The 144,179-nt window shown below is 44.1% G+C and overlaps 2 protein-coding genes across 7 annotated transcripts; one reads left to right on the top strand and one right to left on the bottom strand.

Annotated features, from left to right (window-relative positions):
* Positions 1-29,661: 29,661 nt before the first annotated feature.
* Positions 29,662-108,965, bottom strand: APOO (apolipoprotein O). 4 transcript variants are annotated; one of them, XM_062183498.1, is made up of 9 exons: positions 108,756-108,965; positions 72,112-72,219; positions 70,889-71,008; positions 64,943-64,997; positions 61,832-61,927; positions 55,957-56,048; positions 47,463-47,543; positions 33,366-33,431; positions 29,662-29,898 (listed from the first exon to the last, which is right to left on the bottom strand). In XM_062183498.1, exons 1-8 carry the CDS (start codon positions 108,762-108,764, stop codon positions 33,396-33,398), a joined length of 597 nt encoding a protein of 198 aa, XP_062039482.1. In that variant the 5' UTR covers positions 108,765-108,965; the 3' UTR covers positions 29,662-29,898; positions 33,366-33,395. The 4 variants fall into 4 exon arrangements, with proteins under 4 accessions (XP_062039482.1, XP_062039484.1, XP_062039483.1 ...); XM_062183500.1 differs by lacking the exon at positions 108,756-108,965 and adding an exon at positions 99,689-99,750; XM_062183499.1 differs by lacking the exon at positions 108,756-108,965 and adding an exon at positions 99,677-99,700.
* A 165-nt stretch (positions 108,966-109,130) lies between these two features.
* Positions 109,131-135,728, top strand: CXHXorf58 (chromosome X CXorf58 homolog). Of its 3 annotated transcripts, none has more exons than XM_062184222.1 (10): positions 109,131-109,301; positions 110,831-110,940; positions 112,305-112,431; positions 113,484-113,583; positions 115,934-116,028; positions 117,181-117,292; positions 125,805-125,936; positions 132,244-132,473; positions 134,610-134,766; positions 135,294-135,728. In XM_062184222.1, exons 3-10 carry the CDS (start codon positions 112,325-112,327, stop codon positions 135,468-135,470), a joined length of 1,110 nt encoding a protein of 369 aa, XP_062040206.1. In that variant the 5' UTR covers positions 109,131-109,301; positions 110,831-110,940; positions 112,305-112,324; the 3' UTR covers positions 135,471-135,728. The 3 variants fall into 3 exon arrangements, with proteins under 3 accessions (XP_062040206.1, XP_062040205.1, XP_062040207.1); XM_062184221.1 differs by having other exon boundaries at positions 109,131-109,310; XM_062184223.1 differs by lacking the exon at positions 125,805-125,936 and having other exon boundaries at positions 109,131-109,310.
* The last annotated feature ends 8,451 nt before the right edge of the window (positions 135,729-144,179 follow it).

Here is a 144,179-nt window from a genome sequence, read left to right as displayed (position 1 = left end):
ACAAAGTCATCCTTTTGTGTATGAGGAAGGCAGGGTGTAGAGAGAGAAGCCATTTATTTTACGTCATCCAACAAGAAAGCAATGAGGCACAGTTTTGAACTGGGAGCTGGGCTCCACTTGCACCTCACAAACCACAACTCACTGTCTAGGTTAACCAGGCATGTCAGCCTTAGTCATTACATACTGCTGGTTCTTTAGGGCTAAGACAGTTTCTTTGGAACCTGGAAAAGGTCTTGCCTGTGCTTGGTTTAGATGTGGATTGGCCGGAGGAAATGGGGGCTTCCTGTCCACTGCCCCCTGCCTCAGCACTTCTGGCCAGCTCTGCAACAACACTTGCTCTTGCCCTGAGAAGGTCAGCTTCAAGGCAAAGCAAGTGGCTTAGGAACCATCCTACTTTGTTTTCTCTTCCTCGAATTCTATATGAGTTCTGCTACTAGAAACAAAAACTTGCTCTCCTAAATTTTCCACATGGGCCTCCAAGGAGTTAAGCAACAAAAATCATTTTCCACTTTCTCTGGCTTCAAGCCTGATTCCCAGATGCGATCCAACACTAACCGCCATCCAAATGCCTGCTGGCGAGATGGTCATTATGTACGCTGGCATGCAGTACTGAGGCGGTCTTGGGCAATGTTATTATGGCATTATGTTGTCATTACACCAGGCCATGTTTCCTGCACATCTCGCAGATGCTTATCCACCAGGAGAGTGTTAGCTGACAAGCACAACAAGCCTGGACCAAAGAAATAATAGCGGTAACCCGAGGAACTTCTCAAAGAATATATAGCTAAGCTTCGAGAATATTCAATCAGTTCAAGTCAAATGTCAGGCAGCAGTTCTACCTTTTCCTGTTCTGCCTCTGACCTCTCTGTGCTCTCTTGTCCTGTCCAGCCCAATGTCACTTAATGTTAAAACATGTCAAATTAAAACATGAAACACTGGAAGAGATTCTTAAAACCCATTCCTGCAGCCCTCTCCCTACCATCCTGTCTCTTAGAGGGACTGAAATACTCAAGGAGTCATAAAAGCAATCTGTTCGCTAAAACTGCTAAGAAGGGGTCCCTTGAGATGAGAGGAAAAGAGTTATGCCATGGTCACAGACACCCTGGTCTCAGCCAGAGCAGATAGAATTCTGGGAAAATGTTCCCAGCAAAGTCCAGTGAAGAAGCAAGGAGAAAGCTTCTGAGGGAAGAAGAATCTAGGTGGTGGTGTGTGGTTTACATTCCAGTCTGTGTTTTAAGAGGTTTCCAAGCAGGTTTTAATTAACCACCAGCAGAAACTTGCTAAACAAGTTTTGCAATCCAGGTTATTGTGTTGGTATTTTTCCGGGTTTATTGTCCTGGGTTTCAATTTCATGAAGTTTATTATTCTTTCTAATGACAATTCAATGGGAAAAAAGCCGAGTGTACCTTTTAAAACCTAGGTATTTCCTGCTAGTGACTTGCAGGAAAGAATGGTACCTCCAGAAGATTTGGACCCAATGAGTAAATGAGAATTTATAGTTGATGTTCACAAATACTTAAAAAAAGCACATGTATTTTTCAAAAGAATATGCCTGTCTTAAAACAAAATATACACAAATGGTTTGTTCAGAAGATAATTATTTGAGATTTATGTTTTAGAACAACCCCTTAGCTTTTATATGTTCCCAGTCTCTACGGGACAAATTGAGAACAGTTTGTTTCTTTCTAGTCTACTCTATTACGTCTTGCGTTTTAGAGAGATTCTTTAAGGAGCACTGCATGATCTTTCTGGAACAACAACCACTGAATAAAAACACTCTGGGGGCCTTGGTTGTGGCACAGGTTAAGTTGCCGCTTGAGATGCCAGCAAACCATGTTGGAGTGCCTCGGATGGAGGCCCACCTCCACTTCTGATCCAGCTTCCTGATAATGCACACCCTGGGAGGCAGCAGGTGATGGCCCAAGTACTTGGATTCCTGCCACCCACATGGGAGACCAGGATGGACTTCCTGGCTCCTGGCTTTGGCATGGTCCAGCCATGGCTGTTTCAGGCATTTGGGGAATAAACCAGTATGTGAAAGATATTTCTCTCTCTCTCTCTTTCTCTCTCTCTCTCTCTCTCTCCCTCCCTCTTTCTCTGACACTCTACCTTTCAAATAAATAAATAAATCTTTTTTAATAAAATCACTCTGTCCTCATAAGAAGAGCCAGTGAGGGCTTTGGATCGGCGCAGCTCTGGCCATTGCAGCCAGTTGGGGAGTGAACCAGCGGATGGAAGACCTCCCTCTCTGCCTCTCCTCTCTCTGTGTAACTCTGACTTCCAAATAAGTAAATAAATAATTAAAAAAAAAGAGCCAATGAGAAGAGTGGGCTAGAGGGCACAGGAGCAGAAAGTTGTGATGCCTTCTCTCACATGTCATATGGGTCCACAACCCCATACCAAAAGACAGGTTAAGAACGAAAAAAGCACAACAAATTGATTTAATCAAAGTTTTATATGATACAGGAGCCTTCAGAAGTGAAGACCCAAAGACTCAAGGAAAACTATTTTTATGCTTAGGTTGGAGGAGGCATGGACAAACACATGGCAATGGGACTAGGCAAAGGATACGAGCAAATGGAAACGGACTGAACCAGAAAACCCAGCAAGGACTATCTGCTCAGATTCTGTTTGGCCTCCCTGCATCCCATTCTTTCTGCCCACATATAGGGAAAGACCCTTCTGGAGAGAGCGTCTTATGATTTCCTATGAGACAGGGAGGTCAGGGCATTTCTTAATAGTCGCCTGGTACAGGAAAAGGTAGGGGACAGAGCAGTATTTCTAGGTTTTATGATTGGCTTTCGCGGAGAGGGATTCTAGTGTCTGTGACCAGCTTGGGGGATGAGGAATTCTGGTTTCTATGGGCTGCCTTAGGCGAGGGAGAAGAGCAGGAGAGAGCAGGGCAGGAGAGGGTCAGAGAGGGGTTTCGCTTCTGAGGCCCTTCCAGCGTCCTTCAGTTCCGAGTCCTCTGCGCGTCAAAGTGCTGTACTTGGGGGTATCATTCCCTGAGCTGCAACGGGGGGCCTCAGAGGTGTAGGACACTGCCGCAGAAGCCTCCATCTCATAGCCCTCACAATAACCACTTGACATGAGCTCTGATAAGTCACTCTCTAGAGTTATGTATACAGGTATATGCTCTGTCCAAAGCATACAGGACTCATCCAGTTTAGGGCCATCAAAATGGGACACAGTTGCCACTTGAGCTATATAAGAACTTTCCAGAGAACTTTAAGGACTTGGATTCCAAACCTTAACTTCCATATGTAGTCTTTTTGGAAGTGAACTGCCCAAAAAGGCTCCTGAGGTTAAGAGAGCACACTTGGTTCCCTTTGCCCATCTCCCCTTCCATAACTGCCCTTCTCCCACTTCACTGAAGAAAGGTATCAACCCAGCGTTGTGGGGCAGAGAGCTAAGCCACCACCCGCAACACCAGCATCCCATATGAACGTCAGTTGAGTCCCAGCTACTCTACTTCTCATCCAGCTCCCTGTCAATGTGCCTGGGAAAGCAGTGGAAGATAGCCAAGCACTTAGTCCCCTAACACCCAGGTGGGAGATCCAAATGGAATTCCAGGCTCCTAGCTTTGGCCTGGCCCAGCCCCGGCTATTATGGCCATTTGGAGAGTGAACCAGTGGATGGAAGATCCAGTGGATGGAAGATATTTTCTCTCTCTCTCTCTCTCTCTCTCTTTCTCCTTCTAACTCTGCTTTCAAATAAATAAATACTTTTTAAAAAAAAAAGGAGAAAGGGGAATAACTGTCATCCAGCCTGAATCTCAGCAGAGTGTACTACTCCAATGTGTAAAAACCTCTGTGTATTAAGCTACACAAGACTTGGGGAATGTCCAGCTGATGAAGGAAGACACCCTGAGCAGTAAGCAAGCTTCTCAGATAACACAGGAGAATGAGACCACTTCAAGGGCATATGGAAAATGTGGATTATGAAATGACTATGTGTGCATTGCAATTTTTTGCACCAAAAATAAACATCTTTTACCTCCAATTTTCTCTGCATTTTCTAAAGAACCCTCACATTGATTTCAAACAGCAGAAAGAAAGGCTCTTGAGCAAGCCAAGCCAAAGAGGGTTCTCTTGCTGGAGATACAAGGGTTACAGAGCGTCAGCAGCCCATCAGATGGGAGGTAACCATAAAGTTCCAGAAAGATTACTTAAGCATTTTATCAGGATTGCTGATTACCCTCCCCAAAGAGGCTGCAAATTACATGACATAGAAGTTCCATCCCACACTAAGTTTGGGACAGTTTTCTTTTTTCAAGACCTAAAAAAAAGTAGAGCTTTGGTTAAAAAACAAAACAAAACAAAAAACATGGCGGGTAGGTACTTGGTGCAACAGTTAAGATGCTGCTTAGGACACTTGCATACCACGTCAGGGAAGCTCATGGAAATGTGTATTATGAAAAAGAATTTCATGGAGTTCAAATTTTTTGGACCAAAATAAAATTATATTTTAATTTCATTTTTCCTTTAATTTCATTTTTCCATAAACGTTTTGAAATATCTCCACATAAATATGTACAGTATACCAGCAATCACACTCTTTGCAACTATTTCACCTGTGATTTTACAAATAGAAGCTGTCTATCTGAAATATGAGAGGGAGGGGCAAGCATCTGGCCCAGCAGTTAAGGCTCCAGATGAGACGCCTGCATCCCACATCAGAATGCCCTCAATTCCAGCTTTCTGCTAATGTGCACCGCCCTGAGAGGCACAGCAGGTGATCGCTCAAGGGCTGGAAACCACCACCCATGTGGGAGACCTGGAATGAGCTCCCAACTCCCAGCTTTGGCCTGGTCCAGGTGGGCCCCAGGTCAGTTTTGGCTACTATGGGCATTTGGGGGTGGGCAGTGGATAGAACTCCCTATGTCTCTCTTTCTATCTCTCTGTATCTCTTCTTGAATTAAAAAAAAAAAAACTAAGATAGACACATCAGATAGCCTGTCCTTCAATCGTTCTTTATTAAATATAATTTCTTGGCACAGCACCATTCTTCTTTGAAGATCTCCATCCCCTGCACATAATTAACTCCTACTCTTCCTCAGCTCGCAGCTTAACGACACTTTCTGCACTTCTAAGCAAAGTGCTCATTTTCTACAGAGGGAAAGAGGAAGACAGAAGGTAAAAAAAAAAAAAGGTCTTTCCTCATGAAGCTTAGACCTTTTTTGTAATTCTAAAGAAAACTATTTTCAAGCACCTGTATCTACACTTCATTGGCTCAAATGTGTCACATGGCAACCCTTAGTTGTAAAGAAGTCTGGGAATTCTAGGATTTTACATTCTAGTTCCTCTAGGAGACAGTCATGGGTGGACAGTAAGCAAAGTGATTAAGTATACACTGCAAGAATGGCAAGCTGTAATTGCAAAAGTCATTCAGAAGACCGTGAGGCAAATCAAATAAATGGCTAAGAAAATAGTTATTTAAAAACCTGAACAGGGAGCCGGCGCTGTGGTGTAGTGAGTAAAGCTGCCGCCTGCAGTTCTGGCATCCCATATGGGCGCTAGTTTGAGATCCGGCTGCTCCACTTCCAATCCAGCTCTCTGCTATGCCCTGAGAAAGCAGTAGAAGATGGCCCAAGTCCTTGGGCCCCTGCACCCTCATGGGAGACCTGAAGGATGCTCTTGGCTCTTGGCTTCAGATCGGCCCAGCTCCAGCCATTGGCGGTCATCTGGGGAATGAACGAGCAATGGAAGACCTCTCTCTCTCTCTCTCTCTCTCTGTGTGTGTGTGTGTGTGTGTGTAACTCTGACTTTCTAATAAATAAATCTTTATGCAAAAAAAAAAAAAACAGGAGCCAGTGTTGTGGCATAGCAGGTAAAACCGCTGCCTGTGATGCTGGCACCCATATGGGCACCAGTTCATTTCCCAGCTGCTCCATTTCCAATCCAGCTGCCCGCTAATGGCCTGGGAAGAAGATGGCCCAAGTGTTTAGGTCCCTGCCAACCATGCAGGAGACAAAAGAAGCTCCTGGTTCCTGGCTTTGGTCTGGCCCAGCCCTGGCCATTGTGGTCCTCTGGGGAGTGAACCAGCAGATAGAAGATCTCTCTCTCTCTTGCTCTCTCTCTCTCTCTCTCTCCAACTCTCTCTCTTCATCTCCCTCTCTCTCTGTAACTTTGACTTTCAAATAAATAAATCTTAAAAAATAAATAAAACCCTATAAAACTTTTGACATTGTGTGAACTTATGCAACTTTCTAATTGGGGTAGAGAAGAAACAGTTCATCAGAGAAAAGAAGACTCTCAAAAAACAGAAAGTAGTATACATGACCTGACATAATCTCATCCTTAAAGTTTTCCAGTGACTTCTCTCCCCACTTCCCACTTCAGCTGACCTATTCCAAAGTGTCAAATGATGGTGACATGCAAGTTTTATTTTCTTTGTTAATGATTTATTTATTTGAAAGGCAAAGTTACAGATAGGCAGAGACAGAGAGAGAGAGAGAGAGAGAGAGAGAGAGAGAGGTCTTCCATCTGCTCGTTCACTCCCCAAATGGCTGCAACGGCCAGAGCTGGGCCAATCTGAAACCAGGAGCCAGGAGCTTATTCTGGGTCTCCCATGTGGGTACAGGGATCCAAGGGCTTAGGCCATCTTCTACTGCTTTCCCAGGCCATAGCAGAAAGCTGGATCGGAAGTGGAACAAGCGGGACTCGAACCAGCACCCATATGGGATGCTGGCACTGCAAGTGGCGGCTTTACCTGCTACATCACAGTGCTGGCCCCAAATAAATAAATCTTAAAAATAAATATTTTGAGGGCCGGCACTTTGGTGTAGTAGGTTAACCCTCCGCCTGTGGCGCCGGCATCCCATATGGGCGCCGGTTCTAGTCCCGGTTGCTCCTCTTTCCATCCAGCTCTCTGCTATGGCCTGGGAAAGCAGTAGAGGATGGCCCAAGTCCTTGGGCCCCTGCACCCACGTGGGAGACAGGAGGAAGCTCCTGGCTCCTGGCTTCTGTCTTTGGACTAGTGTAGCTCCAGCCATTGTGGCCATCTGGAGAGTGAACCAGCGGATGGTAGACCTCTCTCTCTCTCTCTGCCTCTGCCCCTGCCTCTCTGTAACTCTGACTTTCAAATAAATAAATAAATCCTTAAAAAGTAAACATTTTTATTTATTATTTGAGAGACAGAGAGACAGAGGAAGGGAAATAGGGAAAGAGAGATCTCCTACTGCTGTTTCATCTCTCATTCTCCAAATGCCCACAATGGCCAGGGTTAGGGTTAGGCCAAGACTGGAACCAGGAACCAGGAACCAGGAACCAGGAATCAGGAATACAATCCAGGTCCCTCATGTGTGTGGTGAAAACCCAGTCCCTTCAGCAATTACTGCTTCCTTTCAGTGTGTGCACTGACAGGGCACTGGAGGCAGGAACTGAACCCAGCCACTCCCATATAGGACAGGGGCATCCTAACTACTAACGTAAGCCTAGTTCTTAAAACACATTTTATTTTTTAAAAATATTTTATTATTTATTTGATGGCCGGCGCCGCGGCTCACTAGGCTAATCCTCCGCCTTGCGGCGCCAGCACACCAGGTTCTAGTCCCGGTCGGGGCGCTGGTTCTGTCCTAGCTGCCCCTCTTCCAGGCCAGCTCTCTGCTGTGGCCAGGGAGTGCATTGGAGGATGGCCCAAGTCCTTGGGCCCTGCACCCCATGGGAGACCAGCAGAAGCACCTGGCTCCTGCCATCGGATCAGCGTGGTGTGCTGGCCGCAGCGTGCCAACCAAGGCGGCCATTGGAGGGTGAACCAACGGCAAAGGAAGACCTTTCTCACTGTCTCTCTCTCACTGTCCACTCTGCCTGTCAAAAAAAATTTTTATTATTTATTTGAAAGGCAGAGTTAGAGAGAGATAGAGATCTTCCATCCTCTGGTGCCCTCCCCAGATGGACACAACACCCAGGGCTGGGCAAGGCCAAAGCCAGGAACCAGGAACTTCTTCTGGGTCTCCCACATGGGTGGCAAGGGGCCCAAGGACTTGACTGATTTTCTGTTGCTTTTTCCAAACCACTAGCAGGAAGCTGAATAGGAAGTAAAGCAGCCAGGACATGAGCCAGCGCCTATACAAGATGCTGGCATCACAGGTGGTGGCTTTAAGATACATTTTAAATGTAGACTCCTTAAAACAATAGAACTAGAACTGTCATGTGATCTAGCAATCCCACTAGTGGATATATACCCAAAAGACATGATATCATAATAGTAAAGAGATACCTTCACCACCATTTTTATCATAGCACTATTCACAATAGTCAAAACATGGAATCAACCAAGATTCCATCAATGGATTCATAGATAAAGCAGATGTACTATAGATACACTATGGCATAGTATTCAGCCATAAAAAATAATGAAATCCTTTCATTTGCAGCAAAGTATATGAAACTGTAGGTCATTTTATTAAGTGAAATAAGCCAGACACAGAAAGGTAAATACCACACACTCTCCCTCCTGTGTAGAATCTAAAGGCTCAACCTGAACACCGAATAGTCATTACTAGAAGCTGGAAGGCGTACGAGGGATAAAGGGAAGTTGGAAAATGGGTACCAAATCAGAGTTAAATAGTGATCCATATACATTGTATGCATATACTGAAGTATTGCACTGAAATCTATAAATATGTGTAATTATTAACAAAAACTTACTCAATGCTTTAAAAATATTTTAAAAAGAAGAAAATTGTGAATAACACCATTGTGTGACCTCATCTACAAAGCACTTCAACTTGTTAAAAGTGATTTAATTCAGAAAGCACTTACACATGAATGTTCGATTGATTACGCTTACGTCACTTTTCTTGTGGTGACTCAGCATGATTTCTTCATCAAATGAGGTATTTTGTCTGCTTTGCTTAACACCGGCAGTTTCATTTCCTGTTAAGGAAACAGTATCTTCAGAAATCAGGTACATCTTTACTTGTACTATTAGCACTGGAAATAAAGGCTATAAAACACACACCTGCATTTGGGAAACAGTATAACACGAAGGTGCTTCAAAAAATGTGTGGAACATGGAACTAAAAGATATTTCTCTTGGGAGAAAAACGTTTTAAATCCATGCAGTTTTTTTTCTTAAGATTTTTTTCCATAAACTTTTTGAAGGCCTGTTGTGTTTTCAGGATTATTTAAAAGTATGGAAGAGGATTATTTGTGGTACTGGTGCTCTGGCATGGTGGGATAAGCTGCTATCTGCAGCGCCAGTATTCCATATGGGTGCCAATTTGAGTCCTGGCTGCTCCATTTCCAATCCAGCTCCCCTGCTAGTACACCTGAGAAAGCAGCAGAAGATGGCCCAAGTGCTTGGGCTCCTGCACCCAAGTGGGAGAGCTGCAAGAAGCTCCTGGCTCCTGGCTTCGGCCTGGCCCAACCCTGGCAGTTGCAGCTATTTGGGGAGTGAACCAGCAGGTAGAAGATCCTCTCTCTTGCTCTCTCTCTTTGTCTCTCTCTCTTTCTCCCTCTTCCTCTCTTCTGTAACTCTGTCAAATAAATCTTTTAAAAAGGGGAGGGGGATTATTCTGACTGAAAAAAGTCTATTTTAATATGGATATTCATTTATGTACGAAGACCTCTTTTTGAGGTCTCCCCAGGGTGCACATTAGCAGGCAGTGGGGACTGGAACCCAGGCACTTCAGTATGGGATACAGGCATTGCAAGTGGCATTGTAACCACTGCACCAAACACCTGCCCCGACAACCTGTACCCTCAGGCTGAAGTTTTGAGTAGCTTCTGGGATAACAGCTCCAATCTTTCCAGTGCATAAAATATGTTTTTAGGAAAAAATTTTTATTATGGGTGTTTGGTTTTAGAAAAAGTCCAAAAAAAGACATGGTGCAAAGTCTAAGGGATAAGGAAGATGAGGAGAAAGAAAAAGCACTTTCAAACAGAAGCACGTGATTTGCAAGCAAGGCAAGGGAAGACAACGGGAAAGAGAAAGCAAAGCAGTTATGAGAAATCAGGGAGGAAATGCATCGAGCCGCGGGCGAACGCTACGAGCAACACATTGCACGTTTGGAAACTGTCTACGTAGGGATGAGTCTGACAACAGACAATACAGAATCCTGTAAACAGCGCAGGGGAACCACATAGGGTTACTTGGTTTCCGGTTGGGTTTTTTTGTTGCTGTTATTGTTAATGGAACAATTCAGATTTAAAATTTTCTGCCTGAAAAGCCAATAAACAGAATTCCACATACCATAGCTTGTAGTGGCTAAGGCCTTTGCCCAGTCCACACCCTCAATTCCCTTCTTTCATTCTTGTACAGAACTTCTCCCATCTGCATAGGATGTCCTGCTAGGATGACCCATCCTGAGGCTTTGGCTCAAAGACCCCTCCTCGCAGGAGCTGGCTCAGGGCTGAGTGGCCTGGGTACACCAGCATTTCACAATGGTCCACAGGCTGGAGGCTGGAGCCCCGGCTTGTTGGCTGCCATCTCCCTTGCCTTGAGGGGTGCACCTGCTGCAAATGGCAGCTGAAGGGTAGCCAACTAAGCCACTCCATGATATGCCACTTTGACATAAAGGATTGCCTGGAGCTAAAGGCATTTCACAAACAACAGATGCAAGAAGGGCGTTCTAATTCCCCTTTTCTTCCTGAAAATAGGAGGGGAAAACTCTCATGTCAAAGATGCCTCCCTGGACCGGGAGCAAAGAAACATTCTCCAGGGGGAGTCACAGCCGAAAGAAGTCTGAATGAACAAAGCTGGTTAAAATGAGAAATCTTGCTGCAGCCTCTGTACTTGTCCATATTTATGCTCTGCTCAACCTAATTCGAAAGCCTGTGGGCTCTGTCATGTTTTTGAGTCTGAATTTCCTTATGAGGGCTCCCAAGACACATAAAATTGATATTCAATTTGTATGCTTCTCTCCTGCTCATCTGTTTTGTGGAATTCAGGGGGACTGAAGAGGGGAGAGTTTTGACCCCCCTACACAGCCATGATCCTCTGTGAATCAGAGCCAAAGTATAGTGATATTGGCACAGCAGTTCACGGTGTTTCTCTTTCTGGGAATTCCTGCTCCATTCTGTGTCCTTGAACTTCCAGGCCACAGAGGTCAGTCCTGCTCAGAACCATGGCCCCTACTTCAAGATCACCCTACATTATTACATTATTGAATAAACCCCTGGAGGCTCGATTTTCCACCCCCTCCCTCGGGTTCTACATGGCTTGCTAGCAGGTCACATGCTCTGTGCTGCCTCCCATCTTGCACAGCACAAGACTGGCATGAAAACAGGGTACCAGGTAAGATGGGAAAAATTTGATTCTTTTTTAAAAAAATTTTTTTGAAGATGTGGGCCAGCACTGTGGCATAGTGGGTAAAGCCGCCACCTTCAGTGCCAGCATTCCCCATATGGGTGCCAGTTGGAGTCCTGGCTATTCCACTTCCCATCCAGCTTGCTGCTATGGCCTGGGAAAGCAGCAGCAGATGTCCCTTATTTTATTTATTTAAAAGACAGAGTTACAGAGAGACAGGGACACACACATGATAGAGAGAGAATCTCCCATCTGCTGGTTCACTCCCCAAATGGCTGCAACAGTCAGGGCTGGGCCAGACTGAACCAGGAGCCAGGAGCTTCCTCTGAGCCTCCCATGAGGGTGGCCCAAGCCTACGGGCAAACCTCCACTGCCCTCCCAGGCAGCTGGATCGGAAGTTGAGCAGCTGGGACTCAAATGACTGTTACCCGTATGCTTTACCTGGTACACCACAGCACTAGCCCCCCAAAATTTGATTCTTTTCTCATGATACAAAGAAAACCAGATGTTTTTCTAATACATAATCACATAGGTGGCTACTTAAGGAGCAACATTTACTGTGCATAGTCTACATTACAGCATTTAATCTGCACAACCCTCAAGTAAGGTGGATGTTCAAGTTGATGACCTTGAAATTTTGAACTGGGTTATAAATTGAGATCAAGTACCTCTGACTCCAAATCCTGTATCGGAAAATCACTGTCCACACCTCTTCTTCACCTCGCCCACCAAGCAACCAACCAATTTTCACTCTGTTGCTGTATGTACAGTCTTAGGGGTAGAGGACATTCAAGGACAAGGTCTTACATGCTAAATAAACTGGGATAAATTCCCCAGCCAAATATGTGATTCAGCATAGGAAAAACTAAAACTTGGTACAGACAAAACCAGGCCAACCTTAATAATCCTGCCTACGAAGGAGAGGCCTCCATTAGGGAGTAGGAGGTGGGAAGACAACCCAGTTGTTGAATTAGAACCTTCCAGAACCACAGCTGCAGCCCTTAACAGGAGAGCTGACCTGAGCCTTTCATTTGCTTTGATTTCATTATGTGTTTAATTCTAAAGTTGCAAATAACAGGAAATGAACCACAGTGTTAGCCAGTTAACATCAAAGGTAGAAAGAGAGCAGGAGGCTGACTATTAAAAGAATTATAAGTGCAAACATTCCAGTGAGTCATGGGCATTCAATACTCACTAGAACCACTAGAAGCAAAATTGCATGAGAGGGGCCAGTGTTGTAGCGTAGTGGATAAAACCATCCCCTGTGATGGGTGTGAGTTCATGTCCCAGCTGCTTCACTTCTGATCCAGCTCCTTGCTAATGCACCTAGGAAAGCAGTGGAAGATGGCCCAAGTATTTGGCCATCTAGGGAGTGAACCAGCGTGTGGAAGACCTCTGTGTGTGTGTGTGTGTGTGTCTGTAACTCCCGGCTATTGCTGGCATTTGAGGAATGAACCAGAAGATGGAAGATACCTCTGTTTCCCTCTCTGCCTCCCTCTCTTTCCCTCTCTCTCTCTATCTCTTCCCCCTCTGACTCTGTCTTTCAAATAAATAAATCATTTTTTTAAAAAATGAAAATAAATTTTGAGGAGTCATATCAAAATGAAAGATTCACTGCTGGGACTTTGCTGTAACCTTATTTTGTAATTACAGCTTGATATAAATTCTGCTCCATCCTTTCTTTCTCATTGCCAAATGAGAAAGTATGGCCTTAATCTGCAAATAGATTAAAATGTATCTTTTTCTTGGTTAAAATTGAAAGAGGAAAATAGTATAGAGGTTCCTCAAAAAAGAAAAAAAAAAAAACAACTAAAAATAGGGGCAGGCAGTTGGAGCAGTGAACGAAGAATGCCCACATCCCATATCTCAGTGCCTGGCTCAAGTCGCAGCTCCTCTGCTTCTGGTCCATCCAGCTTCCTGGTAAAGCAACGACCCAAATACTTAGGTTCCTTCTAAGCACCTGGGAGACCTGGATAGAGTTCCTCGCTCTTGCCTTTCGCTTGGTGCAGCCTAGCTCTTGTGGGAATCTGAGAAGTGAAGGGAACCAGCAGATGTTAGTTGTGTGTATGTGTGTGTGCATGTGTATGTCCTTGCCTTTCAAATAAAGTGAAAACAAACATTACAGCTAGAAATATCATATGCTCTAGAAATCCCACTGCTGCATATATACCGAAAGAACTGGGTCTCAAAGCACTTGCACACTCACATTCAATCACAACAGCAAAGAGGTGGAAGCAACCCAAGTGCCTGTGACTGGATGAATGGATAAACAAGATGCGATCGACCCATTCAATGGAATATTATTCTGCCTTGAAAGGGAAGAAGTTCCTGTCATACGCTGCAACATGGATGAACCTTAAGGACATTATGCTAAGCGGAATAAGCCAGTCACAGAAACACAAACACTGTCTGAGGTATGTAGAGTAGTCAAACTGAGAGACAGAAAGGAGTAGTAGTTGCCAGGGTCTGCAGGAAGGGGAAAACGGGGAAGTTGTTGAATGGGTACAGAGTTTCAGTTTTGCAAGATGAAAAGTTCTGGAGATCCATTTCACAGCAATGTATAAATGGTTATACACGACTGTACGCTGAACTGTACAAAATGTATGGATGGTATATTTGATGTTCTATGTTTTTTTTTCCCAATACAAAAGCAAATCTTGGTTTCAAATATCAGAAACAGAATCTGGGTCACTTAAAGGAAGAACATTTTGGAAGCTTATCTGACTGCTCATGGAATCTCTGGGAAGGCAGAAGACTCCAATTATGACACCCAAGCTTTGAGGACAAGAAAGGCTGGGAGTGGTGCAATGGAGTGTTCCCTGGGAGTCTGGGAGGTCTGTGTATTCCCTGGACCGGGAAGCATCCAGCAATAAATCACAGCTTTGCACATATCATGAACAAAATCAAAAACAAAAACCGAAAGGAGGAAGCCTGAGCTAAGAGCCAAAGGGAAGTGAAAGGGTTTCGGCAGCAGGTGCAGTCCATTCTAAACCAGCGACAGGAAGAGTCGTGCAATGGCAGCCAGTGAAACAATGGAAGGCAGAGGACGCAACAGCTCTCCTAAAAGCTGCTCCGTGGCGACGGTGACGTAAGCATTTTGATGGAAATCGGAGTCCTTCCTCATTGTATTTTTAAAAGGTCTCTCTGGTGGGAGCCAAAAACAAAATCTGATTCATATTGATTTTTTTTTCCCAAAAATTACACAAAGGGAAGCAGTGATGCGGACTGTGAGAAGCGAAGTGAGAATCAGGTCTCAGCCCAACAAGAACCAGCAATGGGAACAATAGACAATAACTGTGACTCGAGTCAAATCCATTTCTCAGCTGAACGCACTGCGCTGATGTTTCCCTCGCTCTATTCTTGGCACTACATCAACCTATTTCCCTTCTGGGGCGACAGCTCCCTTCAGTGGGAAACAACAGCCACTCACACTGCCTTGCACACTTTCTGGCTCCCCAGGGTTGCTGAGAGCGTCACGCCCTCCGCTCCTCCCCACAAGACGTGACTGAGATAGCCCCTCTGCAAGCGGCTCGCAGCTGCTTTCAGAGCACAAGAGGGTAGAGCCGAAGACAACAACCTTCCGTTCCTTTCAACGGGAACCTGTGATTACAAATGACAGAAACCAACTCAAAGCAGCCTGAGCAAAAAAGGGAAGGTGTTCAGTCCAAACGACTGGGAAACCAAGCTGGAGCTGCCTTTGGGCATGATTAGATGCAAGGGAAAACGGTCACCTTGGAGAGGTAGGTTCAGACTTCTCACTGGAAAGACGGTTTCTTTAATCACATGAACGGGGAGTCCTTGGCAGATCACAACAGCAGAAAGAAATCCACTGGGCAATGAACTGCTTAAGCTCAAAAACTATGTCTTGGGGCTGGCGTGGTGACACAACGGGTTAAGCCGCCGACTGCAGTACCGGCATCCCATATGGGCACCGGTTCGAGTCCTGGATGCTCCACTTCCCATCAAGCTCTCTGCTATGGCCTGGGAAAGCAGTAGAAGATGGCCCAAGTGTCTGGCCTCCTCTCCTCTCTCTGTGTAACTCTTTCAAATAAATAAATAAATCTTTAAAAACATACTTGTGTCTTACCATCTCCAGTACTATGTTGTTTTTTTAAAAATTTATTTTATTTATTTGACAGGCAGAGTTACAGAGAGAAGTAGAGACAGAGAGACAGGTCTTGCATCCGCTGGTTCACCCCCCAGATGGCTGCAATGGCCGGAGCTGTGCCGATCCGAAGCCAGGAGGCAGGAGCTTCTTCTGGGTCTCCCATGTGGGTGCAAGGGCCCAAGGACTTGGGCCATCTTCTACTGCTTTCCCAGGCCATAGCAGAGAGCTGGGTCGGAAGAGGGGCAGCCAGGACTAGAGCCGGCGCTCATATGGGATGCCAGAGCTTCAGGCCAGGGCTTTAACCCACTGCACCACAGTGCCGGCCCCTATGCCTACTGTTTAATGATATTCAGTAAGTGTTTGTTGAATGAACAGAATACATTTGATATATTTTTTAAAGATTTATATTTATTTGAAAGAGTTACACAGCCAGGGCTGGGCCAGGCCGAAGCCAGGAACTAGGAGCTTCTTCCGGGTCTCCCACGCAGGTGCAGAGGCCCAAGGACTTGGGCCATCTTCTGCTGTTTTCCCAGGCCATAGCAGAGCTGGATCAGAAGTGGAGCAGCAGGGTCTTGAACTGGTGCCCATACGGGATGCCGGCACTGTAGGTGGTGGCCTTATCCGCTACGCCACAACACTGGCCCCCTGTTTGATACCTTTATACACAACACGTTAAAATGAGCTCAGATTCTCTGTTTCTCCATGTGTCTGTAACTCTACCTCTCAAATAAATAACTACATAACAAAAGAGCTCCAAGTTTTGCACATGGTTGTTGCATTATGACTGACTGCTCCATAAACTCTAAGGAATGTGTGGTTGAACGGACTGGATTTCCTAATGACCATGCCACAGTGGCTTTCAGGCTGTTGTGGCATATAGGCTCTGGTTGTCTACCAGAGAGCGACTCTCCAACTCTCCCTCAAATTAAAAGAATGTCAGCTTTTCCACTTGGCATATGCTTCCCAGGTAAAAGACTACATTTGTTAGACTCTACTGGATGTAGGTTAAGGTATAGTGAATGAGTAAGCTGAAGTGTTGGGTAGAACTTTTGGGAAGTCTTGGAGAGCAGGTAGCATGTTCTCTTTTCTCTCGTTTCATTTTGCTGCTTGGAAATATGAAGTGATGACTGGAGCTCCAGCAGCCATTTCAGACATTAAGGATGAGGCCCATACCCAAGGGACAGCAGACTGAAAAGCTAGAAGGAGCCTGGGTCCACTATCCATGGAGCTGTCATACCAGCTGTGGACTGCTTCTTTTTCAACCACTTTTATTTGAGAAATAAACTTGTCTTGTTAGCCATTAATTTTAGGGTCTCTGTTAGCCACATCTGAACCCAATCCTGCTACAGCTACGGTCTCAGAAAGTAGGGGGAGAGGTCTCAGAGGCCATTGCCGTCCTCCCTACCCCCTTCTGAAGCCGCCAAACTCAGTCTAGGAAGAGGACCGGTCCTCTGCTTCCCCAGGTCACCCCAGCTTGGACTGCTTTCACGGTCGTGTTCCCGCATACTTGCGAAGGTGCTCTAACTTGACAGTGGAAGATGGGAGTCAAGTGACTTGTCAAGGCCAGATAGTGCGACACAGGGCTGGGATATGCACCAAGACCTTCTAGCTCCTGAGCCGGTCGTCTTTCCTTCAAGGAACCCACCAGGAACCTTTGGCTTCACTCCACTTCAGGACAGGTGGCATCAAGTCCCGGGTTGCCACGAAGGGTGTGGAGGGTGAGACCGGCGCCCTTCGAGCTTTGCTGAGTTGGAATGTGTTAGCAGAGCCAAAGCTAGGAAGCCACGGAAAGGGGGAGGGCGGGGCAGGGATCACGGGCTGACCTTTCAACTCCAAGCTCCGGGCAGCACAGGATGGCAAAGCGAAGCAGATAGGAACCGCTTACGGCTTCTCTGGCTTTCACGGAAGTCTCCCAAGGAAGAGAAGCAAAATTTCCCAGAAGGCATCTCTACAATGTCTTCCGGTGCCATTTCTGATGTCGATCTGAATGACAGCTTCTCAGTGATATTTAGAAATAACAGATTATAGAGGAATCGGGGGCTGTTTTTATGTGGTAAAATCCACCAAAAACATTTCCTATGTCCAACACTTCGCAAGGTACACTTGGGTGGGAAGTGCATTCAGGGCCGGACACCCGTCACCACCACTCATCTCCAGAACTTTTGCACCTGCCTTGAACAACGCCCCCTCCCTCTCTGCCCCCAGTTCCTGCAAACCTTTTACTTTTTGTCTCTATGAACTGGGCTGTTCTATGTAAGTAGAAGCACAGTGTGTGTCTTTCTCTGCCTGGCTTATTTCACTGAGCATGTCTTCAAGGCTCACCCCTGCTGTGGCATATGGCAAAATTTCACTCCTTTTTAAGGCTGAATAACAGCCATGGTACATGTGTGCATACACACACTCATACACAAATTGTTTTTCAGGAAAAAAACGCATACACACCCACGTGCATACACGTTTGTTTATGTAAACAAAGCTACTGAAGACAACCACTTTTATTTGAGAAATAAACTTGGATGGCTGACTCATCAGGAAGGCGCTCTTATCCTTGTCACCATCGGGCCACTGATCAGAGGTGACAATACAATGTGGGCCATTCCCCATGAGAGCCCAGGCCACCTGGCAGCCAGAGGACAGCAGCTTGAATGCAAGCTGACAAACGCCACGTCAGAACAGGGCAGAGGCCTCCCCACAAGGCCTCACAATGAGTGCGCACAGGTGGACTTTGACCAGACCTGTAAAAACAGCGAAGCCAGAGGTACCTGGAGCAGTGACCCCAACGGCAAGGCTGAAACTCTCCCAAGGGGCAGGCGGTGCCCCAGGTACTCCAGCTGCCTCACAAGTCAGCCCTGAACTTGAGGCATAAGCAGCCAGGAGTTATATCCATGGATTCTGTGGCTCATCGGCTCCATCATGTACAGCAGGGACAGGCTCAGAGTGTCCCAGCTGGAACGCTTGGAGGCTGGGGGCCACAAAGCTGCCAGAGGCCCCCTGAGTCACATGTCTCTTGAGTAATGATGGCTGCCACAGGACGCCTGCCTGCGGCCTCCTCACAGCCGGCGGCTGGGTTCACAGGGCAAGTGTGCGAGAGAGGCAAGCAGCAGGTCACGCCTAACCTCTGAAGCCACCCAGTGCTGCTCCTGCTCCATCTAACTTGTTAGGAGGAGCCCACCCTCGCAGGCAGAACTCCACGGGAAAGGTGGCAAGGTTCTCACAGAACACGTGGAACCGCAACTGTTGCTATGGCCACTTGGGGCCACAGCAGATTTGGCAGCGTCTGCCTGAGGCCGGAACCGTGTGGGCGTGCATTGGGCTGCTTTGGGACAGTGGCTCAGCACATGAGTACCAGTCAGCTACGGGAGCATAAAGAGTGGAAACCTCGGGCCACCCCTCCATCCCTTGCAGGGACTCATGTTCAGAAGTGACCAGGCAGGATTGACACATGGCTCTTTCATTTAGCACAAACCCATTCAGACCTAGTAAACCTCTGGGGTTCTTTTTGTATAAAATTATATTTCATTTAATTTACCTAAGAGGCAGAGAGACTGGGAGACAGACAAACAGAAAAAGCCCCATCTGTTGGTTCACTCCCCAAATATCTGCAACAGCAGAGGCTGGGCCAGGCCAGAGCCAAGAGTCAGGAACTCAGTTCAGACGTCCTAGATGGATGGCGAGTACCCAACCATTTGCGCCATCACCTGGTGCCTCCCGGGGTGCAATGCATGAACAGGAAGCTGCAATTGCAAGCACAGCCAGGCACCGCAATGTGGGACCCAGCAGCTAACTGCCACACCAAACAGCTGCCCGTGATATGGGACTTAATTGTGCCCTACTTTAGTGACTTTATCTCCGATCTGTAGAATTAAAGGAAATTATTTTGTCCCGCATCTATATGGTGCTAATAAATATTTAATTCCTTTAGTCCCACTCCAAAGTGTTGACTATCCAGGCACACAGACTCCCCGTTTAGTTCATTTCCCACGAGTCCTCCCTCTCCCTGACTGCAGATCGTAGGACTGTAACGAATGCTCCCAAGGCTTTCCTCAGCCCTGCAGGTCCGCTTTTCCCAGGGGATATTCCAGGGGCTCCCCTCCCCCCGTGGAAGCAGGAAGGAGGCCGAATTCCTGCAGCAAGCTAAATCCTTCTCTCTCATCCATGAAACAGGCTTGCAGTGCATCTCACTGGGCCCCCAGTTCCATGCAGAGCTGGGGATGGAGCAGTGAGGAGCCAGGAGGCCTCTACTCTCTGCAGACATCGGGAATTTCTACTACTCCCCAGTGTGTTGTCTGGGGTGGGGAGGTGGGGGAGGATAGCGTGGATCAGAGTGGCCAACGTCCAGCCCGAAGGCTGCATGAGGCCTGCGAAAGCATTTCGTCTGGTCCTGCCAAGGCAACCACAGGTGGGACTTGAAATATAATAAATCTATAGCAGGCTAATTTTTATGTTAATAGTTTTCTATAGCCCACGAGTGATGTTATAACTATCCAAATGGCCCTGGGTGGGAAAAAAAAAAGGTTTCCCTCTCTTGGTATCGATAAAAGACAGGCAAAAAAGAGCGACAGTGTCACCAAGAAAGTAAAACCACCTCAAGCTGACAGCTCAGAAGTCAGCAGGCAAGGGTGGATGGAGGTGAAGACCTGAATGGCCAGGAGCTGGCTTTGCAAAGGCCTCGGGTTCCCACCCGGCACCAGGGATGTTCAGAGCAGGTCATCTGCTGATGTGGGAGTTGTGCTGTCCATGGCAGGAGGCCCCTGCCCCCAGCGCCAGGAGCACTCCCACCCATGCTGAGCTGATGGAAAACGCCTGAGAACCACTGCGCTAAGGCAAGAAAGAGCATTCCTAGCAGGAACAGCAAGTGCAAGTGCGAGGCAGGTGGGTGGCTCAGGCCTCCCTGGCCTCAGCAGGCCCAGCAGCTGGTCCCTCAAGGTGAATCCATTCGGCTGTGACAAAGTGGCATCCGGTGGTCAGGGAGGAAAGGGGTACTCAATCAGGAAGTGGGGTTGAGGGGGTGTTGTTAGTAGCTGTCTTTGTTAACTGGAAAAAATAAATCCAAACAATTCTACCTTCAGAAAGGAATGTAGCGGCCCTTGGAAGCAACCCTGTACTTGACACTACAAAGCCCTGCCCATACCCCAATACCTTTATAGGTGGTCCCAGCTCCCCTCATGGAAAGCACCCCAGGAGAATCCTCTTAGCCTGGTGCCAAGTGGGCTACCTAGTCTGACAATACTGGGTAATAAAACCTTGGGAGGAACTTCACCGATTTCACATCCAGAAAACCCTCTGTCCAGAAGAGGGTCAGGGGAAGGAAAAACAGTGGGAAGATCCTACCTTTATAAATCCCAGACTGAGGGGCCAGCGCTGTGGCACAGCAGGTTAACGCACTGGCCTGCAGTGCCGGCATCCCATATGGGTGCTGGTTCTAGTCCCGGCTGCTCCTCTCCTGATCCAGCTCTCTGCTATGGCCTGGGAAAGAAGTAGAAGATGGCCTAAGTCCTTGGGTCCCTGCACCCGCATGGGAGACCCAGAGGAAGCTCCTGGCTCCTGGCTTCAGATCAGCACAGCTCCAGCCATTTCAGCCAACTGGGGAGTGAACCAGCGGATGGAAGACCTCTCTCTCTCTGCATCTCCTCCTCTCTTTGTGTTACTCTTTCAAATAAATAAGTAAATAAATCTTTAAAGAAAAAAACCTAGACTGAATCAAGACTGAGAACTCTCTCTTAGATCCATCTGGAGAGGTGCCCATCCGTTCTGATGGACACACTACCTCATTAAACTTTGCTGCCTTAAAAAATAACTGAATAAAATAGAAAACTAAAAACAGAGAGAATCTGTAAAATAAACCTTGCAGCCTTGCTTACCACTACTCTCACATCTAAATTCTTTTCTTACTGGAAGACAAGAACCTCTATTCCAGCCATCTCTGCTAACAAAACTGAATCAGCCACAAAGAGACGAACAAGCGAGCGAGTAGCACCTGCCTCCCCCAAGCACACTCCCGTTTGGTTAGACTTTCAGAGAATCATTCTCCTCTCAGAGACTATAATACTGCACTGCTTCGTCAGATAAGGCAACGCGGGACACACTGGCCTTTTGTTCATATTTGTACTGTGGTAAAAAACAACACATACATTTTAGGATCTTAACTCCTCTTGGGCGAGCAGTTCAGTGGTGATGAGCATATTCACACTGTTGTACAAAAGCTCTCCAGAACTTTTTCATCTTGCAAAACTGAAATCCCCTACCCACGGAACAACAACTCCCCTGGTACTCCACACCCCAGCCCCTGGTAACCACCATCCTACTGCGTCTCTGTGACTTTGACTACTTTATCTACTTCCTCTAAGTAGAATCACGCAGAATCTGTCTTTTGGTAAGCGGCTGATTGTACTTAGCACATTGTGCTCACAGCTCATCTATGATGGAGTCTGGAAGAGGGTGAATAATATTTTATTTTCAAGGCTGAACAATATTCCATTGTGTGTACATATCACATGCTTGATGATCAATTTTCAGATGAACATCTAGGGAGTTTCCATCGCTTGGCCGTTGTGATTAGTGCCATTATGAGCATGGATGTGCAACTATGCATAGTCTTTTTAAAGCACCTTTGTTGAGATAAAATTCACAGACCATACTTTCCCCAACTAAAGCATATAATTCAATGGTATTTAGCATATTCCAAGTGGTACAACCATTTCCCCAAAGGAAGTCCACTATTAGAAGTCACTCAACATGCAGCCCCGCCCATGATCAGTTTCAGTGTCAATGTGCCTACAGTCCTGGGGGTCCACAGAGTAACGTAGGTATTGCTGTGAAGGATATATTGTAGGTATGATTCAAGTCCACAGGTAGCTGACTTCATCTATATGGGCCGGATTCAATCGGGTGAAAAACCAAAGTGCAGACCCGAGGTTTCCCTGAAGAGGGTATCCACCTGTGGACTTGCAGCTCCTCCTGAGCCCCAGGCTGTTCTTTCTGACGGGCTGCCCCATGGATGCCAGACCTGCCCCGCGGGCCCCCACAACCACATCAGGGCATTTCTTGCAATACACCTCTCCATTCGCATCTCCTATTTCTTCTGTTTCTCTGGTTCATCTTCGGCTGACGCCCTCGGCTCTCACCCACCTCCAGAGTACTAAACAACTGCTAAGCTGTTTTCTGTCTCTGTGAGTTTGCCTATTCTGGATAGTTCAAATAACTGGAATCTTACAATATATGCTCTTTTGTGATTGGCTTCTCTCACCTAGCATGTTTTCAAGTGTTATCCATGAAGCATGGATCAGTAGTCTTCCTTTTTCTGGCTGAATAATATTCCATTTGTATACAGGTTTTTGTGGACCTATATTTTCCTTTCTGTTGGTGTACCGAGTAGAACTTGTAGGTCACATATACTTCCCATTTTGAAGAACTGCCAAACTGTTTTCTCCACATCCTCAACAGTCATTAAGGTCTTTATTATTTTGGCCATCATCGTGTGAGTATGAAGTAGAATCCCACTGTGGCTTTCACGTGTATTTGTACATCATCATTTGAAAAATGGTCACATTCTTTGCTCAGTTTTAATTAGGTTACTAGGTTTATTGTTAAACTGTAAAAGTTCTTTATATCCTGAATATGTCTCTTATCAGATATATGACTAGCAAATATTTCCCTATATTCCCCAAGCTATCTTTTTTTTTTCTTACTAGTGTCATTTACAGCACAAAAATTCAGTAGTCCAAAAAAAAAAAAAACCAAACAAAACACTTCAGTAGCTAGTTTATCCTTTATTGTCATTTGAAGTTCTGGTGTTGTAGTTGAGAAACCATTGCCTAACCCAAGGCTACGATTTCCTAAGATTTTTCCCTATGCTGTCTTCTGAGAGCCTCATAGTTTTAGCTCTGACATTTAGGCGTATGATCCCACAGACATCTACAAGTCTTCCTATTTGGTGGTGGTTTCCCAGGGAATCATTTATGGCACCATCAAAAACAAACAATTAAACTATTGTATTTAAAACAAAATGTGCAATGTGTGCTCTTTAGCATTCTGATCTAGGCTGAGAACCATATTTGAAATGAGCCAGTGCTCTCCGTAGGACAAATAAATGCTTTCATAAAGACGTCACACTTTTGAAAGGAGTGCAGTTTATGACCCATTTGCTGATGACCCAGCCCAAACAGCTTGCCTCCATAGTGTGAGGGAAGGAAGAAAGACACCACTGTGAGAATGAGAAAAAAAAACCAATCATTAATTTGGTCTAAACAAGGGAGCTTAGAGTTTTCTGTGGCTTTCAAAAACTACTTTCTCTTTGCCTGAGGAAGATGAATAAAACTGTTTTTTAATGCCTTGTGACCTGGAAATATTTAATGTAAATATAATAGTCATTTTATTTATGTTTCTCCTCTAAAGCTGAGGGGAAGATGGCATAATGTACGTAAAACAAATGTCATCTTAATAGGCTGTTCGGAGGCGGCGTCCCCAAAATTCGCTAAAAAAGACTCACAGGACAGCAGATGCTTGTAGTCGTGGCTTAGGTTTACTACGGCCAAGGGTACCAGACAGGGCCAGAAAGGGCGAAGACACAGGCTTCCTGTGCTGTCCAGCTCCCAGCCCGGGAGCAGACACGGTGAGCGTGCTCCCCTCCCCAGCAGCACCACTGCAGCCACACGTGTGCGAGGCTTCCACTCAGCAAAGCCCAGCAGAGCCTCAACACGCAAGGCTTTTCCTGGGGGCTGTTTGCGTGGGCATCCTCTCCCTAACAACTGCCAAAACCCCACACTCCTAGAAGGAAGCCAGGCGTTTGCCACAACTCGCACCATCTGTACCCACAAGCCACGTGACCTACCACAGCAGGTTTGGGTGCCCCGGGCTTCGGAGCACAGAAACTTGTCAGAAGCTGAGTTCCCTGAGGCCAACTCTGTAGGAAGGCCTTCTGGAAGATGGCAGGCCCAGGTCTTCCTTATCACAGCACTCCCTTCTGCACGGAGGCCACGGCCCTCAGGAAATACTGAAATTTGGTGTTTATCAATATTTTAAAATCAGTTATTTCAGCAAGCTAAAGTTTATCCTATCTATCAATCTAGAAATTTAAGCATATTACAATATTTACAATATTACAATTTTTGCTAGCTACTATCAAGAGGTATTTAAAGGGCAGTGGCATATGTCATTTTGCTACTGCTATTAACTCTAAATTAAACATATTTGTTAGTTAAAGCAGGACATGTAGGTTCCCAATTGGCATCACTCTTAGCCAGATGTTCAAATTCTTATGTATAAATAAGTGAAAGTAGTAAGACATTAACTATTTTCTATATATAGCCAGATGAATGAATGAGCTAGGCCTGCAGGAGTGGGGAATCTTTGTTCTGCCAAGGGCCATTTGGATATTTACAACATCATGTGGGGGCCACACAAACTTATCAGCAGAAAAATTAGCCTGCTATAGATTTATTGAATTTTGAGTCCTGCCTGCGGTTGCTTTGGCAGGGCCAGACCAAAAGATTTTGTGGGCCTTATTTGGCCTATGGGCTGCCCATTCCCCACTGCTGAGCTAGAGGGATGCATCAAGGGTGCCCCCAAAGCCCAACCCTAGGCTAAGCATGGCTGGGATAGTTGGGGACAGAGGTATCCAAGGGGGCACAGAGAGCATGGGATGAGTCAGCTCCAGTTTACCAGGCTGGTTTCCCTGGATCACTTTCCTTCCTTATCTAAAAAAGTCAGTGTACACAGAAAATGTAAAACCACTGCCTAGGTATATGACCTTCATGTTTTAGATCAACACAAGCCAAGACCAATATATAAAACCACTAGCACAGATATTAACTTGCACATTATGCTGATTCTATTCTGTAATTACTCTGATTGAGGTACGTACTTTGTCTTCAACTCTGAATTGTAAATGGCATTTCTCCTGTCTGTCCACCACAACAGAATATCTAGATGATGCATGCAGTAGGTGCTTTATAAATCCAAGGGAAATCACAAAGCTTGAAGGCCTTTAGAGAGCACCGAGGCCAACCTCCACTGTTTTAAGATTCCAAAGTCAGGAGCACAGGCACGCACACTCTGAGGTTGGTGGTAATCAAACAAATCAAATACCTAGGGCTACCCTCCAAAGGCTCTGACTTAGCAGTATTGACGTGCAATTCTGAACTGTCAAGAATTCACTCAGCACACATTTGCAACATATGCTTCCGGGCATTCGGTCAACAGTAAGAAGACAGAAACTTGCCCTGGCCTCAGGGAGATTATAGTCTACTACAGGAGATGACCTCTGACTCACTAGGGTAGAACATACATGAGGCCCTAAGAAATCTAGAAAGCCATGTGTGAGGTTAGCAAGAAAGGGTTAAGTCTGGAAAGGCAGTTCTTCAGAAAGGTATGAGTAATGGTGAATTCAAAATGAGCACAGCTAAGTTTAAAAGGGTGCAAGTTTTTCCTAAATTTCACATCCTGCCTATAAATGAGTAACAAGAGCAACAGGTGGCCCAAAAAAGTAAGTAGTAATCAGACAAAGAAGTCTATCAATAATCAATGTAGTGTCTTTGGATCAGCAGGACCACAAAGAAGCAATAACAAAATGAGGAGCAGAGAACAATTCTACAGAGGAGGTGTAGAAAGAAGACACATTCCCCTCCTCGCCCTCACAAACAGGAGACAAGTGGGGGTGGAAGAGGCAGGAGCAGCCCTGGAAGTACCACAGCCACTCCTGGTTCTGAAGATCCCTAGACACCACGTGCACAGCAGGCATTTGACCTAGTGGTTAGGACACCACCTGGAGGGGCCAGCGCTGTGGCGTAGTAGGCTAAGGTTCTGCCTGCAGTGCTGGCATCCCATACGGGTGCCAGTTCAAGTCCTGGCTACTTCTCTTCAGATCCAGCTCTCTGCTATGGCCTGAGAAAGCAGCAGAAAATGGCCTAAGTGCTTGGGCCCCGGCACTCAGTTGGCAGACCTGGAAGAAGCTCCTAGCTTCTGGCTTTGGATCAGCCCAGCCCTGGCCATTGCAGCCATTTGGAGAGTAAACCAGTGGATGGAAGACCTCTCTCTGTGTCTGTCTGTCTGTAACTCTACCTCTCAAATCAATCAATCAATAAAATCATCCACCTCCTATATTAGAGTGCCTGGGTTTGAGTCCTGGCTCTGCTCCCAATTCCAGCTTCTTGCGTATTTGGATCTTGGAAGGGAGTAGATGATGGTTCAAGTAGTTTGGTCTTTGCCACCCACATGGGAGAGCTGGACTGAGGGTTTGGTATGGCCCAGCTAAAGACACCGTCTTAAGCTGCTGGACCAAACGTCCAGCCCCATCTCAGCAGCTGAAGGACTCATCAGCATGTTACTTGTGAGTGTGGCGATTAGTCTTTGAATCCTGTATTGTCTCTGTCTCGGCCTTTTCATCTTTTCCTACCTGTACTCTACATTCCCATTAACAAGGCAGCACGGAAGGGTGAGTCTCACAAGGCGTTCCTCAGAAGAGAGCGAACGGCCCCACTATACGGTCACTGAGCTTTCACGCAACTTCACAGCTGGAGGTGGACTGGGAGAAGAGCCACTCCTTGGCTATTCTTTTGCTTTCCAAAGTCAAAGACTAGCAACAAAGCTCTGTACTTGATTAAGAAGCTAAAGGCCCCTAAATGTGAAATACAGCTGACTTACTCTGCACCACTAAGTGAACAAAAAGTGGGGTTGTGAAATGCTTTTCTTCCTTCTAGAAATCTCCCTGGCTATCATTTCATAAACATAAACCCGAACTTTGGTCACATCTGGAGTTTGACCTAATTGTACCTTTAGTACTATGTGCTGGCTAATTACTGACTTGAAACTTGAACGGAAGAGTAGCAAAACATCAGATAGGAGGTTTATAGGGTGAAAACCGAAACCTTAAACCAGTTGTTTTCAACCAGTAAGGAACAAAACCATTATTTCAAATATTTACCTTCCATAAAAATTAACCCTTGAAAGAGAATTTAGTTCCACAAATATATTGCTGGTCCCCCAACAACAGTTTTTGCATTGGACACTAAACTTAAAAGCTATGATGCTGATACTCAAAGTAAATCATTTGACTCCCAAAAAAAGCAGGAACGTTGCTAGTCACAAAGAAAAGTGTAAATACTAAGCCTTTCCCAAAAGATGACTGCAAAGTACATTCGTGAAGACAAGACAGTGACAACATAACTCCTAATTTTTTCCTGAATTCCATTTTACACTAATAAAAATTAGTAACACTCACTGCACGTCCTAACTTTAACTGTCACTGCTTTCATATTTAACCTCAAGCAATTCACATTTTTCTATCTGTGTGAGAATGGGCATTTTGTCCATATTTTGAATTTTCTTTTTGCCCATAACATCTGTGACCCTAGTAGGGCAAGCGCTTTGCATCATATGCACTGATACTGGCAGGATCCAGCACAGCCCCAGCTGCCCAGGCACCTCTACTCCACTGCCCAAGAGCGCTGGCCCTAGGTTTCTCTATATATGACTATGGTTTGGATTTTGTTCCAAAGAGTGCTAGAAGTGATTAAGGCATTCTTTACTGCCTCCACCAGTCCCTTTTTTTCTACTGAAGCAATTATTTTCAAATTTTGAATTTTAAAAAAGCAATCTTTCTTAGGAATCCATTATCACAGAACAAATCATACCACATTTATCTCTTCTAAGGAGCTGAAATCAGTCTAGCTGGTACAGAATGTTCCCTCCAAAGTCCCTAAAGTCATTCAAATAAAAATATGTTAAGTTGTAGATAAATTGGATAGAAATTCTCAATTTTATTACAAGGAAAAATGATGAGAAGAGATAGAATAAAAAGTGTACAAGCCAGTAGAGAACTGGGGTTGGTGCTACGGCGTAGTGGGTAAAGACACCACCTGCAGCACTGGCATTCCATATGGGTGGCAGCTGGAGTGCTGGCTGGTACACTTCTGGTCCAGCTCCCTGCTAATATGCTTCGGAAAAGCAGCAGAAGATGGCCCAAGTGCTTGGGCCCCTGAACCCACATGGGAGACCCGGAGGAAGCTCCTGGCTTTGGCCTGGCCCAGCCCCGACTATTGTGGCCAACTGGGGAGTGAACCAGCAGATCTAAGGCTCTCTCTCTGCAACTCGAACTTTCAAATAAATAAATAATTATATAAAATAAAATAAAAAGTAAGTTGAGAATAGTACCTTGGTATGCAGAAAACATTAGGTGGTTTTAAAGCAACATTTTGGCTACAGGGTTAAAAATGGAAAGTGATAGTTAGGAGACACACAAATACCTATTAATCGATTATTAATCTCCAGAGCATGCTGAAGTGTGAGCCATTCTTCTCAATCTTCTCTAGATCAAGAAATCTCAAAGAAGAAACTCATGGAATCTCTACTTCCTGGAGGTGGTATAGGAAGCCAAGCCAAATGGAGAAAGCCTAAATAACAGCACATTCATACTGACACAGAGTTTACACACAGCTTTAATATATTGACATTGGTAGAGCACCACAAAAATATTTCAATATAAAAGGAAATAAGACTTCTGGTGACCTGGGGGATCATCCTAGGGACAAATCTGCTTCAGTCCATCAATGATTCTGGCACCGTTCCTGCCATTTTGACTCTGTTAAACGCACTTCACATCAGTATGCATATGTTCCTTTGTGTGCTGCTATCTTACCCACTGCTCTCATTCTAGAAGGTCAGCTATTAGCAATGAAATTGGTGATCCAAGAACACAAGGAAGACTTGAAGTTTCCAAACTGAATTGAAATTGGGCAATTCTAAATTATTTTCCATATACTGTTCCCCTGCCATCCTTCCTGGCTGACTGACACGTCAAAAGAGGCTCCTGCTGCTCCCATCAGCACCCAGAGTACAGCGTTCCATGAACTGTACATTCAGGGCTGCAAAGGAGGGGGATGCAAGCCAAGTATACAGAGAACCAACACACATATCCCACATCCCCAACTATCTGCCAGAACAGGACAAACCCAGCTGCATTCTGGAACATCTGTATGAACTGGGAGGCACCAGCCACATAAGGGGTGACTGTTAATGTTTCTTTTGTATGTCTTCTACTCAGTGTCAGGCAAACTATTACTTTCAAGTTTCAGTCCATGCATTGGTTATTGAAATCTCATCTCTGAGGCTCAAAGCCACTCCTTGACTCCCATCTTGTGAGGCTCACACTTGGCAGGCTGTGGCTGCTTCTGCCCCAAGAAGAGCTGACGGTTGTCTCACACACACACACACACACACACACACCATGCACATGGCACCAGATACACCACGGATGATATCACTTTAGAAAAAAAAAAAGCAGGACAATTTATTTTAAACTTAGATTTTAATTATGTACATAAATAGCAACATGAGAACAAGATGTTCTAAGGCCCGTACAGTATCTTTAGGTAAAGGGGATTTGGATTAGTCTGCTTGCAGTGTGACATCCCCAAGATAAAAGAGTCCTAGGATAGCTTTTCCTGAAGAAGAAAGTCAGTTTACTACATTCAGTATTGACTCTTCTGCATTTGTCTGTAGAAATACCGATTTCCCATGTGGTGCTTTTTGTTTACCTACAACTAAAAGAGAGAAAAGCAAAATGTAAGTAAACTGTGCCAGAAAAAAAATGATGCTAAAATTGTGCATTTTGAAAACCGTATAAAATATTTGCACTTTAAAACCATATAAAATATTTTTTAAATGTTTACCTATTTGAAAGGCAGAGTGACAGAGCAGTTAATTAACTCATTCAACATAGGTAAAAGCAGTACCATCTATGAAGTATTCTTACTAAAAAAACTGAAGCTAAATTTGATTAAGCCTTCAGATCTACCTATCAGTATATGGGAAATACAGGGGAGAAAGGAATCAGGAGATAAACAGGAACACACTAAATGGAAGCATTCAGCCACAGCCAGAACAGGGGAGATTCAAAAGGACAAATAAGCTAGGATTTTCAACAAGTAAGTGGCAAGGGACAAATGAGGGAAAGGAAACTACTACAGTTTAAAAGAGATGTAAAAATGTATCCGCCAAATGCAATGGGCAGACCGTGTTTGGATCCTGGTTCTAATAAGCAAACTGGAAGAAGTTATTAATAAGGGGTGGACGTTCGGTGACATTGCTTGGGATGCCCACATCTCATACTGGAGTGCCTGGATTACAGTCCTGGTTCTGCTTCCTACTGTAGCTTCCTACAAATGCACACCCTCAGTGGCAGCAGATGATGGCTCAAGTATTTGGGTCCCTGCCACCATGTGGGAGATTCAAATGGAGTTCCAAGCTCCCGGCTTTGGTTTGGCCCAAGTTTGGCTATTGTGGGCATATGGGGACTAATCCAGGACACAAAAGATCATTGTCTCTATTTTTCTCCTTCTGCCTTTCAAATAAAAATAATTTTTTAAAAATTCTAATTTAAAAAAACCATGAATGAAGTAATTAGTTAAAAAAAGCACACTGACTGGACATTAGATGACATTAAGGAATTGATTGCTTTGGATGCGATAATAAAATTACAATTATAGTTATATACCTTTAGGGAGAAATCCATGTACTTGCAGGACAATATGAGGAGTATGATACCACTTGTCAAAAAAAAAAAAAGCAGGGGCAGGTGCTGTGGTACAATTGGTTAAGCTGCCACTTAGGACTCCCACATCCTATATGGAAGTGCACGTTTGAGTCCTAGCTACTCCACTTCCAATCCAGCTTCTTGAAGTACCTAGGCCCCCACCACCCACAAGGGGACCCAGATGGGCTCCCTGGTTCTTCACTTTGGCCTGGCCCAGCACCAGCTGTTGCTGGCATTTGTGGAGTAAACCAGCAGCTGGAAGGGCCCTCTCTCTCGCTCTCTCTCTCTCTCTTTCTGTTACTCTTTGAGGTAGATGAAAAGAAATAATCATTTAAAAAAATATATAAAAAATAAAAAGCATGCATGTGTGGAATGATAAACCAAGCTAACAGAAATTACCTCTGAGAAAGGAATAGAGGAGTAGATGAGCTCTTAAAATAATTATCCAAAAAACATTTTATAACTAACATGCATCACTTTTATAATTTAAAACTATACCTCCAATAAAGGTCTTAAAAATAAGTAATGAAATCAAAGCTGTGTATACAGTAAGCTGAACTCTGTTCAATAATATCTTAGAAAACTGAAATGATTATTTGCCTAAGTTTTCCTTTATCCCATGTCCCACTATGCCTGTAGGGAAAAGACCATATTCAATGTAAAGCCTCGTGCATACCCCATGCACATCTGGCCCCATTCCCCAGAAAGGCTGATTGGTAGGTGGGGCCTCAGCCTCTGCCTTTTAACAGGCTCCCTGAGTGAGCTGTCTGTACATTCTCAGAACTACTGACCTTAGGTTACTATATGAAGGGCTATGATGTGAAAGAGGAACTGGCTTTGTTTTCTGTGTTGATCCTGGGGACCACTGTGTAGGAGTCAGAAGGAAACATATTTTTGCTTAGTGTAAGAAACAGGTTCCTAAAAATCAAACTGTCCAAAGACAGTTGCTCCTGTGGGGTGAGTTTCCCACTGGTGGAGAAAAAGGGAAGACAGGCAGGACTACAGGGGATTCTGCTTGAGGCTATGGGTTGGGTCAGGTGACCTCTCTCAAATCCTAAGTTGAGCTGACTCTAAACATACGGAAAAAACCCAAACCCAGATTTTCATGAATTTTTAAGAGAACCCAGGATTTACAATAAATATAACAGACTTAAAAGTTCTTTTTTCTGGGGCCAGTGCTGTGGCGTAGCAGGTAAAGCCACAGCCTGCAGTGCCAGCATCCCATATGGGTGCTGGTTCCAGTTCCGGCTGCTCTATTTCTGATCCAGTTCTCTGCTATGGCCTGTGAAAGCAGTAGAAGATGGCCCAAGTTCTTGGGTCCCTGTACCAACGTAGAAGACCCGGGGGAAGTTTCTGGTTCCTGGTTTCAGATCGGCCCAGCTCCAGCCATTGAGGCCATTTGGGGAGTGAACCAGCAGATGGAAGACTTTCTCTCTCTCTCTCTGCCTCTGCCTCTCTGTAATTCTGCCTTTCAAATAAATAAACAAATCTTTACAAACAATTTTCTGATTGTAAAATTCATAATTGCAGAAAATTTTAAAGAGATATAAAGTAATAAAGAAGAAAAGAATATAAAAGCATCGCACTATTAAGAGATCCACAATGAAATTTTCTGTTGTATCTCCTGATCTTTGTCCTCTCTAAAAACATGTCATACTACCTTTTTTTTCCATTTAATAATAATCGTGCACATCCTGCCATTCAACTAAGTATTACTGAAGCTGAGAAACAGTCTTCCTTATAGATATCCCACCATTAAACCATTTTCCTGTAGCTGAATGTTAACTATATTCAATATAATCTAATTGCCAGGAAATCCAAAGTGCTATTATACAATTTTCCAAATATACACAAAATAATATTAATGTAACTAGTGCATTTGTACTTAGCAGGTACTCAATAAGTAAATATTCAACAAATAAAAATAAATGGTGGGGCCGGTGCTGTAGCACAGTGCTGACATCCCATATGGGCACCGGTTTGAGACCCAGGTGCTCCACTTCTGATCCAGCTCTCTGCTATGGCCTGGGAAAGCAGTAGAAGATGGCCCAAGTCCTTGGGCCCCTGCACCCACGTGGAAGACCCAGAGGAAGCTCCTGGCTCCTGGCTTTGGATTGGTGCAGCTCCAGTTGTTGCAGCCAACTGGCGAGTGAACCAGCAGATGGAAGATCTCTCTCTCTGCCTCTCCTTCTCTCTGTGTAACTCTTTCAAATAAATAAATAAATAAATCTTTAAAAAAAAAAAATAAATGGTGAATTGAGTATAAGATCCTAAGAAATCTCACTGACTAGGGTTGGTGGTATGGCACAGCGGGCTAAGGCGCTGCTTACGGCACTTAAGTCATTTAAAGATGAAATAAAATACAAGCCTTGCATTTCCATATCAAGGTGAAAATGTCATCATTAATTAAAGACAAATCATTTCTGCCAACACTAACAATGCTGATGATAACCATGGAGTTTTCTTGTTCCTTACCTCATTAAAATGAGCAGAGCATGGAGTTTTCTACTTATTTCCAGGTGAATTCTTCACATTTCCTGGCTTGTAAAACAAAAGTAAGAGCTTTAAGGCAGCTTGAAAAGAAACGGTGCAACTGCTCAAAGTGCCTTTAGTACCTGGCTGAACACAACTTCAGATGTTAAGATTATCTGGGGGAGGGGTCGAAGAATAACTGAGGAAGACAGCGAGATCTCATGTTCTCGCCGGGCCCTGCAGTCCCAATCACTGAGGATCATTGTAATACAAAGTGACCCAGATTTGGTAAACTGAAAGAATTACTAGGGCTCCTTCAGGGCCCTGCTGCTGAGAGTGAACAGTAGGCACGGGAAGCAGGAAAGAAAGCTCCATTAATCCTCATTACGGAGATTCGGCCGAACACTTAGTTCTATTACAAAAAAAAAAAAAAAAAGCCAAAGCAATAGTGAAAGACTCCTTGTTTGCGGAATGAGGATGATTCACTGCTTGATGCTGTTGTCGTGGCTGAAGGCTTGACACCCATGGGAAGGCTTCCTGCAGGTCGCCAGCCGGGACCACGCAGCCTCCACCACAGAGGCCAATTCACCAGACCTGTCTGCGCAGAGAGGTTAGCAGGGGACCACACCCTCCTGCCTGGCTGCCCTACGGGAACCTGTAATGAGGTCCTGTCATCCCTAAGAAATGGTATGGGGAAAGTCTGGCACTAACTGCTTAAGGCCTTCCTTTCTTTCCCACATGTTTTGAAGTCTCCAATTCTGAAAACACGTTGAACAAGGCCTGCGTAATATCAAAGACCCACACTCTCAGGAGGTGGCAGTTTGAGAAACACTGGGCTGCAGCTGGGCGTGCAAGGGGCTAGGATCCTACGATCTTGACTTGGCAAGGCTCCCCCAGTGACCCTCTTGAGTTACTCACAGGTGCTCATGGGCGATGTGGGGAGGGGATGAGAGAGCAGGAATACATGACTGACCCTGACATTTCACAGCAGGTTTCTAGGTAACTGAGAATTCCCAGAGTGGCTGAGAACTGGTCTGTAGGTACTGCTTTACACCCCTGGCCCAGCACAAGTGTCCCCTCTCACTCTTCTGAGTATTCCGGCTCAGATGATGAATGACATGGTCGGTCTATCTGCTTGGTATGGAGTTCCACTTGGTGACGGAGTTCTGGGGGAAAAGTCCATATGCCTTGCTTGGTGGGTTACCACACAATACTCAGGTCTACTTGGCATTGAACAGAGCACTGCAAGACTTGGCATCTACACCTTTCTCCTCCAGAGCCACTCCTCACCCCCACTCTCATGCATGCCCACATGGGAACAGGGACACAGGGACACACACACACACACAGCCTCACAGACCTCTTAGCAAGTCCCGGCTGCTCCACTTCCGATCCAGCTCTCTGCTATGGACTGGGAAAGCAGTGGAGGATGGCCCAAGTCCTTGGGCCCCTGCACTCACATGAGAGACCCGAAAGAAACCCCTGGTTTCAGATCAGCTCAGCTCTGGCTACTGCGGCTGTTTGGGGAGTGAACCAGTGAATAGAAGACCTTTCTCTCTGTGTGTCTCTCTCACTGTTTATAACTCTACTTCTCAAATAAATAAATAAAATCTTTAAAATAAAGAAGTATGCATGTGTGATTAATGAAGAACAAGAAGAGAGAAAATGAGGCTTAGGAGAGCAAGTGAGAGAACCATGTCCAACAAGTGGGTCCGGTGTCCAAACAACACAATATTCCAGCTAGTTAAGTTTACTCTGGGTCTGACTTAACAGTATGCTTCCCAAGTACTTCTAATGATTTCCTTATACATTCTATGTACTATCTGTACTAGCCTGTGTCTCAATCTCAAAATAGTAGATGCTACATTCATAAGCTTGTTTAAATCTTTCAGACAGTAAGAAAATGAAGCCACACATTCTTCTGATGGAGGGAAACAACACTATTGCTAGGAAATATTCTTGTTTGCTTACATATCACTTGTAGTCTAACAAAACATGATAGTCAAATATCTCACTAAGAAAATACCGAGCCCGTCCACCCCGTTACAAATCAGATTGCTCTTGGCAGACAGTGCCATGATCTCAGAAAGAACAACATTCTGATTTCCAAAGGCAGGCTGTGCTTAGCACAAGCCAGAAATCAATTTGTTTTTTGCATTTTCAGGCAGAAATGGTCTCTCTTAGAACGTGTTATAAATCAGTCATTCTCCTTACAATCTACTTTTATATACATCTGCTTTCAGTTTTTAAATTTATTTCCTCACCACATCCACTGACAAGAATGACAATTTCTGTTGGCAAAAATGAAACCTTTTCCTTTAATCCACATGTTGCTTTCTAATTAGTATGCGCTGCCACATGAGGGACCGCCAGCCAGACCTCTGAAGTATAGGAGACTGCTGGAATGCGAGAGGCCTTTCCCACTGAACTGTTTTCATCAATTACTGACCTGCTCCAAAATGCAGTTTCCTCACTTGTAAAATGGGCATCATGTCAATCTGGCTCACAGAGTCTTCATGAGCCAAGAGCTTCGTGCCCAGGGCCAAGTTCACAGCAATTGCTCAATAAACATGACCTTTCCTATATGGTAGGTAGGTCACTTAGTTATTACAGTGAAGAAGTAAGAGGTAAGGAAAAATGACCTGTTAAAGACCCCAATACAAGTCCAGTTCACTGCATGTGATAGGCATACTACTGTCCCCCACCCCCACCCCCACCCCCACCCCCACCCAGGATGCCTGCATTTAATCCCAGAACCTGTAACTAGGTTACTTTACATGGCAAAGGGAAATTAAAACTGCACCAGAATTAAGGTTGGGAAGATTATCTCGGAATATCTGGGTGGGCCCAGTCAAATCACGGGAGTTTGTGTGGTCTAACAGGGAGACAGAAGAAGGTGTCTGAGAAAGGGGTCTTAAAAAGGACCCCACCTGCTGCTGCTGGCTTGGAACACAGAGGAAAGGGGCCTGCAGCCTCTACAAGCAGGAACTGTGCTGTCAGCCAGCTAAAGAGCAGGAAATTCTCCCCGAGGCCTCCAGAAAGAAATGCAACCTTGCTGACACCAGAATTGGACTTCGACCTAACAGAGCTAAGATAATAAATTTGTATTACTTTCAGTCTGTAAATTTGCAGTCATTTGTTTTACTAGCAATAGGAAACTAAAACAATGGTAGAATTCCTAAGGGGCATAAGCCCTATGAGTCCGTTTTCGTAAGATTTATTTATTTATTTGAGAGTTATAGACAGAAAGAGGCAGAGACACAGAGAGGGCTTCCAACCTCTGGTTCATTTTCTATCAGTAGACATTATCTTCTTAGGCAGTGTCATATGAGTGGTGAATGATGGCTTTCGTGTTAAGAGTCCCTCCACTGTATGTATGCCTCATGTGGATAACTTACCTAATCCTCCAAACAGCCCCAGGAAGTACCATGCTAAGGTTTCCAGGTGAGTGAGAGTGGGAGGTGGGGCAGGAGCCTGCGGCATGTAGGGCTGGTGCTTCCTCAGGTACACTCTCTTAGTCACCAGGCCATCCTGCATCTTGCATCCTGCATCCTACTAGCCAATCTTTTCTTTCTGCTTTTAAAATATGCAACTAATTTATTAAAATTCATGTACCTGAAAGGCAGGGAGACACAGAGAAAGACGTCCCTTCTGCTGGTTCACACCCCAAATGCTCCCAACAGCTAGGGTTGGGCCCAGGGCCCAGTTGGGAGCCTGGAACTCCATCCAGGTCTCCCATGTAGTTTGCAGGGACCCGACTACTTGAGGTATTACCTGCTGCTTCCCACGATGTACATTAGCAGGAATCTAGAATCAGGACTCGAACCTAGGCATTCCAATATGGGATGTGGGCATCCTAACTGGTGGCTTAACTGGTAGGCCAAATGCCTGCCCCCCAATTGATCTTGTCTGATGCTCAAAGTATATGCCTTTCTTTTTTCTTTAAAGATCTATTTATTTATTGGAGAGGCAGATGACACAGAGGAGAGAAAGAGAGAAGAGATCTTCCATCCACTGGTTCACTACCCAAATGGTCACAATGGCCAGAGCTGGTTGAGACTGAAGCCAGGAGCCTGGAACTTCATCTAGGTCTGCCATGTGGGTGGCAGGGGTACTTCTGCTGCTTCCCAGGTGCATCAGTATCGAGCTGGATCAGAAGCAGAGCAGCTGGAACTGAAACTGATGCTCTGATCTGGGATGCCGGGGTCACAGGAGACAGCTTAATCTGCTGCACCACAACACTTGCTCCAATGTACGCCTTTTTAAAGAGGAAATGACCACCTTAGCTCCAGGATTTCTAACTTTTCATTTTGCTAAGTAATGATGTCTTAAAAAGGAAAATCACTGCTTAGTTACCTGGATTTCTTAGAATTTTAGACAGCAAAGTAATAAAAAGGGCATAAATTCAGAATAACTTTACTTTTATGGAAAACCCACTAAACTGCCCCATATAATTCTTTTTTATAAAGAGGTTTATTTATTTATCTGAAAGGCAGAGAGAGAGAGAGAGAGAGAGAGGTCCTCCATCCACAGGTTCAGTTCCCAGATGGTTGCAATGGCCAGAGCTACACCAATCTGAAGTCCAGAGCCAGGAGCCAGGAGCTTCCTCCAGGTCTCCCATGCAGTGCAAGGGTCCAACGGCTTGAGCCATCTTCCACTGCTTTCTCAGGCCATAGCAGAGAGCTGGATTGGAAGTGGAGCAGCTGGGACTCGAACCAGCACCCATATGTGATGCTGGCACTGCAGGAGGCGGCTTTATCCACTATGCCACAGTGTCAACCCTACAATTGTTTATAATGGTAAGGAAACTTAACATGAAATTGATGTTCCTAACAGATTTTTAAAATTTATTTATCTGAGATGGGAAAGGAGAGAGGGAGAGAGAGAGAGAGAGAAAGAGAGAGAGAGTGTGTTAAGAGAGTTCCCATCTGCTGAATCACTCCCTAAATGCTTGCAATAGTCATGGATGGGTCAGGCTGAAGCTGGAGTGGGAATTCAATCCAAATCTCCAACAAAAGTGGTAAAGACCCTACCATTTGAGCCATCACTTGATGCCTCTCAGGGTCTGCATTAGCAGGAAACTAGAGTTAGGAGCCAGAGCTGGGAACTGAATGTAGGCATATCAATGGGATGCAGGTATCTTAACTGCTAGGCTAAATGCCTGCCCGTTCTTCACAGATTTTTAAGTGTGTAATACAGTATTACTATCTATAGGTTCAAGGCTGTACAACAGGTCTCTAGAACTTATTCATCTTGTATAACTGAAACTTTATACCTGTTGATTAGGAACTCCCCATTTCTCCCAACCCTGGGCCCCTGGTAATTTCCTTACTCTCTGCTTCTATCAATCTATTTTAGCTACCTCATATAAGTAGAATTTTGCAAAATTTTCGTCCTGTGATTCGTTTCTTTAAAAGACATTTTAAAAATCACCTAACTTACTGTCAGCCAAATACTCCTGGTGTTTAGAGAGCTGAGGAATTTTGAGTGGAGGACGAGAAAGCAGGGCATGTTTATTCAGGGCGGTGGCTGCTGCTTCCCTTTCATTTTCCTGCTGAGCCAGCAAGGGCCTGAATAAAGCTATGAACAACTCAGTTTTAGAAGCTCTGCTCAGTTTGCATGTGGAGAACCAGCTTATGTTACCTTACGTATTTTCCTGCCCTTTAAATAACTCATTGTTGGCCTTTAACAGTCATTCTACAATCTTGGATGGTAACTTGTTGAGTTTTCTAAAACTAGTGAAAAACTAAAATATGACATTTACTGAGACATACTACTGTGTTTAATCAATCAATCGCAAGATAATTCCAAGAGCCCTCCGTGGCCCTGAAGACTGACACTTGCAAATGACCCCCACCTCCGATACACAGAGCTGGGGCTGCCACTATTCTGAAAGGGTCTTGGATCAGCAACTAAGCTCAAAGAGTAAAAGCCCTAATGGGAACAGACCGATCAATCAACTACAAGAAGAACTTCTGATCTTCGGCAGACACAGAAACTGAAAAGATAACCCCTACTTGGGAGACAACATCCACAAGCTTGGGACGAAAATACTATTATCTAGGGGGAAAAAAAAAGAACCCCTAGAAGTCAACATGGAATAAATGACCCATGAAGAAAATGGTCAAAAGACATGAACAGGTATTTCAAGAAGAAACCAACAAACGTGTGAAAAGATGCTCAACCACATTAGGAAGGAGGGAAATGCAAATTTAAATCACGATGATAAGAAATTCTGGGAACATGCTGACACATCAGTTAGTAAGAAAACCACCTCAGACTGCTTGAGGCACATCAAAATAACTCAGAGGCAATGACTAGAAAAATGAGACAATCGGAACTTTAAAAAGGGTAAGAGGGGGCCAGCGTTGTGGCGCAGAGGGTCAAGCCACGGCTTGCAGCACCAGCATCCTATGTGTGCACCAGCTGGAGTCCCAGCTACTCCACTTGCAATCCAGCTCCCTGCTAACGCACCTGGGAAAACAGTGGAAAATGGCCAAACTACCTGGGCCCTTGCCACCTACATGGGAGACCTGGATGAAGTTCCTGGCTCCTGGCTTCGACCTGGTGTAGCCCTGGCTGTTGCAGCCATCTGGCGAACGAACCAGCGGATGGAAGATCTCTGTCTCTCTGTGTGTCTGTCAGTCTGTCTCAGTCTTGTCTGTCTCTGTTTCTCTCTCTCCCTCTCTCTGTTTCTCTCTATATATATATATAATTTTTTTTTTTGGACAGGCAGAGTTAGACATAGAGAGAGAGAGACAGAGAGAAAGGTTTTCCTTCCACTGGTTCACTCCCCTAATGGCCACTACGGCCGGCGCGCTGTGCTGATCCGAAGCCAGAAGCCAGGTGCTTCTCCTGGTCTCCCAATGCGGGTGCAGGGCCCAAGCACTTGGGCCATCCTCCACTGCACTCCCGGGCCACAGCAGAGAGCTGGACTGTAAGAGGAGCAACCGGGACTAGTACCCAGCACCCCAACTGGGACTAGAACCCGGGGTGCTGGTGCTGCAGGTGGAGGATTAGCCTAGTGAGCTGCGGCGCCGGCCCTATAATTCTTTCAAATAAATAAATCTTCAAAAAGAATCCAGCATTTCTCCTGTTCTTTTCTGTATAAACTATAAGTAAGAGATGAAGGGAAGGGGTTCCTTAGCAAAGTAGTCCAGCTAATAAATGAAGGTGAGATAACAGAAGAGTATCAGCATTTTCCAAGCCCTATGATTCAACAGACATAGCATTGAGCATCAACAGCTGTTAACACCAAGAAAGCAAAGCAAACACCAGACAGGTGCCTACACAGATCTACAGACTTGACCAAAAGATGCAATGTGAATTGGGCTAAACGGCCTCTGGATCCAGCTGCTAAACATGTGAAACTGCACCATAAGTGTGCGATCAGCAAAACCTAAACTGTTACAAACTCTATAGACCAAATATGCCAGGTTCTTTTAACATATTATAAGGGAATAAAAAGGATAGTAGGGGAATCTATAGACTAAGAGACTCTTAAGAGATAACAAAGAGTTAAAAGGCATAGAAGTCAAAATAATGGGCAAGACCAAAGCCACAGGAATGAATACTTAGGTAATAAAGCTATAAAGAAAAACAAGGTTACTACAATAAAAGTCAGGACAGCAGTTACTCTGGCTTTGGTCTGGCCCAGCCCTGGCTGTCGCAGGATTTGGGGAGTGACCCAGTGCATAAAGATCTCTATGTACATGTGTCTATCTGTCTCTCTGGCCCCATTCCTTGATCTCTGTTTTTCAAATAAATATTCTAAAAGGTTCATTTTGGTGCAAAAAATTTTGAAATCTACATAGTTTTTATAATATGCATGGTAAAATTAATATACCTTTCATTTAAACTCACTGATTAGCATTTTAAAATCCATTAATTCTCAAATAGTTCAAGAAAGTAAGTGTACATATAACAAATGGAACAACAGGTCTGTCCTTTTGAAATTTTTTAAAATTAAAATTATGGAATAAAGTAAAGCTATACAAACACACCCTTAGCAATGAAAAATGATTTAAAGACAGCAGACTGGAAAAAATAGAAAGCAATAATTTGGCATCATCTGGTAAAGCTGAAGATGTACAGACTCTATGAACCAGGATCCATGGTTAGAAAACTCTCACAATCATGAAGCAGTATCAAAATGCTCACAGCTATGTGTGTAATAGCAATATCCTGAAACAACTACCCAACTAGCTGTCAACATGGGAAGCTTCCACAAAGAAGTAGTCCACAGCAGTGAAAATGAATAAACTGCCATCCATGGCCCACAAATGTAATATTAAGGGAACAAGTCTGGTTGAAAAATAACACATATCCAAGATTCTGTCTAGATAAGCTCTCTATTTATATTCACATTTGGTGTAATCATTTATATTATAAAGGAAAAAAACCAGATAAATCCAACTATAGTGTTTTAGAATGAATATATAATTAGACCAAGAAAAGCAAGGGAAAGAAAAACATGCAATTCCAGATAGTGGATCCCTTGGGAATGGACAGGCCAACGAAGGATGGGGAAGGCACTGCTAACTTCCTGTTTTAAAGGTAGATGGTTGATATGTGTGCAGCCATTATATTGCTGGATTGTAAACTGTATATGCATGCTATATATTCTTTTTTTAAAAATTACCTTCATTTTACTTGAAAGGCAGAAAGACAGATACAGGCATATAGATATAGATATAGATATAGATATAGATATAGATATAGAGAGAGACAGAGAGAGACAGAGACAGAGAGACAGACACACAAACACACACACACAGAGGGAGGGAGGGAGGGAGGGAGGGAGAACACTTTCATCTGCTGGTTCACTCCCCAATACCCATGATATCCAGGGTTAGGCCAGGAGAACACTAAGTACCCCAATCTCAATGTAGGTCTCATGTGGATGACAGGGACCCAAGTAATTGAGCACCATTTGCTCCCAGAAGGAAATGGAACTGGGACTTGAAAGCAGGCACTTCAATGAGGGATGTGGGCGTCCCACTAGGGCCTTAACTGCTGTACTAAATGCCTTCCCCTATATATTCTTTTATCAAAAAACTAAGCCCTAGGGGGCTGTCACTGTAGCTTAGTCAGTAAAACCATTGCCCGCATTGCCAGCATCCCATATGGGCCCCTGTTCGAGTCCCTGTTGCTCCACTTCTGATCCAGCTCTCTGCTATGGGCTGGGAAAGCAGTAGAAGATGGCCCAAGTCCTTGGGCCCCTGCACCCATGTGGGAGACCCGGAAAAAGCTCCTGGCTCCTGGCTTTGGATCAGCACAGCTCTGGCCTTTGTGGCCAAGTGGGGCATGAACCATTGGATGGAAGACCTCTCTCTCTTTATCTCCCTCCCCCCCTGCCTCTCCTCACTCTGTGTAACTCTGACTTTCAAATAAAATAAATAAATCTTAAAAAAAAAAAAAACTAAGCCCTAGACCACATGATGATGACACTATTTCTAGACACACCTATCTTTGCTTCACAGTTCTGACAGAGTTCATTTTAGCTGAAGCAGATAAATTCTTCTTGAGTAATCATGATGACAGGCTGAAAGACGACCTCATCCAAACTTTACTGGTAGAAAACTCAGTACAAACATTTATAATCAAGTTCTAAAAAGGAGAAGGCATATGGCAGGACAGCAAAACGCCACAGACCTGTCTGGGTAATTCAGACGACTACAGCCTCATAGGAAATAACACAATTAAGAATTGAGTCATCATTCACACCTTTTAAAAATGTCAGGGCCCTACTTTTTTTTTTTTTAAAGAGTAAGTTCAGGTATTTTTTTTTTTTTGACAGGCAGAGTTAGAGAGAGAGAGAGAGAGAGAGAGGGAGGGAGGGAGGGAGAGAGAAAGGTCTTCCTTCCATTGGTTCACCCCCTATATGGCTGCCATGGCTGGCGCGCTGAGCCGATTTAAAGCCAGGAGCCAGGTGCTTCCTCCTGGTTTCCCATGCAGGTGTAGGGCTCATCCTCTACTGGGCCATCCTCCACTGCACTCCCGGGCCACAGCAGAGAGTGGGACTGGAAAAGGAGCAACCGGGACAGAATCTGGCGCCCCAACCAGGAATAGAGTCCAGGGTGCCGGCGCCGCAGGCGGAGGATTAGCCAAGTGAGCCGCGGCGCTGGCCAAGTTTGGGTTTTCTTAAAAATTCATTTTCATTTTATTTGAAAGGCAGAGAGACAGAGACACAAACAGACACACACACACACACACACAGAAAATGGGAGCTCCCATCGACTGGTTCAAACCCCAAATGCCTGCAACAGCCAGGACTCAGCTAGGCCAAAGCCAAGAGCCTGACATGCAATCTAGGTCTCTCACACAGGTGGCAGAGACCCAAATATGTGAGCCACCACCTGCTGCCTCCCAGGAGGTGTATTAGCAGGAAGCTGGAATGGGAAGTGGAGCTGGGACTTGAATCCAGGCACTCTGAGATGGGATGAGGCATCTAAAGCAGCATTTTAATCACTGTGCTGCATGTCCACCCCCAGGACCCTGCTCTAAACATATCCACACATTTCTTTGTGTATAACCAACAACAAGGACATCTGTTACATTATTAGAGTACAAACACCTAGGAATTAGATGATGCCTAATTGAGACTGGTAATTAAAGCCTGCTTTGGCCGGTGCCGTGGCTCATTTGGCTAATCCTCCGCCTGCGGCGCCGGCACTCCGGGTTCTAGTCCCGGTTGGGGTGCTGGGTACTAGTCCCGGTTGCTCCTCTTACAGTCCAGCTCTCTGCTGTGGCCTGGGAGGGCAGTGGAGGATGGCCCAAGTGCTTGGGTCCCTGCACCTGCATGGGAGACCGGGAGGAAGTACCCGGTTCCTGGCTTCAGATCAGCACAGCACACCAGCAGTAGCGGCCATTAGGGGAGTGAACCAATGGAAGGGAGACCTTTCTCTCTGTTTCTCTCTCACTTTTTATAACTCTCTCTCTGTCTCTACCACTGTCTAACTTTGCCTGGCCAAAAAAAAAAAAAAAAAAAAAAAAAAGCCTGCTTTGAAAACCATCCTCTAGGGGCCGGCGCTATGGCGCAGAGGGTTAATGCCCTGGCCTGAAGCGCTGGCATTCCATACGGGTGCCGGTTCTAGTCCCAGCTGTTCCTCTTCCGATCCAGCTCTCTGCTATGGTCTGGGAAAGCAATAGAAGATGGCCCAAGTCCTTGGGCCCCTGCACCCATGTGGGAGACCGGAGGAAGCTCCTGGCTCCTGGCTTCGGATCGGCGCAGCTCTGGCCATAGCGGCCATCTGGGGAGTGAACCAGCGGACAGAAGACCTTTCTCTCTGTTTCTCCTTCTCACTGTCGGTAACTCAAACTCTAAAATAAATAAAGTAAAAGGAAAGAAAGAAAGAAAACGATCCTCTAAATAAGCTAAGAAACGAAAATCTCCTTCATAAAGTATCCCCCAATTCCTTTCAAAGAGACAGACTTTCCTCATCCAAAAATCTTACATTTTTTCTTGTTACTATCTTCTGGCCTTTAGTAGTTTTGCCTTATATTTTGGTTGTGTGCTTTCCTTATCTCCTTTATTAGATTATATATTATTTTATAGTCTTTAAGAAAAGATACTCAGCTCTAGAGCCCTAAAAAAGATTTCTGTTCCAAGTAGCTCAAATCTTCACTCTCATTAAAAACAAAATCCTGAAATCTACAAACCCCAACAAGGCAGGAAGGGGAAGTGATAAAAAAAATGGTAATTCAAGATCAAATAATTCCTGTGGTGCAGTGGGTTACCACCCTGGCCTGAAGCACTGGCATCCCATATGGGTGCTGGTTCTAGTCCTGGCTGCTCCACTTCCGATACAACTCTCTGCTACGGCCTGGTATAGCAGTAGAAGATGGCCCAAGTCCTTGGGTCCCTGCACCCGTGTGGGAGACCCGGAAAAAGCTCCTGGCTCCTAGCTTCGGATCGGCGCAGCTCCGGCCACTGCAGCCAACTGGGGAGTGAACCAGCAGATGGAAGACACCTCTCTCTCTCTCTCTCTCTCTCTCTCTCTCTGCCTCTCCTCTCTCTCTGTGTAACTCTAACTTTCAAATAAATAAACAAATCTTAAAAAAAAAAATCCCTGAAATAAAATAGATGAGATTTTGAATTGACAGAGCCTTCTGCTACTTTTCATTTGAAGAAACTTGTAGTCAGAGCGGGTGTCTGGCACAGCAATTAAGCTGTTGCTTCAGACTACTGCATTCTATATCAGAGTGCCTGGCTTTGAAACCCAGCTCCATTCTTGATTTTTGCTTCTTGCTAAGGCACATCTTGCAAGGCAGCAGGTGATGGTGCAAGCAGCTAGGTCCCTGCCACCCACTGCCACCCACTTGGGAAATCCAGAATGAGTTTTGGGCTCCCAGCTTTGGCTTGGCCCAGTCCCAGCTACTGTAGGCATTTGGGGATTTGAACCAGCAGATGGGAACTCTCTTGTCTCTGTTATTCTGCCTTTCAAATAAAAAATGAAAACAAACTTTAAAAACTTGTAGTAAATATTTAATGCAGTCAATATTAATTTTATTAACTTCTACCGAGGACAGATCAGAAAAATCATGCTTGCAGAGTAAACGAATGGAAGGACACTTTGCATTGTCAATGACTCTGAAGAGGGCAAAGGTATGAAAGAGCAGCGGAAGAAATGCAAACCAACCATGAGTTAATGGAAATCTTTGCCAGTCCACTCCTCAAAGACCTGCATGTCAATTCAAGCACGTTTAATACCTCATCTTTCCCATCCCCACAAAATGCTGGCCTGGTTATCTCACGTTCCAATCACAGTCCCTTTGCTCCTGCTCTGGGCTGAACTCTCAAAGTGGCCAGAGAAAGGTGCTCCCTGGGCCCCCTACTGTACCTTGAGTATGCACATGTGTCTACACAGACACCACAATAGCCCCACAGGGGCACCTGGGGGACCGCCTCTGGCTCTGGTGTGCCTCTCTGTGGTCACAACTGCAGGAAGCATTTGGCAGCCAGGGCTGGTTTCATTCCACTTTCCACGTTTCCATCTAGGGCTGTGTATAGTTTTTCTGACATTTTATTTCCTTTCCCATATAAAATTCAGTGTGGACTTAACTAAGTTTTTAAACAGGAAAGAAAGCTTCCAAAGAAAATGTCAGAGAAATGAAAATAAAGCTGTTAGTGTTTATTCTTTAAAGGGGCTTGCCAAGGGACACTTGATACCGATACAGAAACTCAACTTCAGAGCTGGCTTCAACAGGCTCCCGAGGGACTCATTCCTTTAGATAACAGGAGTCCAAAAATCAGTCTTAAGATTTCACTGGAAGATTAATTTTGTAAACAATGAGGAGGGCTTATAATTTATTCTATAACGTTACCTTTAAATTCTAGTCTAAAATTCTGGATTGCAATTTTGAGATCACTATTAATATATTTTTTTAAAGATCTATTATATTAATTTGAAAGAGAGAGAGAGCGGGAGGTCGGTCTTCCACCCACTGGTTCACTCCCCAAATGGCTGCAATGGCCGAAGCTGAGCCAATCCGAATAAGGAGCCAGGAGCTTCTTCTGGGTCTCCCACGTGGGTACAGAGGCCCAAAGACTTGGGCCATCCTCTGCTGCTTTCCCAGGCACATTAGCAGGAAGCTGGAGTGGAGCAGCTGGGATTTAAACCAGCACCCATGTGGGATGCCAGTGTTTCAGGCCAGGGCTTTAACCTGCTGTGCCACAGCACCAGCCCCTCACTACTAATATTTTAAAGCATATTTTCAGGGGCAGCCATTTGGTTAAGAGTCCAATTACAACATGCACATCCCCTATTGAAATGCCTGAGTTCAAGTCCAGCCTCCACTCCTGATTCCAGCTTTCTGCTAATGTGTACCCTGGAAGGCAGTGGTAATGGCTCAAGTAGTTGGGCTCCTGCCACTCATGTGGGAGACCTGGACTGAGTTCTCAGCTCCTGGCTGTTGTGGGCATTTAGGGCATCAAATAGCAGGTGGAAAATATCTCCTACCCTCCCAGCCTTTCCAATAAATAATTTTTTTTTAAAAAAGAGAAAAAGTAAAGCAAACAGGGTTATACAATATTTTACAAAACCCTACAGAAATCCCATATTTAAACTGAAAGAAGATAATGAAAATGATGTTTCTTACCTTTTGAAAGTTCTCCTTCCACAAATCTTCTACAACAATGTATCCTCGTAAACCCCAGTCATACAATTTCTCCCCACTGACCTTGAAACAGAACAGAAAAGATCTGTTGTTAGCCCATACATGACTTTGTATGGATACATGATTTTGTTTCCTTTTTTCATTTCCAAAAGAATTGTTATTTAAGAATGTGACTATTACAGGAAGTCTCAGGAAATATACATTAAAATTGTAGAATATAACCTACTAAAATATACTAAGAAAGACAAAGAAGAAAAACTATTTTTTTTATATGTGAAAGATTTATTTTATTTCAGAGACAGAGTTACAGAGAGGGGAGGAAGGGAGAGAAGAAGAAGGGGGGGGGGGCGAAGAGAGAAAGAGAGAGAAGAGAGCGAGAGCCAGAGGGAGTGCTTCCATTCACTGGTTCATTTTCCAAATGGCCACAATGGCAGAGGGGCTGGGCCACACCAAAACCATTAACTTGATCCAGGTCTCCCACGTGGGTACAGAGACCCCAGCACTTAGGCCATCTTCCACTGCTTTCCCAGACACATTAGCACAGAGGCAGATTGGAAACGGAGCAGCCAGGACTCAAACCAATGCACAAATGGGATGCTGGTGCCGCAGGCAACAGCTTAACCCACTGCACCATATGGATGGCCAGATTGAGTCCTGGCTGCTCCACTTCTGATCCCTCTCACTGATAATGTGCTTGGGAAAACATCGGAGGATGGCCCAAGTGCTTGGGACCCTGCACCCATGTAAAAGACCCAGATAGAGCTTCAGGCTCCTGGCTTCGGCCTGGCCTTGCACCAGCTGTTGGGACCACTTGGGTAGTGAACCAGCAAACCGAGACCTTTCAAATTAATAAATAAATGCAAACTGACTAAGCCACTATGGAAGTCAGTCTGGAGATTCCTCAGAAACCTGAATATAAACCTACCATACAACCCAGCCATCCCACTCCTTGGAATTTACCCAAAGGAAATTGGCAAACAGAATAGCTGTCTGCAGCTTAATGTTTATTGCAGCTCAATTCACAATAGCTAAGACCTGGAACCAACCCAAATGCCCATCAACAGTAAACTGGATAAAGAAATTATGGGACATGTACTCTATAAATACTATACAGCAGTCAAAAACAATGAAATCCGGTCACTTGCAACAAGATGGAGGAATCTGGAAAACATCATGCTGAGTGAATTAAGCCAGTCCCAAAGGGACAAATATCATATGTTCTCCCTGATCAGTGACAGCTAACTGAGCACCAAAGGGGAAACCTGTTGAAGTGAAATGGACACTATGAGAAACAGTGACTTGATCAGCTCTTGTCCTGACTGTTGATGTACAATGTAATACTTTATCCATTTTAGTATTTTTTTTTCTAGTACTAGTGGTTGAACTCTGTAATTAACACACAATTATTCTTAGGTGTTTAAATTTTAACTGAAAAGTGATCCCTGTTAAATATAAGAGTGGGAATAAGAGAGGGAGGAGATGTACAATTTGGGACATGCTCAATCAGACTTGCCCCAAATGGTGGAGTTAGAAACGTGCCAGGGAATTCCAATACAATCCCATCAAGGTGGCATGTACCAATGCCATCTCACTAGTCCAAGTGATCAACTTCAGTTCACAATTGATCACACTGATAGGTCTAAGAGTCAAAGGGATCACACAAACAAGACTAGTGTCTGCTAATACTAACTGATAGAATCAAAAAGGGAGAGAACCATCCAACATGGGAAGTGGGATACACAGCAGACTCATAGAATGGCAGATGTCCTAAATAGTACTCTGGCCTAATAATCAGCCCTTAAGGCATTCGGATCTGGCTTAAAAGCCCATGAGAGTATTTTAGGCATGGAAAGCCAAGACACTCTGGCAAAAAAAAAAAAAACACCCTAAATGAAAGATCTCTGCGAGTGAGGTCCCAGTGGAAAGAATGGGACCATCAAAGAAGGAGGTACCTTTCTCTGAAGGGAGGAGAGAACTTCCACTTTGACTATGACCCTGTAGGAATAAGATCGAAGTTGGTGAACTCAAAAGGCTTCCATAGCCTTGGCAACTCATGACTAGAGCCTAGGGAGATTACTGACGCCATAAACAAAGAGTGTCAAATTGTTAAGTCAACAACAGGAGTCACTGAGTACTTACTTCTCATGTGGGATCTGTCCTTAATGTGTTGTCCAATGTGATGTAATGCTGTAACTAGTACTGAAACAGTATTTTTACACTTTGTGTTTCTGTGTGGGTGCAAACTGATGAAATCTTTACTTAGTATATACTGAATCGATCTTCTGTATATAAAGATAATTGAAAATGAAAAAAAAAACCTTGGTTTTAAATTGGAAATTGCATAGAAAATTAATCAATTTTTTAAAAATATCATGTAGGATCTCTGTCCTTAATGTGCTATATGTTGTGATTTAATGCTATAACTAGTATTCAAAGAGTATTTTTCTTTTTTTCTTTCAAACAGTATTTTTCACTTTGTGTTGCTATATGGGTGCAACCTGTTGAAATCTTTACCTAATATATACTAAACTGATCTTCTGTATATAAAGAGAATTGAAAATGAATCTTGATGTGAATGGAAGGGGAGAGGGAGCAGGAAAGGGGAGGGTTGCGGGTGGGAGGGAAGTTATGGTGGGGGGGAAAGCCATTGAAATCCATAAGCTGTACTTTGGAAATTTATATTCATTAAATAAAAGTTTAAAAAAAAAGAATTGATCTTTGTATAGCATTGTAGTTGGTACAGCACTTTGACCAGAATGATCTCTAGCCTGTGTAATGCTGTGTGGTAGAGACGAAACCACAAGGAAACATTCAGAGGCCAAGTCTTAGGTTGTAGCATAGTAAACTCAGTAGTCTTTGCAACATGCTAATTTCTGACAAGTCATATTCTTCCAGTTGCTCCTACTGTTCTTAAAATAAACAATAGGCTATGCTCAGACTCACTGGTAGACATGTTGAACATTTAGCACATATGAGGATACTGCAAAAAGTTCATGGAAATCTGAATTAAAAAATACATTTGCTTGGATACAGAACGTTTTTGAAATCTAAGCACATAGTGTTTTCGTAATGCACATTTTTAAAAAGATTTATTTATTTATGTATTTGAAAGTCAGAGGAGAAGGAAAACCAGAGGCAGAGAGAGATAGAGATCTTCCATCTGCTGGTTCACTCCCTAAATGACCGCAAGAGCCAGGGCTGGATCAGGCTGAAGCAAGAAGCTTCATCCAGGACTCCCGCATGGGTGCAGGGGTCCAAGCACCTGGGCCATCCTCCACCGCTTTCCCAGGCACATTAGCGGGGAGCTGGATCAGAAGTGGAACAGCCGGGATTTGAACTTTCTATGCCACCGTGCCCGCCCCCCCATAATACACATTTTTCATGAGTTTTTTGAAGACCCATTCTATATGGTACTGTTTCAAGTATTTTACATCTCTCAGAGGAAAATACCATTCTCCATCAATCTAAGGATTTTCTAACCCTACCATACAACCCAGCCATCCCACTCCTTGGAATTTACCCAAAGGAAATTAAATTGGCAAACAAAAAAGCTGTCTGCACATTAATGTTTATTGCAGCTCAATTCACAATAGCTAAGACCTGGAACCAACCCAAATGCCCATCAACAGTAGACTGGATAAAGAAATTATGGGACATGTACTCTATAAATACTATACAGCAGTCAAAAACAATGAAACCCAGTCATTTGCAACAAGATGGAGGAATCTGGAAAACATCATGCTGAGTGAATTAAGCCAGTCCCAAAGAGACAAATATCATTTGTTTTCCCTGATCGGCGACAACTGAGCACCAAAGGGGAAACCTGTTGAAGTGATTTTCTTTTAGAACTTTTAGCTAAAGTGACTGAACAGAAAACAGAACATAAGCAATTAAGTAAGTGGCTTATAATAGATCAGGATATTCACAAAAGGAAATCTAAATAATACTGAAACAGTATCAGAAAATTTCTTTCAGTTAATGATTTTTTTTCATTTTTTGGTTTTATTTTGGTAAAAGTGGTTGGTTTCATTGTGTTAAAATACATATAAAAGAAATTTTACCATTTTAACCATTTTTAGGTATACAATTCAGTGTCATTACGTATATTCACAGTGGTGTACAATCTTCATTACTATCTGTATCCACAACTGTTCTGTAACCTCAAATACATCACTAATGTTTTACAAGCTCACTTCAAAAAGTTCATGGAGGAGCTGGCTTTGTGGCACAGCGAGTTAAGCTGCCATTATCCTAACTGCTCCACTTCCGATCCAGCTCCCTGCTAATGTGCCAGGGTGATGACCCAAGTGCTTGGGCTCCTGCCACCATTGTAGGAGACCTGGATGGAGTGCTGGGGTCCTAGCTTTGACCTGGTTAGCCCAGCCACTGCAGGCACTTGGGGAGTGAGCCAACAGATGAAGACCTCTCTCTCCCTCTGTTTCTCTGTCTCTCTCTTTCTATAACTTTGCCTTTCAGTTAATTAAATATTTGTAATAAGAAAGTTCATGGAACATGTATATCATGATAAAACTATGCATGGATCTCAAAATTTTTCCACAACAAAATAAACATTATCTTTCAATTCCATTTTTTATGAACTTTTTGAAGTAGCCTCCTATATGTAGTGAAAATAGTTAATTGTTTAGTTCTGGCTTATCTGATGTACAAACAACAAATTCTTTCCCAATGAATTTAAAAATAAATAAGAATGCAACACAAATTTACATCCTACTATATAGGTTGTGAATATAAGAGATGTTCCCCAAGACTGGCATTGTGGTACAGTGGGCCAAGCTGTCACCAACAAGATCAGCATCCCATATGTGAGCATGGGTTTAAGTGCTGGCTGTCCACTTCTGATTTAGCTCCCCTCTACTGATTTAGCCTGGGAAACCAACAGAGGATGGCACAGGTGCTTGGGTCCTTGCCACCCATGTGGGAGACCCAAATGGAGTTCTTCGTTCCTGGTTTCAGTCTTCTGGCTGTTGCAACCATCTGGTAAGTAAATCAGCAGATAGAAGATCTCTGTTTCTCCTCCTCTGTGTCACTCTGCCTCTCTGCCTTTTTCTTTTTTTTCTTTTTTTTTTTTTTGACAGGCAGAGTTAGACAGTGAAAGAGATAGACAGAGAGAGAGGTCTTCCTTCTGTTGGTTCACCCCCCAAATGGCCGCTATGGCCGGCACTGCACCAATCCGAAGCCAGGAGCCAGGTGCTTCCCCCTGGTCTCCCATGTGGGTACAGGGCCCAAGCACTTGGGCCATCCTCCACTGCCTTCCCAGATCACAGCAGAGAGCTGGTCCAGAAGAGGAGCAACCGGGACAGAATCCAACGCCTTGACCGGGACTAGAACCCAGGGTGCTGGTGCTGCAGGCAGAGGATTAGCCTAGTGAGCCGCGGCGCCGGCCATCACTCTGCCTTTCAAATAAATAAAGTAAATCTTTTAAAAAAAAGAGATGTTTTGCAATATATGCTGCAGCAATTAACACAAAAAGACCTCCACACAGAGGGCAGTCACATCTGCTTTTTTTTTTTTAAAGATTTATTTGAAAAGCAGAGTTACAGAGAGAGGGAGACATACACAGAGAGAGAGAGAGAGAGAGAGAGAGAGAGAGCGCATGCTTTCATCTACTGGTTCACACCCCAGATAGATGCAACAGCCAGGACTGGGCCAGGAACCAGGAGCTACATCTGGGTCTTGCACATAGGTGGGAGGAGCCCAAACACTTGGACCATCTTCTGGTGCTTTTCAGAGGCCATTAGCAGGGAGCTGGATCAGAAGTGGAACCGCAGGGACATGAACTAGCACCCATATGGGATGCTGGCATCACTGGAGGCAGCTTCACCTGCTATGCCACAACGCCAGTCCCCAAATCTGCTTTCCAATCAACAGTCTAACCCCACACTTCCCACCCCAGCTGTATACAAAAGCAAAACAGACTGACAGATGTTTAATTATTTTATTATCTAGAGCAAGCTGAGTTACTCACAAGAGTCAGGGCTGGAGCAGGGATGGGAACATTAATTATCTGCCTCCAGGTTTGTTATAAACAATGCCAAAGCCATGCTGAAAAGATCTTTTCCTTCTTTTTAAGTTTTTTTAACTTTCAATTTTTAACATTTTGCCACATTCACTTCATATGTAAACATTATCTACATACATATATACTATTTTTTCTTGAAAACAGATATTAATATTGCAAAGTTAGGAATTCACGATAATGATCATAAAGTGGGAAAGGAAGGGTACATTGTCATGTACATGATTCAGTGAAGCAATATTTATAACTATACAGCAAATGATATGACAGCCATATAATTTTTATACTCTAACTTTTTTTTTTTTTTGACAGGCAGAGTGGACAGTGAGAGAGAGAGAGAGACAGAGAGAAAGGTCTTCCTTTTGCCGTTGGTTCACCCTCCAATGGCCGCCGCGGCTGGCGCGCTGCGGCCGGCGTACCGCGCTGTTCCGATGGCAGGAGCCAGGTGCTTCTCCTGGTCTCCCATGGGGTGCAGGACCCAAGGACTTGGGCCATCCTCCACTGCACTCCCTAGCCACAGCAGAGAGCTGGCCTGGAAGAGGGGCAACCGGGACAGGATCGGTGCCCCAACCGGGACTAGAACCTGGTGTGCCGGCGCCGCAAGGCGGAGGATTAGCCTGTTGAGCCACGGCGCCGGCCATATACTCAAACTTTTTTAAACTAGATTGTCTTATACTGTCTTTTTAAAAAAATTTTATTCATTTATTTGAAAGGCAGAGTTACAAAGAAAGGGAGGGACAGAGAGAAAGGTCTTCCATCCACTGGTTCACTCCCCAGATGGTCACAACGGCCCAGAGCTGGGCTGATCCAAAGCCAGGAGCCAGGGTCTTCTTCCAGATCTCACACATTGGTGCAGGGTCCCAAGTACTCGGGCCATCTTCCACTACTTTCCCAGGCCATAAGCAGGGAGCTGGATCAGAAGGGGAGCAGCTAGGACATGAATTGGCACCCACGTGGGATACTGGTGCCACAGCGGAGTCTTAGCCTACTATACCAGAGCACTGGCCCTTATATTAACTTCTACAAATAAGAAAAAATGTGTGATATTTGTCTTTCTGGGTCTGGCTTATTTCACCAAGCATAATAATCTCAAGTTCCATTCATTTTGTTGATGTTGTAAAGATCTGAGCAGTAACTGCCACTAAAGCAATCAATCTCTCACAGCTGGGGCCGCTGGATTCCCATCTACAACTCTAGCCCAATCCAGGAACCTGGACTCAGTTCTGCCACAAGAAACCCAGGGAACTCAGTATGTAGCTGCTGTAGCTCAGGTCCTGAGAGCCCAATTCTGGTGAGTATAGGGTCATCCCCTCCAGTGACTGAGTCTCCCTGTGAGGTGTCAAATCTGGCAACCTGGTCCACAGCTCCATAAGCCACTCAGGACCTCAAAACCTAGAGCCTGCTTTGCTCTTGTCAGTTTTCCAACACAGGCTGCTGGCCCCCAACCCTCCCCACCCTCTGTGTCTAACTCAGTTGGTTTGGGGTAGGGCCTGAGAAGTTGCATCTCTAACAAGCTTCCAGGGGATGCTGATACTGCTGTTCAGGAGACCATGCTTTGAGAACTGCTGCTTTGGTTTTACTCAAGTTGCCTGCCACTATGATCTGCCTCCTTGTCAGGACATCACCAAGTTGAGGCCTGAAGGGTAAGGAAGGCGCAGAAAATTAGAGTCCAAAGAAGGGTGTTCCCAGCAGAGGGGAGCACATGTCCCGAAGTCCCTAGCATGGAAAGCAAGGGCACCGCCAGTACCAGGGAGAAGGCTTGGAGGCCAGAACACAGTCCACCTGTAAGCCCAGAGAACAGGCTATGATCACATACACTCGAGCCGAGAATGACCCAGATGAGAGTCAGCAAAGGTCAGCTTGGGAATTTGAGTTAAGACTTCTAAGTATGCAAAAAAGGTATCATAAATTTTCTTTGATATTCAAATTAATATACATTCTCCAAATACTGGTATTATTGGAAGAAGGGCCAGAACTGAGGTACATAGTGGTGAAAAACACTTATACTTGCTAAAATTCATCTTATATTTGCAAAAAATTTTAGCCTAGCGTTAGAAAACTGCAAAATAGGGGCAGGCATTGGTGCCACAGTTAACATCCCACATTGGAGTCCAGATTTTAGCTTCCCGCTGCTAATATGCACCCTGGAAGGCAGCAGGTGATGGCTTAAGTACTTGGGTCCCTGTCACACACATGGGAGACTTGGATTGGGTTCCAGGCTCTTGGCTCTGTCCTGGCACAGTCTTGGCCATTGCAGGCACTTGAGGAGTGAATCAGCAAATGGAAGTTCTCTCTGTCTCTCTTTCTCTCTCTCTCTCTCTGCCTTTCAAATAAATAACTATTTTTAACAAACTGCAGAATAGAATAAAATTAAGCAGAAAACTCATGTTGTTCATAGGAGAAAATGAAGGACACCCTGGCTCGCAGGCTCTAACTCACCTGGGCAAATGCGATGGTTTGTTGTGGGTAATAGATAGAGGCAGCTAATCCCATGAAACCAGGAGGATACACCAGCTTCTTTATTTTTGAACCTAACAAATAAAAGGTCGGAAACATCATCGGATGATTCATTAGCCTTATTACCACAATTTACCTCACGCATTTAATACTGAGTAACATTTCTTTGGTCCTAGATTGAGAGAAGGTACCTAATAATAGTATTATATCAAAAAGAACAACATTTCATAGACTTATTGAGAGATAATTCACACAATTCACTCATCTAAAGTATACAGTGGCTTTCAGTGCATTCAGAGTGGTGCGCCCATCAGCACTGTCACTCTTAGAACATTTTAGTCATCCTTAGAAGAACTGGGGTCCACTGGCAGTCACTGCCCAATACCCCTACCCAGCCCCCGCCCTAGCCAACCACTCATCTACTTTTTATCCTTACAGATTTGCCTACTTTGGACCTTTTGTATAAAAGGAATCATATAACATATGGTCCTTTGTGACTGGCTTCCTTCACTCAGCAATGTTTTCAACACAACTACCCCGTCTAAGGAAGCAGAAAAAAAGATTGTTTTGAAAATAAACAAACAAACCAGTATTTTGGTTTCTCCAGTTTATATTCTTTGATGGCAAACTGGTTTCCTATTTAAATACTAAACACAAGAGTTCCTGTCTTTCTCCTTCCTGAGACTCCATTAAAAAAAAACGGTAACAGAAAATAGTACAGATGAATAAACCCACGACAAAGGGTAAATGTGTGGAGAAGCCATTGGCAGGTAGGAAGTGTTCAAGAATTTTCACAAAATGGAGCACGAACAGAAAAAAAGCCTTGAAGTCTTCAGGAGATTGCAGCCAAATAAAGAACAGATCTAAGGGCTGGCACTGTGGTGTAGCCAGTAAAGCAGCTGCCTGCAGTGCTGGCATCCCATATGGGCGCCAGTTCAAGTCCAGGCTGCTCCACTTCTGATCCAGCTCTCTGCTGTGGCCTGGGAAAGCAGTGGAAGATGGCTCAAGTGCTTGGGCTCCTGCACCCTCGTGGGAGATCCGGAAGAAGCTCCTGAATCCTGGCTTTGGATCAGCTCAGCTCTGGCCATTGTGGCCATCTGGGGAGTGAACCATCAGATGGAAGACCTCTCCCTCTCTCTCTCTCTCTCTGTGCCTCTCTGTAACTCTGCCTTTCAAGTAAATAAATAAATAAATCTTTGGGGGATGGGGGAACAGATCTACCCCACCAGGCAGGGATGGTGCGTATTTTAGGGAGCAGACCTGGCAACCAGGGATCAAGACAGGGACAACTGCAAGTACTGTGCATGGACCAGCTGACCCCTTCCTTCTCCCACACCATCCATAGCCAGGAAGTCACATCAAGACAAATTTATTTATTTACTTTTAATTTGTATGTATTTCAAAGGTAGACACACACAAATATCTTCCAACTGCTAGTTCACTCACTAAATGTCTGCAACAGCTGGAGGTGGACCAAACCAAAGCCATGACCCGAGAACTCCACCTAAGTCTCCTACATAGTTGACAGGAACCCAAGTACTTGAGCCACCATCTGCTGCCTCCCAGGGTGCACATTAGCAGGAAGCTGGAATGAGAAGCAGAGCCAGAACTCAAACTCAAGCACTCTGACGTGAGATGTCAGCATCTCAAGTAATGTCTTAACCACTGTGCCAAATGCCTGCCCCATGGCCAAATTCTCAAAAAGGGAGAGGGTACCACAGAATTTCTGCTGAGAACCAAATAGATGGCTGAGCAAGAGTGTTTGTGTCAGTGCCTACACGTAAAGCCCTCCTTACGTTAGCACTGAGCATTGACACTCCCATATAAGGTCAAGTCCCATCCAGCTCACCGAGAGGAAGAGAACCTGCCTATCAGCAAAACCCCACCCCTCCCCATGCACAAAGACTTCTTCCTAGCATTTCAATTGCTCCATTCTGAAACATGACCAGACAGCCAAGGATCACCAGTCAATTTGAGGAAAATGTGCAAGATAAAAGAGAAGACCCAGACAAGCAAGAATTAAAAAGTGACCCCACAGGAAAGAGAACTTCAAAACAAAGCTAAACCTGTCATTAAGTATCATTAAAAAAAATTCAAAAAACTGCTACATTAAAAGAAAAAAGAAGTCTATGGAAAAAGAACATTCAGAGAACAAGAATGAGCTTGGAAGTGAGCAAAGTAAAAAGTTGAATAGAACAAAATAAAATAATTAAGAAAAAGAGACAAATAGGGTCATTTTAAATGACACAACTACTAATTAATGTGAGTTTAGAAAGCAAAAAGAATGAGAGCAAACTTTCAAAGACACAAGTTAAATTATCTTCCTTCTCAGCAGAGGGCTGCAAGCCAGCAAAATGTCCAACCAAGGAATGAAAACATCTGCATCTATTCACAGCATCATGGAAATTCAGAATAGTAAAGATTAAGAGAAGATTCTCAAGGCTTCCAGGAAGAAGCAAACATTCAGACTGGCTATCTATTCCCATCTGCAACACTGGATGCTAAGAAAACACAGCCTCCAGAGTTTTCACGGAAAACAAATTCTATGTTCAACCAAACTAACACTTGATATGAAGGGATAAAGTCATTTTCACACATGCAAGGTCTTAACAAGTTTACCTCCACATGTGCTTTTTTGAAAGTGACTTAAGCATGTAGTCCAACAGCATGACAGAGTAAACCAAGGGGAAGGTAATGTGGAAACCAGGAAAAGGGGCCCAAACCCAAGAAGTACAAAGAAGTCCCAAACCACCAGCTATGTTGAAGTCTCAAGCCAGAAGGTCGGAGGCTGGAGGGCTGTAGGAGAAAGGGGACTGGAACAAACAGATAGCAGCATGCAGAGCTTACAGAAACCTGACAGTGAGGTTAAGAAAATGGGTAGCTGGTGAAACAGGAAGAGACATGTGGAGCTGACATTGGAAATAAGAGTCAGTAAAGGGTGATAATAATGCCATCTTTTTTTTTTTTTTTTTCCGGACAGGCAGAGTGAATAGTGAGAGAGAGAGAGACAGAGAGAAAAGTCTTCCTTTTGGCCGTTGGTTCACCCTCCAATGGCCACTGCGGCAGGCGCATCGTGCTGATCCGAAGCCAGGAGCCAGGTGCTTCTCCTGGTCTCCCATGCGGGTGCAGGGCCCAAGCACTTGGGCCATCCTCCACTGCCTTCCCGGGCCACAGCAGAGAGCTGGACTGGAAGAGGGGCAACCGGGATAGAATCTGGCGCCCCAACCGGGACTAGAACCCGGTATGCCAGCGCCGCAAGGCAGAGGATTAGCCTGTTGAGCCGCGGCACCAGCCCTCGACTGCTCCACTTCTGATCCAGCTCTCTGCTATGGTCTGAGAAAGCAGTAGAATATGGCCCAAGTCCTTGGGTCTCTGCACCCGTGTGGGAGACCTGGAAGAAGCTCCTGGCTCCTGGCTTTGGATTGATGCAGCTCCAGCCATTGTGGTCATCTGGGGAGTGAACCATCGGATGGAAGACGTCTCTCTCTCTTTCTTTATCTGCCTCTCCTTCTCTCTCTGTGTAACTCTTTCAAGTAAATAAATAAATCTTTAAAAAAAAACGCATTTCCCATGAACTTTATTTTTTAAAATATTTTCTTGTTCATTTGAAAGGCAGAATTATAGAGATTGAAAGATCTTCGATCAGTTGGTTTACACTACAAATGGCTGTAACAGCCAGAGCTAGGCCGATCCAAAGCCAGAAGCCAGGAGCTTCTTCTGGGTTTCCCATGAGGGTGCAGGGGCCCAAAGTACTTGTGTCATCTTCTGCTGCTTTCCCAGGCACATTAGCAGGGAGCTAGATTGGAAGTAGAACAGCTGGGACTCAGACCACTGCCCATATGGGATGCTGGCATTGCAGGCAGCAGCTTAACACCCTATGCCAAAGTGCCAGACTCCCATGAACTTTCTGAAGGCCCTCATATCTCCAGCAGCCATGGAAAAAGATCTGCTGTTGTGGTTGTGCATATGACAGTATATGCACACGTTAATTAAGATGCCAAGTTATTTTAATACTACCCAGCCCTCCAAGGGAAAGGAAAAGAAACAGAAACAAACACATGCAAATAAACAAGCAACAGGAATAGGAGCCACAATAGGGGCATCCCCATGCTGCCATTCTACCCAGGAGAGCATGGCCCCCAGACCTCCTAGTGCCTGAGCAGGGGTCCAACACTGGACACTGTACCCACAGCACAGAGAGCTTGCTTTGCGCCTGTGCAACTCTTCCACGTGCCCTCACCATGGACAAGGAGGGCAATTTCACTAGATCCTACATTCCCATCTTCCTAACAAATACCAAATTCCAATTGTCATGCTTTTCTGAACAGCTTTGCTAGCAGAGAGGGGAAAGAAGTCTACAAAAAAATGTTGGTTCACAAGGTAATTAATAAAAATGAACTAGAAATTTAATCCTTAAGTATTCTACGCAAGACAGGAGGAGGACATGTGGTGAACTCAGAGTTTATCCTCCAGATCTTAAAACACCAGTTACGGGGCTGCTATTTGGTGCAGTGGTGAAGATGCAGCTTGGGGTGTCCCCATCCCACATAGAGTGCCTGAGTTCGAATCCCAGCTGTGCTTCTGGTTCCATTTCCTGGTAATGAGTACCCTAGGAAGCAGCAGGTGCTGGCTCTAGTACTTGGGCCCCTGCCACCCATGTGGAAACCTGGATTGAGTTCCCAGCTTCAGCCCAGCCCAGCCCTGGCTGTTGTGGAAATTTGGGGGAGTGAACCAGCAGGTGAAAGATCTCTGTCTCTGCTTCTCTTTCAAATAAAAATTAACAAATAAAAATATTAAAATACCAGTTAATGCATGTAAAAAAGATTTTTCTTTTATTTGACAGATAGAGTTAGATAGTGAGAGAGAGAGAGACAGAGAGAAAGGTCTTCCTTCCGCTGGTTTACCCCCTAAATGGCCGCTACAGCCAGAGCTACGCCGATCCAAAGCCAGGAGCCAGGAGCTTCTTCCTGGTCTCCCATGCGGGTGCAGGGGCCCAAGCACCTGGGCCATCCTCCACTGCCTTCCCGGGCCACAGCACAGAGCTGGCCTGGAAGAGGAGCAACTGGGACTAGAACCCAGCACCCATATGGGATGCTGGCACCACAGGCGGAGGATTAACCAAGTGAGCCATGGTGCGGGCTCCAAAAGGAAGATTTTTAAAACTGGAGAATTAGGGATCAAGCTGGTCTCTTTGGTTCTCTTTAATGGGGGTATGATTATAGGGCTCTTTCTCTACAGGAATTTCAGGAATTTTTGTAACATCATTTACTTTATAACCAGTGAAACTTCAAGTAGTACATAACAAATCATTCTTATCAGAGTAGAATATTTTATTATCCTTTCTTAAAATATTCTGTAATCTAGCAATGTAGTGTAGCAATACTAATATTTTTAAGTTGCTATTTTTCAGCTTTTATTTTTAAGCATTTTTAAAATTTTTACATCATCACTGACTAAAACCATGACACAGTAAGAAATTAATACAATCTCTTGTCAAACACTATTCTATTTACTGTGATTAATGCCTGAACTTAATAGTGAAATTCTGAAACAGTTTATTTCTCAGTTGTGAAAGACTTTGAACAAAAGTTCACCCTTTATGTACCAAAGAACACCAGAGATTTGATCAAGTAAATCTGTCTGCAAAGGATAAGTAATTTCTTTTTTAACCAAGAGTACACAATTTCAATATAAGCTTAGAATTAAATATACTAGAATAAACCACCATATCAATTACATATTAAGAATGCCATATTCAGGAACCAACTCACTCTGAAAACTGGTAAATGAAAAAAAAGAACCAAACTCTCCCACAATGAACTGCTTGTTCAAAAAAACTGCACAAAATTTCACCTACCTCTAGCCAAAAGAAGTCCAACAAGGCCAGCAAAACCAATAACACCAAGTCTTGGAAAAAAACCAGGAGGTGCATTTTGGAGATATTCATAGCTGTCTACAACAGAATCAGATGAAAAAACAGTTCCATAAATGGATCATTAAAAAACAAAAGAATAAGTCACATCTAATTAGTATATACAATATCAAATGGTTTTCTAATCAGGTATTCATTACTTTCTGCTAATACACTTCTAAACACGTGCATTTTATGTGGTATTTAAACATGACTTACTACACACCCAGCAAGTATCCAATTTTCAAGCACTTTTGGTTTGACAACCTACTGACAATAAAGTAATATTAGATTATGTTCATAATCTTGATGGCAATAGATGTGAATCAGTCATTCACACAGGAAGAAATACAAATATAGGGATCCCTGGCTATGCAATCTCTTTGATATCCAAACACCAAACCAGAATAGATTTGGATAAATCTTTGCATAGAATTGTCACTATCTGAAGCTTTGCTGCATGTTCTCTGAAACTCCTAAACAAAATCCACTGCAGTCAGAAAAACACCAGCCATCAACTCATCATTTGAACTCAAGAAGAGAATAAATCTGGATAATGAAGGAACCTTGTTCCACTCATATTAGTTCACGTCGGAAATAGCACTGTAAATAGTGTTAGAATCAATAAATAAAAAGAAATACAACCTAGGAGCTTATTCCCATATTGCAACATGCCTTAGGACTTCTTTTGTAGCATGCCTCCTTTCCTCTCCCCTCCTCCCCTCCTCTCCACCCAGTTACCTCCACCAAATAAGAGTAAGCTGGAGTCCTATCTCCTCCATGAAGTCTTTCCTAAACTCATTAGCCCAGAATTCTCTTCCTCCTCTAAGGGCCCATCACAGCTAACTCTCCATACCATCAATGGTACCTAAGCCTACAGCACCTTGGTTTTAATTATTCAGGTGTGTGCTTTATGTCTCCTTAATGGTGGACTGCTTAGACTTCTGTGCTCTCTTCCCTTAGTGCTAACAGTGGATGTTATAATTCAACACATATTTATCAAGAACTCAGCCAGGAGTTGACACTACTGGATGAATTAGCAAATGAATTTCAGCTAGCTGATGACTCACAAGGTGCTCATGTCTTTCTCACAACCTCATCTTCAGCACTTTCCATCTGCTTATGGTTCCTCAAACACCCAACACCGAGTCATATCACTAAGCCTTCATTGTGCTAACAATAGCCGCTCTGTGGAGAGCCACCTGCAGACCCACAACCACAATTTGATTGGGGCTAGCACTGCTCCTTCGAGATTCATCTCGGAAATCCTTCCGGACCTTTCCATCTCCCAAATTTCTGTTAAACCTTCTCCTTCTTCTATACCTTCTATAGTAGTCTATGATTATCTCTGTATTTATGTTAGCACTAAATACAAAATTGCAGGCATTTTAGTGGTTGTGACTACTGTCTTATCAACCTTAATCTTCAATGCTTGCCATGATAGTGACTTAACAAATGCCATGTCTAATTAGAACGAATAAATTGGAATAGTCAGAAACTCCCTCCCCTAGGTAATACCATACACATGCCAGTTTTCCCTTTGCTGGGTTCTTTGGGAAATGTGCTGATCAATTTAAGTACTATTACAGGGCTTGTGATATGTCTGCATTCATTTCCATCTGGTCTTTTACTTATTTGGCCTTTAACCTAAATTTTTCTTTTCATCCTGCTGTCTGAGTCATCTGAGGCAATTTTCTACTTCCCTTTATTTTTGCCTACCAGCACAGTGTTGCTCAATTCTCGACATGTACACAGCAGTTGACAGCAGGACACCCAGATGGCTTTGGTGAGCTGAGCTCAAGTTGGTAAACCACAAAGGAATTGGAAAGAAGAGATGTTCACTGCACTGAAGCCAAAGCCCAGCTTCTGGCAGCGTGCCTTGGTCGTGACTGCTGGAAAAAGGACTCATCAATTTCGCAGACAATACAACTCCTAAGGGAACATTTCTTCTTAAAGGCCTTTGTGGTTACTATGAGGCCAGAAGGAAAAAAAAAAAGACTAATATTGCAAATAATGCGTAAGGCTATGAATCAATGGGAAATGATAGGTGACAATGAAGAGACCTCCTCAGACACATATGTTTATTTAGTTACATCACAGAAATAAACTCTTGCTTTTAAAAACAAGTCTTTGGTTTGTGCCACAATGCCCAATAAGGGGAATGAAATATGATCAGGGTCTCTATTAACTGATCAGTTTCTGACTGAGATTAGTCAGAACACACAGGATGAATACTTTATGGGTGTACACAAGTGGCTCACATGTGAGAAACAATCAAGGACAATAAAAACTAAATGAAAAAAATGTGACACTACTAATTATGCAATAAGATCTTTCCTAGGCACACCAGCTCAGCTCCTTCCTTTTCTAAGCTTCTATAGCATGTACTAATTGATAGCACTGCAATGAGCTTGTCTGGTTCTAAAAAACCTATTGATGAGATAGTGTGCTATTCTACATTGCATCTGGAAATTGATATTTTTGAAAAATTCTACTCTATCTGCAATTGCAAGCCCAACAATATTAATCTTTTCTTTTCTTTTTTTCTTTTTTGACAGGCAGAGTTAGTGAGAGAGAGAGAGAAAGAAAGGTCTTCCTTCTGTTGATTTATCCCCCAAATGAGCACTATGGCTGGCGGCTGCACCGATCTGAAGCCAGGAGCCAGGTGCTTCCTCCTGGTCTCCCATGCAGGTGCAGGGCCCAAGCACTTGGGCCATCCTCCACTGCACTCCCGGGCCACAGCACAGAGCTGGACTGGAAGAGGAGCAACTGGGACAGAATCCGGCGCCCCAACCGGGACTAGAACTCGGGGTGCTGGTGCCGCAGGCGGAGGATTAGCCTAGTGAGCCGCGGCGCCAGCCAAACAATTTTATTCTTAAAGACACTTACCTGACTCTGTGGAGATTCAAGTTCTCTGAAATCTGGTGAAAACAACAGATCCTCTTTCCAAAAACATCCACAAAGCTCCACAGACCTCCTGAGTCTATCCATGGGAGCCCGGTAAAAAGCCCAATGTCAGTAAAGTAACTGATTATGCCTAATAAAACATCAACTTACCTAATCCCCATTGAGCCAAACTCTGCATCTTGGGCTTAGTTTGAGAGTACATTTCCTACAAAGGTAAAAACAAACTGAATGAGTAGGAATCACTGATTAGAAAGTAACAAACTAAATATACTTGTCTTTACTGAGTAAATTATCAAATTATTAATTTTTAAAAAAGATTTTATTTATTTGAAAGGCAGAGGGAAAGGGAGAGGGAAGGAAGGAGAGAGAAATCTTCCATCCACTGGTTCCTTCCCCAAATGGCTGCAATGGCCAGGGCTGGGCGAGGCTGAAGCCAGGAGCCAGGAGCCAGGAGCCAGGAACTGCATCCTGGTCACCCACATGGGTGGCAAGAGCCAAAGTCTCTGGGCCATCCTCTGCTGCTTTCCCAGGTGCATAAGCAGGAAACTGGATAGGAAGCAAATTAGCCAGGACTCAAATCAGCACTTGGATATGGGATGCCTGCATCACAGGCGTTAGCTTAACCCTATGCACCACATCACGGGCCTCCTATCAACACTTTTTGAACACAGGGATACACTGCCTCCCGGAGGTTTTGTCTTTGCTTTCTTCTTTTGTAACTTTCCTGCACCTTGCTCAGCACAGTGGCTCTGCTATTGCCACAGGAAGCAAGGATTCTAGATAGAGTGGTTCCAACAATGCAGCCTTCTCATTCTTCTATTAAAATGGAAGAAAATAGGCTACAAACCAATCCCCATGATAATTACAGCACCAGTTCTTCCCCCATGAGACTACATGTGCCTTTGATATTAAGGCTGTTTCCTGATTTGCCATTATTTTTGAGGCTATATCTAGAAACTGCTCCTTTGAAGCAGGAATGAACAGGTTTAATGAGACCAGGAGTCTGTATTTCAGTACAGAAACACACTCAAACCCTAGAGTAAATGAAGTGCGAAAATTCTCTTAACAAGAAGCTGGTTTTGTACAGGAATATTAGATGATGAAATAAAAGACTGACTAGAAGGTACCTTTCAAGAAGTCTACAATGGGGACCGCCACTGTGGTGTAGTGGGTACAGCCACCACCTGCAGTGCTGGCATCCCATATGGGCGCCAGTTCAAGACCTGGCTGCTGTACTTCTGACCCAGCTCTCTGCTATGGCCTGGGACAGCAGAAGAAGATGGCCCAAGTGCTTGGGCTCTGCCCCATGTGGGAGACCCGGAAGAAGCTGGTGGCTTTCAATCGGCTCAGCTGTGGCAGATGCAGCCATTTGGGGAGTGAACCAGAAGATGGAAGACCTCCCCACCACCACCTCTCAAATAAATAAATAAAATCTAAAATCTAAAAAAAAAAAAAGACATCTTCAGTAAAAAAAGAAAAAAGAAATACACAAGTATCAGAAGGTACCCAAACTAGCTGTTCCTTAGAAAAGGATTTCTTTTGTGGGATTCAGTCCAAGTCCAAACAAGTGATGCTCATTCTTTTAAATGATCCTAAATAACAAATGCTGAACTTGGGGGAGGACATAAATAACTGAATATCATCTCATTAAAATCTGTTATGGGTGTTTTTTTGTTTTGTTTTGTTTTAAGATTTGTTTAATTTGCAAGGCAGAGTTACAAAGAGGCAGAGGCAGAAAGAGAGAGAGTGAGATCTTACATCCGCTGGTTCATTCCCCAGATGGCCGCACCGGCTGGGGCTGTGCCAATCCAAAGCCAGGAGCCAGGAGCTTCCTCCAGATCTCCCACGCAGGAGCAGGAGCCCAAGGACTTAGGCCATCTTCTACTGCTTTGCCAGGCCATAGCAGGGAACTGGATAGGAAGTGGGGCAGCCGGGACTCAAACCAGCACCCATATAGGATGCCGGCACTGCAGGCGGCGGCTTTTCCTGCTTCACCACAGCACCAGCCCCTGTTATTGGGTTTTTAATGTCCATGACAAAAAAAAGACAAAAGAAACCCTACATATCAATGTCTACCATGAATGCCTACTTCTTTTGCTAGCTTAACCTTTCTACCAAGAATAAAACTAAATTAGGGGGCCACTGCTGTGGCACAGCCGGTAAAGCTGCCGCCTGCAGTGCCGGCATCCCATATGGGCTCTGGTTCGAGTCCCAGCTGCTGCACTTCTGACCTAGCTCTCTGCTATGGCCTCGGAAAGCAGTAGAAGATGGCCCAAGTGCTCGGGCCCCTGCACTACGGTAGGAGACCCGAAAGAAGCTTCTGGATCCTGGTTTTGGATCAGCGCGGCTCCGGCTGCTGCAGCCATTTTAAGAGTGAACCAGTGGATAGAAGACTTCTCTCTCTCTCTCTCTCTGCCTCTGCCTTTAACTCTGCCTCACAAATAAACAAATCTTTAAAAAAAATAAATTAGTTCTTCAAGAAAATGGCTATAAATTTCTGGTCTGAAAAAGGAGTAAGGAAATTAAAATATTTCTATCATTGCACCGTGGCTCACTAGGCTAATCCTCCGCCTTGCGGCGCCGGCACACCGGGTTCTAGTCCCGGTCGGGGCACCGATCCTGTCCTGGTTGCCCCTCTTCCAGGCCAGCTCTCTGCTATGGCCAGGGAGTGCAGTGGAGGATGGCCCAAGTGCTTGGGCCCTGCACCCCATGGGAGACCGGGAGAAGCACCTGGCTCCTGCCATTGGATCAGCGCGGTGCGCCGGCTGCAGTGCGCCAACCACGGCGGCCATTGGAGGGTGAACCAACAGCAAAAGGAAGACCTTTCTCTCTGTCTCTCTCTCTTCACTGTCCACTCTGCCTGTCAAAAAATAAAAAAATATTTCTATCATGAAGACTTCTTTCTACCTAAGAAAATAAAACAATTATAGGGGTGGTATTTGGTATGGTAATTAAGATGCTGCTTGGTATGCCTGCATCCCATATCAGAGTGCCCGGGTCGAGTTATGGCTCTGCTTCAGATTCCAACTTCCTGCTAATGTACACTACAGGAGACAGCAGGTGACACCTCTTTTGTAATGTTATGGTAAGTACTTGAGTCCCTGCCACCCATGTGGGAGACCCAGATTGAGTTCCAGGCTCCTGACTTCAGTCTGTCCTGGCCCTAGCTGTTACAGCCATTTGGGAAGTGGATCAGTGGATGGAAAAATCTCTCTTCCCACCCCCCAGCTCCCACCTTTCAAATAAAATTAAAATAAATTTTAAGACTTGTCAAAAAACATTATAATTACAAGAACACTTTTTTGAAAGACTGATTTGAAATGCAGAATGATGGGGAGAGGGGAAGGAAGGGGAGGGAGAGAAAATCTTCCATCTACTGGTTCACTCCCCAAATGTCCACAACAGTCAGGGCTGGGCCAGGTCAAAGCCAGGAAGACCATCCATAATAGCGGCAGGAACCCAAGTACTTGGGTCATCATCTGCTACCTTCCAGGCCCATTTGCAGGAAGTTGGAGTGGAAGAAATGGCGAGACTTAATCCCATGCCCTCTGAAATGGGATACAGGTGTCCCAAGTGGTAGTTTAATCTATTGCACCACAACACCTGCCCCAAAAAACTTTTTATCTAGAAGTACTGCAAACAGGGGCCGGCATTGTGGCATAGCAGGTAAAGCTACTACCTACAACGTCAGCATCCCATATAGGTTCTTGTCCCAGTTGCTCTAATTCCGATCCAGCTCCCTGCTGGTGGCTAGGAAAAGAGGTGGAAGATGGTCCAAGTGTTTGGGCCCCTGAAGAGGCTGCTGACTCTTGGCTTCGGCCTGGCCTAGCCTTGGCTGTTGCAGCCATTTGGGGCATTTGGGGAGTGAACCAGCAGATGAAGATAGATCAATTTCTTTCTCTCTCTTTCTCTCGCTCTCTCTCTCTCTCTTTCTTGCTCTCTCGCTCTCTCTCTTTCTCTCTTTCTTTCTCTCTCTCTCACCCTCTCTATATAAAACTCTTTCAAATAAATAAATCTTCAAAAAAAGTAGTGCAAACAAATATATTAATAACCAATCTGTCATCTAGAGAAGCATTTTGCTGTACTGAATATCATGTGCTGAAGAAAAAATTAAAAAAAAAAAACAAGAAACATCCTTAGTTTGAAAGGTAAAAAGATACAGTACTTTTATTAGCAAAAACAAAAATAGACTAGAAATAACAGTAGTCATGGCTATATAATACTAAAATATTTGCCCAAATTTGCTAACCTTAACTATATGCAGCTTAAAAATCTTCTAGCACAAGAAAATAAGCATTTTACAACATGTTATGCATAAAGTCTCATAACTCAATACAAAACATGGCCATAGCAACTTAAGTATAATGGCCTAATTTATACTGTTGATAAAGTCTCAGCTTATTATTGTCTTTCTAAAGTGTTGAACAGAAGTTCAGCACTAGCAGATAGTGGAAATCAAACATTTTAAAGCAAGTTTTGAGGCGTTGTGGCATAGTAGGTAAAGCCACTATCTGCAACACTGGCAACCCATGTGGGCGCCAACTCATGTCCTGGATATTCCACTTCTGATCCAACTAATGTCCTGGGAAAGCAGCAGAAGATAGCCCAAGTGCTTCTGCCCCTGCCACACACGTGGGAGACCCAGATGACGCTTTTGGCTCCTGGTTTCGGCCAGGCCCAGCTCTGGCCATTGTGGCCACCTGCGGAGTAAACCAGTGGATGGAAAATCTCTCTCCCTCTCTCCACCTTTCCAATAAATCTTTAATAAAACACAGCAAGTTGTGGATGGAAACTGAATTCGTAAATTTCAAACAAGGTAAATCTAGGCCCTTTTGAACACATCTACATTTTAGTTTTTACTATTTTGCTCTCAATTTTTAAAATCAAGGTCAAGTAGGGCAAACACATACATATGTATAAAAACATTCTATGAATTACAAATGTCAGTTTCAGATCACAGAAATACTTCCACTCACATAATGATAAAGCCTGATCTAAATTATGAGCAGGGAAAAAAAGTCTATGTGTACATATAGCTCAAATAGTTCAGTACTCAAATATGTAATTCTACCCTATTTTAATATCTAACCCCTCATTATAAGATTCAAAATGCTCTACAGCCATTGCTATTTAATGTGGTATAGGTTTAGTAACCCTTATCTGAAATACTTGGAACCAGAAGAGTTTCAGATTTTGGAGTTTATCAGATTTTGGGATATTTGCATGGACTTCACCAGCTGAGTATCCCTAATTCAAAAACTCAGAATCTGAAATCTGAAGTGCTCAAAAGTCCAAACCTTTTTGAGCGTCATGTCAGTGCTAAGTTTCACATTTTCAAGCATTCTGAATTTTGGAGTTTTGAATAAGGAATGCTCAATCTATACGGATTTATGAAATTTTCAGGGCGAGAGGGGAACAATTTTGCTATAAATGTTTACATTGTATCCTTTTCCTTAATTACAGTTCCAGCCTCATATCCTCCCTTGGTGGACAATGTTTTCATAACTGCAACCAACAAGGTAGTTAGCAGTCTTTTGCTTGTTTTTTTTTAACTTATTTATTTGAAGGAGTTACAAAGAGAGAGGGTGAAAGAGATGGATCTTCCATCCACTGGTTCACTCCCCAAATGGCCACAACAGCTGGAGCTGAGCCATGGTGAAGCCAGGAGCCCAGAACTCTTTCTGGGTCTCCCAGGTGGGTGGGCAGTGGCGCAAACACTCAGGTCATCCTCCACTGCTTTCCCAGGTACGTCAGCATGGAGTTAGATCAGAAGTGGAGCAGCTAGGACTCAAACCAGTGTTCATAAGGAATGCCAGCATGCCAGCATCACAGGCAGCAGCTGAACCTGCTACACCTCAACCCTGGTCTTTAAAATCAGGTGCTATTCACTGCCCAGCAAGGGGGAAATTCTTTCTCAGACTATGGCAACAGTTACCACAAGGATGCAAGGGCATCTCTGCACCTTGTCGTCAGATGGCACTGAAGAACACTGGGGCCTTCTATCATCCCCTTTTCCAAAAACATGCAGGCAACAGTGACTTTTCACTACTGACTCTAAACAGAAATACGTTCACTGCCTTTTCAGAACAGCTGTACCTGACACCAACTTGTATATGGTTCGCAATGATGTCGAAGCTGTGAGATGCTTTCTTCCAGTTGGGTCTTTGGCTCCTCCACATACTTGGACTGACCCTCAGGAACCGAGTAGAGTGAAAGCTGCACACATTAAAACCAAACCAAACAAAAATAAATAAAAAAGGTAAATGGAAAAATGAGACCATACAATACATAATCAGATTTGTAGGCAAAATATTTCTAATAACTAATGAATTACAGGGACCCTAGGGTTGCAGACAAACTGAATCTTACTTCACATGATCTTTGCACCTTACTTGCTTAATCAGTGAAGTCAAGGCCAACAGCACAGGGCTAGGAGGAATCCTATGCTCCTCCCCAACCACTGATTACAAACAAATCAACTTATGCTTTATCTATTTTATATACTGGTATTTGGTATTCCACCTTCCATTTAGTTTGAGAAAAGAATTCCACTACTGTGAAGGATGGGTGGAGGAACTAAAAAAAAAAAAAAGAAGCTTGAAAGTAACTGAACAGTATGTTACTTAGTTCAAATGATCGTCTGGTGCTGCTCAAAAGGCAGGACAGCAGGTTTATTCCCCACTCAGAGAAGAAATTTTTCAGAGCCACTACTGGCCGCCTTCTGTTCCAAGGCTTGAGAAGAGAGTACATGACAAAAGATAAACTAATAGGCTTTATGCAAATGCCACTCAAGTAACCTTGCCCAGGACTGAAGGGAGATCTTTACATCACTGTATTCAAAAGCAGCAGAAACCACATACCCCACTAACTGGTGGGATGTAAAAACAAAAAGAATGCGAACAACGGAGAGAAGATTTATTCAGTGTTTATTAAACAGCTACTTATAAGGCTCTAATCCAGCCAACAGACAAAAGAACTCAAAGCTCTCACGTCTCAGAAAGGGAAAAATAAGTTTCTTGGCCTGATAAGCAGTCCAGTTCACTTAGAGAACTGAACTAGGCTTATAATCTCCTGGGACACTGCAGAATCTCCACAAAAAAAAAAAAATCTCTAAATAGCCCTTGATTGTACCCTGAGCTAAGCATCATAAAAGTTTATTGAGAAAGCCATAGTTGAGTCATTCTCCACAAGGACAACCAAGTCTAGGGAAATACCTTTCTTCTTTTCAGACATCTTCTAAAGAGTCACATGTTCCTGACAGACAATTTATCAAAACTGCCCTACAGTAACTGAATCAGGTGTTCACAACAGCATGTTACCTCATCAACCTTCATGGAGCTTTTGTGAGGCGAGTCCTTTTTTGGTGCTGCGTAGACTCTGAAAGTGAGCAGGCTCAGGCTGGCTGGGCCCATGGACCTCTGAATTACCTGAAACACAGAAACAGTCTTAGGCCTCTCTCCATGCTATAAAGCGAACGTGCAAAACCTTAGCGTGTTTACCACCTCAGCCTCTCCTGCCCTGACAGGCTGGTGCACTCTGCAAGGAATAAATTCATTCCTGAAATTCTAAAGAAGTCAGAACCTAAAAGCTATGTCCTCAGGGGTAGGCCCTTGGCCTAGCAGTTAAGACACCCTTGTCTCATATCAGAGTCCCTGGGTTCAATTCCTGGCTCCAGCTCCTGACTCCAGCTTCCTGCCAACACAGATTCTGGAAGGCAGTGGTGAAAGCTCAAGTGATTAGCTTCCTGCTATCCATGTGGGAGATCTGGATTAAGTTCCTGGCTCGCAGCAATAGCGCCTGGCCTGGCTTAGAGCCACTCTGGCATTTGAGGAGTGAGCCAGTGGACAGGAGCGCTCTGTCTCTCTTCCTGTTTCCCTCTGTCTCCTAAAAAAGTCGGGAAAAAAAGGTTCTCAGGACTTGAGATTTCAGGTCAACTTTATTTTAATTTTCAAAATGCAGTACTTCCTGCTTTTCAATTTAGCCTTTCAAGTAAAATAAAATAGAAATAGATTCCTCTCCCTCTCTGTATGTGTGTGTGTTCCCCCAACTCCCTGGGAACACATCCAAACCAACTCATCGTCTTTCCCTCAGACTTGCCCCTCTTTCTCTACTTCCTCTCTCAAAAACAGTGCCACCACCCAACTAGACAATCCCCATGAGAAATTCTAAGGTCACTTAAAATCTCTTCTCTCAGGGCTGGCGCTGTGGTGCAGCGGGTTAGCGCCCTGGACTAAAGCACCAGCATCCCTTATGGGCGCCAGTTCGAGACCTGGATGCTCCACTTCCCATCCAGCTCTCTGCTATGGCCTGGGATAGCAGTAGAAAATGGCCCAAGTCCTTGGGTCCCTGCAACCACGTGGGAGACCCAGAAGAAGCTCCTGGCTCTTGGCTTCGAATTGGCACAGCTCCGGCTGCTACAGCCAACTGGAGAGTGAACCAGCGGATGGAAGACCTTTCTCTCTCTCTCTGCCTCTCCTCTCTCTATCTGACTTGCAAATAAATAAATAAATCTTTAAAAAAAAATCTGTTCTCTCACGATTTTAACTGTTGTCACTATGTTATGCAATAAATCTCTTGAAGTTACTCTTCCTATCTAAATGAAATGTATATCCTTTGACCTACATCTCCCCAACAACTCCCACCCAAGCATCTGGTAACTACTATTCTACTCTCCACTTTTAGAGGCTCAACTTTTTTATATTCTGCCCAAAAATCTAAGTATCTGAACTGATATATATGTTTATTAGCTGAAGTTAGCCACTCTACATGTACACATATTTCAAAACATCATGTTGACGGAGTCGGCGCTGTAGCATAGTGAGTAAACATACCACCTGCAGTGCCACCATCCCATATGGGTACAAGTTTGAGACCTGGCAGGCTCCACTTCTGATCCAGCTCTCTGCTATGGCCTGAGAAAGCAGTAGAAGATGGCCCAGGTCCTTGGGCCCCTGCAACCATGTGGGAGACCCAGAGGAAAGTCCAGGCTCCTGACTTCAAATCAGTCCAGCTCCAGCCATTGTGGCCACTTGGGGAGTGAACCAATGGGTGAAAGACTTCTCCCTGTCTTTCTCCACCTATGCTTCTCTGTAACTCTGACTTTCAAATAAATAAATAAATTTATCTTTTTTAAAAAGTCATGTTGCACACATTTCCTTAATTGCCAATTTAAATACTTATTATTTTTTAAAGATTTATTTATTTATTTACAAGTCAGAGTTACAAGAGAGAGGAGAGGCACAGAGAGAGCAAGAGAGAGAGAGAGGTCTTCCATCCGTTGGTTCACTCCCCAATTGGCTGCAAAAGCCGGAGCTGCGCTGATCTGAAGCCAGGAGCTTCTTCTGGGTCTCCCACATGAGTGCAGGGGCCCAAGGACTTGGGCCATCCTCTACTGCTATCCTAGGCTATAGCAGAGAGCTGGATGGGGAGTGGAGCAGCCAGGTCTCGAAATGGTACCCATATGGGATGCCGGTGCTTCAGGCCAGGGCGTTAACCTGCTGCACCACAGTGCCAGCCCCTAAATAATTATTTTTAAAAACAAACTTTAAGGTTATCTTCAACATCATTCCCCATGCCACTGATCATGAAATTCTTCTAATTTTGCCTGTCAAATTATCTTAATCCTGTTCTCTCCTCTCCTGTACAATTTTCCCTTGAGCCCTCACTTCTTTCCTGAACTGTTTCAGCAGCATCCTAAATGGTCACCTGGCTCTCCAGTGACTCCAACCACTACAATAAGAATGACCTTTCTAAACTGCAAACCCGGGCCGGCGCCGGGACTCAACAGGCTAATCCTCCGCCTTGCAGCGCCGGCACACCGGATTCTAGTCCCCGTCGGGGCACCGGGTTCTGTCCCAGTTGCCCCTCTTCCAGGCCAGCTCTCTGCTATGGCCCGGGAAGGCAGTGGAGGATGGCCCAAGTGCTTGGGCCCTGCACCCCATGGGAGACCAGGAGAAGCACCTGGCTCCTGCCTTCGGATCAGCACGTTGCGCTGGCCGTGGCGGCCATTGGAGGGTGAACCAATGGCAAAGGAAGACCTTTCTCTCTGTCTCTCTCTCACTGCCCACTCTGCCTGTCAAAAAAAAAAAAAAAAAGAAAAGAAAAGAAAAGAAAAGAAAAGAAAGAAAGAAAGAAAGAAACTGCAAACCCGATTTCATATTCTCTCCTTATTTGAGACCTTTTGCAATTTCTTACTTAGGACTCTAACATGAGCCAAAACAAGGCTACAAGCACTGTCTCTAACTTCACCTGTCTCTGTGCCTTCTCCCATGGAACTTGAACTCCCTGTATTTCTCAGTTTTATGGGTTCATATGTACTGATAAGATGTCCTATACTTGCTTTGCAATTCTGGAGAACTGTTTAAGAGTGGAAAAAATACCTGCTTTTAATTATGTATCTGAAATACATGTCAGAAATTTTAGGGAGCCACAAACATTTGATCATAGCAAGAAGTGAGTAAAATACGTAAGGTCCCTCCCCATGGGATACTTACATCCTGTTAGTGCTGGGGACCAGATTATAACACAGATGAGCAGATAAACATGTCATGTTATGAAGGGAAAAATGCAGATGATGTGGTAAAGAAGGTATGGGAGACATGTGAATAAACTTAGGTTGGCTAGACAAACACGAATTTAGGAGGTGATGTTTGCACTGAAATCCACATGGTGAGATGAATGAAAAAAAAAAATTATGTATCTGTCTCTCTACTTGCACCTATTAAGGTCTCCCTACCAGATCAGCTTAGGCTGCGTTTCACTCTCTATTGCTATTGCTATGTAAGAAACGCTCATGATCGCTTACTGTCTGCTGCAATGAATAGAGGACACGGATGAAAGAAAAGTGAAATGGGAGTGGTATGCTCTTTTTTAACTATTTAGGCATAATTTATCATTACAGAAATTATACTACTGAGATTTGCAGTACCTATAATGTGAAACATGAGGTGACTCTCTAATACTCAAAAAATATAATGCTAGGTAACACACAGCCAAACTGTAGTAGTCGAAATGGATGCCTGGAGTCACACACTAAAGGAAATTCCTGTATTTCTGAAGCAAATAAAGACCTGCGCGCTGTTAGAAAGCAAAGTCTTTACCTTCGCTAGCTAACAAACAATCAGCACAGCCGGAAGCATTAAGTGTTCAACTCAAAAGGTCTCCATGGCTTTGGTAATATTATTAAGGATTTTTTCTGTTTCCAAGGTAAAGATTAGCCAGCTACTGCTGACATCTGTCAAGGTGGCTTGTGCCCATCAAAATATTTCAGCAGGACCAGGAGCACTCTGATGCATCCTAAAGAAATCAACAACCCTGCTGGAAAACTGCTATAGGGGCCTGACTTTCAGAATCCTACTTAAATTAATCAACATATAACTCCTTTTTTTTTCCCTTTAAGGAGCGCAGGCTGCCTGAGGCTTGGAATACTAGAGAGATCGCAGCAATGTCCCAGGAGTCCCCCCTGAGCCCAGGTGAGGACATGTAAGGCTGCTGGTATCTGGAGGTAGGAACTCACAGTTCTCTGCCCTCTGGGTCTGCCTGCCCACGACCAACCAACCAACCTGACTCTGGGACTGCCATGCTTGAACTGGAGGTTTTCCAATGAGTGAACTGACCTTCTCCTTATCTGCTCTAGCTGGTGCTTCCCTTCCCCATTCTGCCATCTTGCACTTGAACCTCAAATTTCTTTTTTTTTTTGGAGTGCGGCGGGGGCCAGCCGTGTGCGGCGGAAGCGGAGCCGAGTGCGGCGGGGGCCAGCCGTGTGCGGCGGAAGCGGAGCCGAGTGCGGCGGGGGCCAGCCGTGTGCGGCGGAAGCGGAGCCGAGTGCGGCGGGGGCCAGCCGTGTGCGGCGGAAGCGGAGCCGAGTGCGGCGGGGGCCAGCCGTGTGCGGCGGAAGCGGAGCCGAGTGCGGCGGGGGCCAGCCGTGTGCGGCGGAAGCGGAGCCGAGTGCGGCGGGGGCCAGCCGTGTGCGGCGGAAGCGGAGCCGAGTGCGGCGGGGGCCAGCCGTGTGCGGCGGAAGCGGAGCCGAGTGCGGCGGGGGCCAGCCGTGTGCGGCGGAAGCGGAGCCGAGTGCGGCGGGAGCCGAGTGCGGCGGGAGCCGTGTGACAGAATCTCACCAGCGCGGGAACCAACGGAGGAGGGTAAGACCTCAGAAACCCAAGACATTGAGGGGGGAGGGAAACAGAGGCCTCACCCTTCACTCAACAAGCAAAACAAAGAGCACTGCGATCTTACATATCTAAAGTGCAGCCAAACTCAATAACTTTAGCAAAACTGGAGAACACATTGAGGGCTGAATAAACTCTTGGTGTGGTCCCAGAGGTAGATCAAACGAATACTCACAGAGGCCAGATTTCAACTACCCTCAACTCCACTCCCAACTGAGTCAAAAAAAAAAAAAAAAAACAAAACATAAATTATCTCCAACATGCCAAACAATAAACATAGAAGCCGAGGTAACAAAAGCAAGGAAGACACTATGACGCCCCCAAAGGAGAAAGACACGCCAAAGCAAGATTATGAAGATGAAGAGATAGAGGAAATACAAGAAGCAGATCTCAAAAAAGTGATAGGAACATTAAGAAATTCTCAAAAACAAATTCTTGAACTACAGAAATCCTTAATGGACAAGATAGAAAATCTCTCCCGTGAAAATGAAATATTAAGGAGAAATCAAAATGAAATGAAAAAACTAGTAGAACATAAAATTGAGATACTGACAAAAAACCTCAATGAAATGAAGAACTCAATGGATCAAATGGCAAACACACTAGAGAGCCTTAAAAACAGAATGGGTGAAGCAGAAGAGAGAATATCGGAATTAGAAGACAGAGAACAGGAAAGGAAACAGGCAAATCAAAGAAAAGAAGAAGAAATCAGAAATCTAAAAAACACTGTCAGGAATCTACAGGATACTATTAAAAAACCCAACATTCGGGTTCTAGGAGTTCCTGAAGGCATGGAAAGGGAGAAAGGATTAGAAGGCCTTTTTAGTGAGATACTAGCAGAAAATTTCCCAGGTTTGGAGAAAGACAGAGGCATCCTAGTACAGGAAGCTCATAGAACCCCTAATAAACATGATCAAAAGAGAACCTCACCACGTCACGTCATAATCAAATTCACCACAGTGAAACACAAAGAAAAGATCCTAAAATGTGCAAGAGAGAAACGCCAGATTACTCTCAGAGGATCCCCAATTAGACTTACAGCTGACTTCTCATCAGAAACCCTACAAGCCAGGAGAGAATGGCAAGATATAGCCCAGGTACTAAGAGAGAAAAACTGCCAGCCCAGAATATTATATCCTGCAAAGCTCTCATTTGTGAATGAAGGTGAAATAAAGACCTTTCACAGCAAACAGAAACTGAAAGAATTTGTCGCCACTCGTCCAGCCCTGCAAAAGATGCTTAAAGATGTGTTACATACAGAAACACAGAAACACAGTAGCCAATATGAAGGAAGGTAAAGGAAGGAAACCTCACAACAAAAGAACACAGGAATCTCAAACCAGATATCAGAAAATATCTTTGGTAAATGGCAGGGCAAAGTTACTCCTTCTCAATAGTAACATTGAATGTTAATGGCTTGAACTGTCCAGTTAAAAGACACCGATTGGCGGATTGGGTTAAGGAACAAAACCCATCTTTTTGCTGCTTACAAGAAACTCATCTTTCCAACAATGATCCATACAGACTGAAAGTGAAAGGCTGGAAAAAGATATACCATGCCAACAGAAATGAAAAAAGAGCAGGTGTAGCCATCTTAATATCGGACAACATAAACTTTACCATAAAAACTGTCAGGAGAGACAAAGAGGGACACTATTTAATGATTAAGGGATCCATTCAACAGGAAGATATAACAATTATCAATGTATATGCACCGAATCACAGGGCACCAGCTTATTTAAAAGACTTGTTAAGGGACTTAAAGGGAGACTTAGACCCCAATACAATAGTACTGGGGGACTTCAATACTCCACTCTCAGAGATAGACAGATCATCAGGACAGAAGATCAACAAGGAGACAGCAGATTTAAATGACACTATAGCTCAAATGGATCTAACAGATATCTACAGAACATTTCATCCTACATCTAAGGACTTTACATTCTTCTCAGCAGTATATGGAACCTTCTCTAGGATTGACCACATACTAGGCCATAAAGCAAGTCTCAGCAAATTCAAAAGAATTAGAATCATACCATGCAGCTTCTCAGACCACAAAGGAATCAAATTGGAAATTAGCAACTCGGGAATCCCCAGAGCACGTGCAAACACATGGAGATTGAACAACATGCTCCTGAATGAACAATGGGTCATAGAAGAAATTAAAAGAGATATCAAAAATTTTCTGGAAGTAAATGAGGATAACACCACAACATACCAAAACCTATGGGATACAACAAAAGCAGTGTTAAGAGGAAAGTTTATATCAATAGGTGCCTACATCAAGAAATTGGAGAGGCACCAAATAGAAGAGCTTTCAAGTCATCTCAAGGATCTAGAAAATCTGCAGCAAACCAAACCCAAACCCAGTAGAAGAAGGGAAATAATTAAAATCAAAGAAGAAATCAACAAGATTGAATCCAAAAAAACATTACAAAAAATCAGCCAAACGAGGAGCTGGTTTTTTGAAAAAATAAACAAAATTGACACCCCATTGGCCCAACTCACTAAAAAAAGAAGAGAAAAGACCCAAATCAATAGGATCAGAGATGAAAAAGGAAACATAACAACAGACACCACAGAAATAAAAAGAATCATCAGAAATTACTACAAGGACTTGTATGCCAGCAAACAGGGAAATCTATCAGAAATGGACAGATTCTTGGACACATACAACCTACCTAAATTGAGCCAGGAAGACATAGGAAACCTAAACAGACCCATAACTGACACAGAAATAGAAACAGTAATAAAGGCCCTCCCAACAAAGAAAAGCCCAGGACCAGATGGATTCACCGCTGAGTTCTACCAGACATTTAGAGAAGAACTAACTCCAATGCTTCTCAAACTATTCAGAGCAATCGAAAAAGAAGGAATTCTCCCAAATTCTTTCTATGAAGCCAGCATCACCTTAATTCCTAAGCCGGAAAAAGATGCAGCATTGAAAGAGAATTACAGACCAATATCCCTGATGAACATAGATGCAAAAATCCTCAATAAAATTCTGGCCAATAGAATGCAACAACACATCAGAAAGATCATCCACCCAGACCAAGTGGGATTTATCCCTGGTATGCAAGGATGGTTCAACGTCCGCAAAACAATCAACGTAATACACCACATTAACAGACTGCAGAAGAAAAACCATATGATTCTCTCAATAGACGCAGAGAAAGCATTTGATAAAATACAACACCCTTTCATGATGAAAACTCTAAGCAAACTGGGTATGGAAGGAACATTCCTCAATACAATCAAAGCAATATATGAAAAACCCACGGCCAACATCCTATTGAATGGGGAAAAGTTGGAAGCATTTCCGCTGAGATCTGGTACCAGACAGGGATGCCCACTCTCACCACTGCTATTCAATATAGTTCTGGAAGTTTTAGCTAGAGCTATTAGGCAAGAAAAAGAAATTAAAGGGATACAAATCGGGAAGGAAGAAGTCAAACTATCCCTCTTTGCAGATGATATGATTCTTTATTTAGGGGACCCAAAGAACTCTACTAAGAGACTATTGGAACTCATAGAAGAGTTTGGCAAAGTAGCAGGATATAAAATCAATCCACAAAAATCAACAGCCTTTGTATACACAGGCAACGCCAAGGCTGAGGAAGAACTTCTAAAATCAATCCCATTCACAATAGCCACAAAAACAATCAAATACCTTGGAATAAACTTAACCAAGGACGTTAAAGAACTCTATGATGAAAACTACAAAACCTTAAAGAAAGAAATAGAAGAGGATACCAAAAAATGGAGAAATCTTCCATGCTCATGGATTGGAAGAATCAATATCATCAAAATGTCTATTCTCCCAAAAGCAATTTATACATTCAATGCAATACCAATCAAGATACCGAAGACATTCTTCTCAGATCTGGAAAAAATGATGCTGAAATTCATATGGAGACACAGAAGACCTCGAATAGCCAAAGCAATCTTGTACAACAAAAACAAAGCCGGAGGCATCACAATACCTGATTTTAGGACATACTACAGGGCAGTTGTTATCAAAACAGCATGGTACTGGTACAGAAACAGATGGATAGACCAATGGAACAGAATAGAAACACCAGAAATCAATCCAAACATCTACAGCCAACTTATATTTGATCAAAGATCCAAAACTAATCCCTGGAATAAGGACAGTCTATTCAATAAATGGTGCTGGGAAAACTGGATTTCCATATGCAGAAGCTTAAAGCAAGACCCATACCTTTCACCTTACACAAAAATTCACTCAACGTGGATTAAAGACTTAAATCTACGGCCCGAAACCATCAAATTATTAGAGAGCATTGGAGAAACCCTGCAAGATATAGGTACAGGCAAAGACTTTTTGGAAAAGACCCCAGGAGCACAGGCAGTCAAAACCAAAATTAACATTTGGGATTGCATCAAATTGAGAAGTTTCTGTACTTCGAAAGAAATAATCAGGAAAGTGAAGAGGCAACCGACAGAATGGGAGAAAATATTTGCAAACTATACTACAGATAAAGGGTTGATAACCAGAATCTACAAAGAAATCAAGAAATTCCACAACAACAGAACAAACAACCCACTGAAGAGATGGGCCAAGGACCTCAATAGACACTTTTCAAAAGAAGAAATCCAAATGGCCAACAGACACATGAAAAAATGTTCAAGATCACTAGCAATCAGAGAAATGCAAATCAAAACCACAATGAGGTTTCACCTCACCCCGGTGAGAATGGCTCACATCCAGAAATCTACCAACAATAGATGCTGGAGAGGATGTGGGGAAAAAGGGACACTAACCCACTGTTGGTGGGAATGCAAACTGGTTAAGCCATTATGGAAGTCAGTCTGGAGATTCCTCAGAAACCTGAACATAACCCTACCATACAACCCAGCCATCCCACTCCTTGGAATTTACCCAAAGGAAATTAATTTGGCTAATAAAAAAGCCATCTGCACATTAATGTTTATTGCAGCTCAATTCACAATAGCTAAGACCTGGAACCAACCCAAATGCCCATCAACAGTAGACTGGATAAAGAAATTATGGGACATGTACTCCATAGAATACTATACAGCAGTAAGGAACAATGAAACCCAGTCATTTGAAACAAGATGGAGGGATCTGGAAAACATCATACTGAGTGAATTAAGCCAGTCCCAAAGAGACAAATATCATTTCTTTTCCCTGATCGGCGACAACTAACTGAGCACCAAAGGGGAAACCTACGGAAATGAAATGGACACTATAAGAAACAATGACCTGATCAGCTTAGGTCCTGACTCTAGGTATAGAATGTAATACTTTATCCTTATACTTTGCGTTTCTGTGTGGGCACAAACTGATGAGCTCTTTACTAATGATATACTGAAGTGATCCTCTGTATATAAAGAGAATTGGAAATGAAAAAAAAAAATAACAACCTGGTATTGAAGGGGAAATGGCATAGAAAGTTAATTAATTTGAAAAAAAAAAATCATGTGGGTTCTCTGTCTTTAATGTGCTGTACATTGCTATTTGATGCTATAATTAGTAATCCAATGGTAGTTTTTTTCACTTTGTAGTGCTATATGGGCAAAATGTTGAAAACTTTACCTAATATATACTAAGCTGATCTTCTGTATACAAAGAGAATTGAAAATGAATCCTTACATGAATGGAAGGGGAGAGGGAGCGGGAGAGGGGAGGGTTGCGGGCGGGAGGGAATTTACGGGAGGGGGGAAGCCATTGTAACCCATAAGCTGTACTTTGGAAATTTATATTCATTAAATAAAAGTTAAAAAAAAAAAAAAAAAAAAAAAAAAAAAAAACTTGAATGATCTATGATTATTTAAAAATTTACTGTGTACAAGTGAAATAAACATCTTTTCATTTGAAAAAAAAAAAAAAAAAAAAAAAAAAAAAAATTTCTTTTTTTTTAACTTTTATTTAATGAATATAAATTTCCAAAGTACAGCTTATGGATTACAATAGCTTCCCCCCATAACTTCCCTCCCACCAGCAACCCTCCCCTCTCCCGCTCCCTCTCTCCTTCCAGTCACATCAAGATTCATTTTCAATTCTCTTTATATACAGAAAATCAGTTTAGTATATATTAACTAAAGATTTCAACAGTTTGCACCCACACAGAAACACAAAGTGAAAAATACTGTTTGAGTACTAGTTATAGCATTAAATCACAACATACAGCACATTAAGGACAGAGATCCCACATGAGGAGTAAGTGCACAGTGACTCCTGTTATTGACTTAACAAACTGACACTCTTGTTTATGGCGTCAGTAATCACCCTAGGCTCTTGTCATGAGTTGCCAAGGCTATGGAAGCCTTTTGATGAACCTCAAATTTCTAAGCCACTTGGGTTCAGTGTTCCTGATCTTTTTTGTATATTGCATCAGGCGGATCTTTCTAGTTCACATTCCCTGCTTTCAATCCTTTTCATACATCTCTCTTTTTTTTTTTTTAAAGATTTATTTATCTATTTGAAAGTCAGAGTTAAACAGGGAGAGGGAGAGGGAGAGGGGGAGGGGGAGGGGGAGGGGGAGGGAGAGGCGGAGGGAGAGGGAGAGGCGGAGGGAGAGGGGGAGGGGGAGGGGGAGGGAGAGTGAGAGGGGGAGAGGTCTTCCATCCGCTGGTTCACTCCCCAATTGGCCACCGATGCACCGATGCAAAGCCAGGAGCCAGGAGCTTCCTCTGGGTCTCCCATGTGGGTACAGGGGCCCAAGCACTTGGGCCATCTTCCACTGCTTTCCCAGGCCATAGCAGAGAGCGGGATCAGAAGTGGAGCAGCCAGGACTTGAACCGGCACCCATATGGGATGGCGGCACTGCAGGTGGTGGCTTTACCCAGTACTGGCCAGCCACAGTGCTGGCCCCCATTTCTTTATCAGATTTATTTTGTTTATTTGAAAGGCAGAGTTAGAAAGAGAGAGAAGAGAGATCTTTCATCTGTTGGTTCACCTCCCAAATGGCCACCAGCCAAAGCCAAGAGCCTGGAACTCCATCCAGGTATCCCACATGGTGGCAGGAGCCCAAGCACTTGGGCCATCTTCTGCTACTTTCCCGGGGGCATTAGCAAGCAGCTGGATGGCTTGAATCAGTGCTCATATGGGATGCTGGTGTCATAGACAGTGGCTTAACCCACTGCGCCACAACACCAGCCCCTACATTTCTCATACTTTCTCTGATTGTTCCTATTTCATTTTTAGGTTCTTAATGATTAGTCTCAGTTTCATTTTTTTATATTTTTTGCCAGGCATAGTTAGACAGTGAGAAAGAGAGAGAGAGAGAGTTACAGACAGTGAGAGACAGAGAGAAAGGTCTTCCTTCCGTTGGTTCACTCCCCTAATGGCCACTGTGCCGATCCGAAGCCAGGAGCTGGGTACTTCCTCCCAGTCTCCCATGCGGGTACAGGGACCCAAGCACTTGGGCCATCCTCTGCCCTCCCGGGCCACAGCAGAGAGCTGGACTGGAAGAGGAACAACCAGGACTAGAACCCAGCACCCCAACCAGGACTAGAACCCAGAGTGCCTGCGCTGCAGGTGGAGGATTAACCAAGTGAGCCACGGCACTGGCTCAGTTTCATTTTTGAAATCACTTGGTCTGGGGCTCTGCCAAGGCAACCACAGATAGGGCTTGAAATTCAATAAATGTATAGGAGGCTAATTTTTAAGTTCATAATTTTGTATTGCCGATGAATGATGTCATAAATAGCCAAATGGTCCTTGGCAGAAGAAAGGTTCCCATCCCTACTGTTTTTAAGATTTATTTATTTATTTATTTGGAAGACAGAGTCAGAGAGAGAGAAGGGTGAGGGGAGAGAGAGAGAGATCTTCCATCTGTTGGTTCACACCATAATGGCCTGGGCTGGGCAAGGAAGAAGCCAGGCATCAGGAGCTGCATCTGGGTCTCCCATGAGGCTGCAGGGGCCCAAGGACCTGGGCCATCTGCTGCTGCTTTCCCAGGCACATTAGCAGAGAGCTGGATCAGAAGTGGAGCAATTAGAACTTGAACTGGTGCCCAAATGGGGTGCCAACATTGGAGGCAGTAGCTTAATGCACTATGCCACAACGCCACCCCCCTCCTCCACTCCCCATCCCTACTTTAGATCCAGGCCCTCTGGAGTACACCATTCAGTTCCTAGATGCCTCTCCTGGAACTCAGCCAGCTAGAGTCTCACAGTAAGGAACCCAAGGTGTTGCCTTGGCTGAGATATTGAATACAGCTATGAGACCCACAGTCACAGGGGCAATTAGAATTTGGCTTAGATAAAGGTGAGCTGCTGACTCCTTAGATTGACAGACCTCAGAGGGTTCAATGGACTGGCTCTTGTGGCTAGATCTCTTTCTGGTTTGATTGCACCCCCAGCAAGATATCTTATATTCACCCTCTCAAGGCACATTTTCTGTCTTAGATCTCAGACTCTCTTTCAGCTCTTACTTTACAAAGCCTAACTGTCAATGGAAACAGAACAACCAAGTTTGGCACTGGGTTAGATGGTGCCCTACCAAAAGATGCTGTAAAGGGAAAGGTTGCCACTATGTTACAGGCATTCGTTCACTTCTTACTCTCCCCACACTGAAGCTTGCCAAGGACAATGATGGCAAAACAAATCTGGCCAGGCTAGCAGGGTTATATGATACAACAATTAGAAGAGGTCAACTAGAATTTTATTTCAAAAACAAGCATTTACTGCATACCTACTGATTCCAGGTCAGTCATGGTGCTAAACAGGACACAACACTTACACAGACATTGTCTCTGCCCTTACAGCACTTCTGGGAAGGTTGAGTTTACTTGGAAAGTTTCAGACCACAATTTAAAAAATAAATTAATATTCTAAAGACTCAGATAAGACTGAGTTTATCTTTCAGCTCCAACAGAAAGGCAAATTCTTGGACACAGTTAAGTAAGATACGAATCTAGCCATAAACACTCAGATCCAAATGGGTACTCAGAAGACTAAACTGTTCTTGCTTTGTAAATAAAGGTGCACTTTCCAAAATTCTGTATCTCCAGGATCACATTCCAATTACGTCCCAATAAAACTGCTTTGAAAACAAACCAAAACACAAACTAAATAAAATAATTGGTGTGGGCATTTGTCATTTAGTTAAGAAACCACTTGGGACAGCCACATCTCATATCTGAGTGCCTGGCAACTCTGCTTCCAATCCAGCTTCCTGCTAATGCATATCCTGGGAGGCAGCAGGTGATGGCTTAAGTACTTGGGCCCCTGCCACCATGTGGGAGACCCAGATGGAATTCTAGACTCCTGACTTCTTTGATCTAGCCTAGCCCTGGCATTAGGAAGTGAACCAACTGGTGGAAGATCTCTCTTGCTCTCTTTCTTTCTCCACCCCTCCTGCTACTCTGCCTTTCAAATAAAAATAAGTAAAAACAAAATACCTTCAGAGTGGTAGGGCTAAAATCCCTGACAACTTGCTTCCTTTTTTGAGTCTATGGAGAATGCAGTATGCTCTATCTCCCATTTTTAAGAAGGGTGACCTTGGGGCTGGTGCTGTGGCACAGTAGGTTAAGCCACCATCTACAGTGCCAGCATCCCATATGGGGCTGGAATCCCAGCTGCTTCACTTCAGATCCAGCACCCTGCTAATGTGCCTGAAGAGCAGCAGAGGATAGCCCAAGTGCTTGGGCCCCTGCACCCACGTGGGAGACCTGGAAGAAGCTCCTGGATGCTGGCTTCAGCCTGGCCCAGCCCTGGCTGTTGCAGTCATTTGGGGAGTGAACCAGCAGATGAAAGATATTTTTCCTCTCCTCTTCTCCCCTCCCCTCCCCTCCCTCCTCCCCTCGCCTCTCCTCTCTCCTTTTAACTCTGCCTTTCAAATAAAACTCTTTCAAAAAAAGAGATGACCTTTTGTTCTCCCATACCTATTATCTTATTAGACCTTCCATTTAAAATATATACCAGTCTCCTGTCTGACAAAAGGTCTTTGCAGCCTTGTGTACATAGAAGTTTCAGAATCACCTGGGAAGCTTTTTATTTATTTATTTTACATTTTATTTGAAAGTCAGAGAGACAGAGAGATAGACCTTCCATCTGTTGGTTCATTACCCAAATGCCCACAACAGCAAGGGCTAGGCCAGGCTGAAGTCAACAGCCTGGAACTTGAACCACGTTTCCCATATGGATGGCAGGGACCAAAGTACCTGAGCCATCATCTGCTGCCTTGCAGGGTGCACATTAGCAAGAAGCTGGACTGGAAGTCGAGTAGCTGGGATTCATTTTTTAAATAAAGATTTATCTATTTATTTGAAAAAGAGAGAGCGAGAAAGAGAATCTTCTATCTGATGGTACACTTTCCAAATGGCCACAACAGCCAAAGGAAGTGGAGTAGTAGTCAGGACTCGAACTGGCACCCATATGCGATGCTGGCACTGCAGGCGGCAGGCAGTTTAACGTTCTAACCACAGAGCCAGCCCTGAGTAGCTGGGATTTAAACCAGGCACTCCAATATGGAATATATGCATCCTAAACACTATGTCACATGCCTGCATCCAGGGAACTTTTTAAAAGTGTAGATTTCAGGACCTGCCTTATGGCAAAGCAGGTTAAGCCACCTGCAACACCAGCATCCCACATGGGCGCTGGGTCGAGTCCCAGCTGCTGCACTTCTGATCTAGCTCCCAGCTAATGCACCTGGAAAAGCAGCAGCAGATGGCCCAAGTGCTTGGGCCCCTGCACCCATGTGGGAGACCTGTTGTTGTTGCTGCCATTTGAAGAATGAACCAGCAGATGGAAAAATCTGTCTCTCCCCCTCTCTCTATAACTCTTTCAAATAAATTTTTTTTTTTTAAAAAAAAGCATAGATTCCAACATCCCCCCCCCCCCCAAATGTGTCTGATTCAATAAATATAAGAAGGGCCCAAGATCTATTCCCCTGATACACTATGTTTAGAAAACCACTATTCTTGGGGGCCGGTGCCATGGCGCAGTAGGTTAATCCTCCGCCTGCGGCGCCAGCATCCCATATGGGCTCTGGTTCTGGTCCCGGCTGCTCCTCTTCCAATCCAGCTCTCTGCTGTGGCCTGGGAGCGCAGTGGAGGATGGCCCAAGTGCTTGGGCACCTGTACCTGCATGGGAGACTGGGAGGAGGCTCCTGGCTCCTGGCTCCTGGCTTCAGATCAGCACAGCTCCAGCCGTTGCAGCCATTTGGGGAGTGAACCAGCAGAAGGAAGACCTTTCTCTCTGTCTCTTCCTCTCACTGTGTGTAACTCTACCTCTCAAATAAATAAATAAATAAATAGCCACTATTCTTGGGGCTAGCACTGTGGTATAGCAGGTAAAGCCACTGCCTGCAGTGCAAGCATCCCATATGGGTGCCAGTTGGAGTCCTGGCTGCTCCACATCTGATCCAGCTCCCTGCTAATGTGCTGGGAAAGCAGTGGAAGATGGCCCAAGTCCTTGGGCCCCTGCACCCTTGTGGGAGACTGGGAATTGGTTCCTGGCTCCTGTTTGGATCAGCCCAACTCCAGCCGCTGCGGCCATTTGGGCAGTGAACCAGCGGATGAAGATCTTTCTCTCTCTCTGCCTCTGTCTTTCTGTAACTCTTTCTTTCAAATAAAATAAATAAATATTAAAAAAATAGAAAAGCACTATTCCACAAGCAGATACTTAGGGAGTAGTTATTCCACTGAAATTTATATAGCATGCAAATAAATTCACTTCCAAGAAAATGTCAAAGAATGAAATAATGTCCTAAACAATAAGAAAGAGACTGATCATCTACTAGAGAAATTATGGGATTTACTAATATCCAAGAAAATCTCTCTGCTGTTGACTCTAGTCTTGCAGTAACAAAGCTCAGAACCCACATCAGAGTGCCAAAACTCAATTCCTGGCTCCAGTTCCTAATTCTTAATGCAGATCCTGGGAGGCAGCAGGTAATGGCTCAAGTAGTTGGGTTCCTGCCACTCACATGGGAAGCCTGGCTCCTGGCTTCAGCCCCAGCCCAGCCTTAGCAGTTGCAGCCATTTAGGGAGAAAACCAGTGGATAACAGTGTGTGCTTGCTTGCTCTCTCACTCACTCACTCACTCTCAAATAATACTTTAAAAAAAAAAATCTCTCCCATCCTAAGGAAAACACAACTCCACCCCAACTCCGTAACTACTACCTTAGTCTTTCACCTCCCTCCACTGACAAACTGATTCTACAAATAGACTACAGGTAGAAGGCAGAACAGGGGAAGCCCTTAGCAAGTGGGGAAGGGTGCAACTAGAAAGGCCATGAGGAAGGTTCTTAGGATGCCCTAGATATGCAGGAAGTCCAGTTTACAAAAACACACTTAGGATCCACATACTTGTCTGTATGTATACTTCAACACTAAGTCAAGAGAGACTGTTTCCTCAACTTTATCTCCTCTCAAGGACCTAAAACTGTTCTTCCCCAGGCCACCAATGGCATCCCAGGTGCTAAATCTCCCTTGCACTCTGACACTGGTGAGCACTCCACCATCTTCAAACTGCTTCTTTGGCTTCCAAAATTCTACTTTACTCCATTCTGCAAGCTCTCTAAGCATTCTCTTGCTCTCCTTTTGGGCCTTTTTATCCTCTGCACAGCTTGTCAAGGTTGATAGATCCCTGTTCTCTTCCCACTCCAGGGAAATTTCATTTAAATTTAAGACTTTTTGAAAATTGTTAAGATTTATTTATTTTTATTCATCTGAAAGGCAGAGATACGGAGACAGACAGTGATCTTCCATCCACTGGTTCACTATCCAAAAGCCCGCAACGGCCCAGGCTGGCCCAAGCTGAAGCTGGGAGTCAGGAATTCAACCAAGGTCTCCCATGTTGGTGGCAGGGACCCAACTACTTGGCCATAACTGCTGCTTCCCAAGGTGTGCATTAGCAGGAAGCTGGAATCAGAAGTGAAGCCAGGATTTGAACCCTAGCACTCTGATATGGGAGGTGTGTGTCCCTAGAGAGGGCTTAACTGCTGTCCCAAAGACCTGTCTATAAAGTTAGATATTTACAGTGATTACTAGAGGCTGAGAAAGCGGAATTAGGATAGAGGGAGGCCAGGTAACAGGTACAAAATTCAGTTAAATGGAAGGGGTAGGTACTGGTGCTCTACAGCACAGTGAGATGACCACAGTTCACAACAACCTATTATATATTTTATGGATAACTAGAAAAGTTCTAAGGCTACAAATATAAGAAGGGGATGGAAATGCTAATAATTACTCAGATTTAATCAGTATACATTACATACATGTATTGAAATACCACACCATACCCGAGAAAAATGTACAATTATTACATGTTAATCAAAAACTTTTTAAATGTATAAGGACATGAAAATGTTAACTTACCTAATTTGGTCATTACACACATTATACATGTATTGAAGTACCAACCTGTACTCCACAAAACATACAACTAAAATTTAAAAACAAAGAAATACACTTAAATCTTTAATTCCCACACATAGGCTACTGAAGTGCAACTCAGTATGCCCAGGTCCAGCCTATACCTAAGTCCTGTATGTCTAACTTCCTGATGGACAGTTGCACAAGACTTTAACAGCTACTTCAAACATCACATTTCCCAAAGGGAACTTTTTTGGTAAAGATTTATTTATTTATTTATTTGAGAAGCAGAGTTATAGACAGAGAGAGGGATAAACAGAGAGAAAGGTCTTCCATCCACTGGTTAACTCCCCAAATGGCCACAACAGCCGGAGCTGGCCTGATCCAAAGCCAAGAGCCAAAAGCTTTTTCCAGGTCTCTCACACAGGTGTAGGGACCCAAGCACTTGGGCCATTCTGCGATGCCTTCCCAGGCCATTAGAAGGGAGCTGGATCAGAAGTGGAGCTATATGGGATGCTGGGGCCACAGGCTTAACTGCTCTGCCACAGCACTGGCCCCCAAAGTGAACTTTCATTTCCTTTTTTCTTTTTTAAGACTTATTTATTTGAAACACAGAGTTAGAGAGAGAGGGGGAAAGACATAGAGAGGTACCTTCCATCTGGTTCATTCCCCCAAACCATCTGGTTCACTCCCCAAATGGTCGCTACAACCAGGACTGGGCCAGGCTGAAGTCTGGAGCCAGGAGCTTCTTCTAGGTCTCCCACATGTGTGTTGGGGCCCAAGCACTTGGGTCACCTTCCTCCACTTTCCCAGGTACACCAGCAGGGAGCTGCACAGGAAATGGAGCAGCAAGGACTCAAACCAGCACCATATGGGATGCCAAAACTGCAGGCAGCAGCTTTAACTCTGGTTCACAGCAACGGCCCCTTCTTTCCTTCTTTTTATGTGATGGAATGTAGAACTTAACCCTATTACCACCAAGGTCAAATAAATGATGCAGTTTTCTCTGCCACCATGTATGATAACCCCAGGCTACTTGCTGTTTGGATTCATGCTACTGATTATCCAAGCATGAGTCACTTAAGAGCCAGAGTGGTAGCCAGATTCTAAATCAATTAAAGAGGGGAAAAATGCTTTCATAATGAAATCAGGGGAGGCCATCTTAGTTTGGGATCTCCCAGGAACAAAGCCCGAGGCAAGGATTTGGGTACAGGTAGTACATCTGGGAGGTGATCCCAGGGACCACTGCTGGGAGATGGTGGGGAAGTGGAACAGTGAGGGAAGGCAGCCCTAACTGTGTGTGTTAGCAAGCAAGTTACCACTGTGGCTAAGTGGAGCCGGATCCCTCCTGAGAGCATCAGAGTCATCACAGAACATGCTACTCAGAGCCGTCCCACGGGAGTGGGGGGCTGACACACCCGCACCCACCAGTCATCGGTTCAGGGCTGCTCAGGAGGGGAGGCAGTAATCCTGGGCACGGCCAGCTGTGCCTGCTCCTGCACTCATTCCCAGAGAAAGCTCCCAGGCTCAGAGATGCACACGCTGGCACTTGGAAGTAGCACCTATGCGCCCTGCACTGGCAAGGTCAAGGGGGCTGTGGGCGTGGCACCAGCTCTGTCTGATCCCAACACGGATTAAAAAAAAAAAAAAACAGCTTTGTTCAGCCATTATGAAAGGCAATCCTTTATTGTGTTAGTGCATGGTGAAAAACATGCACATGGCTACTACACAGTACTTTCCAGGAAAGCTAATTTGAAATCGATACCAGGTTTTGTTAAGTTTCCTCACCCCTGTTGTCAGCACCATCACCTACACATCTTCGTAAACGCCAGGTCAAGAACTACGCTGTGTAATCTCAGGCAGCGATAAGTCTAAGCTAAAAGCTTGCACACAATGTGGCTGTAATTACACTAGTGAAATAAATAAATATCAATGATAAGGGGGCCGGCACTGTGGCGCAGTGTTAATGCCCTGGCCTGAAGCGCCGGCATCCCATATGGGCGCCGGTTTGAGACCCGGCTGCTCCACTTCCGATCCAGCTCTCTGCTATGGCCCAGGAAAGCAGAGTCCTTGGGCCCCTGCACCGACGTGGGAGACCCGGAAGAAGCTCCTGGCTTTGGATTGGCACAGCTCCGGCCGTTGCAGCCATCTGGGGGAGTGAACCATCGGATGGAAGACCTCTCTCTCTCTGCCTCTCCTCTCTCTGTATAACTCTGACTTTCAAATAAATAAATAAATAAATATTTTAAAATATATCAATGATAAATTATATTCATCACATTTGGAACTTGCTTCACATTTGAATTTTATTTTGTTTGATGTTCCTATCTGCAATTCAAACATTTTCTAGATATCCTACATCCTTCACTAATACCAGACCTCTGTATGGGCCCTCCTACTAGTGTAAACATCTGGGAGTAACAAGTCAGTCACACATTTAGTTACGAGAGCCTACTGAGAACTTGCTTCCATTTTATTTTCCTTTTTGACTCAGGTTCATCATTTACAGACAAGCAGATTGTTAAACGTTTGGCTTTCAATATACAAGTTTTCTTGCCAGGCAAATAATTCCTTTTCTAATTCGCTATCAGATAAACAATGTGGAAATGGCTAACAAATAAATGAGAAACATCTCAATATCACTGGCTATCAGGGAAATGCCTATCAAAAGCACAGTGAGATATCACTTCACCCCTGTTAAAACGGCTATGATCAAAAAAGGCAGAAAACAACATGCTGAAGAGGATGTGGAGATAGGGGAACTCTTACACACCGCTGGTGGGGATGTTAATTACTGCAGCCACTGTGGAAAGCAATGTGAGGATTCCTTTAAAAACTACAACTATAACTGCCACAGGATGCAGCAATCCCACTACTGAGTATACACCTCAAAGACAGGAAATCATGATATCCAAGAGATACCTGCACCATCATGTTAATTGCAGCACTAATCACAATAGCCAAGATATTCGATCAAAAAGGGCCTCCATCATCACATGAACGGACAAAGAAAACGTGGCATGGCGTATATGTACACAATAGAATGAAATCCCGTCATATGCAGTAAAATGGGTGGAACTGGAGGATGTTATGTTAATTGAAATAAGCCAGGCACAAAAAGGCAAATTCTACATGCTTTCCCTCATATGTGGGAGCTAAAAATAATTCAATGTAAACACAGAACAGTGATTATTAGAGGCTGGAAGGGCTAGAGAACATACACACAGTTTGGGTATTGGGTATCAAATCACAGATCAAATGAATTAAGTTCCTAGTGTTACACAGGATACTGGGGAGACAAGAGTTCATAATAACCTAGTATATATTGTCTGAACAAATAGAAAAGAAAGGCCCAAAGCCTCTAATCATAAAGCAGAGAAAACGTTGATTACCCTGTTTTGATCTGTATTCATCATATACATAAGTTGAAATAGCAACCATGGAGGCCAGCACTGTGGTGTAGTGGGTGAAACCGCTGACTGCAGTGCCGGCATCCCATATGGGCACCAGTTTGAGTCCTGGCGGCTCCACTTATGACCTAACTCTCTGCTATGGCCTGGGAAAGCAATATAAGATGGCCTTTTGGGGAATGAACCAGAAAATGGAAGACCTCTCTCCCTGCCTCTGCCTCTCTGTAACTCTGCCTTTCAAATAAATACAGAAGGGAGGGGAGGGGCGGGGAGGGGAGGGGCGGGAAGAAAAATCACACTCTGGGGACCAGCGTGTCACACAGCAGGTTGTGGTGCAGCAGCCACCTGCAATGCAAGCATCCCATGTGAGTGCTGGTTGGGTCCCAGCTGCTCTACCTCTGGTCCAGCTCCATGCTAATGTGCCTGGGAAAGCAGCATAAGACAGACAGCTCAAGTGTTTGGGCCTCTGTCAACCACATAGAAGACCCAGATAGAGTTCCAGGCTCCTGGCTTTGGCCTGGCCCAGCCCTGCCCAGCCCTGGCCATTAAGGGAGTAAACCAGCAGATGGAGATCCCTCTCTCTGTCTTTCCCTCTCTAACACTGCCTTTCAAATAAATAAGTAAATCCTCTAAAAAGAGCAAAATACCACACTGTAGTCTATAATATATACAATTACTGTTTACAGAAAAAAGTTTTAGGGGACAAACATTGTAGTATAGCAGGTTAAGCTGCCGCTTTCAACACCCATATCCCATGTAGGAGTGCTGGTTTGAGTTTCAACTACTTTGCTTCTGATCCAACTTCCTGTTAATGTACCTAGGAAATCAGAGGATGATGGCTCAAGTACTTGAGTCCCCGCCACCCACTAGGGAAACTCACATGAAATTCCTGGCTCCAGGAGTCAGTCTGGGCCAACCCCAGGTGCAGCCATTTGGGGAGTAAACCAGCAGTTGAAAGATCTCTCTCACTCTCTGTTACTCTGCTTTGCAAAGTAAACAAATCTTAAATTTTTTTAAATTAAAAATAGCTAAATCATTCCCCCAAAAGAATATTCTATGCTATTTCCATATTTCTTAAAGTTCTTACAACAAACATCGATTTGTTTGGTAAACATGCAAAGAACAGAAACAAATGCCTAACTCCAGAGGAGTCCACAAAGTAGAAGGTAATTTCTAACTGGAGAAGGGTAAAAATGTTTTGATAGGTGATGCTAATTCTGGACAAATACATTGACCAGTGGTGAAATTTTTGGAATATATTGAGAGGATAATTAAATCTATCATTTCAGAATGATGGTTTTGACAGGCCCTCATCCAAATATATAAACTTAGGAGTGCTCATATGTTAACAATGGAAAGCACAATCATTTCAACCCGCTTCATGGTAAAGGGGATAGTAAATCCAATATTTTCAGATTCAGACTTGAAACAGGAAGAAAAACTATCTTCTCACCGTGACAAACACAGAATAATTTTACAAGAAACTTTCAATTCTGTTGTTCTGCACTAGAGTATCTGGTGTTTTCTAGTTCTTCCTCATCCACTATAAACAGATTATAATCTAAAGAGATAAGCAAAGAAAAAATTGAGGCTGTATTCAGGATTAATATTATCTTTTTCTCACAGGAAACCAAGTTCTGCTTTATCTTGGGAGGGCAGAATTCACCACAAAATTATTTCAGTAAGGCAAAACAAATGTTTCATCTGTAATTATTCCATTTCTCACTCTTTAAAAATCGCTATCAGGGTGGGCATTCAGCCTGCCAGTTAAGATGCCAGCTAAGGCATCAGCTAGGACAGCCATGCCGCACATCAGAGTACCTGGATTCAATCCCTGGCGCCAGTCCTTGGGAGGCAGCAGTGATGGCTCAAGTGATCGGGCTCCTGCCACCTACACAGGAGACCTGGATTCTATTCCTAGTTCCTGGCTTCAGCCCAGCCCAGCCTTGGCCACTGCATACATCTGGGGAGCAAACCAGCACACAGGAACTCTGTGTGTGTGTGTGTGTGTGTATGTCTGCCTCTAAAATAAAGTTTTTTAAAAACAGTTATCAAATTTTATAAAATTCAGGTGCCGGTGCTGTGGTGCAGAGGGTTAACGCCTTGGCCTGAAGTGCCAGCATCCCATATGGGCGCCGGTTCTAATCCCAGCTGCTCCTCTTCCAATCCAGCTTTCTGCTACAGCCTGGGAAAGCAGTAGAAGATGGCCCAAGTCCTTGGGCCCCTGCACCCATGTGGGAGACCCAGAAGAAGCTCCTGGCTCCTGGCTTCAGATCAGCACAGCTCCGGCTGTTGCGGCCATCTGGGGTGTGAACCATTGGATGGAAGACCTCTCTTTATCTCTCTCTCTCTCTCTCTCTGCCTCTCCTTCTCTCTATGTGTAACTCTGACTTTCATTAAATAAATCTTTTAAAAAAATTTTATAAAATTCATATAGAAAAATAATAAATTTGTATGATAAACAGGAAGGAACCCTCAACGTCAAAGAATGAAATAACTGTTCATTTAGAAAGGTTGAGTCATCCAGTTGGGCTGTACACAGATGATATGTAATTTAGCAGGTTCCAAATTTATTTTGAATTTTGTCATCCAGACAGAAATTTGCTACTGCTTGCCTAATACTTCACATCTTTTCTTCCTCTTAGAATGGCATCCTGAGATCCACTCAATCTTTTGATTTAAGGGAATATAGATAGGAAAATACCAAAGGGGGATATTTACTTCAAGTCTTGCTTCTCTTTTTAAAGAATATTTATTTATATGAAATGCAGAGTTACAGAGATAGAGATCTTCCAGTCACTGGTTCACTCCCCAAATGGCCACAACAGCTAGGGCTGGGCGAGGCCGAAGCCAGGAACGCAGGTGGGTAGCAGGGGCTCAGGGACTTTGACCATCTTCTGCTGCCTTCCTAGGCATCTTAGCAGGGAGCTGGATCAGAAGTGGAGCAGCCAGGTCTTGAACCAGAAAACATATGGGATGCCGGCGTCGTAGACAGAGGCTTAACCTGCTGTGCTACAACATAGGTTCTAAATGTGTCTGTGTTTTCAAGGAACTAAAAAAATGTACATCCTTTAACGGAACAGTTTTGGGTCTAAGTAAAATCTAGGTTCAAGTTTTGTTTCTAACAGACCACCACATGCACAGAGAACTCTGAACTCACTGATGACAACTGCCTTCGACCTTATCTCAGTTATTCATGTACTTTTTCTTTAAGGAAAAGAAAACTTTTTTTTTTGAAAAACAAAACATGGGCAAGACTCAATTCAGTTGATGACAATCTGTATTCATAGTGAAAAATCTCTGTAAAAATAAGGAATAAAAACCAGAAAAATAAATATTTGGACTCCAAACGGTATCCTTAACAGAGCTCCCAAATGGTGTGATGCCACCATCAGGCTCAAAGTCAATATTTGCCAAGTGAAATAGATGAGCTATCAACAGACAATTCAGGAAACCTGTTGGAGTTCTTGGAGCACTTTCTTGCTTACTTAGCACTCACCGGTCCAATCCATGTCACAATTGGACACATGAACCAGCCCCTCCCCCAGGAGCACTACCTCAGCCAGCACAAAGAAAACTGCTATTTCACAAGGACTAAAGTTCGTGGAGTGGGGGAAATAACAAATAAGAACATGGCTGATTTTCACAGATACTATTTTAAAAGACTATTTCCAGGAATGCATTGACATATCTGAAAAAAAAGCTATCCCTGCCAGCTACGGAAATGAACATGCACTTGTGACTCAACCTCTAGCTCCCAAGTGGGTCCCTGAATCCTCACCCAACCAAAGTCCTGAAGTAGAAGTCAGTGTGAGCTTTGAATAAAACATATTGTCCTGCTTCAAAGAGTCAGAAAGAAATACGACAAAGGGTGACTATACTTCAAGTGCCTTCAAAACAACATTCACCCAAAATATACTAACCAAGGGGCCAGCACTGTGGCATAGCGGGTAAAACTGCCACCTGCAGTGCTGGCATCCCATATGGGCACCGGTTTGAGTCCCGGCTGCTCCACTTCCGATCCAGCTCTCTGCTATGGCCTGGAAAAACAGAAGATGGCCCAAGTGCTTGGGACCCTGCACCCACGTGGGAGACTCTGAAGAAGCTCCAAGCTCCTGGCTTCAGATCAGTCCAGTTCCAGCCATTGTGGCCAATTGGAGAGTGAACCAGCAGCAGATGAAAGACTTCTCTCTCTCTGCCTCTCCTTCTCTCTCTGAATAACTCTGACTTTCAAATAAATCAATAAATCTTAAAAAAAATAAATACTATCTACAAGCATAAAGCTACATCAGGAAGATACAGGTTAACATTCAAAGTTACAAGGCTGTCAGCATATTGAAAGATCTAAATTCAAGCATTAGTGAACAGAGAACACATATTTTAAAATACACCACATGAAGAAACTGGCACAGTTAAAGCCTTCTTTTTTTAAGTTTTATTTATTAATTTGAAAGACAGAAGACAGGCAGAGAGAGATATCTTGCATTGCTAGTTCACTTCTCAAATGCCTGCAAGAACCAGGGCTGGGCCAGGCCAAGTCAGAAATAGGGAACTCCATCCAGGTCTCCCATGTGGGTGGCAAGAACTCAAATACTTGAACCAAAAACCACTGCCTCCCCAGGGGCATTAGCGGGAAGATGAATCAGAAGCAGAGAACAAGGACTCAACCCCAGGAACTATGATATGGAATGTGGGCATCCCACTAAGTGTCAGCCTAACCCACTGTGCCACAATGCCTACTCCAGTTGAAATTAAAAAAAAAGGCCGGCGCCGTGGCTCAACAGGCTAATCCTCCGCCTTGTGGCGCCAGCACACCGGGTTCTAGTCCCGGTCGGGGCACCAATCCTGTCCCGGTTGCCCCTCTTCCAGGCCAGCTCTCTGCTGTGGCCAGGGAGTGCAGTGGAGGATGGCCCAAGTGTTTGGGCTCTGCACCCCATGGGAGACCAGGAGAAGCACCTGGCTCCTGCCATCGGAACAGCGCGGTGCGCCGGCCGCAGCGCGCTACCGCGGCGGCCATTAGAGGGTGAACCAACGGCAAAGGAAGACCTTTCTCTCTGTCTCTCTCTCTCTCACTGTCCACTCTGCCTGTCAAAAATAAAAATAAAATAAAAAAAAAAAAAACAAACAAACCCTGGCATGAGGCCATGCAAAAATAGGAGAAACTCAGCAAAGGGGAAAAATACAATAAATTTTAATTCTAAAATATATCTTTAGATTGAACTGTTCCCCCCTGAAAATAACTACATAAAGCCACAGGTTGTATGAACTAACTGTAAAATTCCACATAAGCATTATAAAGGAAAATCAACTGATATAAATCCTTTCAATTCCTCTATCTTAAAAATCTGTTGGCACGTTCCAGTCATTATAAATAAGTCAGCTCTAAACTTTTTGAAATACCTTTGCTACAGATTTCTTATGCATTTAGTTACTTGCAGTAATTTTAAATGTACCATTCAAATATTGAAGTGCACTTCCTAGCCTCTAAGTTCCAGTCTAGCCAAGAAAGGACATGGGTGTGAAACATAAATCTAGACTAAAAAGTAAACCTTTATACTCTTATGTCATAAAAGTCTACAAACATGAAGAGGCCTCGGAGGGTCATAAATTCACTTGTCATAAATGTCTAAGTTCCTTGTCTACTCTTCTCCCCCATTTATCTCTGATCTCCCCATTCTTTTCAGGTGTCGTTCACCTACTTCCTCCTCTTCTTACAGTCTCAGTTGCAGCCGGGAGGTATTTGCATTTTTGCAGTAGAAGGGGCAATGCTACAAAATGCACAGAAAAAAACTTACAATCACAAGGTACTTGGTAGCTCACTGTGCTCCGGATGCGTTCTCACATTCACACCCCTCCTCCCCCAGAGAGACATGCTACTCGGAGGCACGCTGCTTGGAGGGGCGTGCTGCTGGCTGCACAGTACTGCAATCAGGGCCCCCCAGAGATTACGAAACCCCATTGAGGCCACTCAGCCAGAACCAAAACAACCAGAACCTGAGCCTGTACTTTGACTGCGTCCAGAGCTGCAAGGCAGTTCTTTCTTCTTCTTGGTCTCTACTGTCCAAGTTCTTGGAAGGATAAGAAAGGAAAAAAAGAACAATTAATTCTGCATATAAAAGATGCATGCATGCAAGTAAAAATGTATTCACTGTAATTCCTCAGGAAGAATTCCCTCGCAGATGCTTACGCTGTAAGGGAGGAGGGAGATATTTAAGTCTTTCAAAATAATGTTCAATGGGGCCAGCGCTGTGGTGCAGTGGCCTGAAGCACCAGCATCCCTTATGGGCACCGGTTCTAGTCCCGGCTGCTCCACTTCCGATCCAGCTCTCTGCTGTGGCCTGGGAAAGCAGGAGAAGATGGCCCAAGTCCTTGGGCCCCTGTACCAGCGTGGGAGACCCGGAGGAAGCTCCTGGCTCCTGGCTTTGGATCGATGCAGCTCCGGCCGTTGCAGCCAACCGGGGAGCGAACCATCGGATGGAAGACCTCTCTCTCTCTCTGCCTCTCCTCTCTCTGTGTAACTCTGACTTTCAAATAAATAAATAAATCCTAAAAAAAAAAAATAATGTTCAAATGTAAGAGGTCTCTTCCAGTACCCTGATGCCTGCCCTTTTAACTCTGCAATTCTTTCTTCAGCTCGTATGATTAACACTAGTAACACGGTAAGAAAATTCTGCTCAAGAAGGAGGGAGTAGGCTCAGGCACTACCTGGAGCCACAAAGCTTGTGCAAGGTAACACTGTCTTATAGCTAAGGAAGGATGAACTCACTCGGGCTGCCCTATGCGGGCAGCTCAGGGTGCAGGCCACTATCTCTGCACTGCAGGGAGGAAATGACTCACATCAGCTCTCACTAGGTTACCTTCTGGCCCTGAAGACCTCAGTTAGCAGGGAACAGGCTGATGGCTTTCCACCCTCCGGCCCACATCTCTCGGGAAAACTCCATACCCTTGGGTTCCATGTCACTGACTGGCACCCCTCCATGCCCATGGATGTTTTAACAAGCATAACCTGTTAAAAACCAAACTATCGCAAACCCTAAAGGCTTCCATAGCCTCGGCAACTCATGGCTAGAGCCTAGGGAGATTACTGACGCCATAAACAAGAGTGTTAAATTGTTAAATCAACATCAGGAGTCACTGTGTACTTACGTCCCATGTGGGAACTGTCCTTAATAGGTTGTCGAAGGTGAAGCAATGATATAGCTAGTACTGAAACAGTATTTTTACACTTTGTGGTTATGTGTGGGTGCAAACTGATGAACTCTTTACTTAGTATATACTAAAGCGATCTTCTGTATATAAAGATAATTGAAAATGAAAAATAAAAAAAAACCCTTGGTTTTAAATTGGAAATTACATAGAAAAATAATCAATCTTTTTTTAAAAAAAAATATCTTGCAGAATCTCTGTCATTAATGTGATGTACACTGTTATTTAATGCTATAACTAGTACTCCAACAGTATTTTTTCACTTTGTGTTGCTATGTGAAGGCAAACTGTTGAAATCTTTATATATACTAAACTGATTTTCTGTATATAAAGAGAATTGAAAATAAAAAAAATAAAAATAAAAAACTATCACCTCCCTCCAAACCAAACACTGTCTTCTTCCACTTTCTCATTTTAATGAATGGTTTAGAGCATCTTCGAAGCCAAAAGCCTGGGCAGGAACGGACACTTGGCACAGTGGTCAAGACGCCGTTTGAATACTCACATCCCATATCAGAGTGCCTGGGTTCAAGTGTCACAGCTTTGCTCTAGGTTCCAGCTTCCTGTTTATGCACACCTTGGAGAGTGTTGTGGTGGCTTAAGTACTTGGGTCCCTGCCACCCACATGGGAGACTCAAACTGAGTTCCAGGCGTCTGGCTTTGGCTTTACCCAGCCATAGCTCTTGTGGGCATTTGGGCAGTGAACCAGCAGATGGAAGCTCTATGTCTTTCTGCCTCTCAAATACAACAAACAAAAGCCTAAGCAGCATCCCTGAGCTCTTCTTCTCCCTCCCATGCCACATCTGTTCAACTATCAAGTTTTGAAATAAAAAATACTTTTGGAGATCTCCAACTACAATAACACTACCTTAGCAGCCTCTTATAAGAAGCCAAATGAAAGTCAGTAACAGCTCATATTTCTTGAGCACTTATTTTATGCCAAACACTATTCTAAGCTTTGGGTAGGAGTGAACTGAAAATATACAACAACGTGAGGTTGGTACAAATCTACTCCTTATTTTATAGACGCTGAGGAGCTACAGAGAACTTTGGTATCCTTCCCAAGGAAACCTGCTGAATTTCAAGGTCTCAGCATTGGGAACTCTGTCATTGCTGTGTCCTCACACGCAGTTTTTCTCCTCCGTTTAGAGCATGTTTTCAACCTTGCCTGCCGAGTTTCTAAGGTCAGTGCGAGCAAGGTTTTCTCTAGAAAGTCTTCTGATGCCCCCTGCTGGCACTCTAGTCCGTACTTCTCAAGGTCGGCTGCAGGCTAGAAACACTTGATGCTGAGACCCACTCCTGGAGATTCTGACGTCAGTGTCTAGGGTCCACTCTGACCACCAGGACTTTTAAAGGTTCCTCAGGTCACTCTAGCATGCAGTCAAGGTTGAGACCTCACTGCAGTGGAATAGATGTCTTTTTTTTTTTTTTTTTTTTTTGAGATATAAAAGCAATTGGCCGGCGCCGTGGCTTAACAGGCTAATCCTCCGCCTTGCGGCGCCGGCACACCGGGTTCTAGTCCCGGTCGGGGCGCCGGATTCTATCCCGGTTGCCCCTCTTCTAGGCCAGCTCTCTGCTATGGCCCGGGAAGGCAGTGGAGGATGGCCCAAGTGCTTGGGCCCTACACCCCATGGGAGACCAGGAGAAGCACCTGGCTCCTGGCTTCGGATCAGCACGATGCGCCTGCCGCAGTGGCCATTGGAGGGTGAACCAACAGCAAAAAGGAAGACCTTTCTCTCTGTCTCTCTCTCTCACTATCCACTCTGCCTGTCAAAAAAAAAAAAAAAGCGCAAAAAAAAAGAGATATAAAAGCAACATTTATTAGAGTCAAAGACCTCCAGCCAAAGCAACATTGGGGGGGGGGGGCTCCAAGGGAGGAAAAAACCCCCAAAGAAGCTGATGGTACTGAGACTTTTAAGTACAATTAAAAAAAATAATAATAACCTTGACAATCAGATTGACACTGAGTTACAAGGCACCAAAAGACCTGATTCGCAATCCCTTATCCTGTCTGACTTGCTCAAGACAAAGCAAAGAGCCTTCAGAAGGGTGGGATACCTAATTTACAATAAACTGGAACTCAGAAGGAATCGCCATTCTCTTGCTATTGGAAGCTTTCAAGGAGCAGGCAGGTAAGCACTTTGATCTTGCTGAATACAGCCCTTTGGGGAAAGCTGGGATAGACTTTTTCTGTTCGTACTGATATCCCCATCATGAACTTCTGAACCCAGTTTCACCATTATGTGGGTTTCCCCCCCCCAAAATAACTAGAGTATTACTTGACCACCCCCCCCTCCTTAAAAAATTAATAGGAAACACGGGCAAGGCCCTAGAAGCTACTGCTCTCCTTGAATAATTCTGATGAGTGGCCACATCTGGGAACTCTCCTAAAGTAGTGACTCTTTTCATTTGTGTCCACCAATGACTAGCACCGAGCCCAGCCCACTACCGGACCATGATAAAATTTGTGTAGTGAATGAAATCTAGCAATGTGAATGTGAGGACTGAGTGTATGTATTCAATATTCCGACTTCCTGCAACAGCATGGGAAAAGCTGCCTCCAACAATGGAATCCAAATACTGTACTCAGCAGCTTCTCAAATATTTTCTTATCCACTGATGCCCCCTACTGGCCTGATGGGGAATAGCTAACACAATGGTTACTATTGAAACATTTTAAACACACACATAACTAGCCACACTGGGTACTTTTTCCACCAACATCTACAGTTCCTTTGCCCTCCAATGTGGGTTGACCAAAGCTGTTAACTACCAAATCCAGATGAATTTTTCCATTTGCGCTGCCCCCACTCGACAGACCATGCTCGGCAGATCACTTTGGGCAGACCTGTGGTCGCAGTGCTCTTTCCTGGCAGAGCCCTCAGAGCCTCCAGCTTCATTTTGTTCCTTGGCCAGTGTCTCCTATCACCCACCTTGAAAATATAAAAACCATTCAGCTAACAATTTGCCTTGATCCTTGTTATCCAAAGTGTGATGCAGAACCTGCCTCTAGGACCCAGGAGTTCATTTACAAATGGAGAATCCTAGGCCCCATCCCAGATAAACTGGAATCTGCAGGTTACCAAGAGTTGCATATACATTTCACAAGCACTGGTTTTCAACTACTAGACCTAACACTGCCATTTAAAAAAATTTATTTATTTAAAAGGCAGGGTGACAGCAGGGGGAAGGGAGTCAGGGGGGCTCTTCAATCTGGTGGTTCACTCCCCTAAATGGACACAACAGTCAGTTCTGGGGCAGGCCAAAATCAAAGCCAGGAACCCCATCTAGATGGCAAGGATCCAAGTACTTGGGCCTCTTCCACTGGCTTCCCAGACATGTTAGCAGGAAGCTGGATGGGAAGCCGAGAAGCTGGGACTCAAATTGGCATTCCGAAAGGAGATGCAGGTGCAGTAAGAAGCAGCCCCCACCATTTTAGGAAAACTGTTTTGTGGCACTTTTCTGTTATGCACAAATGAGATTCATCACCAAGCTACACACTAGTCCTCCCCTCCCCACCTCCCAAAAGACAGAGATCAGCATAATGATTCTACGGTAAAATGAAGGTGAGCAAAAGGAACGATTTGCAAGAACTGTATTTCAGTATACAAATGTTCAACACAACCAGACTGAAGACATAAAAGACAAAAAGGAGTGGTAACATCCAAGCTGAGATCCGCTGGTCTACAATCACTCACACACCCTTCTTTTCCTCCCATCTCACAAAAGGCATATCTTTCCCCCATTTAAAAGCTGAGGGATTCTCTTGACCACACACACACTGTAACCACCACAAACTCTAGAATCTTCATCCATTATTTCCTGCTAATTACCATGCTCTCCTTCTCTTGACAGCCAGGCTATGTACCCAGCTCTGAGTCACCAACCACGCGAATCCAGTTTCCACTTGCATCACCAAGCTGCATGTGCAAAGAGCAGGAAAGCTTCCCAAGGTGCTCAAACCAATGAACACTTCTCCAAATGCAGCTACTCTGCACCGCCCCCCCCCCAATATTGGGCACCACTGGATGTTGCACATCCAGTCTCAATTATCCCTCTTCTTTGTTAATAAAAACCCCACCCTGTTCAAGAATTCATTCCTCTCCCAAGTGAGGAAAAGGTCAAGGTAAAGTGACCCCCACCCCGCGTTGGTCCAGTTTAGTCCCAGTCTTGGCACAGCATTCCCCTGGCAATCGCTACCGGGCCAGGTAAGTTTGGTCCAGTAAGAGCAAGACTGCAGGAAGGAAATCATTCACAAGTGGGCATTTTCTCCTCTCCTCTTGCTCCTGTGACTGAGCAAGTGTGTATTTTTCTTGCAGTCGTCTTGCAACTTTAAAGGAAACCAACCCTACTGTGGGAAGCCAAGAGCCAGTGTCCTGGGTGACACTGCTGACCCACTGAATCAATGAACCAGGAGGCCACCTGTCCTCGGCACTTTGTGAGATGGTGTCTTACTATGTAAGCAGTTGCCTGTGCCCAGCTGAAAGCATCCTAGCATAGCCCATCCACCCTGGATTTCCCAAATACCATGCTTCTCTGCTCCTACTTCTACTTTCCAAACACTGCTTCTCCATCTCTGGTCTCTCCCCTCTCCTCGGTCTACTCTATATTTTGGTGCCCTCCAAGGTTTTCCACTCAAAGTCGGGGGGGGGGGAGCTATGTCTTTATGGTATGGACCTCTTCCCAAAGAACACTTCCTACTGCATAAAACATACTACCAATTACACTGAAATAACTGTAAGAATATTTTTACGGGAGAGCGTTGTGGTGCTTCATGCTAAGCTGCTGCCTGCAACACTATCCCACATTGGAGAATGGGCTCGAGTCCCAGCTGCTCCACTTCCAATCCAGCTCCCTGCTAATGCACCTGGGAAAGCAAAAGATGGCCCAAGACCTTGAACCCCTGCCACCCATGTGAGAAACCCAGAAAGAGCTCTGGGCTCCTGGCACTGGCCTGAACCAGTCTCTACCACTGTAGCCATCTGAGGGATGAACCAGCAGATGAAAGATATTCTCACATTCATTCTCTGCCCCCCCTTTACAAATAAACATTTTCAAAATTCAGATTTCTGGTGTACAAGGCTAGCATTGTGGCACAGCAGCTAAACCTGCCACATGCAACACCGGTATCCCCTTTGGGCACTGGTTTGTGTCCCGGCTGCTCCACTTCTGATCCAGCTCCCTGCTAATGACCTTGGAAAGCAGCAGATGCCCCAAATGCTTGGACCTGTGCACCCAGATAAAGCTCCTGGCTTCGGCCAGGCTCTATACTGGCCATTGCAGGCACTTGGGGAGTGAACTAGCAGATAGAAGATCTCTCTCTCTCCTTCTCTCTGTAACTCTTTCAACGAAGTAAATAAATCTCTAAAATTTTTTTATGTAGTAATATGTACTTTACTAACTCATTAAAAAGATGTAACAGTGACTCTTACAAGCACTATAATGTTGTAGTGATGAGCATAAATGATATTTTGAGATATGCAACAACAGTAATATGATATAAAAATGTCTCTGACTTGCAATGGTATTGTGACTGTTTAAAAAACATCTACTTTGGCCGGCGCTGCGGCTCAATAGGCTAATCCTCCACCTTGTGGCGCCGGCACACCGGGTTCTAGTCCCGGTCGGGGCACCAATCCTGTCCCGGCTGCCCCTCTTCCAGGCCAGCTCTCTGCTGTGGCCAGGGAGTGCAGTGGAGGATGGCCCATGTTCTTGGGCCCTGCACCCCATGGGAGACCAGGAGAAGCACCTGGCTCCTGCCATCGGAACAGCGCAGTGCGCCGGCCGCAGCGCGCCTACCGTGGCGGCCATTGGAGGGTGAACCAACGGCAAAAAGGAAGACCTTTCTCTCTGTCTCTCTCTACTGTCCACTCTGCCTGTCAAAAATAAATAAATAAATTAATTAATTAAAAAAAAAACATCTACTTCAAAGGCAGAGTTTAAGAGAAACAGAGACAGACTGTCTTATCTGCTGGTTCACTCCCCACATGGCTTCAACAGCCTGAGCTGAGCCAGGCCACAGCACATTAGCAGGGAGCAGCTTGGACTCAAGCCAGCGCTTGCTGGTGTCACAGGTAGCAACTTAACCCACTGTGCCAAAATGTGGGCCTGAGTACTGCGACCTCTGTTAGTGATAGGCACTGCTAATACTACTGTGGTTTGCTGCCGTAAAGCTTGTTAAATTAATAGCCCCCAATGAGCCACACCTGCTTTTAACCATGCCCTTGTACAGTCCCCTACCATATCAACTCTGAACTTGGCTATGCAGCTTGTTTTAACATCAGCAAATGATGCAGGTGTTTGTACATTAGGACTGGCCCGTAACCATGTGAGGAAGACACAAGGGAGGGGCACCAAGCCTCCAAACACAGGAGTGAAAGTACCTTCCAGTCAAGCCCCCTGCAGAATTCAGCCCCTGGAAGATGCCAGCAGAATTGCTCAACCAGCCCAGACTGAGAAATAATAAATCATTGTTTTAAGGTACTGCTTTGCAGTGGTTTGTTACCCAGTAATAGGTAACTTGAGTTACCGGTATTCACAACTGAAGGAAACGCTTGGTTTCATTGAAGATGGGTGAAAATAAGTTTTTTTTCCCCCATCGGAATCCAGGGGCCCCCTGATTTCTATATACAGACCCTTTGAAGGGCTGAGGACCCCAGATTAGAAACTCCTGGCTAAGCCAAAAAGATCCTGCTCCCCTTTTTTCCGACCACATTATATAGCTGGTACCCATGAAGCTGAACTAGTCACAGCATAGGCTTCATTGTAAGCCTAAAGCCAAGCTGAGCTGCTAGCACATAATGGGTGTTTAACCTCAACTCGTCAAATGAACTGAAGTTGCTTATGGGATTCGTCCTGCTGACTAAACTGTGAGCCACCCGAAAACAAACCAGAAGCATGTCTACATGCCAAGACCTTTCTTGCGTCTTACGCATGGCCACTTCCTCCCATGACTCCCTATGAGGCAGATGCTATCATCCCGACTGTCACCAACAGGAAAACAGGCAGAGGTTAAATGCCTTGTCCAAGGTCACACAGCAGGACGGGCCAAGGCCAAGGCTAGCAGGCAGAACCGATGTTCTGATTTTATGGTCTTATTAATGTGCTGAAAGCACACAAGAGCTCAATAAAGCTTAAGCGAGCAGCACAATTCTGAGATGTCATTAGCACTACTTTACGGGTATGATGCTTCTTGAACGCTCAGTTTCGTAGATTAATTTCTGATAGCCTATGACTTGCTTTTTGTGACTGAAAAAATAATTCTTAAAAAATGGCTTAATGCTACAATGCGGAGTTTTGGAAATAAAGTCTGACACAAGCACATAGAACCTAAGAAAGTCAACACGTCCATTTAAACACGGCTAATGGTCACTGGGATGTGGAGCTTCCCTCCGCAGCCAGCCATTCCCACACGAGCCTCCTGCTTCCTGCAGCAGCGACTCCGATGGTGACCCTCCCCCACCCACATACCAGCTTCTTGAAATCTGATGCTGCCCGGCAACCAGAGTAGCAAACCCCACGTCGCCAGGAACTAGCCTCACCCTCCCCACGATCCCGGGAAGGCACCAGCCGAAGGGGTGGGTACTTTGCGGACAGTATCGTAACTTTTCAAAGTGTTTTATTCACCGAAGCACGACCCAAAGGGCCGTCGCGACCCGCCCCCGAGTCTCACGCCTCCGCCCGGCAGCCGCTCGCCCCGAGACGACCAGTGAATGGACCGCGGGGCCGGAACGCAGCCTGCCCGCAGGCGGGAAAAGCCTTGGGGCGAACCGTGCCCGGTCCCCGGAAAGGCCCACGAGAGCGCGGGGAGGGCTCCGGGTGGCCGGGAGGGGGCGATGACAACTGTGACCCGACTCCATGCTCTCACCTTGAACATGTTGCTGGCAGCGGCGGTTCCGGCAGGGTCACCCCGGCCTCGGCCCCGCCTACCACAAAAAGCCGACTACGGAGGCCCGATAGGGCCTTGTTTCACCCAACCGCAGGCGTGCCGCGGCGCGGGTGACGAATGTATGTATAGTCAACTCGATGAGGCGAAAGTTTAGCTCAACCACCCTGGACTGGAAGCGACGTCACTGAGCGGCAGCGCGTAGCGCCCCGGGCGGCGGGCGGACGCAAGCCCCGCCCTCCGTGACGCTCCGCCCCTGCGCCGGTGGTTGCTAGGCGACAAGAAAGCCCTCCGGCTCAGTGTGGGCGGCACGAGGAAGCGCCGGGAGGGAGGCGCGAGGAGGGAGGCGCCAGGCGCCGCTCGGCGCTGGGAGTCATCCTTCGCCTCCAGGATTGGGCACCCGGAGGTGTGGGCTGGGAGTCCCGTCCTCAGAGGCCTCCAGCTGGGGGCGCTCAGCGGGCCTCAGGCTTCTTCCACAGTCTTGCAGCCAGAAGCCGCCGATCGGAACCCTGGATTTACCTCTCAAAGGTTTTTAGGGTTTGTTTTGTTTTTTAAGATTTACTTATTTATTTTGAAAGAGTTACAGAGATAGAGAGACAGAGGGAGAAAGATAGAGATCTTCCATCTGCTATTTCCCTACCCAGATGGCCACAAAGGCCAGAAATGGGCCAGGCCCAAGCCAGGAGCTTCATCTGAGTCTCCCATGCAGGTGCAGGGGCCCCAACACTTGGGCCATCTTCTGCTTTTCCAGGCCACCAGCTGGGATCCAGATTGGAAGCGGAGCCCTCACGACTGGAACCAGCACCCAAGTGGCAGTCACAATGCCGCCAGTTTTTTAGGTCTTTAACCAGGAGCTAGACATTTATCAGGCTTTAAGTTTCGTCACCAAAGATGCTTTTTTTCTCTCTTTAAAATACTTAAGCATTACTATTTTATTTTCCGTATTTTCTTTTTCTACTTAATACCATTGGGTGGACTCTTTAATTAACACACAATTACTTTAGGCGTGTAAAATTAACTGAAAAGTGATCCCTGTCAAATATAAGTGGGAATAAGAGAGGGAGGAGATGTACAGTTCAGCACATGCTCACTCGGACCTACCCCTAATGGTAGAGCTAGAAACGTGCCATGGGACTCCAGATCCCATTAAGTTGGTAGGTACCAATGCCATCTTACTAGTTAAAGTGATCAGTCTAAATTCATAATTGATCATATAGGATTAAGTGTCAAAGGGGTCACATAAATAAGGCCAGTGACAAGAGCCTCAGGTGATCACTGACATCATAAATAAGAGTGTCAATTGTTAAATCAACAAAAGGAGTCACTGTGCACTTACTCCCCATGTAGGACCTCTGTCTTTAATGTGTTGTACTACGAGAATTAACGGTAAAACTATGACTCAAACAGTACTTTATACTTTGTGTGTCTGTGTGGGTGCAATCTGTTGAAATCTTTATTTAGTATATACTAAGTTGATCTGTACATAAAGATAATTAAAAATGAATCTTAATGAAGAATGGGATGGGAGAGGGAGTAGGAGCTGGGATGGTTTGCGGGTGGGAGGGAGGTTCAGGGGGGAAAAACCGTTATAATCCAACAGTTGTACTTTTGAAATTTATATTTCTTAAATAAAACTCTTCTAAAACATAAAAATAAATACTTAAGCGTAAGCCCTTCACTGGAAATTAAATGTTCCTTAATGTTTCCAGAAGTAAGAAATCATCACAATAATTATCTTAAAAGAATAGCAAGCACTGATACGGCACTTGTTATGTGCACATCTTTGATCTCAGCTCCCTACATACATCCAGCTATTCTTTCACACAACTCAAGTAGGTGGACACAATTATTACTCCCAATCTACAGATGAAAAAACTGAGGCGCAGAGCTGTTAAGTCATTTGTGCAAAGTTACACAGACAGAAAGTGGGAAGCCAGGATCCAAACCCTGGAAGTCTGCCTTTGAAGCCTGTGCTGTAGCCTACGGTGTTGGTGTTGCACTGTCACATGATGAGGATGTTTTACATATTTCATTTTGTTTCTGTCTTAACCCAACAGAAAGTTGAAACCGCAGCCAGGCAGGCGTGGGGGAATTTGCAGATTTGTGCAGTGGCATCTCTCCGTCCTCCTGCAGAAGACCCCTAAGGAACACAGCTCTGGTTGAAGAAGTAAGTTTCTCACTGCTGCGAGGAAAATGCACATCTGGAAAAACAGTGGGGTATTTCAGTAAGAGAGTGTTAGGAAGATTTATCATAGGATCTTGGCTGTGGGTGGTTTCGGGGTAGTTCAAGGAAACAGGGCTTTGTTCCGATTGGTGTTAACACCAAGGCCCAGCTGTGAGTGCCAGGCCAGCTTCCAGCTGTAAAGCCATCCCCATCCCTGAGAAGTACTGACGGGACTCTGGTGGCTCTGCATCAGTAATGTAACTTCACACATACACAAAAGGGTGAAGCATGGTGCTAAGTTAGGGCAGGAGTTCTAGATTCAGGACTATGTGAACTTGACTGGGGGGAAAACAACTTCATTGTCAGTAACCTGCAACTGAACTTTAGCATTTCTTTCAGTAATCGTGCAGGCAACAAATCACAATAGTGTGAGTAGTACCTGTGACCCTGCCAGCAATACAATGCATAAGTATTTTCATATTACAGGCAGAGCAGACATCTCATTTGTGTTCATTATACTACTTGAAAACTACGCTAGTTATTAGGTCTCATTTTTGATGTATTAACAAGACACATACTACTCTAATTTGTTTTTTAAAAATATTTTGACAATTTCAGTATGATGGGGAGCCCTTCGTAATCCTAGGTATTTTATGTTAGGCATTTTTAAAACATAATTACCAAATGGATCTGTCCATAGGAGTCCATGGTCCCAAAAGAGAAGATAAAGAGCCCCTGGTTTAGTAGAAAACACTACAGTGACTTAAGAATTCAGAGCTGCACCTAGATTGTAGTAATGCTTCAAAGACCAGAGAATCGAAGGTGAAATCGAATAATTTAGTACCCACTCTCTCACTTTACCAAGGAGGAAACAACCACCGAGAGGATAAGCGACTTGCCCAAAGTCTCACGGCTGTTTAATGGCAAAACCAGCATGAAACATTGGCAGACTAGCATGTAAAAACCAGCCCCCTGCTCTGCAGAGCCTTGCTGATTGATTCCCTAGTTAGCCAGAAGCCTCCTGCCTTCAGGAAGCTTGTCGTGGTGACTGTAGGGAAGTCATAATAAGACTGAATGTTTGCTCTAAAATGTTAACTCCAGCTGTTGTGGAAAGATGACTAGGAGGAGGCAGAGACTGGAAACAGACCAGTTAGAAGGCAATGGATAGATCCATTTGTCTTTGCCATATACCACCAATAATATATTTGGTATGCAAAGAATGTTAACTGTAAGCAACATTAAGAGATGCACAATGCCTTCCCTTTTGAAAGGTTTCTGGAATTAGCACACCATCATATGGCATTCCAGTCTAGTCCAAACCGCATAATTAAATTATGACCTCAAAAGCTTAATTTATGTACTTTCAGATTACTTCACCATAAAGAAAATGGATGATTCCTCAAATACTTCAGGGACTGCTGTTCCCAAATCAGAGAAGCGACACCCAGGAAAAGTACATTTCGCTGATACTACAGAGACAAGGATATTTCTACCGTAAGTACCTATTTTTTACCTTGTGTCATTTTTCAGAACTGGACAGTCTCCAAGAGGTATCTACCCTGGTGACTTTAAATACTTCATGTGTAAATTAGGGGCTTTTGGTGTTTTAAAATTACTTTCAAATCAAATTATAATTATTGTAAATGTAGCGTCCTGTAATTTACAAAGCTTGTTAACACACATCTATTTGATCTGATACTACCTTATGAAATAGTCCTCTGAGCATTACTACATTTTATAAATGAGGAAGCAACTGGGAGAAGGTAAGTGACTCACAGGTTAAAACAGCCAATAACTGTCATCAGGCAAGATACTTCAGGCCTTTTCTTCTCTCTGCATCTTGTAGAGAAGAAGGTGGGGAGGAATGCCAAAGGTGACATTATGCAGGAATGACGTTAGGCAGAAGTACCTCTCTCTGCACGTGGCACTGAGAACAATGATGGGGCAAGAGGGTGTTGGAGGGGGAGACCAACAACCTCTCAGTGCTGGGGCAAGATCAAAAGTAGAATAATTCTCTGAGCTGTCCGGGATGAGCCGGGGTCAAGCAAAGATACGGAGAGGGAGAGGGGAGGTTCTTTTTCTAGAGCATAGTCATCAGCCCCCAGAAGAGAACTGGGCCTCCTGTAACTCAGACTATTCCGCATTCCATGTTCATTGCACTTGAACTAGTTGGGCAATGTTTTTAAGAAATAACTGTAACAGAATCCTTTTAGGTCAAAGACATTTTAAAAAGCAATTTGTCTCTTCACACTTTTATTTGTGATATCTATGCCTCTTAATAATTAATTTAAAATATATATGCCTCTTGATGATAAAGCTTTAGCCAATACATTTTTTTAACCTCAAGGGGAATATTCCATATCCTCATTCTGACTAGATTCTGTAAATGACCAGTTCCAATTACCACATCCAAATGTTCCTCATTAGGTCAGCCTTAGCATGGGGGACAGGGTGGTACAAGAAGAGGATGTATAAATTGAGAATTCTCCAAGATTTTAGGAAAATGAAAACATTTCATAAATATTAACCTCTTTCCTTCCTCTCAGGTTTAATACAGAGACTTCAGTTCGAATAATACAGAGAGCTTGGCTAGCTTACTTGGACAAAATGATGTTTCGACTCCTAAAGCATACAATTTGTGCAGTGGTATGAAATTTGCTTTTTGTTTTCTCCCACAGATTTAATTACTTATCAAGCTAAGAGATCTTTTAATTCAGGATACATAACCTTTATCTCTTCTATTTGGATCTAATAATATTGTATTGTAATACTTTATTACTGTATTGAAGGAATATTTCTGGATTCATTTTTAATGTAGATGACTGGTTTTTATTTTTATTTATTTATATTATGTATTTGAAATGTAGAAAGAAAGAGACAGAGATTTCCCATCTGAAGACTTACTCCCCAAATGCCCACAACAGCTGAGGCTGGGCCAGACTGAAGCCAAGAGCTGGAAACTCCATCTGGGTCTTCCACAGGGGTGGCAGAGACCCAAGTACCTGAGCCATCACTTGCTACCTTCCAGAGTGCGCATCATCAGGAAGCTGGAATCAGAAACAAAGCTGGGACTCAAACCCAGGCACTCCAATATGTTATGTAGATGTCAAAAGTAGCAGGTTAACCCTGCCTGTGATGTGAATGACTGCTATTTCTTTGAAGTTAATACACTGCTGAGGTTATTTTGAATTGTATTCCTTATGTGAAGTTATGGGACAGGGACACACATCTCCCAACATAAAAATCTCTGGATTAAAAGTGCCCCTACCACCAGCATTGTGGCGCAGCGGGTTAAGCCACTGCCTACATTGCCAGCATCCCCTACCAGCGCCAGCTCAAGTTCCAGCTACTCCACTTGTGATCCAGCTTCCTGCTGATGCACCTGGGAAAAGCAGTGGAAGATGGCCCATGTGTTTGGACCCCTGTCACCCATGTGGAGACCTGGCTGGCCCAGCCTGGATGTTGTAGCTATTTGGAGAGTGAACCAGTAGATGGAAGCGTTCTCTCTCTCTCTCTCTCTCTCTCTCTCTCCTTTTGAAATAAATAAATAAAATAAATCTTTAAAAAAAATACAAGTGTCCTTACTTCTTACCAAGCAATTTCAATCCATTAATCCATTCTGTAATATATGTGCAGTTTCCTTGCACATTGTTTGTGACAGCAAAGAAAATAAACAATACAATGTCCATTGATAGGATGCTAGTTAAATAAGTGTTCATAGTGTTAAACTTTGCCATATTATCCAATGTAGCTTGTTTGTAAAAAGGCAAGTACAGAACAGTGTGCAGAATATACGATTTGAGTAAAAAACAAGTACCATAACAGATGTACATTCTCTCTCTCCCCCTAGAATGATCCTGGCAATCCCAGAGGAGCATTAAGATTTCCTTGTTATAGTACCAAATGTTCTCCTAATACAATAACCCATCATGTCAGTAGCCTATTACTCTGGAGCGCCACATTAAGGAATTTAGCAGCTCTGAGAAATCATAGTGACTGAGCAGTGTATACACTTCTTCACCATCTGACCCACAGACCCATTTCTGACGTCAGTAAGAGCAGAATGCCTCAGAGTAACCCACTCCCAAGCTAAACCCTTGACATTTTAGACCCACTGTCCACTATCTTCATATATGGAACATGTATTTAATTATTATAATACTTTTCTTGTAATTTTAGACTCATAGTAATGGAAAGAAATTAATTCTTTTCTCATTTATTCTAAAGGGTCAAGTTAATGCCTTGTATTAATAATGCTTTGTATTTTTAAAGCTCTTTAATCACATTTTTGTATGGTTAGCTTAGGTATAAAGGTGCAGTGAGGTCATTTGGGGGAAAAAGTAGGAGCGTTAGGGTCAAACAGATCCAAGTTTGAATTCTGGTTTCCCTACTTACTACCTGTATGCCTTTTTTATAAGTTACAAAAACTCCGTGAGTTTCAGTCTTCTTATATGTAAAATATGAATGACAATATTTTAATAATAGTGCTGTTGTAAGGGGCGAGAATATTATTCAAGGCACCTGACACAGTATGCAGCACCTAAAGGTGGTTAAAAGCCCTGGCTGTCATTCCTATGTTACAGTAATTCATTCAACGTGACATACTTGTCAAGCATGTGCTGTTTCTCAGACACCACACTAGATGCCAGGAATATAGTGGTAAAGAAGAAAGATGCTGGCCCTACTCCATGAAGCTTGCAGTCTAGTAGTGGCCAGGGAAATTTCTAGAAAATTACTGCCCACTGTAGAAAGCATCATCACAGGGAAAGAAGAGTGCCTACCACCTCTGCAAGGGACAGATACTCAAACTCAGAGACCAAAAAGGTTAAGTAACTAGCTGAGGGCTGCAAAGATGCTAAGTAGAAGAGCTAAGAGGAGAAGCAGCTTCTTCTAGTTGAGTGCACCATCGGCTGTACCGCTGCTGCCTCTGCTGTGGCCAACAAGTTGCACCTGGGCAGGTCTCCCATTCCATTTACACTCCCATCCTGTATTTCAGGAATATCGTGTGACACATGAAATACTGAAGAAAGTGAGCCCCTCAGAGGCTGAACTTGTTAAAGATCCTACCATGAAGTGTAAAGTCAGATTCAGGTAAGGTGTCTCTGCTGATTTATCTCAGGAAGTACTTAGCTAATATGAAGAAATCTTAGAAAGTTATTTTTTGAAATCTTCATAACATCACAGGATATAATTACAAAGTAAATGTGTGGTCTTTATTTACATGTGCTACAAGAAGAAGCTAAAGCATGGCTCTGGCTAAAAGTTGCCATGAGAGGCCAGCATTGTGGCATAATGGGTAAAGCCGCTGCTTACAATGCTGGCATCCCATATGGGTGACAGTTTGAGTCCTGGCTGCTCCACTTCCAATCCAGCTCCCTGCTAATGTGCCTTGGAAAGCAGCAGAAAATGGCCCAAATGTTTGGGCCCCTGCCATCCACGTGGGAGACCCTGATGAGGCTGCTGATTCTTGGTTTTGGCCTGGCCCTGCCTGGCTGTTGGCAGCCATTTAGGGAGTGAACTAGTGATTGGAAGACCTCTTTCTCTGTTTCTCCCTCTCTCTAACTCTACCTTTTAAATAAATAAAATAAATCTTAAAAAGTTGCCATGAGAGTAGCTCTCATCTCCCATGCTGTGGTCAGTCTGACAGAGCTATGAGAATAGTTGTGAGCACCCCAAAGTATGGGCCTTTTGTTCTGTGACCCATTTCATTGTCAGTTTTTTTAAAAAAAGATTTATTTATTTATTTGAAAGGCAAAGTGACAGAGGGAGAGGGAGACACACACACACACACACACGAGAAAGACATAGAGAGAAAGAGAGAGAGAGAGAGAGATCTTCGATCTGCTGGTTCACTCCCCAAACACCTGCAACAGCCAGAGACAGGCCAAGCTGGAACCAGGAGCTAGGAGTTTCATCTGGGTCTCCAATGTGGGTGGCAAAGGCCCACGTACTTAGGCCATTTTCCACTGCTTTCTCAAGCACATTAGCAGGAAGCTGCATCAGAAGCAGAGCAGCCAGGACTGGAACCCAGACTGGCACTCCGATATGAGATGCTGGTGTTGCATGTGGGAGCTTAACCACTGCACTTCAACGCTGGCCCCTCATTGCCAGTTCTCGATATGTTCTTGGCTTAGCCTTTACCCTGTATGCCAGAAACTATATGAACTGTTTTAAGCACAGAGAGGGAGAAAAACTGAGCTCAAAACCTCATGCCTAATGACTCATTTTTGGTCTTTATTTCAGATTTAGTGGTGAAACATTTCCACCTTTCATCGTGTTTAAGATTTTTCATCATACTGAAGGCCATGGATGCAAGTATTTTAGTGGGAAAAATATGCTAAAGCCATGCAGTGAGGTGACGTTTCATGATGTACATTTTATGTTAATTTAGCTCCTTCACATGTGGGTAGTATCCGAATTCCATTCAAGTATACAGAGCAAGTTATTTCACAGTTAAATAGCTCACTAGGCAGGTAGTGCTTTTTTAAGCACTGTGTTTCAAAGCGTCTCCATTTGTTAGCTAAAAAAAAAAAACATTTGGAATGAATAACTTATATAAGGCTCTAGAAAAATATCCATCAGTTTTCTTTGTATAAAATTTTTGGTTTGTTAATAATGAACTAAAGTGGCCTAGTGGTCGGCCAGGGCTTTTAAATTATGTAGAACATTTGATGCAATTTAATTTGTTTTATTGGAACTTTATTGTTTTTGTGATTCTGGTAGAATATTTAGAAAAAACTTGCCAGACTATTGAAATGAACTTTTAGAATCTTTATCTCTTTTTACATGAGTCCTTGTCATACCTCCAGGTTTCATGAATATTCACCATAATTGTGTGTATGGCATAGCAGTCACCTGGGGATCTTGTTAAAATGCAGCCACCTCCACCGCCGCTGCTGCTGCTACTGGTCCATGAGCCACACTTTTACTAGCAAGAATCTACAGCAGAGGTTTTACTCCTTTGAGCCTTATTCCTGACTATAATTGAGTTTAAAAGGTGGACATTCTCATATTTAGCCTTTTATGAATCATACATCAAAAGTTATTTTCTTGTAACCACAGAAAGATCTCTTGCTGGAAATATTTACACAAAAGTGCGGCTCATCTGAAGCCATGAGTTGTAGCATGTATTTGGGAGAGAAGACCACCCAGCCTGGTAGCTTTTAGGCAGGTCCAGCATTTGCAGCACTTGACTTTGAAGAGTATTAGAAAAAGAACGGGCTGCTGTTCTCTGCATACTCGGCCAATGGCAGAGAAAATTTAACCCTGCTTCAGAAATGTATCACATGCACAACATGTTTTCATTATGGACCATGGTGTTTCAAAAACATTGTGTGTTCATTTACATAGATTGGCTTCAGATGTGAAATTACATGTTTATCCTACACCTGACAAAAACATTCATGTCATATTTGTCTATAAAATAAGCTTACAGTTGTCCCTACAGAACATCATCAATTATTTCTTTTTTGAGGTTGTGTAATGGGGCTTTTCCAGGGACGGAAACTCTCCGGGAGCCAACCCTTCTGTGCCCATGCTTAAGCCAGTGAGAACCTTAGAGGCAGTGGCTGGAAATCATTGTGCATAAGGGTACTTCAAAAGGCTCATGGGAAAATAGAATTAAAAGATAATGCATGGGGTAGGTGTTGTGGCAAACTGGTTTAAGCTACCATTTGGGATGCCCACCTCCTATATCAGAGTGCGTGGGAGCGAGTCCCACCTCCATTTCTAATCCAGCTTCCAGCTGCAGATGATGGTCCAAGTACATGTTCCTGCCATCCTTGTGGAAGACCAGGTTGGAGTTCCAAGCTCCTGGCTTCAGCCACGGCCAGTCATGGCTGTTGCAGGGATTTGGGGAGTGAACCAATGGATGGAAGATCTCTTGCTGTCCATCTCTCCGAGACTAGAAAGAAAAAGAGAGAGATCGATCTACCATCTGCTGGTTCATTTCTCAAATGCTTGCAACAGCCATGGCTGGGCCAGGCTGAAACCAGGATCCAGGAAGTAACTCCATCCAGGTCTCTCACATGGAGGGCAGGGCCCAAGCACTTGAGCCATCCTCTGTTGCCTTCCTAGGTACATGATCAGGAAGTTGGGTCATAAGCAAAGCAGCCTTAAGAAAGAGAAAAAACAAAACAAAACAAAATAAAAAACCAGCCAGGACTTGAACCAGCTCTCCAATATGGGATACTGGTATTGCAAATGGCAGCTTAACCCCCTGTACCACAATGCCAGCCCAAATAAATCTTAAAAAGGAAAGATAATATGTATCTTCCATGAACTTTTCAAAAACCTCTCATGTATTAAAACTCATTGAAATTCTATATGATAACAAAGTTTTGTTGAAATTATGAAGCAACTTGAAAATAGAAAAATAGCCCAGAGATATAAAAAGAAAATATGCTTTATGCTTTTCTGTGCTGTAGCTTTCCCTGTCCTGAACTAGTCACTGTAATGCTTGCTAGATATGCTTAGATTTTTTTCCCATGAAGATTTATACACAAGGAAAACTTTGTTTGTTCTTAATATAAAAATGTGAGCATACTGTTCGGCTTGAGTGTTTCAATGAAGATTATGATGGGTTTTTAATGATCAGAGCATTTCAAACTTGAAGAGAAGAGCTTAGGGTTCCATTTTCCCTTTGGTTCAGCTTCAAAACAAACTCTAATAACACTTGGGTTCATGGTTGATAGAAGACTTGTAAAAGTGGAACTTTTCTCACTCTAAACTTCCTCAGTGCTTTTGCTCCTTGAACAAAGGTATTGTGTCTTGAGCAAACTGATCCAACTTTTCTGAGTTTACTTATTTCTTAATATGGAATGAATGAGTCAGTTTTAGTCCATTCAAATGTTTAGTCTAAGTTCACTTATAAATGAGGAAGAACTCCACAGATCTTTTTGTTAGTGTTCCATCTTTTCTGTCCTTCAAATTTCCACAGCTCCACTTTCATATCACTTTCCAACTGCATTCCTCATTTAGTCATAAAAAACAAAAAGCAAAAACGAGTGAAGGGCCATAGAATAGCCTCAGCCATTTTGGGGGAGAATAATAAAGTTAGAGGATGGATGCTACCCGATTTCAAGTGTCACAAAGCCACAGTAATCACGACAGTGAGGGCATATAGATCAAGAGCAGAGAACAGAGAATTTAGAACCACACATAGGTTATCAATTGATTTTCATCAGCAGTGCCAAGGCAATTCAAGCGGCGCTAGAACAACTGGATAGCCATGGGTAAAAAAAGAAAGCTTGTTAAGCCCAGCACAGAAAGACAAGTACTCCATGATTTTACGCATATGTGGAATCTAGAAAGGTTGATCTCACAACAGTTGCAAGTAAAATGGTGGTTAACAGAGACTGTGAATAGTAGGGGTGAGCAGGAAAGGGAAAAGGTTATTTAAGAGGTACTGTGTGATAATTGGACAGGAATAGGAATTTCTGATGTTCTGTTGCACAATAGGGTGACTGTAGTGTAGTATATATTTTATAAAGAGCTTGAAGAAAGAATTTTGAAAGCTTTTACCATGAAGAAATGTTATATGTCTGAGGAGATAAATATATTTACCCTGGTTGAACATTACATAATGTATACATGTATTAAAACATCATGTGGTACCTCATCAATACGTACAAGTTTATGTATCTGTTGAAAATTGTTTACAATATTTCTTAAAAGCAAATGGCAAAAAAGATTAAATAAAAAGATCGTGTTTCAGCTGCATACACTAATGATATATTTTCTGAGTGATGCTTATTTACAGATGTTGTCAATATTGTTGGTGCACCAGAGAATTTTTTTTTTTTTGACAGGCAGAGGTTAGACAGTGAGAGAGAGACAGAGAGAAAGGTCTTCCTTTTTCTGTTGGTTCACCCCCCAAGTGGCCGCTAATAGCCGGTGCGTTGTGGCTGGTGTGCTGCGCCAATCCAAAGCCAGGATCCAGGTGCTTATCCTGGTCTCCCATGCGGGTGCAGGGCCCAAGCACTTGGGCCATCCTCCACTGCACTCCCGGGCCACAGCAGAGAGCTGGCCTGGAAGAGGGTCAACCGGGACAGAATCCGGCGCCCAACCGGGACTAGAACCTGGTGTGCCGGTGCCGCAGGCGGAGGATTAGCCAAGTGAGCTGCGGCGCCAGTCCAGAGAATATTTTGAAGTATTGCTACTCACAGTGTGATCTGCAGCCCTACAGCAGTAGCCACTGCGGCTTGATAGGAATGCAGATTCTCAGGCCCCACCGCTGACCCTCTTCCCCCCAAAATCAATATCTGTAGTTTAACAAGGCCCCATAGGTAATCCTAGGCCCAAGGCAGCTTGACAGCACCATCCAAAAGGTGCCCTCCCCCGTAGCCTGGAACACCTCTTGTTGAGTGGCTGTTGTTAACCATTAACATCCAGTAACTATTATTGAAAATCCCTGTCCTGGGGCAGGCATTTGTTGCAGCAGTTAACCTGCCACTTGGGACATCTGCATCCCATATTAGCATGTATGGGTTCAAATCCCAGCTCTGTTCCTGATTCGAGCTGCTTGCTATTGCACACCCTGGGAAGCAGTACCCTGGGAGGCTCAAGTACCTGGGTCCTTGCCACCCCTGTGTGAGACCTGAACTGAGTTCCTGGCTCCTGGCTTCAGCCTAGCGCAGCCCTGGCTGTTGTAGGCTTTTGGAAAGGGAACCAGTGGATGGGAAATCTCTGTCTCTCTATCTTTCAAATCAAATTAATGAATTTTTTAAAAAATCTCTGTCCTTTTGAGAACGGAGTTTTTATATTAAAAGCACATTACTACTAATAATAGCTACCCTTATTGAGCACTTTGTATCAAGTGTGATCTTAAACATCTTGTGTGCATTATTTCATTTAACTCATAAACACTATAATGTTTGAGGGCTCTTAAGAAATTTCATGGAAATGGATATTATGATAAAACTATGCATGAATTATGAAAGCTTTGCACCAGAATAAATGTATATTTTAATGTTCCAGAAACTTTGAAGTACCCTCATATAATCCAGTGTTCATTTTAGTTTTCTAAATGTGTATTCACTTTTTAAAATTTGTTTGCAAGGTGGAGAGACAAAGACAGATCTCCCATCCACTAGTTCTGTTTCCAAATGATCACAACAGCTGGGGCCAAGCTGAAGCCAGGAACTCCATCCAGGATCCCCATTCAGGTGGTAGGGACCCAAGTACTGGGGCCAGCATCTGCTGCCTCCCAGGTGCATTAGCGGGAAGGTGAATGAGAAGCAGCAGGACTCTAGCCCAGGTACTCTGCTATGGAATGCAGGCATCCCAAGTAACAGCTTAACTTACTGTCTCCCAACAACGATCCCTGTCTTCATTTCAAAAGGACTAACTTGCCTACAGTCTGAGGAACCTGGAACTTGGAGGGACTTGTCGGGCAATGAACACGTCTCTCTTTCCACTGAACTGTGCATAGTCTACATTTAAGACAACTCCAAAAGTTTTGGCTTTTCTTATTCTGCTACTGTATTTAACTGAATGGCAATGATAATAGTAACAGTAATTAACTGTCATCATAATAAGCGAGCATTGATATTCTTGTTCCAAACCAAGAATCCTGTTCCAATTCTAGGATACCAATCACTAATACCCTCATGACAGAATTTCCAGTAGAGATGGGAAAGTGACTTGAGATAGTGGAGTAAATTTAGAGGACTTTCCAGCAGAGGTGGGGAAGTGACTTTACAAGTTCAAGTGTGAGTCTAGGCCAGCAAGTAGCCCCAGGGCTGTGAGGGCTTTGGGATCACAGTGATGCTCAGTACTGTGGGAAGCGCCACTGTAGAGGTGCTCCCGTTTGGCCCTTGGAGTCACCCACTAACAACAGAACCTGCCCCTTATTCCTGCTGTGCTCGGCTGGTATGCTGGAATTCTGGCTTCGTTTTCCTCTCCTTTTCTCCCAGAGCTGGACTCTTCCTCGCCTTCTCTTCCTATCAAGGACTTTGCTGAGTCTGCCCATACAGGGTGGATGTCTGACAAAGAACATGTTGGCCACTGGATGGCAGGCGTTTTTCACACCCCCTCACAAGTGGCCAGAAAGCTTGCCTGATGCTGCCAGGCGTGTTTTGCTTGGGCCAAGGGACTGGAATGGGCCAGACAGGGCTGAGGCACTGTGCAGATAAGGAAACTGAGGCTTGGAGAGATGGGTGGTGGCTGAATGGGCAGTTTAGGGAGGAACTGACAGTAAATACTTGTCCAAGTAACCGGAGCTTAAGTAACATAGAGTTATGCCTACGGAAATTCCTAAAGCAGAAAGTATATGGCTTTCAAATCTGGTAAGTGTACAATTGTTTTTGCCTTTAGTGTCACTGTGGGGCTGATTAATTAGAACTCTCGGGAAATTAATTGCAACAAAGCATAATGGAGACATGTGCCAATACTGTGTTTTCATTTCTTTTCAGAGATGTATTTATGGAGCTGACACTGTGGGGCAGTGGGTTAAAGGCATTGCCTGTGACACTGGCTTTGTCTGTCTCTCCCTCTGTCTTTCTCCAACCCTGGCTTCAGCCTGGCCCAGCCCTGGCCATTGCAGCCATTTGAAGAGTAAACCAGTGGATGGAAGCACACGCGCAAGAGAGAGCGAGAGCGAGAGCAAGAGCTTCCATCCTCTAGTTCACTCCCCAAGTAGCCACAATGGCCAAGGCTGGGCTAGGCTGAAGCCAGGAGCCTGGAACTCCATCCTGGCCCCCCATATGGGTGGCAGGGACCCGTGTACTTCAGCCATCTTCTACTGCTTTCCCAGGTGCATTAGCAGACTATAGGATCAGAAATACAGCAGCCAGGACTCAAACCGGTACTCGGATGGGATGCCAGTATTCCTGGTGGCAGATTAAACCACTGCACCACAGGCCAGCTCCCAATACTACCTTTTCTTTAGATAAATAGTGTTCACAGAAACTAAGTGGAAAACAAACATGATATACCTATGAGAAGGTTCCATGCCACTATTACTATCCCTTAATTTAGTACGATCACTTAGTTTTTCCCTTCTTCATTTTCTTTTTTTTTTAAAAGATTTATTTATTTATTTACAAGTCAGAGTTACACAGAGAGAGGAGAGGCAGAGAGAGAGAGAGAGAGGGAGAGGGAGAGGGAGAGGGGGAGAGAGAGAGAGAGAGAGAGAGAGGTTTTCCATCTGATGGCTCACTCCCCACTTGGCCGCAACAGCCAGAGCTGCGCCGATCCGAAGCCAGGAGCCAGGAGCCAGGAGCTTCTTCCGGGTCTCCCATGTGGGTGCAGGGAACCAAAGACTTGGGCCATCTTCTACTGCTTTCCCAGGCTACAGCAGAGAGCTGGATTGGAGCAGCCGGGTCTCGAACCAGCGCGTGTATGGGATTCCAGCGGCGCAGGTGGAGGATTAACCTACTGCGCCACGGTGCTGGCCCCTTTTATTTATTTTTAATTTTCAAAGCTTCAAAGTTCACAGACACATACGGGAAATGAAAAAGGGAGGGGCCGGCACTGTGGTGCAGTGGGTTAACGCCCTGGCCTGAAGCACCAGCATGCCATGTGGGCGCCGGTTCTAGTCCCGGCTGCTCCATTTCCAATCCAGCTCTCTATTATGGCCTGGGAAAGCAGGAGAAGATGGCTCAAGTCCTTGGGCCTCTGCACCCACGTGGGAGACAGGGAATAAGCACCTGGCTCCTGGCTTCAGATCAGCCCAGCTCTGGCTGTTGCAGCCATTTGGGGAGTGAACCTGTGGACGAAAGACCTTTCTCTCTGTCTCTCTCTCTCACTGTCAGTAACTCTACCTCTCAAATAAATTTTAAAAATTAAAATAAAATAAAAAATAGATGAAAGAGAAATATTCTTGATACCAAGAGGGAGAATTGGAGTAGAAGAAATATTTAAGATTGCTGTCGTATCATGTATTTAGGGAAAAGGGCAGAGATGCTGAGTTTTGTTCCTGTCTCAACCACTCTTCTAAGGCCTGGTTTTAGCCTTGCAACCCCCTGTTTCCCTCCTTTCACAAATAATCATATTCTGACATACAAAGGGAAAGAAAAACTGATCTGGAATCAAAAGAGATTTGAATTTTCTTCTGTGCCAGTCTCCCTCCACATAAGCATAGCCTCGGTGGCCAGAAACACAAATGCGTAACAGAACTGTGTATTAGAACAGTCAGCTCGTGCTTACTGGCTCGTGCTTACTGGCTCGTAACACAGGGGTGGGTAGAGGTGGGAGGGTAAGGTGCACAAAGGGCCAGACAGGACTGGAGCCTTGTACTTTCCGCGACTTCTCTTCTCACCTCTCGGGTGCTTTTCTTAATGACAGAATGTTGACATTTGGGTGACAAGGGTAAAAAAATGAAACATCTTTACTTGCTACTCTTTGGCTACTGAGAATGAAGTCCAAAGAGGGTACTGAGGCTTGAGCAATCTGCAGTGTTTCCATCTGGGGGCGGGGGTGGGGTGTTTTAAGGAACAGAGAAAACAGAATCCCTCCCTGTAACACCTTGCATGCAGGCCCTAGGGCAACCTATTCAGTTCCCAGATAAGTTTCCTCTGCATCGACAGCACAAATGACGTTACATGAAAAGAATGTTTCTTAGGGAGAAAAAAAAAAATTCTTTTAAAAACTACTGTCCTCCAAGTATTGTGGACTCAGCTAGTTCTCTAGCCACATTTTAAAACTATGTAGATATAGCCGTGGAAACACATTTTAAGTGGTTTAACGGTCTATATAATCTCTTCTTTGGAAATGAAGCCCGTATATTGAATAGCAAGCTGCTTGAACAAAGGAATGATATTTGATGTTTTTTTCTCAAAAAAATTATACCTTAATTATCAGTGTGTGCTGATAATTAAGGCTATTGTGCTGTTACTGTAAAAATCTATGTCCTATTCTATTTATAGGGAGTAAGTGATGCTTGCAAAATCATGGGCAAAAAGAAATTTTATAATCAAATTATGGAAGATGAACGTCTTTTCCAGAAATTCAAAGTAACTGACCATATAGATATTGTCACCATGAAAGATTACATGCAGGTAAGGAACTTAGATGTAGATGTCAAAAAACAAATTTGTAAAAAAGAGCTTCCTGAGCCTGTTGCTCAAAAAGAAAGAATCAGGCATTTTATTTCTTGTGGTAAAATATGCACAACATAAAATTGACCATTTTGACCATGTTAAAGTATACAGTTTGGAGACCTTAGGTACAGCCACAGTGTGGTGCAACCATCACCACCATCTAGTTCCAGAGTCTTTTCATTATTCCAAAAGGGAAACCTCACATCCCATAATTGTCATCCCCCCCCCCATTCTTGCAGCTCTCCATGTCCTGCGAACCACCTGCTTTCTGACAGTCCAGAGAAATGGACTCACGTGACATGCAGTTTTCTGTGTCAGGGGAGAGGTAACAGCTAAGGAATATGGGTTTCCTTTGGGGGTGATGGAAATGTTCTGGAATTAGATAGTGGTGACAATTGCACAACATTGGCAATATACTAAAACCCACTGAGTTATATACTTTGAATTGACTAAAATGGTGGATTTATATTACAGGACTTTTATCCCAATAAAAAAAGTAAAAATCAAAAATAACTACGCAGTGCTAAACAAGTGCATGACAGGATTTTACATATTAAAGAAGGGTTCTCTTATTTGGATGTTTTCTGCTCCAAGTAACAGAACATTCCCAACCACAAAAAGTTTAAATAAAAGGCCATTTCTCATCCCGTGAGAAGTCTCCCAGGTAGGTGGTCCCTCAGGGTTCCGTGTCAGCATCTCTCCAGTCCCCTTGGCTTTCTTCAAGTGGCAACAAGAGAACGGTCATATCCTTGGTTCCATCCAAAGGCAGGAGAAAGGGAACTCCTAGTATCTTCCCTGCTCTTTTTAATTTTTAATTTATTTTTTATTTATTTGTAAGGCAGAGAGACAAGATGAAATCTCCCATGAGCTCATTCACTCCCCAAATGCTTGCAACAGCCAGGACTGGGCCAGGCTGAAGCCCGGAGCCAGGAACTCCATCCAGGTCTGCCATATGTGTGGCAGGGACCCAACAACTTGAGCCATCACCTGCTGCCTTCCAGGGTGCATATTAGCAGGAAGCTGGAATTGGGAGCAGGCCTAGAACTCGAACCCAGGCATTCTGATTGTGGACATCCCAAACACATCTTAACCAATGCACCAAAGCCCGTCCCACATCTTTCTCTCTTAGTCTCTAGAAGAAAAACCTTTCCCAGAAGCTGCCAACAGACTTCCCCTGAGATCCCATTGGTCATAACTGGATCACGTGCTACCCCTGAACCAATCACTAACAAAGAGCTCCTTCCACACACTGAGAACAGTCAAGTGCTTGGCCCTCCTTCCCTGAGCATATTGTTCCAGACACTTTATAAAAAAATCTCCCTTGAGCTAAAGAGAAGAGGAAAATGGCTGTTAGGCAGGCCATTGATGATGTGTGTGACAGCCTCCTGGAGGCAGTGCTAAGTCCTGCATGGAGGTAAGCAGGCGGCACACTCAAACCCTGGCTCTGTGGCAGGAGGAGCCGCAGGGCCTGAAAGCAGATCTGTGGAACTGGAGGAGTGTGCAGGAAGGGTGTGGCATAGTTAGGCTGGTAGACCATAAGGCAGGGTTTTAGACCATAGCAGGATATTTCCTTTTTCTTTATTCTGTGCACAAGGAGAATGTGCTACAGTATTTCAACAAATAAGGTGACTGTGGTGCCAGTGCTGTGGTCTAGCAGGTTAAGCCACCGCCTGCAGCATGTCCTGGCTGCTCCACTTCCCATCCTGTCCTGGCTGCTCCATTTCTGATCCAGCTCCCTGCTAATGCACCTGGAAAAGCAACCAAAGATGGCCCAAGTCCTTGGGCCCCTGTAGCCACGTGGGAGACTCAGATGAAGGTTCTGGATCCTGGATTTATCTTTTTTTTTTAAGATTTATTTATTTATTTGAAAGTCAGAGTTAAACAGAGGAGAGGCAGAGAGAGAGAAGTCTTCCATCCGTTGGTTCACTCCCCAATTGGCCACAACGGCCGGAGCTGCGCTGATCCGAAGCCAGGTGCCAGGAGCTTCTTCCAGGTCTCCCATGCGGGTGCAGGGAACCAAGGACTTGGGCCATCTTCTACTGCTTTCCCAGGCCATAGCAGAGCACTGGATCGGAAGTGGAGCCACCGGGTCTCGAATCGGCACCCATATGAGATGCTGGTGCTTCAGGCCATGACGTTAACCTGCTGCACCACATCACCGGCCTCATGGCTTTATCTTTCAAATAAACAAACAAATCTATTTTTTTTTAAAAAAAAGGAAAGGAAGGAAGGGAAGGGGAAGGTAGGAAGGAAGGGAAGGAAGGGGGAAGAAAGGAAAAGAAGGGGCTGGCGCTGTGGCGCAGCGGGTGAACACCCTGGCCTGAAGCGCCGGCATCCCATATGGGCGCTGGTTCTAGTCCTGGCTGCTCCTCTTCTGATCCAGCTCTCTGCTATGGCATGGAAAAGCAGCAGAGGATGGCCCAAGTCCTTGGTTCCCTGCACCCATGTGGGAAACCTGGAAGAAGCTCCTGGCTCCTGGCTTCCAATCAGCACAGTTCTGGCCATTGTGGCCATCTGGGGAGTGAACCATGGGATGGAAGACCTGTCTCTGTCTCTCCTCTCTCTGTGTAACTCTTTCAAATAAATGAATAAATTGATAAATATTTTTTAAAAGGAAGGGAGAATGGGGAAAGAAGGAAGGAGGGGAAGGAAGGAAGGGGGGAGGAAGGAAGGAAACAAAGGAAGAGGAAAGAAAGAAAGAAAAGGAAGAAGGTGACCTGAACTGGGGGAGCGAAGAGATCCCTCTGGCTGCAATGTGCAGAATGGATTTGAGGGCAGCAACAGCCCTCTGCTGGTGTGGAGGCTCTGGAGTATCATGGGAGAAATAGTGCTTGCTTTAGGGCTGTGAGTCTGGAGATGCAAGAGATAGTGAATACAAGCAATGGCCCTTGATGACAGTCAGAAAGGGAAACCGAAGGTGCCCTGTGTGTCTCCTGAGTTTCTGGTTTGCAGTGCTGGCTCAGAGAATTTAAGCTAGATACCTAATAATCATAGTCTTCTATAATACCAACTCCTTTTATTTTAACAACCCAAGGAGGCCAGTACTATCATTACTTCTGTTTTGTAAGTTCTAATGAATCAAGAAGTCCCAACATTCTAACTCAGAAATTCATGCGGCCTGCTATTGACTCATTTGCTGCAATGTGAAACATGAAGTTAATGCAGTACCTTCAAAGACTCTCAATTATGTGTTCTTTTTCTTTTCTTTTTTTTTTTTCTTTAGAGCCTTAACTTATAACATTAGAGAACTGACTCAGGAAATAAGTGGAGCTGGAGAGGCCTGCTATCTTTGCTAAGACCAGGGTCACACACTTGCAGGTTGAGAATATGTCAAGGGCTAGTGTCATGGAGGGAAGTCACCAGATGGACATAACGAAGAGAGAGCTAGGATGATTGCTGATATCCATGGAGTTCTTCTGCAGACATGTCAGTGTTTTTAACTCTGTACATGCATATTCTCTCCTTTAATCTGCAGGTCTGTAAATTATGTGAGCCTTTTCACAGATGAGTAAAATGAGGGTTAGCAAGGTTCAAAAACCTCGCCCAAGATCCCACAACTACTAAGTGACAGAGCAGATCACTGACAGGTCTGAGGGCACTACCCATGTTACTACTCATCTTTTGGGAAATACAATACCCATGGGCAGGCTCACTTTGCACAGTGGTGCAGGAGCGGAAAGCTGAAATTCTGCGAAGCAGACTTCATGGGGAAAATTGTGACTGTCCTGTGACCTTTAAAAATGTTTCCTGAAACATTAATTACTATCTGTTTTAAATATATGAGAGCACTTCATATGGGTTATGAAAAATGGAATTAAAAGACAAGTTATTTTGGTGCAACAAATTCTGAAATCCATGTATAAGCAGGGTTTTGAGAAAGTCCATAGAGAATGGGGATTATGGGAAAACTATGTATGTATTTAAATATTTCTGCACCAAAATAAACTTATCTTTCCATTTTGCAAAGTATCCTTGTATGGGAAAATGAAAGGAAAAACCCATATTTAGTACACTGTAATTTACAACATTGCAACCATTGAGAGTGAAAACGTTTTGTTTCTTTGTAAAAAAAAAAAAAAAACTCACCAACTGCAAATATACTCAAAATCATTGAATTGCATACTTTAATGGATGAATTGTGTAATATGTGAAGCTGTAGAAAAAAATTTACCAAGAGGAGTTTGAACAGTGCTTGCCTTCTTGTTCTTATGTAACTTACAAAAAAGGAGCAAACATCTTTTCTGTGCCTTGGTGGATTGTCATACTCCTTTGTAAGTGCGGATCAGCTGCCAACATTTTATCCCTTACACTTTAAATGTTGCAAAATATTTCAGAGTTCCTTTAACATAAAGTGGGTTTTGGTCAGCATCACTTCCTCTGGGACAGCTAAATCCTTTTCATCACAGTCATTTTGCTCATTTATGTTGATAAGCTCACTTCCACCAAATTCCTCTAGCTGCGGATCTGCTGTCTTTGAATGATGGCCATGTCAGTTCCCACCATTACCTATTTCTTCTAGAATTCCATTTGCATTCGATTCCAGTTTCACTCCCAGTGTTACTGCTTCTTATTTCTTTGCTAACCAGTTCCCTCTTTCAGTGATCCATTTTTGTAAAATGTCACATGAGTTTGTCACTGGCAGACAAAGAGGCAACACAGTCATATACTTTACTTTCTGTGTTTGAACTGAATAACAGATATACAGTGACCAATCATTGTCAAACTATGAAATATGTGACATGATTTGTCACTAATCATGAGGAACATCTGTCATTTATGTAGTGATCTGTAGCCTGAAGGGCTAGCAGTTGGTCATGGTTAAACACTGCTGACTGAAATTTGAACCACATCATTGGGATACCAGTATTATTTAACTAAATGGTGGTGATTATAATTCATGCATGCCAAAATGATACAAAGGGAGGAATCCTGTGTGTGTGTGTTGGTGCGTGAGAGAGCCTGTGAGTGTGAGAGAGTATATGTGTGCGTGTATGTGTAGTATAAAGACCTCATTATTAATCCTCTTCCTAGCATTGTAGCTCCTCCTGCCCTATCCCCATCTCTTAAATGCACATTTATAATGTCAAGGTGATTATATATATACTTGTATTTTTTAAGTTCCTAATTCAATATCATTTTAAATTGGATAAAAAGAAAAATGGGATTTCTACAAATATTCCAAATGAGAATAGCAAAATTCTCCACTTAGCACCAGAGATGAGCTCATTATTTCTGAAAAGACTTCGTGCAAATGTCTTCTCAACCCAAGTACGTTGTGAATGCAGAACACTTAGCTGTTATCATTAATTTTTAGGCTTATCCTAGGTTTAATGTATTTGGTTATGTTTGCCATAAAAATGTTGGTGCATCTAGTAAATATTTAATGAGTGTGGTACGTTGTGCATGATACTGTATGGCATGAATCCTGCTTTCCAGTATGAGAGCTAAGATACACATAGATAAATGAAACATTTAGAGTCACGGAAGAGACTTCTCAATCTAGTTCAGAGATGGGTTCAAAGAAAGCCCTTTGTTTTAAAAGATTTACTTATTTGAAAAGCAGATTTATTTGAAAAGCAGAGTTAGAGATAAGGAAAGACACAGATCTTCCATCCGCCTCCCCAGATGGCCACACAGCCAAGGCTGAGCCAGACCAAAGCCAGAGGCAAAGAGCTTCATCCAGGTCTCCCACATGGGTGGCAGGGGCCCAAGCACTTGGGCCATCTTCTGCAGCTTTCCCAGGCCCATTAGCAGGGAGCTGGATCAGAAGTGGAGCAGCCAGAATTTGAATCCATGTTCATATGGGATGCCGGCATTGCAGTCCATAGCTTAACCTGGTATGCCACGATGCTGGCCCCAAGGAATGCCTTTTGGATGAAGAGACATTTGAATGGAACCTTGGGAAATGCATCTAACAATATTTTAAAGCTCCCAAACAATCCTTTTTTTAAAAAAAAAAAGTGGTTGATAAATTTATTTGAAAGTCAGTATTACAGAGAACTTCCAGATGGCTGCAAGAGCCAGGGCTGGGCCAGGCTGAAGCCAGGAGCCAGGTGCTTCATCCAAGTCTTCCACATGGGTCGCAGGAGCCCAAACACTTGGGCCATCTTCGGCTGCTTTCCCATTGGTAGGGAGCTGGATCGGAAGTTGAGCAGCCAAGACACAAACCAGCATTATGGGATGCCAGCATCACAGGCGGTAGCTTTACCTGCTACATCACGGTGCTGGCCCCACAATCATTCTTAATCATTTTTTTCCCATATAGTATTCCAGTCTTCTGGATGAGACCCCCGCATCTTCTGGTGGCAAAAATAACTACTGGCGAAAATTAAACCTTGAAAACATCCCCAGGACAATGATGATATATGACATACTTGATTATGCGGAGTCTAGAGTAATCTCAAACCGTCTACAAAAAGAAATGAAGTATCTGTTACAGAGACCACGAACAGAAGAAATGCGTCAGCACCAGCTACAGATTGTTTCTGAAGTTAGGTAAAGGATATTCTTCATCATTTACAACACAAGGGGCCTTTCTGAAAATGTTCACATTCTGCCAAATAGCTAAGTGAAGATAATAATAGGGCTTTGGGGAAAGATAGGGTTGGGGCACATTGCTCAAAACTTATGCAACTTTGTAAACAGTGCACTGACAAAAAGGACAGTTGGTTCTTGGGGAGATAACTTGTATCATGGACCAAGCAGCTCAGTGTGGCTAGAGGCTGCCACAGCAAATGTGAAAAATGTGCAACAGTGTGGAACCAGCGACTGTGTAATTAGAGCAGGTAGTGGACATGAAGACAGTGCAGGTGGACGTGGGGCCTTTCTAGTGAAAGACTGTAGCCTGCCCAGAGCTCTCTGAGGTGGGGAGGAGGGTCAAGGGCAGCAACAGTGGGTTTGTTTGTGGTGGGGGAGGGGCGTGTCTGAGGACAGCCCTTTGTTTTCCCAGATCCAGCCTAAAGGGCTCCCGCTGCCCACGCAGCACAGTGCTGCTGAGGGCTTTTTTTCCTTTTCCACTGCAGGTTATAATTCTATTCTTGCTATTCTGGCTCCCCTTGCCTCGAATAAATTGCATAGAAATTACAGTGACATTATTGTCTTCGTTACCAATAGTGTGTGAGCCAGTTCACATTATAGAAACACATGTTGTAGCAAAATAGATGTATTGTGATCTGAAACAACATGGACAGAATATGACTGCTCCAATTATATTCCTTTTTTCTATCCATTACTAAGTCTCATGTAGCCCATCTGACTTACAAATTAAACTGGATTTCTTAAGAAAAAGACACGGTGAGACTGAAGAGGGCCTATTGTTTTCACACACTCATAACTGAAATGAAAAATACTCCTCTAATACATGAAGAAGATACTGAAGGCCCACAGTCAAGCGAACATGCTGGTTTCTTTTTTTTTCCAAGAGTGGAGATGAGTGATGCTGACCCAATAATGAAATTTAAACCATTTATTTTATGATCAAGGCTATACATTTGCCAGACAGATGGCACAGTCTGTCATCACGAAATAGATTTTCTCTAACTCATCCACATGAGCACTGAATGTAGAACTTAACCTTATTACCACCAAGGTCAAATAAATGATGCAGTTTTCTCTGCCACCATGTATGATAACCCCAGGCTACTTGCTGTTTGGATTCATGCTACTGATTATCCAAGCATGAGTCACTTAAGAGCCAGAGTGGTAGCCAGATTCTAAATCAATTAAAGAGGGGAAAAATGCTTTCATAATGAAATCAGGGGAGGCCATCTTAGTTTGGGATCTCCCAGGAACAAAGCCCGAGGCAAGGATTTGGGTACAGGTAGTACATCTGGGAGGTGATCCGAGGGACCACTGCTGGGAGATGGTGGGGAAGTGGAACAGTGAGGGAAGGCAGCCCTAGCTGTGTGTGTTAGCAAGCAAGTTACCACTGTGGCTAAGTGGAGCCGGATCCCTCCTGAGAGCATCAGAGTCATCACAGAACATGCAACTCAGAGCCGTCCCACGGGAGTGGGGGGCTGACACACCCGCACCCACCAGTCATCGGTTCAGGGCTGCTCAGGAGGGGAGGCAGTAATCCTGGGCACGGCCAGCTGTGCCTGCTCCTGCACTCATTCCCAGAGAAAGCTCCCAGGCTCAGAGATGCACACGCTGGCACTTGGAAGTAGCACCTATGCGCCCTGCACTGGCAAGGTCAAGGGGGCTGTGGGCGTGGCACCAGCTCTGTCTGATCCCAACACGGATTAAAAAAAAAAAAAAAACAGCTTTGTTCAGCCATTATGAAAGGCAATCCTTTATTGTGTTAGTGCATGGTGAAAAACATGCACATGGCTACTACACAGTACTTTCCAGGAAAGCTAATTTGAAATCGATACCAGGTTTTGTTAAGTTTCCTCACCCCTGTTGTCAGCACCATCACCTACACATCTTCGTAAACGCCAGGTCAAGAACTACGCTGTGTAATCTCAGGCAGCGATAAGTCTAAGCTAAAAGCTTGCACACAATGTGGCTGTAATTACACTAGTGAAATAAATAAATATCAATGATAAATGATATTCATCAAATTTAGAACTTGCTTTACATTTAAATTGTATTTTGTTTGATGTTCCTATCTGCAATTCAAACATTTTCTAGATATCCTACATCCTTCACCAATAGCCCATCTTCATCTCGGCTCTCCTACCTCCAAAGCCAATGCAAACACCTGGGACGTCGATCCAAGCAAGCTAAAATCAAAGTTGAAAAAATGAAGAAAGCTTATAAGACGGGTAAAGAAAAACCTGCTGTTGAGGTGACTATAAGTTTAATTTGTACTCCATTCATTGTTTTATAGACAATATTCAAACTGCCTGTAAGTAATTCTACTTACGTAAAATATTCCTGATCTTTAAATTCACAGCTGAAACCTCTTTGGCATATTATACTTGGGGTAGCACAAGACTACTTCCATATTGATAACATATATTTTAAAAATTCTTAATAGCTATTCTAACAAACAACAGCTGTTTGGGCTCCACATCAGCATAAGTTAGCAAAAAAACAGTCTTCATACACTGTTGATTCAGCACGTCTCTGATGGTACTTTTTCAAAATGGAAGTCATTTCTATTGAAATGTATTAAAAGCTATGCTATAGAAAGTCTGCCTCAGTATAATTTTACATTGTGGAAATGTTTACAATAAGCATTCATATATTACTTTATACTTTTTTAAATCTGTAGTAAATATTTTGGGGATGAAGCTAATTGTAAACCATCAAATATAAAGTAGCAAATACCAAATATTAACACCTTCTGTTTTTATTTATAAATCTACCTAGAAACTGAAAACGGAAACACCAACTCAAAAGCCACAAGAGACAATCATCCTCTCCACCCCATCTTTTGACATTGTGGAGATGAAAGAATCTGCATCAGATACCGAATTGGAAAAAGAAGAAAAGGAATTATTTGCCTGGTGTGAAAACTTGCATATTGATAAATCTCCATCATCTTAATGCATAGCTAACTGATAGAAAGCCAACCTTGTTTAGCAATCTGCCTGTCTATAAATGATGAGCGTGAGTCATAGAGGAAAATAAAATAGAAACAAGTCCTCACTATGCTCTTGTAACTAAATGTGTGACTTATTTGTTAGCTCGTTTGGATTACCATAGGTGCAGATATTTTTACCAACAGAATTTTAATCTAAATTATTTCTGTTAGATGCCTTCCAACTCGCGGTATACTGTTTTGTTCAAGAAATAATGAGTAAATTAGACCCTGGGACCTTTATTCCATTTTGATTTTGCTTCATTTAAAAAATATCTGAGCAGGCCATGCTTAGCATAAATATTAGAATTCACGGAATAAAAGGCTGCTCTGAGTCAGGCTCCAGTGTCTTTTTTTTTTCTAGTTTCATGTTGTTTTTGCAGAACAGCTTGTGAATGACTTACTCTGAATTATAATAAAAATAATAATGGATTTGTTGCTGCAGTAGGCATGACATAGCATACCTAATCATTACTGAGCATTGTAAGCACCTGGGGCAAAGTGCTGCATCCACTTTCATGCTGTACTCTGGGTATTTTTTAAGTATAAAGACTGTTTTGAGTAATATTTATCAATTTCATTTTGAATTGATAAATTCTCATTCCTGATACAGTGCAAAGTATTGATTTCTTCTGTGATCCAGGCTATTAGATTATATCAAACCTTAACAGAGGCTGTGGTAACTAAATAAAGTGTCATTATTTATTGAACTTTAAAGATACAGTTTTTTATTTTGCTTAACATTTACAACTGGTTGATTTAAAATTGGTAGACGGATTGCTGATCTAACTCAAGCATGGCAGCCTGTAAAAGGATCCTATGCGCTGCTAAAATATTCTCTGAAATGAATGAAAAAGAAGATTGGAGTAGATATGTATGATTCCCACTAGAATATATTTAAAACATAAATGCGCACTCTTTAATATTAATACATCCTTGTTTTAGATAAAAAAGGAAGGATAATCCCCTTGTTTTCAGAGCTTGTACTGGACACTGATTGCACGGAAAAATGCTTATTTCTCGCATGAGTCACACATATTCTCATTCATTAATTGATAAACAGTCCTTCATCAGATCTAACACATGTCAGACTCAGTCCATCCATAGTCCGTGTAATAAACAGCTAAGGAAGATTTCAGTAGCAAGATGGAGGAGGAGAAAGCAAGGACACATTCTAGGTTTCCAGGTACTCCCTTCTCATATTTCATTAGCTATAACTTCATCTCACCATGATATCTAGCTACAAGGGAGGCTGGGAAATGTACTTTCATTTGGGACAGTTATGTCCCCAACTAAAGCTCTACTGTTAGAAAAGAAGTGCATCATGGATATAAAGGTACAGCTAGCATCTGCTACAGAATCATGTCTCCCATTAATTTTTTTTAACTCACATTAAACAATGTAACCACATCACAGAAAATTCTTTTAAAAGTAGGCTTACACATAATTCCATCACCATAATACAACAATTGTTTTCATTTGCTTTTACCTTTCTAATCTCTCTAGAGCCTACATTATTTTCACATGATTGTGTTCATAGGTGACATATAGATTTAAACTTCATATTTAATATTGTATCTTAAAGACATTTCATTAAAAATAATTATAATGGTTACATGATAATCCATTGGATCAACAAGGCATACTTAACCATAGCTGTATTGTTGGAAATTTCAGTTGTCTCTAATATTTCACTACAGGACATTATTAACAATAGAATGAACACCTCTATATAGTTTTCTTTAAAAACACTTATTTATTTATTTACTTACTTATTTATTATTTGAAAGATCAATGGGAGAAGGAGAGACAGAGAGATCCTCAACCACTGGATGACTCCGCAATGGCTGCAACAGCCAGGTCTGGGCCTGGCTGTAGCCTGGAGCCAAGAACTCCATCCTTCTCTCCCACATGAGTGGCAGGGGCCCAAGCACTTGGGCCATCTCCTGCTGATTTGCCAGGCACATTAGAAGGGAGCTGGATCAGAAGTGAAACATCTCTGACTTGGAACCGGTGCTCTGAAATGGAATGCCAGCACCACAAGTGGAGCCTTAACCTGCTGTGTGCCACAACACCAGCCCCCAGTTTTCTTTCTTTTGGTTATCCTTCTGTTGTTTATCTTTTACCTGATCATACTGTAATCAGAGAACATGATTTGTATGATACTATTTCTGGGAAACTTGTTGAGACTTGCTTTATAGCCAAATACATGGTCAATTTTCATACATTTTTCATGCATTGTTAACAGAACCATGCATTCCTATAACTGGATACAAAATTCTGTACATTTACTTTTGTTCAAGCTTATTGTACTCTTTATGTTTTCCATATGCTAACTTTTCGTCTGTATGAGACATCAGTTAGCAAAAAGTATATGTGCTGTTATGTCCTACTATGGTATTGGGCTTGTCAGTTTGTCCTCATAATTTTGTCAATATTTACTTTATGTTATTCAAAGGCATCATTAGTTAGTTACTAGGGGCCTTCAAAAAGTTTGTCAGAAAATTGAAATAAAAAGTAACGTGAATTTCCCATGAATATTCTGAAGCCCCTTGTGTAATAAATGCAGAGTTAGCATCTCTTCCTGGGAAATCCCATCTGTTCTCATTATGTAGTTACTCTCTTTGTTTCCAATCATGCACTTTTCCTTGAAGATTATTTCATCCAGTAAGAACAGAGCTACTCCAGCTTTTTCTGCTTAGTGTCTGCTTGGCATATCCTTTTCCATCTTCTTTTATTTTTAACCTTTTTATATGTCAGAGACTGGCTAGATGTTCACTGATTTCATTTCCTCTTCCTGGGAACGCATTTCCCAAACATTTTTTTTTAAACTTATATTGAGTCCATGTGGATTGAGTACTGTCCAGAAGGAATGTGAACAAAAGTGATGTATACCACTTCCAAACTTGACCCCTAACATATTGTACATGGCTGGTGTTCATTTTATCTCTCCCCTGTTCATATGGCTTTAGGCAGAGAACTCCAAGGTGGTAGAAGCAGGATTGGAGAACCCCAGTTTCCCATGTCACTACTGAGAGAGAGACAGCCAGGATAGCAGCTGGACAGGACGAATTACCATGTGAGCAAGAAATGAACTTTGTTGTGTCAAGCCTCAGACATCTTAGGGGCTCTCACAGCACCTGACATTAATTATTCTGATATACCCAGTCTTTGTATTTTACATTTTCTCTAGGAAACAGTTAATATCTGGATTATTTTGTTTTGTTTTAATCCAATCTGAGAACATCTTTCTTTTTTAAATTTACTTCTTATTTATTTGAGAGACAGACAGACCGAGCTCCCATCAACTGGTACACTTTCCAAGTGCGTATAACAGCTGGGGCTAGGCCGGGACTGCAGCCAGGAGCTAGGAACTCAATCCAGGTTCCCTACATGGGTGGCAGGACCCAAGTACTTGCCATTACCTACTGCCTCTCAGGATCTGCATTGGTAGGAAGCTGGAATCAGCAGCTAGAACCAGGAATCAAACTCAAGCACTCTAATATGGAACAAGTGTATCTTAAGAACTAGACCAAATACTGGCACCAACATCTTCCTAGTGAGTTTTGTTCATTTATATTTTATTGTAATTTTAATTGTTGATATATTTGGGATATTTTTACCAATTTATTTTGTGCTATCTGTTCTGCATTTCCTGTCTTTTTTATACTTTCCTCATTTCTTTCAAAGTGTTTTTTAAAAAGAAAATTATTTATTTGAGAGGCACACAGACAGACAGAACTCCTATATCCCCCAAGTGCCTGCAGTGGCTAAGGCTGGGACAGGGCCAAAGCCAGGAGCTGGGAATTCACTGCAGGTATCTCACATGAGTGGCAAGGACCCAACTACCTGTGTCATCACCGCTGCCTCTCAGGATCTCCATTAGCAGGAAACTGGAACCAGGAACCAAGCCAGCACTTGAACTCAGGCATTCTCATATGGGATGCAGATAGTTCAGCCAGTGTCTTAACTGCTAGGCCAAACACCTGCCCCAGACTATTCTTTTGATTTTGCTGGTTTTTTTGGTGGGTGGGGGGTATATACTCTGTTACTATCCTTTGTGATTACTCTTAAATTCTAGCATGTGTACTTAAAGTCTAAAGTCTAAAGTTAATCATTAGCTCTATTCCTCCCTAACTTATAATGCTAAGCACAATCCTCTTGTCTTACAAGTTATTACATCCAATATTTTAGCACTATTCTTGTGTTTCACCTCCACATTAGACATTATTTTTGTTTTATAAATCTCAGACTTTCATCTAGTATCATTTCTTTAATCCTGATGTATACTTTTTTTTTTTTTTGACAGGCAGAGTGGACAGTGAGAGAGAGAGAGAGAGAGGTCTTCCTTTGCCGTTGGTTCACCCTCCAATGGCCGCCACGGCCGGCGCACTGCGGCCAGCGTACCGCGCTGATCCGATGGCAGGAGCCAGGTGCTTCTCCTGGTCTCCCATGGGGTGCAGGGCCCAAGGACTTGGGCCATCCTCCACTGCACTCCCTGGCCACAGCAGAGAGCTGGCCTGGAAGAGGGGCAACCGGGATAGGATCCGGTGCCCCGACCGGGACTAGAACCCGGTATGCCGGCGCCGCAGGCGGAGGATTAGCCTAGTGAGCCATGGCGCCAGCCCCTGATGTATACTCTTAAAAGCTTCTTTCACAAGCACCTGATAACTCTGTTTCTGATCTTCTGAAAGGCTCCTCGCTGGACTGTATTCTTAAATCCATGATTGAGGTAGCTATCAAAATCCACCCTGACAGTTTTCTCGAAGCAGTCTGAAGTGACTGTCCAGCTTTCCTCTGGCTGCTGCCTCCAGTCTAATCATTGCTTTCAGATGATCTCCCTTTTCTCTCTGGCAACTTTTAAGATTCTCTCTTGGTATTTTGTGCTCTTCAGCTATGCTGAAGATCAACTCTCCCGCATTCTCTTTTCTTTCCATTTCTTTTTTTTTTTTTTTTTTTGACAGGCAGAGTGGACAGTGAGAGAGAGAGACAGAGAGCAAGGTCTTCCTTTTGCCGTTGGTTCACCCTCCAATGGCCACCGCGGCCGTCGCACCGTGCTGATCCGAAGCCAGGAGCCAGGTGCTTCTCCTGGTCTCCCATGTGGGTGCAGGGCCCAAGGACTTGGGCCATCCTCCACTGCCTTCCCGGGCCATAGCAGAGAGCTGGCCTGGAAGAGGGGCAACCGGGACAATGCGGCGCCACTACTGGGACTAGAACCCGGTGTGCCGGCGCCGCAAGGCAGAGGATTAGCCTAGTGAGCCGTGGCGCCGGCCTCCATTTCTCTTGGCCTTAGTATCCTTTGAGAGCCTGACTTCATGCAGAGGTCTCAATTCCAACCCTCCACCTTCCCTGAGCCCGAGATCTTGTCTCCACATGTAAGGCCACGAAAACCCCAAACTTTCAGTTCCTGGTGTTGTCAAATGTGCTCAAGGCACCAATCACTAACCACATTAGTTTGTAGCTCTTTTTTCCCACTCCTGAGACTTCCTGCCTACAAGCTCAACTATGCCTTTTTTAAAAAGATTTATTTATTTCAAGAGTATCAGAGAGCCAGAGAGAGAGAAGGTGAGGGGGAGAGGGAGAGGAAGAGGAAGAGGGAGATGGGGAAGGGGAGGAGGAGGGAGAGGAGGAGGGAGAGGGAGAGAGAGATCCCGCATTTGCTGGTTCATTCCGCAGTTGACAGCAACAGCTGAAGCTAGGTTGATCCAAAACTAGGAGCCAGGAGCTTCTTCCGGGTCTCCCACATGGGTGCAGAGGTCCAAGGAATTGGGCCATCTTCTACTGCTTTCCCAGACCATAGCTGAGAGCTGGATCAGAAGAGCAGCAGCCGGGACTTGAACTGGCACCCATATGGGACGCCAGCACTGCAGTCAGTGGCTTTACCCACTACAACAAAGGACCAGCCCATCAAGAACGCTTTTAAAAACATGTTTTTGGGCCGGTGCCGTGGCTCAACAGGCTAATCCTCTGCCTAGTGGTGCCGGCACACCGGGTTCTAGTCCCGGTCGGGGCGCCGAATTCTGTCCTGGTTGCCCCTCTTCCAGGCCAGCTCTCTGCTATGGCCCGGGAAGGCAGTGGAGGATGGCCCAAGTCCTTGGGCCCTGCACCCACATGGGAGACCAGGAGAAGCACCTGGCTCCTGGCTTCGGATCAGCACAGTGCGCCGGCTGCAGTGGCCATTGGAGGGTGAACCAACGGCAAAAAGGAAGACCTTTCTCTCTGTCTCTCTCTCTCTCACTGTCCACTCTGCCTGTCAAAAAAATTTTAAAAATTAAAAAAAACATGTTTTTGCACTCAAGGAACAATTGTGCATAGCTAGTACTTAAATAAGGGTGTGGGGCTGGCCCCGTGGCATAGCAGGAAAAGCTACCACCTGCAGTGCCGGCATCCCATGTGGGCACCATTTCGAGTCCCAGCTGCTCCATTTCTGATCCAGCTCTCTGCTATGGCCTGGGAAAGCAGTAGAGAATGGCCCAAGCCTTTGGGCCCCTGCACCCACATGGGAAAACCCAGAGGAAACTCCTGGCTCCTGGCTTCAGATGGGCACAGCTCCGGCCGTTGCGGCCAATTGGGGAGTCAACCAGTGGGTGAAAGACCTCTCTCTCTTTCTCTCTATCTCTCTCTCCCTCTCTCTGTGTAACTCTGACTTTCAAATAAATAAATAAATGTTTAAAAAATAATAAATAAATAAGAGTGTAAATAAAAACTCAAAATAGGGTCATTGTAGATGTAATTTGTTAAGCAGAAGCCACCCTCAAGTCGGGGGCTTCAATCCAGAATGCCTGGTGCCATTAAAAAAGGGCAATGTGGACACAGAGACACAGGGAAACTGCCTGAGTGAGACTGCAGCGCTGCTGCCCCCGGCCAGAAGGGCTTGGACACGCCCTTCCCCAGAGTCTCCCGAGGGGCATGGCCCTGCTGACACCTTAATCTCAGATTTCTGGCCTCCAGGACTGTGACACAATACATTTTTTTTTTGTTGCTGTTTTTTTTCTTTTTTTTTTTTTTTTTGATAAGCAGAATTAGAGAGAGAAAGGGAGAGAGATCTTTCATCTGCTGGTTCACTCCCCAGATGGCCGCCGTAGTCAGGGCTGGGCCAGGCCAAAGCCAGGGGCTTCTTCTGGGTTTCCCGGGTGGATGCAGGGGCACAAGCACTTGGGCCATCCTCCGCTGCTTTCCCAGGCACATTAGGAGGGAGCTGCATCAGAACTGGAGCAGCCGGGACTCAAACCGGCATGCATAGGAGATATCGGCATCATAGTCAGCAGCTTAACCTGTTAAGCCACAATGCTGGCCCCAGTAAATTTCTGTTCTAAGCCACCCACTTAGTGGTATTTTGTTAATGACAGCTGCAGGAAACTAACTCATAACTTTACAAATGCTGTATGAATATCTGACCCTATGTTAATACTCTTGGATTCAGAAAACAGAAAAAAGGATGTTTTACATTTTATGTAGGATTTCTATGGCTTTTGCAGTGGGATAGGTTTGGGTTTTTTTCCAAAATATTCAGTCTGCTTGTTCTGTCTGCTTGTAAGCCAAAGTTCACTTTGTGACTTCATTCTGTACAATTATATCCCTCGGATAAAATCTTGAGAGCAGTACTACTTACATCAGAGATTTCAAACATCTTTATATAGAGCTGTTTATATGCCTTGTCATATCGCGTTCCAGCTGTTCACTCTCCGAGTGGTGAGTACAAGATTGATGTTTGTGTATCCACTTCAGGGAGGCAGAGTGCTATAATAGAGTAGGAGCTTTGAATTAGCCAAGTTGGTTTTCTCTCTCCCTAACCACCTCATTCCTCCATTATTCATATATATAGAGATTAAAGAAATTCTTTTCCTTAAAAGTTTTATTGTGCTTTGAGATGTAAGAGAATTCAGAAAGAAGGGGCAGGGTGGACATAGAACCTAACAATCAAGATGCCTAAGTCCCACACTGGAGTGCACCTGGCTTCCATGCCTGGCTCCTCCCCTGACTGCGGCTTCCTGCCAATGTACACCCTGTGCAGGGGTAGTGATGGCTCAAGGGATTGGGTCCCTGCAACCCACGTGGGACACCTGGATTTTGTTTCCAGCTCCCAGGTGAACCCTGGACTAACCCCAGCCTCTGTGGGCATTTGAGGAGTAAAACAATAGTGTCTGTTTCTGTCTGTCTGTCTCTCTCTCTCTCTGCCTCTCAAATAATTTTTTTAAATAACAGGCACCATTTGAGAAAGAGAATGACGATAAATATAGGAGATTTTTTAGCTAAAAATGCTGGCTTGAACATCTAAGACTCTGTTCCCCACCTCAAAACCTCCTAAAATAACACTAAAGGGATTTTTTTAAGGTACAAGCCTTCAATGATAGAGATCAGAGAAAACAGAAGCAACATTTTGTCAGTTGAAAGCTTATGAATGAGTGGTGTTGATGTAGCAGATCCAAGAGAACAGAATCTTCAATTAATCTTAACAAAAGCTGAGAAGCAAACTGTGAGACATTCCCTGCCACTACCCCCAGAAGACTCGGAAAATGGCATCAGCAGATTACCCTTGGAAGTGAGGGATAAAGGAGAAGGAATTGGTTTAAAATCTGTTTAAGAAGCCATTAGAACAGCAATTCCCTTCTCCACTGTGATGGATTCAATTGTGACTACCCTCCTCATAGGGTACGTTGAAGTCCTAACTCCCA

Source organism: Lepus europaeus, chromosome X (genome assembly GCF_033115175.1).
Source record: "Lepus europaeus isolate LE1 chromosome X, mLepTim1.pri, whole genome shotgun sequence".
NCBI lineage: Eukaryota > Metazoa > Chordata > Mammalia > Lagomorpha > Leporidae > Lepus > Lepus europaeus.
This window is presented reverse-complemented; position numbering and strand designations above follow the sequence as displayed.

What these genes read in the sequence shown, in the direction of transcription:
- APOO (XM_062183498.1), bottom strand. An exon ending in TTTGGCTCAATGGGGATTAG is followed by an intron (nt 61,928 to 64,942) that starts GTAAGTTGATGT and finishes ATTCTGTTGTAG; the next exon opens with ACAGCTATGAATATCTCCAA. An exon ending in TGGACTTCTTTTGGCTAGAG is followed by an intron (nt 56,049 to 61,831) that starts GTAGGTGAAATT and finishes TTTATTTGTTAG; the next exon opens with GTTCAAAAATAAAGAAGCTG.
- CXHXorf58 (XM_062184222.1), top strand. Translation starts at nt 112,325, where the DNA reads ATGGATGATTCCTCAAATACTTCAGGGACTGCTGTTCCCAAATCAGAG. An exon ending in GAGACAAGGATATTTCTACC is followed by an intron (nt 112,432 to 113,483) that starts GTAAGTACCTAT and finishes CCTTCCTCTCAG; the next exon opens with GTTTAATACAGAGACTTCAG. An exon ending in CAGATTGTTTCTGAAGTTAG is followed by an intron (nt 132,474 to 134,609) that starts GTAAAGGATATT and finishes AACATTTTCTAG; the next exon opens with ATATCCTACATCCTTCACCA.